The sequence below is a fragment of the Microtus pennsylvanicus genome, chromosome 10, assembly GCF_037038515.1.
Source record: "Microtus pennsylvanicus isolate mMicPen1 chromosome 10, mMicPen1.hap1, whole genome shotgun sequence".
Classification (NCBI taxonomy): Eukaryota; Metazoa; Chordata; class Mammalia; order Rodentia; family Cricetidae; genus Microtus; species Microtus pennsylvanicus.
Genome location: NC_134588.1, coordinates 55,914,502 through 56,058,680, shown reverse-complemented (window position 1 = coordinate 56,058,680; position 144,179 = coordinate 55,914,502). Strand labels below are relative to the sequence as shown.

The window sequence follows — 144,179 nt, the reverse complement described above, 5'->3', positions numbered from 1 at the left end:
AACAAAAAACCCAGGATAGCCAAAACAATCTTATACAATAAAGGATTGTCTGGAGGCATTACCATCCCTGACTTCAAACTCTATTATAGAGCTACAGTATTGAAAACAGCCTGGTATTGGCATAAAAACAGAGAAGTCGACCAATGGAATCGAATAGAAGACCCTGACTTTAACCCACAAACCTATGAGCACCTGATTTTCGATAAAGGAGCTAAAAGTATACAATGGAAAAAAGACAGCATTTTCAACAAATTGTGCTGGCAAAACTGGATGTCAATTTGTAAAAGAATGAAAATAGATCCATATCTATCACCATGCACAAAAATCAAGTCCAAATGGATTAAAGACCTCAATATCAGTCCGAACACACTGAACCTGATAGAAGAGGAAGTGGGAAGTACTCTACAGCACATGGGCACAGGAGACCACTTCCTACGTATAACCCCAGCAGCACAGACACTAAGGGCATCATTGAATAAATGGGAGCTCCTGAGGCTGAGAAGCTTCTGTAAAGCAAAGGACACTGTCACTAAGACAAAAAGGCAACCCACTTACTGGGAGAAGATTTTCACCAACCCCGCAACTGACAAAGGTCTGATCTCCAAAATATATAAAGAAATCAAGAAACTAGACCGTAAAAGGCTAATCAATCCAATTATAAAATGGGGCACTGAGTTGAACAGAGAATTCTCAACAGAAGAACTTCAAATGGCCAAAAGACACTTAAGGTCATGCTCAACTTCCTTAGCAATCAGGGAAATGCAAATCAAGACAACTTTAAGATACCATCTTACACCTGTCAGAATGGCTAAAATAAAAAACACCAATGATAGCCTTTGCTGGAGAGGTTGTGGAGAAAGGGGTACACTCATCCATTGCTGGTGGGAATGCAAACTTGTGCAACCACTGTGGAAGTCAGTGTTTCGGTATCTCAGGAAATTCGGAAGCAACCTACCTCTGGATCCAGCAATACCACTCTTGGGAATATACCCAAGAGAGGCCCTATCATACAACAAAAGTATATGCTCAACTATGTTCATGGGAGCATTGTTTGTAATAGCCAGAACGTGGAAACAACCTAGATGCCCTTCAACGGAAGAATGGATGAAGAAAGTATGGAATATATACATATTAGAGTATTACTCAGCAGTAAAAAACAAGGACTTCTTGAATTTTGCATACAAATGGATGGAAATAGAAAACACTATCCTGAGGGAGGTAAGCCAGACCCAAAAAGAGGAACATGGGATGTACTCACTCATATTTGGTTTCTAGCCATAAATAAAGGACATTGAGCTTATAATGCATGTTCCTAGAGAAGCTAAATAAGAAGGTGAACCCAAAGACAAACACATACACATCCTCATGAATATTAACCTTCATCAGGCGATGAAAGGAGACAGAGACAGAGGAGCACGGGACAGAAATCTCAAGGTCCAAATCAGGAGCAGAAGGAGACGGAGCACGAGCAAGGAACTCAGGACCGCGAGGGGTGCACCCACACACTGAGACAATGGGGATGTTCTATGGGGAACTCACCAAGGCCAGGTGGCCTGGGTCTGAAAAAGCATGGGATAAATCCAGACTAGCTGAACATAGAGGACAATGAGGAATACTGAGAACTCAAGAACAATCGCAGTGGGTTTTTGATCCTACTGCATGTACTGGCTTTGGGGGAGCCTAGGCAGTTTGGATGCTCAACTTACTAGACCTGGATGGAGGTGGGCGGTCCTTGGGCTTCCCACAGGTCAAGGAACCCTGATTGCTCTTCGAACAGATGAGGGAGGGTGACTTGATTGGGGGAGGGGGAGGGAAATGGGAGGCGGTTGCGGGGAGGAGGCAGAAATCCTTAATAAATAAATAAATTAAAAAAAAAAGAAAACAGCAAGTCCAACAAACTCTCATCACAAAACATTCAGGAAATATGGGACACAATAAAAAGACCAAACCTAAGAATAATTGGAGTAGAAGAAGGAGAAGAAGTGCAGTCCAGAAAATATACTTAATAAAATTATAGAAGAAAACTTTCCCAACCTGAAGAAGGATGTACCTATGAAGGTTCAAGAAGCATACAGAACACCAAATAGGCTGGATCAAAAAAAAATCCCCTCGCCATATAATAATCAAAACACAAAATACACAGAATAAAGAAAGAATATTAAGAGCCGCAAAGGAAAAAGGCCAACTTACTTATAAAGGTAAACCTATCAGACTTACACCTGACTTCTCTATGGAAAGCATGAAATCCAGAAGGTCCTGGATAGATGTACTGCAAAAACTAAGAGACCATGGATGCAAGCCCAGACTACTATACCCAGCCAAGCTTTCGTTCACTATAAATGGAGAAAACAAAAATTTCCAGGATAAAAACAAATTTAAGCAATACGTAGCCACAAATCCAGCCTTACAGAAAATAATAGAAGGAAAATCACTAACCAAGGAGTCCAACAATGACCACAATAACTCAGACATCTAGAGACCCTTCACCAGCGCAACTCAAAGAAGGGAAACACACAAACCCTACTACTAAAAAAGTGACCGGAGTTAACAACCACTGGTCATTAATATCACTTAATGTCAATGGGCTCAACTCACCTATAAAAAGGCACAGGCTAAGAGATTGGATACGAAAACAGGATCCAACATTCTGCTGTCTACAAGAAACACACCTCAATCACAAAGACAGGCACCTACTCAGAGTAAAGGGCTGGGAAAAGGCTTATCAAGCAAATGGACCTAAGAAACAAGCAGGTGTGGCCATACTAATTTCTAACAAAGTTGACTTCAAACTTAAATCAATCAGAAGAGATGGAGAGGGACATTTTATACTCATAACGGGAACAATTCATCAGGAAGAAGTCTCAATCCTGAATATCTATGCTCCTACTATAAAAGCACCCACGTACGTAAAGAAACATTGCTAAAATTCAAGGCAGCCATCAAACCGCACACACTAATATTAGGAGACCTCAACACTCCTCTCTCACCAAAGGACAGGTCAATCAGACAGAAACCTAACAGAGAAATTAGAGAATTAATGGAGGTAATGAAGCAAATGGACTTAACAGACATCTATAGATTATTCCACCCAAAGAGGAAAGAATATACCTTCTTCTCTGCAGCTCATGGAACCTTCTCGAAAATTGATCACATACTCGGTAACAAAGCTAACTTACACAGCTACAAAAAAATATTACTAACCACCTGTGTCTTATCAGACCACCATGGATTAAAGTTAGAATTCAACAACAATGCTACCCCCAGAAAGCCTACAAACTCATGGAAACTGAACAGTCAACTACTGAACCATACCTGGATTAAGGAAGAAATAAAGAAAGAAATTAAAGTCTTCCTTGAATTCAATGAAAATAAAGAAACAACATACTCGAACTTATGGGACACTATGAAAGCAGTCCTAAGAGGGAAGTTCATAGCACTAAGTGCCCACTTAAAGAAAACAGAGAAAGCACATATTGGAGACTTAACAGCCCACCTGAAAGCTCTAGAAAAAAAAGAAGCAGACTCACCTAGGAGGAGTAGAAGACTGGAAATAATCAAACTGAGGGCTGAAATCAACAAAATAGAAACACAGAAAACAATCCAAAGAATCAATGAATCAAAAAGCTGGTTCCTGGAGAAAATCAACAAGATTGACAAACCCCTATCCAAACTAGTCAAACGGCAGAGAGAAAATTTGCAAATTAATAAGATCAGAAATGAAAAGGGGGACATAACCACAAACACAGAGGAAATTCAGAGAGTCATTAGATCTTACTACAAAAGCCTGTGTGCCACTAAACTGGAAAATGTAAAAGAAATGGACACTTTTTTAGATAAATACCATTTACCAAAATTAAACCAGGATGAGGTGAACAATCTAAACAGACCTGTCAGTCGCGAAGAATTAGAAGCTGTTATCAAAAACCTCCCTACCAAAAAAAGCCCAGGGCCAGATGGTTTCAATGCGGAATTCTACCAGAACTTCCAAGAAGACCTAATACCTATACTCCTCAATGTATTCCACAATATAGAAACAGAAGGGTCATTACCAAATTCCTTTTATGAAGCTACAGTTACTCTGATACCAAAACCACACAAAGACTCAACCAGGAAAGAGAATTACAGGCCGATCTCACTCATGAATATCGACGCAAAAATCCTCAACAAAATGCTGGCAAACCGAATCCAAGAACACATCCGAAAAATTATCCATTATGATCAAGTAGGCTTCATTCCTGAGATGCAGGGCTGGTTCAACATACGAAAATCTATCAATGTAATCCATCATATAAATAAACTGAAAGAAAAAAACCATATGATCATTTCATTAGATGCTGAAAAAGCATTTGACAAAATTCAACATCCATTTATGTTAAAAGTCTTGGAGAGATTAGGGATACAAGGGTCATACCCAAATATAATAAAAGCTAAATACAGCAAGCCGACAGCTAACATCAAATTAAACGGAGAGAAACTCAAAGCCATCCCGCTTAACTCAGGAACACGACAAGGCTGTCCACTCTCTCCATACCTCTTCAATATAGTGCTTGAAGTTCTAGCAATAGCAATAAGACAACATAATGGGATCAAGGGGATTCAAATTGGAAAGGAAGAAGTGAAACTTTCGTTATTTGCAGATGATATGATAGTGTACATAAGCGACCCCCAAAACTCCACCAAAGAACTTTTACAGCTGATAAACAGCTTTAGTAATGTGGCAGGATACAAGATCAACTCCAAAAAATCAGTCGCCCTCTTATACACAAAGGATATGGAAGCAGAGAGGGAAATCAGAGAAGCTTCTCCACGATAGCCACAAACAGCATAAAATATCTTGGGGTAAATCTAACCAAGGAAGTGAAAGATCTATTTGACAAGAACTTTAAGGCATTGAAGAAAGAAATTGAAGAGGATACCAAAAAAATGGATGGACATCCCTTGCTCTTGGATTGGGAGGATTAACATAGTAAAAATGGCAATTCTACCAAAGGCAATTTATAGATTCAATGCAATCCCCATCAAGATCCCATCAAAATTCTTCACAGATCTGGAGAGGACAATAATCAACTTTATATGGAAAAACAAAAAACCCGGGATAGCCAAAACAATCCTATACAATAAAGGATCTTCTGGAGGTATTACCATCCCTGACTTCAAACTCTATTACAGAGCTACAGTAATGAAAACAGTGTGGTACTGGCATAAAAGCAGAGAAATCGACCAATGGAATCATATAGAAGACCCGGATTTTATCCCACAAACCTATGAACACCTCATTTTTGATAAAGGAGCTAAAAGTATACAATGGAAGAAAGAAAGCATCTTCAACAAATGGTGCTGGCACAACTGGATGTCAACCTGTAGAAGAATGAAAATAGACCCCTATCTATCACCGTGCACAAAACCCAAGTCCAAATGGATTAAAGACCTCAATATCAGCCCGAAAACACTGAACCTGATAGAAGAGAAAGTGGGAAATACCCTACAACAGATGGGTACAGGTGATCGCTTCTTAGGTATAACCCCAGAAGCACAGACATTAAGGGCAACATTGAATAAATGGGACCTACTAAAACTGAGAAGCTTCTGTAAAGCAAAGGACACTGTCACTAAGACACAAAGGCAATCTACTGACTGGGAGAAGATCTTCACCAACCCTGCAACAGACAAAGGTCTGATCTCCAAAATATATAGAGAACTCAAGAAACTAGACTTTAAAATGCTAATTAACCCAATTAAAAAATGGGGCACTGAACTGAACAGAGAATTCTCACAGAAGAAGTTCAAATGGCCAAAAGACACTTAAGGTCGTGCTCAATTTCCTTAGCAATCAGGGAAATGCAAATCAAGACAACTTTGAGATATCATCTTACACTTGTCAGAATGGCTAAAGTCAAAAACACCAAGGATAGCCTTTGCTGGAGAGGCTGTGGAGGAAGGGGTACACTCATCCATTGCTGGTGGGAATGCAATCTTGTGCAACCACTGTGGAAGTCAGTGTTTCGGTTTCTCAGGAAATTCGGGATCAACCTACCCCTGGACCCAGCAATACCACTCTTGGGAATTTACCCAAGAGATGCTCTATCACATGACAAAAGCATTTGTTCAACTATGTTCATAGCAGTATTATTTGTAATAGCCAGAACCTGGAAACAACCTAGATGCCCTTCAACGGAAGAATGGATGAAGAAAGTATGGAATATATACATACTAGAATACTACGCTGCGGTAAAAATCAATGACTTCTCGAATTTTGCATGCAAATGGATGGAAATAGAAAACACTATCCTGAGTGAGGTATCCCAGACCCAAAAAGATGAACATGGGATGTACTCACTCATAATTGGTTTCTAGCCATAAATAGGGCTCACGGAGTCTACAATAGGTGAACCTAAAGAAGCTAAGTAAGAAGGTGAACCCAAGGAAAAACATATAGTTATCCTCTTGGATAAGGGAAGTAGACAAAATTGCCGGGGAGAAAATTGGGATCTTGGGGGTGGGGTGGGATGGGGGTAAGGGGAGATGGGGAGAGAAAAGGTAGAAGGGAAGGAGGGGGGACTTGGGGAAACAGGAGGATCGGGATAAAGGAAGGTTGGATAGGGGAGCACGGAACCACAATTCTTAATTAGTTAAGGGACCCACTTTAGGGTGGGCAGGAGACTTGACCCTAGAGGGGCTCCCAGGTGCCCAAGCTGAGGTCCCCAGTTAGTTCCTTGGGCAGCTGAGGATAGGGAACCTGAAATGACCCTATCCTAGAGCAATACTGACGAATATCTTGCATATCATCCTAGAACCTTCATCTGGTGATGGATGGAGATAGAGACAGAGACCCACACTGGAGCACTGGACTGAGCTCCCAAGGTTCCAATGAGGAGCAGAAGGAGGGAGAACATGAGCAAAGAAGTCGGGACCACGAGGGGTGCACCCACCCACTGAGACAGTGGAGCTGATCTACTGGGAGCTCACCAAGGCCAGCTGGACTGTTACCAAAAAAGCATGGGATAAAACTGGACTCTCTGAACATGGCGAACAATGAGGGCTGATGAGACGCCAAGGACAATGGCACGCAGTTTTGATCCTATGCAATGTGCTCGCTTGGTGGGAGCCTAGCCAGTTTGGATGTTCACCTTCCTAGATATGGACGGAGTGGGGAGGACCTATGACTTACCACAGGGCAGGGAACCCTGACTGCTCTTTGGACTGGAGAGGGAGGGGGAGAGGAGTGGGGGGAAGGGGAGAGGGGTGGGAGGAGGGGGAGAAGAGTGGGAGGAGGGGGAGAAGAGTGGGAGGAGGGGGAGGGAAATGGGAGGCTGGGAGGAGGTGGAAATTTTTTTATTCTCCTTTTATCAATAAAACAAAAACAAAAACACAGATGAGTATGGAATAAAATATAAAGGTGGTAGTGCCTTCTCTACCAGAGCGAATGAGTTTGCATCTGTCTCTAGATCTTTTTCCTATGTATTTACACATATGCATAAGTAGCTTTCTAGAAATAGCATATGGAAAACCTCATAAGTTAGTGAAAAAAGAAAAGAAAAAATACACACCATGAGCCAGTGATGCTCATGTCAATGTGATCAGAGGAGCAATGTGAGAAAGTATGATATGAAAGCAGTGTGCGAAATATTAGGTACAGAATGGTTTAAATCAGGATGGGTACTGAGAACAGAGGAAAAGTTTAAGTCATGGGGATGGTCAACCAAAATGAAAGATGTATAGAAGAATCACATCAAAACCTAGAACTATATAAACTAATCAACCTACACAATTTCTTAGGGTTTTTTTTTTGTAGAGGTACCATGCATGGCTTGATGGCTCTACTCCCAGAAGTCAACAATTTTAACAGAAAATTCCAATGCCAAGAGTAGGGTGGCTCTCTGAATTGTTGACCAGAGAGTTCCTCAGAGGCTCTCAAAATAATACAAGGTTTTGTTATTGCCTTTGATTGCCTCCAGAACTGTATGGGAAGGCCTCGTTGTGGGACATACCATACACTTTGGATACAAGGCACAGAGATTCAAGTGGGAACTAAATTGGAAGCATCCTTCTTGCTGGCAAGCTCTTATAGTACCAGAAGGTACTAGCAAACCACTGTGACAAAAGTCATCAGTGGTCTTTCTCAACCATTGATCCTGTGTGCTACAGTTCTGACCTTCTGGGAGAGATCTGCCCACTGGCGCTGTAGTGGCAAGACTGTTTCAGTACAACCAATTGCTTTTTGACTGGATTTGAGGCCCACTCCACTGAGAGAGAATATATACCTTTTACTGAGTATATTGCTAGAGAGATCACAAACCCTAGAGGGGGATGCACTATTAATATTTTGCTAACTGGATATGAAGTTTAAATACCTTTTAAATATTTACATGTTTTATGAAAATAAGTTTTTCATAGAATATGACTATGGATTCCTCTCCCACCTCCCCTCCCATCCAGACCCACACCCTTTCTCTTTTTTATTAGGAAACAAACAAGCATAAAGAATCAGAATCAAATAGAATAAGATAAAGTAAAAGCAAACGCATCAGAATAGGAATATACCCATGGGAGAGTGGGGCTGTCAGCCTGGCTCTGGAAGGATTCTTGTAGCAGAGGACAAAGTTAGTACAGAGACTCACAAATGGCCAAAGTGGTAAAAAGAAGTGAGTCGAGTGCTCAGCCTGTGTCTCCCCTTTCAAGGTCAAGGAAATATCCAAGAGAGGAAGTCAGGAAGGTTAAGAGCCAGAGGATGGAAAGAAGCACCAAGAAACAACCTTTTGGCTCTGGCATAGACAGTTCAAAAACCAAAACACAGCATTTATGCTCATCCTCAAATAAAAAAAAAAGACAAGATGTGGAAGTTGGAAGGGGGATTGGTTGAGAAGAAGGAAGTGAATATCAGAGAGAAAAGGGTAATTGGGCATGGATATGATCACAGTATACTCTGTATAGGTGTTGTGCACTAACATTTTGGACTCTGTGAAGATGTGTCTTTGCCAAGGTGTCTTCTGGCTGGTTTAATAAAATGTTAATCGGCCATTAGCTAGGCAGTAGGTATAGGTGGTACAGCCAGACAAAGAGACCACTGGGAAGAAGAAAGGCAGAGTTACAAGGAGACAAAGAAAGAGTAAGGCATGCTGGAGGACAGGTAAAGCCATGAGTCAAGTGGCATTAAGTAGATTAACGGAAATTGGTTATTTTAAGCTGTAAGAGATAGTTAGTAACAATCCTAAGGTATGGCTAAGCTTTTATAAGTAATATTAAGTCTTTGTGTGGTTATTTGGGAGTTATTGATAGGACAGAAACTTCTGCCTACATATGGTGTTCCAGCATGCGACTGGAATTTTCACATAAATTCTAACAAAGCTTAAATTTTCAGCTTGGCACAGGGAGTGGAGGTGGGGAGGGCCTTGGTCCTGCTTCAACGAGAGGTGATGGGATAGACTTAGTTGACTTCTCAGGGGAGACGTTAACTTCTCTGAGAAGCAGATGAAGAATAGGGTTGGAGAAAGGGGAGGAGTGGGAGGAGAGGAGGAACTGGGATTGGCATGTAAAAAAGAAAAAAAAGGAAGGAAGGAAGAGAAAAGAAATAATAAAAATATAGAACAAATACAGTATAAATAAATCATATACATTTAAGATATAAAAAAGATTCTGAGCTCACAAAAATGGAGCTAAATGTGGCTTCCTGATAACCACCTTTTCTTGGATAGGCCCAATATTAGAAACAGAGGTGCAGCTCCTTTAAGAGGTGGCTTCCTTGGCTCAATGCTAGCAGCAAACACAGGATTAGTTCTTTTAAGAGGCCCTGCTATGGAACAACTTAAATATTTCTTTGCTTTGTTTTGGTTTTGGTTTTTCAAGACAGGGTTTCTCTGTAGCCTTGGAGCCTGTTGAATGGGGTTTATAATCAGCAGGTGGCACACTTTTCCATACTCAGTGACAGTGTGGACCCAACAACTTCCCAGGGCCAGGGCTGTAAACATGGCCCCACTGGTACCTTCACCATCAGGCTAAGCTCTCAGGAAACCAAGGGGGGAGGATCCAGTCACCAGCTGCTACCATGGTACACTAAACTGAACAGCACCGACAGCTGACACAGCAGTTTGAGATTCCTCTGTAACAGTCAGAGAACAGTAAAGATGGTCAGTAAAGACAGATACAAACAGAAAAACCCTCTAATCAGTTACAGTGTGTCTAAAAATATACATAGACTCGGGAGAAAGAAGATAAGGATATATATTTTTTAGTATGTATATATATATATACTAAAAAATAATTTAACAATAATAAAAAAGAAATAAAGTAATAAAAATATAATAAGCCACATAAAAGAATACACAGAGAGCCTGGATTCTGCTCATTATTTTGTTATCTTTGAAATTTTTGATTGTTGATGAACAAGTGGCAGCAGCTATGAGGCATTCGATTATGAAAGCTGCTGGATTAAACCAACATATATATATATATATATATATATATATATATATATATATATATATATATATATATATATATATAATCTTTGTTTTGGGGGAGAGGTTGTGCATTTATTTCCACTGGAAATGTGAGGCCATAAGTTCATTCCAGGTTGATATGGATCTGGTTTGATCAAGGAAGATCCCCTGAAAAAGAAGATCCTGGCTACAAACGTAATTAAATAAATCTAGAAAACTACAAAACATGTAATGTATATTTTACCTGTTCAAACCTAAAACAAAAAAAATCATTTTTGGCTAACTTCTGTACAACACACAGTCTATATTTATATTAACACAGACATGTATGTTACCTTTAAAAGTTTTTGTATTTTCAGAACAAGGGAACAGACACCAATGAAAACATACAGCCCAGGTGATCCGGTGATGTGAGAGTCCCTTCTGTGTGTTGTGATTACAATTAATGAATAAAGAAACTGTTTTGGACCTATAGCAAGGCAGAACTTAGGAAAGCAGGGAAAGCTAGGCCGAATGCTGGGAGGAAGAAGGGTGGAGTCAGAGAGAAGTGATGGAGCCCCCACTGGGGACAGACACTGGAAACTTTACCTGGTAAGCCACAGCCATGTGGCAGTACACAGATTAATAGAAATGGGTTAAATTAATATGTAAGAGTTAGCCAATAAGAAATTAGAGCTAATGGGCCAAGCAGTGATTTAATTAATACAGTTTCTGTGTGATTATTTCAGGTCTAAGCTAGAAGGAGGCCGGGAACCAACAAGTGGCACCTCCTCTAACAATCTAGCCTCTCAAAATACTTCTGTTACTGTCCCTCAAAATTCTACATCCAAAACAGCCTCAAGGTTTCTGGCTGAGATGATCCATCCTCACAAACTACTCCAGCCAAGACTTGACAATTGACAATTGAAAGACTGACTTTCTCAAGGTTTCCCCAAAGATCCCAGCACTCCCAGACAACAGAAAGCAATCTAAAAAAAAAGTGCCTACTTTCCCAAAAGATGAGTTATGGATGTTTGTTATCTTTTCAGATGGGTTGGATACAAGTTGCTTTTGGTTATAGTAAAAAGGAAAACTGAAATAAAAGAGTTAAATTCACAGATCTCTTTCTGAAGGAAAAAAAGAGAGAATATAGGAATGATTGGGTTAAAATGGGTAGATTATTGACCATTTTATACAAAAAGATTTAATCCAAAAACAACTACTAATCTCAAAATATTTTACATTTGTATGTATTTTTGCTTAATGATACAAATTTAAGGTTATTTTTGTTATACTGCATGTATTTTTCTACTATTGTTTGGAGTTTGTGCTTATGCAGCTCATTTAAAAATATAATACATAATTAAGAAATACATATTAATAGTCATCTATAATAATCACATTTATATTGTCATATTAGATATGTTTTCAAGGTTAAACAGATATATTTAGATAGATAGATAGATAGATAGATAGATAGATAGATAGATAGATAGATAGATACATAGATACATAGATACATAGATACATAGATAGATACATAGATAGATACATAGATAGATACATAGATAGATACATAGATACATAGATAGTCTTCACATACTTCAAAGACCTACAGAATATGGTATTTAAATGTTTTAATAATGTAAGGCTTTTCATGACAGTGAGATACATCTGCTCCTGGAAACACCTATTTACTTCAGAGAAGATGATGGGCATCGAAGAACTCCATATGGAGTTTACTTTCTTTATGGCGACAGCTAGTCACTGGGAAAAGAAACTGCCCTTGACTCAATTAATGACAGTATACTGTCAAAATTGGACCAGCAGGACACAAAAGAAAGTAACTGACAAGCTCTGCCAAGACAAGATAGGACAGTTCTTCAAAATTTCCTGCTCCTCAGAAATGTCTGTCAGATGTACAAGGCCTATAGGCCAATGATGGAAGCTCAATGTTGTAGATAAAACTTGGGAGACTGTCTCAGCAGCCAGTTGTTTCTATCATTTTTTATTGTTTTAGAAGTTGTTTGTAATGCATTTTCTGTTTACTAATGTATTATATCCTTACATTATATCATTTTGGGGTCTTTTATGGAATTGAAGATGAGATAGTCCTAGTTATAATTTTCCTTCCTTAGTTATGATAGAAGGTAAATTAGACACAGAACTTTGGACGTGCCAAGATAAGACAAATAATGGAGTATTTTCTCCAAAATTGCAAAATACATGTGGACTGAACATTGTAAATATAATCTTACCTGACGTTTGTTATTATTATATATAGTTTTACCATGTTTTAGTTAAATCCTTTCCCTTTTATTTAGACAAAAGGGGGAAATGTTGTAGAATAATCTTTTTGTACTCAGAAGATGAGTCTTTGGCAAGGTGCCTTCTGATTTGTTTAATTAAAAGCTAATTATCCAATAGTTAGGTAGTAAGTATAGGCAAAAGCCAGGCAGAGAGAACACTGTGAAGAAGAAAGGCAGAGTCGCCAGGAGATGAAGAAGGAGCAAGACATGCTGGAGGACAGGTAAAGTCACAAGCCACATAGCATTATGTAGATTAATGGGAATGGGCTAATTTAAGCTGTAAAAGCTACTTAGTAACAAACCTAAGGTATGGCCAAGTTTATATAATTGATATTAAGTCTTTGTATGGTTATTTAGGTGTGGCTCATGGGACAGAAACTTCCCCCTACATATAGATAGATATACAGCTATCAAAAATAAAATAAGTCTAATATATAACACAGGAATAAATATGAATGGCCACTGAAAGAGAAGTGTGAGACTTTTATACCTAAGAATATGATGTTAAAACATGACTCTAAAAGTCAGCACTGAAGTCACATAGAATAACCAGGAGGTCACAGACTCAAGAAAGTCAGTTCTAATAGAATGAATAGAGCACTAATGCCAGAAACAGAATGAACTGAACAAGCTACCACATGTTAGGAGCAAGAGAGGAAAAAGGAACTTCATGTAGCCCATTCTCTATTTTCTCATTGTTCTCCACAGCTTTGAATATTGCTTTGCACTGTCTCTCGGTGTGTACACTTATGCATATGTGCTCAACAAATATATAACCAAACTCTAAACTTTAATGTAGGCAGGAATCTTATTTCTAAATACGCATTACCTCTTAGCCAGAAGGCCTGCCCAGTGCTCAACACTAGGTAAGCATTGAGCATCCCCTATATCAACTTCTGCTTTTACTTATTTGATCACTTGATCGCTCAAGCTGGCAAGAAGTTTCCCCGCTTCCCTTTTACAACATTGGCTCATGAAACTTCTTTATGTTTCTTGCTGTCTCGGCATCTAACCCATAAGCCGACAGAGAATGCCAAGTACACGTCAGATCACAATCAGCAAGGACTAGTCATCATGACTGGCAAGAGGAATGGAATATTCTTTCTTTCTAGAGCTTACGCCTCTGCAAAGAAGGTCCAAATTCTCATGAACCAAACAAGGACCGTCTTGTTCCCCAGCATGTCTTGACTTCTATGGGAGACATCTGGGTCACATCACAAAGTATACACTGGAATCAGCATTAGTAAACTCAGAAAATCTTTGAATTCCAGGAGAAGGTAGAATCTTAACTAGACCTTATTCCAGTGTGCAATTTTTAAAAGTTATGTAATGAACACTGCTAGCCAATTCCTTTTTTTTTTGATTTAATAAAGTTTTATTTTTTCCAAATGTACAGCTGATTGAACCTGTTCATGCATCTTCACCAGCAGCTGGAGCATCTCCACCCTTTGTGTTTCTGGTGTAAATTATTTGGGCTCTGTGCTTTGAGAGCAGCGTGATAAGCCCTTTACTAAGGAGCTCCTGAAGAGCTGCCCTGGCCAAGGAACTGCGAATCTTCAGTTTCTCAGAGACCATGGCTGGAGTAATAAGTTTATAGTTGGACACTTCCTTACAGAGTTTGCCGTGTGTAGCCTTGTCAAACAGGACTAGATTGTTGAGCTTGTCCCAAACTTTGCCTTTGGACCATTTCTTCTTTTTGGCCTTGCCACCGGACTTATTTACTGGGTCTTTGTCTTTTTTGGCTGACTTTCCGGCATCTTTCTTCTTCTTGTCATCCTTGGGCAGCATGATGAAGCTTGGAGAGTGGCGACGACCACTGCAACCTCCCTAAGATGTTGGGGGAGGGGGGAAGCCCAGCTCGCCAACAGTCCCAGAAACCTAGCCAATTTCACAATACATTTGCATTCATTTACACAGTTTCTTTACCTCGTGTATTAAGATTTGAAATCTTCCCTCTTGAAGCCCATCCTTTGGTTTGCTCACTAAACATTTTGAAAATTGAGCTCTAAGCTTATGACAGTGTCAGGTTCTTGGAGGAAAGACAAATGAATAAAAAGATCTGATTTCAAAAGCTTTATAAGTTGATGGTAAAATGGTCACATAGATAGTATAATTCACGTAATTTATGTGAAATGATGTGTATCTGTGTATGATAGCAGGATAGAAATTCACCTAACACAATCCAAGCTGATAGAATGAGGGAGAGGAAGACTCCTAGAGTATGTGATATATACATTTCTCTAATCTGTTAATCCTTAAACTACTAACTGATCCAACTAAAGTGTACACTAACAATATCCACATAGCTAGAGACATGTCCCTTGTCCGACCATGCTTTCTCCATACTACTCTCCCACCCCTATGTAGAAACAAGAAAATGTGAGGAATTGGTCTCCGAGTTCAGACATAATACCTATCCCTTTCCAGGACTCCTGGCCATGCCCTATCCATGCAAAGCATTTCACTGACAACAAAGACTGGGTAAGGAATGGGCACATTATGTTGGCAAAAATATGTTCAACATTTGGAATGGCATATTCTCTCACTTAGAATGACAGGTTCTCTTAACACATTGTCTTTCTAGGTAGGCGTGAAAAGAATAAAGTCCACTTTTCACCAGAGCTATTGACATGCAAGATGAAGCAGACACTATTGTCAGGTCAGAAAAAAACAGAAGAACCTGGATTCTCGGTCATGTTACTAAACTGCTGGATAAATTGTTCCTGACATATGCTTCAAAACATGTGGGCCCAAAAGCCAACCTACTCATGGAGCCAGTTTAATTGGATTTGGGCTCTCCTTAATTTGCCTCAAACCCAACCCACATTGTTCAATTTGCCTGAACAGCCTTATTAAAATGAAGGACTACTTTATCTATGCCTTTGGTTCTTTTTTATTATTTTTGACAGTTGCTCAAATAATATTTAGTAAGGGAGTTGTTTTGGTATACCTTATTTTTGTAAATTAATTATAGTTCCTTATACCTAAAGTTACATTTTCCTGGAGAAATGGTCTTCATTCTCTCAGCTTACGAATAACAGTTGGAAGCAATTCAGTGCCACAAGTATGGATTTGCACAGTTCCACTTTGACCTGCCGCACACTAGGTACCAAGTTATATGCAAAGTAGTTCTCAATAAGATATGGGTCCTTTCTTCAAGGAGATTAAAATCCTTTTTGAAATGTGATATCAAGAGTTTGAGCTCTGGCTTGATACACCCGGTTTCAAAAATCTGCCTTGCCTGTTCTGCATTGAGCCCGAGACAAAGGCTGTCTCGACTAATCTTCACATCGACGATACAGGTGATTATTTATGAATGAGGAAATTAAGTTCAAAGACATAACTAACTTTCACAATGTGACTTGTCAGACTAAATAGAGCTGGGAAATGAGCGGATGTCTGAGTTCCAAACCAAAAGTATGTCCAATGTTTAAGTGTCATCAGAATATGTCATTAGCAGCTACGTGCCCATGACAGCCAATTTATGTCTATTGTGGCTTTTGTGTCTTGAAGATATGCTCTGAAGTCAAAGGTGGTACTCAGTTGGTCCTTTAGAGGAAAAAAAATCTTAAATCAAACAAAAGCTCATATGATGGCAATTAGAGCCAAAGTCAAGAACATTAAACAAGACTTTTTAGCTATTCATCTATTGAATAAAGATTTATTATACCTAATATAGGACATGCATTGTGCTAAACACAATGACGATGACAAAGATTCATGAGGTTCATTTCTACTCTAAAGGAGCTTTGACCTTTTAAGTAACAATAGCTGCCGTGTATTAGATGACTACAAACCACTAAGCATTCCTTGTAAGTCATCTGTTGTCCAAAAAGGCATCACAGGATGATGCTTTCATTCCCATTCTGTGGATAGAGATCTGAGACTGGAAAGGGTATCATCAAGTCACACAATCAAAGCCAAGATTTGAGCACATGGGGGGGGAGTCACTCAGTCAGAGTTCTATCTCAAGGGGTTGTGACATGGCTCAGTCACGCCTTAGAACCTGTTTTCAATCCTTGAAAGTCATATAATAGGAAGAAAAAGTTGACTCCCACAAGCTCTCTTGGACTTCTACCCCCATGCCCTGACAAAAATGTTCTCTTACACACCACACACACACACATGCACACACACACACACACACACACACATATACACACACAAGAAAAGTAATGAAAATCATAGCATAATCTAGGGATGTTACACAGAGAAACCCTGTGGAGGTCAGGCCATATCAAGCTCCTACAACTAGGAAAGAAGATGACCAGTGATCTAAATGATCCTGATGGAGACTCTTCCAAGCTCTCACAAATGGAACCATCAGTGACTAATAGCCCAAATCATCTCTACACTATCTGTTTGACCAAGTCCAGGCCAGACCCTTAAGGCCTTTATACTAGTACCGGTAGTCTGTCTCTAAGACCTATCTTCTTGGAAGAACTTATTTCTACTCTGACTTAAGTAACAATGCAAACTACGCTTCCTGGAGAAATAGGGTTTGTGTTACACCAAGACAATTTTTTTTTTCAAATTGTACTGGGCTTAAATAAACTGCTTGTTTTTTGACTCTCCGATGTCTGCTCCAGGTGGATGAAGTCAATACGTACATGGTTTCATTCTTATCTCTTGGCAGGGGTTCACTTCCCTATATGACACTTTCAAGGACCCACACACTTAATGGTATTTTTGTGCACCTTTTATAACAGCTTATTTTGTTTTGGTATATTTTATCTTATTGTACTTATACTTATTTGTTTTTATTTTCATTTTTATGTTTTTTTATTTTTTGTCTTTCTTTATTTTGTTGTTTTTTTTCTTTATTCCTCTCTCTTCTTTAAAGATAAGGAAATAGAGAGAAAATGTAAAAATGTTGGATAAGGTGATGAAGAGGATCTTGGAAAAGTCACTGTATTGGAAATAACAGTCAAATTATATTGTATAAAATTAATAAAACAAAATAAAATTTTAAAGTCTTGAAATATAAAAAAGAAAGAAAATAATAGCATAAAACATTTTAAATTTACCTGAAAATTATACCTGTAGTCTGAACTTGACTGAGATAAAAAGGTAATTCCCCAAGTGTCTTCCTCCTTCTTAATCTTTTGAGAGACAGACAGACAGACACACACACACACATACAGAGAGAGAGAGAGAGAGAGAGAGAGAGAGAGAGAGAGAGAGAGAGAGAGAGAGAAGAATAGAGAGGGGAATGAGGAGGAATGTTTGCACATGTGTGTGCACACGTAAAGGCCAGGTGGTGCCAGTGTCTCTCACTCTCCACCTTACTTCATTAGACAGAGTCTCTCACAGAACCCTGAGTTCATCAATTCAACAAGACCAGCTGGCCAGGCTAGCCCCTGGATCCCCCTGTCTTCATCTCCCCAGTGCTGGGGTTACATGCACACACCACTACACCTAGCTATTTATGTGGGTGCTAGAACCCAAATTCACGCTAATATTCTAGCATTTTGTCCACTGAGCCACCTCCTCTGCTCAAGGCTCCCTTATTACTCACTTCCACTATGGAGGTGCAGGCCCCCTCAGCACCCCACACATGCCAAAATGCTGTGCTCTTTGCAGGCACTCCATGAAGTCACACTATCATTTTTAGCTCTGTGACAGACACTATCATTTATCTCTTCCTGGTGCTCATCAAGTGACTGAAACCTGTGGTATGAACATTATATTTCAAGCTCTATTGGCCATAATGGATTTCTTGCCTCTGTCATACATGTTATGCATTTCTCTAGCTGATGCATGACTTCCATTTTGCAAATAATGAGTCAGATGTAGGAAATGGTCCAAGGTTATTCACATCACAAGTGAAGGGCCAAGACTCAAACTCCAGTCATCTCTACTCTTACAAAGCTTTGAGTAATATGTCCAAATTTTCAATATAGTTTCAAGGATAGCCAAGATGAGTGCATTTTCTGCTAAGCCAGATGTGAATGTATTCTATGGCTTTTTATGGTGAGAACTACTTTTCTTCAAAGCATTTGTTCTTTGTTCCTCTCATTCCATTCCCATTATTGCTTTCAGAATATTTCACATGTATGCAACCTCTGCTCCCCCACCACACACACTGGTGTCTCATAATTGCTGGTCCTGCCTCCACATTCCCTCTCATAACTGTTCCCAGAGGCCATCCATCACCAGGCTATAGCCCATCTCTCAGTGAAGTTTTCATGAGAATGTCTCTTTTGTGGCATTTACCAAGGGGGAAATGTCCCCCAAATGCCTTTAAATAAACTGGAGCAATGCCTTTTTCATAGTCATTTTTTAAAAGACAAAAACCAAACTAAAGCAACAACAAAATACCCAAACTTGTGACTCATCGCGGCCGTAGGATTCGGGCGGAGATTTGACAAAGGAAAACTGTTGGGGCTGACTCCCTTCAGACCCTTGACCTGACCAAGACAGTGATTTATAGCTCTCAGTCTCAGGTAGTCTCTGAGGAATGCGTTCTTATTTTCAGAAAGAAGAAATCATTGAAATTAAATACATGAGATTTATTTGTTAAATCAGAATTTCTGATAAAATCCTAGAGCACGGGACACTTTTTTGGGTGAGGTCACGCTAGCTTTTGTGCCTCCTCCTGAGTGTCTTTCCCTCTATTTCTTACAAAAACTCAAACTGGGTGAAGGTTTCAAGCAGTGACCCTTGAAAGAAACCACAAGGGGGAGGGTAAGTGAGAAAAGAGGGGTCTGCTTTCATGACGATTAAGCCATTTGAAGCATTTTTGGGAGTTCCATCAAAAGAAACTTGGAGTTAAGGAAGATTACAACTACTCTCTAACTGTATATTTTTTTTCTCTTAGTCGCAAGAACATAGAAAGGATATTTCTTGTCTTGTCTTTGAGAGTGTATCCAAAATCACACTTTCAACTAACACCTCCTAGCAAAGTAACAGAATGCAAAGGCCAAGGGGTGGTGTTCTCACATCCAGATCCCACTCGATGACTTTTAGCTGAGCTGATGTAGTGTCTCTAGATGAGTGAGAGGTAGCACCCCAGAGGACGGCGGTGAGGCTGACGTGAAATGACATGAATGAAGAGGCAGCTCGTGCTCAGACCGCTGGTGCTGGGACAACGTTCTAGCTGTTGTTTTCGGTAGTTTCCGAGTGTAACTCTTCAGTGCAGTCTCAGTCATGTGACAGGGCATTGCCACTCGGCTGTCTAGCAAGCGCCCTGAATTTGTAACCGTTTAGCAAAATGTATTCTTCTGAGAATCCAGGTCAGAGGGACAGATCTGGGAAACAAGTAAATGGCTTACTCTCCATCAATCCCTTATCCAATATGCTCATTTGTTGGCACAATTTACCTTCATATCCCCTAAGTGGCTAGATCCTCCAAGGCATTGATGCGAAGGGAGATACATCATTCAAAGTCTTAGCACTAATAATCTCACCAAATAGCTGCAGAAGTTGTGTGATCTAAATCCAGTATTTGGGGAAGAGATCTTGGCAAGCAAGAATTGGAAGGCTTTTAGGCAATGTGAGGGAATTTGAGGAAAGAACCACAAAAGTGTCAATCACTTCATTTTTCAGATTGCTAAAATCCCTTTATTAGAATTTCCTAGGCAAAAAGGACAACCAAAGCAATTACATGTTTTCTAGACCATGTTTGGCAAATTTGAAAATCAGACTTAGATATCTACAGTATTTATGACTCAACAACAGCGATTCTGCCACCTCCAAATGTGTGTGCTGGTTCTAAACTTTGAAAACAGTCACTCAAACAAGCAGTAATTAAATTTCTCTGCCAGGAGAGGTACTCCACCATTGGCTATCCAGCCATTGACCCCAATAGCTGCCTCTGTTTAGAGATTGTAGAAAACAACCAGAAAGAGGCCCAACTCTAACCCAATGCTCTTCTTACCTCTGTCCATCAGCATTTCTTCCCCCAAATAATTATTAATTAACTTTCACTACAGTATGTCTGAATGAAAAAAAATCACCATACCTCAGTGACTTAGAGGAACAATCTTGCCTTTTCACAGGTGTGTTGGATGGCAGGGCTGGACTGATATGGTGAATATGTTCTGAACTCCAAGAAGGCAATGTTTCACGTTGAGGGTTGGTGAGCCAGCTGGGGTCACTTAGTTCCACATCTCTCATTGTCCCAGAACTCCAGAGCTCACCTAATCACACCTGCCTTATGGAAGGAAAGAGGGCACTATAAACTACACCTGTAAATGGACAGTAAGTTTATCTGCATGGCCAAAGCAAGTTACATTACCTAATGTAAAGTCTGTGAAAGAAATTAGGAAGAATTGAAGCTACACATTCATCACCCCAAACTAATGTCTAGGCTAAGCTAAAAACACCCCCTAAAGAATTTTTAATTTTTTTTGAAGATTTTCCTTCTGTCACTTTTCACCGTGATGTAGCATTCTAAACTCCTTTTCCTCTTAGCCAGTCTAGAATTCCCTCTTTCTGTTTCTGCCTTTCAGTGCAAACTTTCCCACTCATTATTTATCCAACATAATTTGTGTTCTATTTTTTTTTCGATTCTTTGGGAACAATTCCATAAGACTCTCTTCGAATGATGGCTTAACTTTTGTAGCCTTGTCCCAGTTATGGTCATAAATAATAAAGATATAAGGTTTTTTAAATAATTTATTTGCATTTTATGTACATTGATGTTTTGCCTGCGTATGTGTCTGGGGGAGGGTGTCACATCCCCTGGAACAGAAGTTACAGACAAATTTGAGCTGCCATGTGGGTGCTGGGAATTGAACCCTGATCCTCTGGAAAAGAAGCGAGTTCTCTTACCCACTGAACTATCTTCCCAGCCCCCAAGATATAAGGTTTATGCATAATCCTAATTATAGACTGGAATAGATTGGTAAGGTGAAGAGAAGCTAACTATTGAACAGAAGTAATCTGCACATCATCATGGAGTGTTGGAACATCTGCTATAAACTTAAAGAAAGAACTCTGCTGTTCCTTGTGAAAAAGAACCCAGATAAAATTCTAGCTGCATTGCACTACTCGGTGGTTGCGTGGTGAGGAACAGAGGTATGAACTGGCTAGGGCTTCAATCCTTTGATTACTATTACCCACCAGCACTCCACTTTTCGTCCTCTAAGTATACAAACTGTTAGTGAGAGGCAGGACTGACTGCAAGATCACATCTAACCTACACCACTGTGACTGAAGCAGAAAATCTCTTCCAACTTTGATTTCTGGTTCAGAAGTTGTATGGCTGATGTGTTCTCTTGGTTTCTGTTGTTCTGCCTCTGTGTGTATGTGTATATGTAGGAGAACATACAGTCAAAAGTAAATTTATTCTGTTTTGAAAAACTAATTCATGCTCATAAGTAATCAGTAAGTTAGACTACATCACATACTGGATGTTGGACTACATCAATGTACTGAAAGTCATTGGTCCATTAGGAAGTATATATGCTTTACTTACTATCTTAGGGTTTCTATTGCTGTGAAGAGACACCATGACTATGACAACTCCTATAAGAAAAACATTTAATTGAGGTGGCTTGCTTACATTTTTCAGAGGTTCAGTTCATTATCACCAAGATGGGGAAGATGACCTAATAGTGTCATTTTCTTTCAAACCACTTCATTTCGCTCCCTAGCCCCAAAGGCTTGAAGTCATATCATAAAGCAAAACTACTTTCACTCCAACTTCAAAAATCCCTATAGTCTACCACAGTTTCAACAATGTTTAAAAATTCAAAGTTCAAAGTCTCTTTTGAGATTCATACATCCTCTTATTTGTAATCCCCAAAAAATCAAAATAGAAAAAAAGGTCACATACTTTCAACATATAATGGCACAATGACTGTCATTCCAAAATGTAGGTTAGGAGGCATAGTGAGGAAATACTGGACCAAAGCAAGACCAAAATCCAGCTGGGCAAACTCCAAACTCTGCATCTACATGCCTGATGGAGATGCTGTTTGGATCACCAACTCCCTCAACATTTCTTTCTCTTGGACTGCTTCCACTCCCTGCTAGCAGCTTTCTTCGGTAGGTATTCCATGGCTCTATCATCTCTAACATCTTGGGTTCTCCAGGGAAATCCAGGCTTCAACTTCATAACTTCGCACAATGGCCTCTCTAGACCAACACATGCCTGGCCTCAGCAGCTTTCCTTAGACATAGGGATAAAATTCATAATTTGTTTCTTCTATTCAGAATCACATGGCCAAAGTTTCAAAGTTGTACTGTTTACTGGGGCTAGAACATGCCCCCTTTAGTCAATTAAATCTTCACCAGTTTTCTGTCCTTCACTACCAAAGCTTAGCTGTCCTGAAACTAGATCTCTAGACCGGGCTGGCCTCAAACTCAGAGATCCACCACTCTCTGCCTTCCAAGTGCTGGGATCAAAGACATACACCACCATTCCCAGCTCTAAGCTTTTCTTTGGTTTCTTTACACAAGTTGGAAACTTAGCTTGGTGGGACCATGCCCTTAGGTCACCACTCCCTGTATTCCATTCCTTAATATGTTTATCTCCTTGAACACAGGGATTTAGTTCTATAGCTCTATTCCACTTCCTGGTGCCCTTTTTCTCAATCTATAAATTTTACATTTTTATTTGCTCAGCTTACCCCTTAGAGTTACTTCATTAGAATTACCACTAATAACCACATGACAGAGTCCATACTAAACCATTCTAAAATTTCTTCTATTAATGGAATTAATCTAAAACTTTTCACTTTAGCCTTGGTCAACTTCTTGGAAAAGGGCAAAAAGCAGCCACTTTCTTTTCCATAATATCACAAGAATGATCTCCAGGCAACATACTAAAATTCTTCTCCTCTGAAATCTCTTGGAGTAGCCCCACTTAGTTTATTAAATCACACTCAACACCACTGTCCTCCATGCTCCCACTAGTATGGCCTATTAAGCAGTGCTGAAAGCATTGCCTTTTGGAAAGCATTGTTTTCCAAACCCAATTCCAAAGTACCAAAGTCCAAATTCCTCAAAAAAAAAAAAAAAAAGATTAGGCCTATCACAGCATTACCCAATTTCTGTCTTAGTTGTGATTGCTATTGCTATGAAGAGACACCATGACCATTGAAATTTTTACAAGAAAAACATTTAATTGAGGTAGCTTACAGTTTCAGTCCATTATTATCATGGCAGGCAGACATGGCGATCAGAAGGCAACATCTTGGGCAGAAGGCAACAGGATGTGAACTGAGTGTCACACTGAGTGAAGCTTGAGCAAAAGAGACCTCAGAGCTCACCCCCACAGTGACACACTTCCTCCAATAAGGCCACATCTACTTCCACAAAGCCACACCTCCTAATAGTGTCACTTCCTTTGGGGGACATTTTCTTTCAAACCATCACATTTACTAAGGCAATGTACAATTGTGATGCTTTGCTCTCTAGTTTCTAAAACTAAATCACTGGGGAAAGTCTATTCCTTGAGCCTGGTACCCCTGCTTAGTGCTTCTATGCCCCTTGATTACTTTCTCCCATCATACTTGGTATCCTCTATTGTAACCTGTCTATTCACTTGTCTCTATCCATCACTCAGGCATAGACTCTGAGAAGTAAGTGAATGTGCTTCTTTCCCAATGTTTTATCCTTTGAAACAGCACCTGTCATGAGTCAGATGTTCACTAGCATTAATAGAGGGAAGTGATACCATTCTAAATATTACATAGCACAATAAAGTTGAACCATTTTGCAAACTGTGAATGTGATATAGATATCACTATCACAATCTTTATCAATCATATCTAATGAGAAAATTTTAATAAACAAACCAGAGATTTAAAAAAATAAAACATCCATCAGCTCAGGCAATCTGTCAGCTTTACACACTGCCTAGTTTGGGGTTTTACATGGTCAGCTGCTTGCTTGGAGTAGTCTTAACAACATGGGCTATAGGATATAGTAACATACTCAATGGTGGGGCATAGGTTTGTATGAACCAGCTACACACAAATTCTCACATTAGTACAGACAGAAAACCTTGGACTTCATGAGGGAAGTTCTTCAAGGTTGTGAAATACAACCAAAATTCAAGTGCAGATTAAAATATGAGTCTCACCCGAAGAAAAATGCACTTTTTTCTCTGCATTAAAAAAAAAAATCCTTCCCCTGAACGATATGACCATAATGATTCAATTTCTCCCTCACCAATCAGCATCAGCCCATGAGATTCAGACCTGGCACATGGAAATTTCAGCCTTAAGTCAAATATTATTTCAAAGTTAATGACAAAATCTATTTTTGCAGTGGTCTTGTTTAAAATATTTCCCCTTAATACTCTTGAAATGCTGTAATTGAAAGCAGTCATACGAGATGCCAGGGCATGCTTCTTTAATTATGTCCCATGCCATCTGTTTCCAATGGAAGGGGAGTATCTGTTTGCAGTTACCGACCTTATGAAAAACAGGCTTGTCCCAAAATAGATTGGAACTAAAACCAGAAAGCATTTCTTTCAGAGGCATCCTTTCAAGCCAATTAACTTTAATCATTATAGAAATGTTTATTTCCCATCTTAGTCTCTCTTCACATGTAAATTCCTTCAGGGGAAAAGATCTCTTTTTGTGACTGTTTGAATAGTTCCAATTTGGATTAATCAGAACCTGCTGGCCTGTTTATGTCCCAATTGTGAATGCTGGCAACTTTCTTGATGAGGGAGGCACACATTTCCTGCAGAGACAGACCCGAGGTGCGGTAGATATGCACCTACTAGTCAAAGCGAGTTGGCAATCCTCGTGCCCCCCGTATGTGTTCCAGTATTGCCCTCCAGGGTGAGGACCCATGAAACCATTTGTTGGATGGGACATCAGCAATCCCAAGCTTCGTCACTAAAAGCCCAGTTCTCCAAAGAACTCCAGAATATCTTCTCAGACCGTCACACATTTACACACCACTCTCAGGAAAGCTGCAAGAAGCCTTGGTGGCCTTGTAAGACGCAGTGTCTGAGGAGGTGGGTGGAGGTAACATCAGCCTACCTAAGAGGCTATTGTTTCTGAATTGCCTCTATTATTCAAGGGAAATTTCTACCTATGGGTAAAACGTTGTTTTGTAACAATTTTTGGATGAATGTAGATTAACTTCACTCATCCATCCATTCATCTGCTCACACAGACTGTAAGTTCCTAAGTATTTTCCTTTTTACTGTTTTAGGCATTCATATGTCTCAAATTACAAGGACAATGTCTTAGACATTGTCTCAACCAATATTTGCTGAACTGTGCACTTCTCTAGACCCTGGAGACACATTAATATAAGATACGTAAAATTTCTGTTTAGGAACTTTTATTTAATATGGTCAGTCTCTAAATGGCTAAAAAAGAAAATATACTGTCTTAAATGGTACAAAGAATCATACTACTGTCTTTTAAAAATACTATAATACACATAATTCTGTGTGTAAATATACACAGTTTTAATGAACTGTTTTCATTTATGTTAATGGTTCTTCTTCCAACAGCGGAAACCTACCCAATGAAGACCTCCAATACCATACATGAGAAGTTCTCTTTTGAATTGTTTGTCACGGTTGTCCTAGAGACGCCAGAATCATATAGCCTATTGCTGTTGTCCTTGGTTACCCCCAAAGGTGGAAGGTAAGTCCCTATTGCTGAAAACACCATGCACTTCAGACACAGGGTCCAGAGGCCCCTGAGCTGAACCGACCTCAATGCCTCCTCCCTGAGAACTAACTTTCATGGTACAAGAAGGCACCATGCAAGCTTCTGAGTGAAGGAAGCAACCAACAGTCCTACCTAGCCATGATCCCATTTGTGCAACATCAATGACCAGAATGGCACCATAATCCCGAGGGTGCAGTAGTGGCTCACATGCCACTGCAATAACCAACAGCTCTCTAATTGGATGTAAGGCTGCCTCAACAAGAGGGAAACTGCCTGGTACTGGAAATCTAGTCAACTACTCAGTAAGGTTGTGGTTACTGGAGGAGAATACAACCACTGATTTCCTAAACCAACATCATCCCTAACAACAACCCTACTACATTTGTCTGTATTCCCACAGGTAAGTGTAGTCTCCACCCCTTACCAAGGAAAATTCTCTGCAATGGACAAAGAACGCTACAGAAACCCACAACCAATCAAAGTACAAAGTTGTAGTGCCCAGTTCTATTAGATTCATCTACAAAACAACCCCTGAACCTAAGACTCAAGGAACATTGTGGAAGAGGGGCCAGAAAGATGGTAAGGGCCAGAGATTCAAAAATTGATTGTGAGATTGTGACCCCTAGTAGTGTCAGAAGCTATATCCATAAAAATTTCAGCAACATGACTGGCCAAATATGAGCTGAAAAGAATGATACCAATAGATGTGCCCAATTGGACGAGGAAAGCCCATGAAGCCTCAACCCTACACAAAGAGCTACAGGAAACCGAGGAAAGTTGGGAGGGGAAGAGGTGGTCTCCCCCATTGAAGAGCACACATCAATTGTTGTCCAGTGCCAAATGATCAATCCACAAACCATACATGCAAGTAACATTATTCAGACTGAGTAGGATATATTTAGAAATATATATATATGCATATATTAGTATATATGCATACAATAAATAATTAGTGAAAAAGGAGGTCTCGAATTTGAAGAAGACAGGACAGGGGTGTATGGGAGGGTTACGAGGGAGGAAAGATAAGAAAGAAATATAATTATACTCTAATCTAAAAATTATCTTTTTAAAGTTAGGGATCCACGTAAGCACAAAAAAAGATCTCTAAGCCTTACGGTAAATAGAGTCAGATTCCCAATGGCTAATAATAAAAATAAAGAAACGGCACGCTGACCGTAAACAACTGGAAGGTAGAGCCAGTGCTTAGACAGTGCCATTTTCATCTCTGTGCCTAGATGCAAAATATCTGGTGCAGACTTGGTGTTTAATAAATACTTGATTAATTTAACCCAGCAAGCATGTTGACCACCATCTAAAAAGCCTGCCATCTACTGGGCTTCTAATACATTCCACTTGCTGTGATGAATACTTTCCACACATGAGTTCCCCTAATCCTCAAAACAAACAAGTAAACAAACCCCAGGGAAGCCAATATTTAATGTCTCTATGTTCGGAGGAGGGGCTGGAACTTATGGATGGGAAAATCACTTGCTGGGACTCATCAGTTAGTAAATTCCCGGATGTGATTAAGAACTCAGGTCTGTGTTAAAGTCAGTTTCCACATCTGCTTCCTGTTATCTTCCATGACTGCTCCAAGTGTCATTTAGAAAAGGCTTGCCGCTAACTCACCAAACTCACGGCTACGTATTTGAAAACCTGAAACCACCTCATCATGTGGGAAATGACAGCTCTCATCTCCATCTCCCCCTTGAAGTTCCTGAAGTTTTATATTGACTGGGCCCTTAATAGCAACTATAACTTTTAAGCTGAGTTTCCTGAAGCTTGCATATCTGTGGTTTTCAGATCTCATGGGCTCCATCCAAGAAGAATATATTCTAATCATTTCCCAGGAATCATGAGAGTCAGTAATGCATTTTTTCCCCTTTGGAGTTGAAAGTTATCCTATCAGGTTGGATGGATTTGGCAGTAAAGAAAACCACCCATCTATCCCAGGCTTTCTTCATCTGATGATTCAAATAGAAGTGTAACAAAATCCCCTCAAGCTTTCCTAATTTAGTCCCATTTCAAACTTTCCAGAAATCAGTCAGAAATTCCTGTGGGAACATCATCTAAGGGTGACGCAACAAAGGCAAGGGCAGAGGGAGATAATAAAAAGTTAGGAAGGAGTGCCAAGACATGCTCATTGCCCAGCGACCAGCGACTGAGCATCTAAACACACCAGCGCCGAGTCCCTCCTGAAAGAATGTGCTCCAAACTGGAGCTGGGTGCTGTGTCCTAGAGGCTGGGATCAGTGGCTGGGACACAGCAGGGCCTCAGCAGGCTAATAGCCATGAACAAACTACAAATATTAACTCTGCCTTAAAATAGCTCCGACTTGTCGGCTTCTCATTTACTGCTTGATAATATCAATCCTTATTTCTCAGTCAATACGCACAGTATATCATCATTAGAAACTGCATGTATCCCTACCCAGAAAATACACATTTAAATTTAGTGCACACATAAGAGACAGACAGATAGACAGAAACAGGGAGGGAAGGAAGAAGAGGGGAATGCGCATGCATGGAACAAGTGTTCTTGCAAAGCAAATAAATACAGGGAAGGTAGGGAGAAATAAATGCAAATGCATCCAGTTGAAAATACTAACAATAACAGCAACGAAAGGATTAGTTCCCTGTGGTTGATGTCTACCATAGTCCAAAAAGTGGGCTAAAGAGCTTTATGCTGACCTTATTAAGACCCAGGGAGACAAATGTTTTCATCCTTACTTTACAGATGAAGAAAGGGAGGCCAAGAGAAGTAATGTTCTTAGACTACAGAGCTAATAAATGATAGAAGCAAAATCAGAGCTCAGTTCCTTCTACCTCCAAAATTTCTGCTCTCTGTCTTTACACAGTTTAAGTAACACTAGAGAATCCAGATCAAAAAATTACTTTTTGTTTCTTTCTTTGTCTTTTCGAGACAGGATTTTTCTGTGTAACAGCCCTGGTTGTCCTGGAACTCACTTTGTAGCTTAGGTTGGCCTTGAACTCACAGAGATCCACCCAAGCGCTGGAGTTAAAGGCGTGCGCCACCACACAGGGCTGAAAATTACATTCTCAAGGTAAACATACAAGAAGCTGAAAACCTAATACGGGATAGGACATATACCTGAACTAGTAATGTTAACTACGTTCCATTTCCTGCCACATCACTAAATAAGTTTATAACTGGATGTCATGTAATCTGGCCTCAAAAGACCTTGGTTGCATCATCTCTGGTACCTTAAATCGATGGATTTAAGAATTTCAGGAGGTTTGTGTGTCTAAATCTTCCCTTACCCCCATCTCAGGAATCTCTAAGAAAGGCAATAACTGAAAAGCCTAAATAAAGAAGAAGGAACAGCACACTAGTGCCTCAGTTGTCCTTGTCTACGTCATATGCGTACATACCCTGAGCATCACTGCTGCTTTGGGAAGTCATTTTCATGCACTATCTTATTAGCATATTCCAAATTAACTTAAATACACAGGTCTATGGAGAACAGTCAACCTATTCGGCCAGCCAGGGACAAGAGACTACAGAGTCTACCATGTGGGCTACATTTCTTTTTGATGGACCAACACAAAAGCAGGGGGTGGAAAAGAGACAGGAGAGGGCAGTAACAAATATCCCCCCCAAAGTGACAATTAAAGACTGGTATGAAGAGTCTATAAAACCATGAGCCTGGCTGCCCACAAACAACAGGAACCAGTGTATGATGGAAAAGCACAATGAGTCTACAGCCATAGCACACTGAACACGCCTGATCTTGTCTGAAAAGCACATTGAGCGGACACTGAGAAACCAATTATGCACACAAAAATAACAGTAAGATTAAAGGCGCCTTTTAGGCAAGAACAACAGCTATCGAAGAAGGCAAAGGAATAGGATACTGAAAGTGTTGAAAACGCTTGTGGAACCAAGCTATTTTTGTTCTTGTTCTATTTAAGAAGAAAGAGAAAAACGCTTACCATGCAGAATTTCTCACTGAATTCATTAGAAAATTAGACTTGATAACTTCATTGTTTTTCAGTCAGGCAGCTCCCTGACTGCCATGGTTTCCAGTTTTCTTCTCTCCTCTGCCTGTATTTCTTGGATGCCTCTACCTTCAAGGTAGAGTTTTGTACTCACTTAGAGTCTGTGTTCTCTTGGCTCTACAAAATATCTATATCCCAGAACTTTATGTCTAATACACCCTGAGCATACTTAGATTCTGCATGGCTCTCCTCCCGTGTTTGTTATCCCATGAGTGCCACCAATGCTACAGGGTTAAGCGGTGGCTCTATGCAGTCACTGAAGCAAGAGACTGGATTTCTGAGCACTCAGAACCACAGAGGAGTATGTGAGACCCTTTACTGAGTAAGATACAGAGAGAGAACAGAGCATAGAGTATTCCAAGAAGCCTAAATCTGATCACAGCATTCCAGGTTTGGGGGAAGGTATATTTGTCATAGAGAGGGTAGACTATAAATTGTTCACAGCTTCTGGTCTATCTGTACAACTATTAGATATTTGATACATGGTATATGGGCCTCCAATTATATTTAACTGAAAGAACCTTCAGAATAGTCAAACAATCCTGAAAGAAGAGGGAAAGAAGGAAGTGTGGAGGGCCAGAAGCCACAGTAGGCATGGAAATGAACAAATCATGTAATAAATCATTACTATAAAAATGAATGGCTAGGTGATGGGCTGATCAGGGCAAAGAGATCCACACGCAGGCCCGGGGTGGTCTGCCCTGGGTTCCGAAGAGAAAACACGGGCCACGTGGCGCCTTGAGACACCAGGCAGATGGACACTATAATGCTGAGCAAATGTATGGTGTGGTACGGCGGGGGGTGGGGGGAATGGTTCATTTCTTGTGAACAGAGGCTTATCTTCAGGGGTCAAAGTGCTGAGGGTGAGCAGAGGTGGGTGGCTCCTGGGCTGCTGCTGCGGCCCACGTCTGGGTTCGAGGCCCTGATACAGCCATTGTCTGTGTTGATGTCCATGGCTCCTGCAACCACCAAAGGTCAAGTGGATAAGGCTGTGCAGAGTTGACCCCGCCTCTCACTAGCTGCAGTACTAGGGAGAGCTAACTGCTCCTGCCCCTCACTGGCTGAAGCACTTAGGAGGAGGGTACGCCTCACCTGGGTAGCACAGTAGACATGACCCTGTTTTCAGGAGCATGGGCGAGCTGACACTGAGGGCATGAGAATGGGTGTTGTAAGAGGGCCGCTTGTTTTGTTTCCGGCTTCTCAGCCCCCAAATAATCACACAGAAACTATATTATTTAAATCACTGCTTGACCCATTAGCTCCAGCTTCTCCTACTGGCTAACACTTACATCTTAATTTAACCCATTTCTATAAATCTGTGTATTGCCACGAGGCTGTGGCTTACTAGAAGAAGTTCCGGGGTCTATCTCCGGCTACACAGTTTCTCTCGGACCCTGCCCTTCTTTCTCCCAACATTCGGTTTCGCTCCCCCCACCCCTGCCTACCTAAGTTCTGCCCTATCACCAGGCCAAGGCAGTTTCTTTATTAACCATTGCTATTCACAGCATACAGAGGGGAATCCCACGTCAAATGGGAGAGCAGATTGCGCCCCTATTGTCTGCCATGTGGTGGCAAGAATGGGGGAAGGATGCCCTCTTCTTTTGCCCATCAACACTTGCAGCAGGCTGGGGACCTGACCCAAGCCCCCAGCAGCTGCAGTACTCGGGAAAGAAGTGCTGCTCTCCTCAGCTGGGCAGCACAGTAGAGCTGACCCTGTTGGCAATGGGTCAGGTGGTCCTGAGAATGTGAGAATGAAATAGCTGGCCACACCTCCCTCAGCTGTCATGTGATGGGTGAGAGCAAGGGAAAGATGCCTCCCCCACCCCTTGCCCGTCCCTGCCCCCTGTGGTGCAGAAGGGAGCTGACCCTCCTCTTTATCAGCTGGAGTACCCAAGAAAGTCTATCCCTGCACCTTGCCTGGGCAGCATAGCAGAGCTGACCCTATTAACACGGAGTGCTGGTGAACTAGCCCCTAGAACGCGAGCATGGGAAAATTGGCCCTGCCATTCATCTTCCATATGATGGTGTGGCAGGTGCGAGAACCGGCCCTGAGATCCTAAGATCAGGAGAGCTGCCCCCGCCCCTCACCAGCTGCATCGCTCAGGAGAGGGGCCCCTGCCCCTGCATCACTCAGGAGAGGGGCCCCTGCCCCTGCATCGCTCGGGAGAGGGGCCCCTGTACCTCACCTGGGCAACACAGTAGAGCTCTCAGGTCTGATCCTGAACCTGAAAGAGGAGAAAGTAGGAAATATGTTTGAACGCAGTGACCCAAGAAAGGACTTTCTGTCTAGGACCCCGAGAGAACTGGCTTAAGATGAGGAATTAGTAAATGGAACTTCATGAAACTTAACAGTCTAAAGTAATTTTCATTATTTTTAAAGATTTATTTATTTATCATGTATACAGTGTTCTGCCTGTTGGTCTACCTACAGGCCAGAAGAGGTCACCAGATCTCATTGCAGATGGTCATAAGCCACCATATAGTTGCTGAGAATTGAACTCAGTACCTCTGAAAGAGTGATGTGGGATGATGTCCTTCTGTACACTGTGAATATGTGTTGCTTTTATTAGTTGGTGAATAAGTTGCTTTGGCCTATGGCAGGGCAGAATACAGCCAGGTGGGAAATCCAAGCAAAGATAAAGGGAAAAAGAGGTGACATCTGGGAGAAGCCAGTAGCCACCAGGGAAGCAAGATTTGAGGTAACAAACCACGAGCCTGATAGTAAAATATAGAATAATAGAAATGGGTTAATTTAGGTTACAAGAACTAGTTAGTAATAAGCATAAGCTAATAGGCCAATCAGTATGTAATTAATATTAAGCCTCTGAATCACTATTTTAAAAGCGGCTGCGGAACCAGGTGGGATGAAAATCCTCTAGTTACAGAAGAGTAGCCAATGCTCTTACTACTGGACCCCTTCAGCAGCCAAGTTTTCACTACTTCCTAGTATGCAGAATTCCCCCTCGAGCTGTCAATTTGATCTGTTCTTCTTTTCTGAAAACAGTCCTTTGCTGCAGTCCCTCTTTGCAGTATGGCAGACTGTGACTTCAGGGATCCCAGCTGCCTTCCAGGAAGGTGGTCACCTCTCCGTGTCTTCGAGAGTTGTTTAGCTTGCAATTTTTAATTGTTGTCAAACCCCAATAATTTGATGTTTCCAAAATGGGTCAAATCTTGACTTGGGTGTTTGTGGCTTATGATTAAACCCCATTTGTACAAGTATAAATTTCTGGAGCACACCATAGAAAAGATTTACTTCGTCCCATCTATTCAACACGGTGCTGGCAATCTGAGCCAGCTGAAGACGAAGAAAAGACAAATACAGTAAGAAGGAGGAACTACACCTGGGTATCATGATCTTGACAGTGTAAAACCCCAGGAAACTTGAGAATGCTCTGCTAAAGCTAATATGTGCATTTACCAAGGTCTCAGGGTGCAAGGAGGATGTGCTGGGTTGCTGTATCTGCTCTTAAAAAAGACATTTAGAAAATAAGATTTTGAAAACACATTTGCAGTAGTTTTCTAACTCTCAGTTTATAGCCAGTTGCAGTGATATATGCACATAAAGCATGAACACTATTAATAGCTGTTGAAAACATAAATAAGTGGAGAGGTATTAATTATGATTTCAAAGCTATATCAATGAAGTCTTAATGGTTTTCTTTCAATTGAGCTGGCTATTAGCTTTAAAAATCTATAGGAGAATGCAAAGCACTATGAGAAGTCCTAGTAATTTCACCATTAACTCATTAAAGGATATTCATTTAACTGATATTGATTATATTACTGTTTATTACATAAAACTATTGAGTTAGTATTGTGGTAGAGATCTACAGAGTTAATGTAATTTCCATCAAAACTCCATTGACATTCTTCACAGCGATAAAGAAACCTAAAAAAACATGTGGAAGCACAGAAGATTCTACGTAGCCAAGGCCACCCCAAGCCAAAAGGATAATGCTGGAAGGATTACAGTATCTGATTCCAAATTGTAGCAGGAAAACCATCAGACTACTGGCGCAAAAAGAGACACATAGTTCAGCAAACTGTATGAGAGGGCCCAGAAATAAGCTCCTGCAGTCACAGGCGTCTGACTCTAAGCAAAGAGCTGCGAACTCTGCTGGAAGAAAGACAACTTCTTTAATAAATGATGCTGAGAAAACCTGACATCCACATGCAAAAGAATGAAATTACATCAAAGTCCCTTACTTTGCACAAAAATACATCAAGGTTTTGAACCCAAGAGCTGAAACCAGGGAAAGGAAGCCCTATACACTGCCGGTGGGAAGGTAGTGTATCCACCGTGGAAACCATCATAGAGGTTCCTCAAAACATTTTTTAAAAGCAATCAAATGATCAAGATATATCATTCCGGGACATAGTCCAAGGAGGCAAAAACATTCATAGACGTTCACACCCATGCTTATTGAAGCACTGCTCACAATGACCAAGTTATGAAAGTAGCTAGAGGCCAAACATCGGGTGAATGGACAAAAAACAAAAACAAAAAAACAAAAAAAAACATGTTCCATACATGCCCACACATACACACCATGGAGCATTATTCATCCTTAAAGAAATTAAATTATCATTTGTAGGAAAGAGATGGAATTCAAGCCAGAAATGAATGGTATCATTTAGGTAAATTAGAGCAAACTCAGAAAACAGATATTGCATGTTTCATCCAAGATATGAAATAAAGACTTTCTAAAAGAGAAAAGCAGAAGTCAGACTGGAAAAGGAAGTGAGGCTATCTTAAGGGAAAGGCCTGGACAAGAGTAGTAAGGGGGTGGCCAAACACACTGTATACTCACATGAAAAGATACAATGTTTTCTTCATATACACACACACACACACAAACACACACACCAATACATGTTGGATATCTCTTCTCTAAAATTCTTTTCAGATTTTAGACCATTTTGGAGGTGTTGAAATATTTACATGCACGCATCTTAGAGATGGGATCCAAGCTAAGCACAACATTCATTTGTCTTTCATATTTGCTTTATACACATCACCTGCTGGTCATTTCACTTGCTTAGTGTGCCTGCATTTTCACTACAGCCCAGTATAGAGAGTTGGACATGCAATTTTTTCACTTCTGCTTTCTTGACATTAAAACAGTTTCAGATTTTTGATATTTCAGATTTGAGATTTTTAGAATAAGGATGCTTAATTTGCACATGGCTAAGTATTTAAGAAGAATCATGTTAATTTTAACACAGGTAAATAAGTTATATTGAGTTCACAGGTAAACCCATACTTTACAAAGGTCACTTCTCCTCCCCCCTCTTCCTTCTCCTCCCCTCCTTTTCTGTCTCCTTTTCCCTTCCATCCTTCTTTTCTTGATTTTCTTGTCTATAAATACAAAACAAATGAATGGGGAGAAAGGATATCTCTCTAGCAAATAGTACTGATCCAACAGGACACCCAATGCAAAAGTGAAACTCAACTTAAACCTCATATCATACAAACAATTATTTTGGGATATATTTATATCTCTAAACTTACAATCCACAGCAACATGGTTCCTAAAAGAAAGCAAAGCAAAAAAGAAAATTGCTTTTAGGATATAGGGAATAATTTCCTAGACAGGATACAATGAGCATAACCATAAAAGATGAGTCACAGAAATTTCATCAAATTAAAAACCTTAAGAGATTTTTTTAAAGAAAAAACAATGAGAGACTGGGAGAAAATAACATATATTCACATACATTATATAAATGCATATGTATCATAGGCATACTATATGTGTTTTGTGTATTCATAACATTTTACACAATATAATATATGTTTCATATTAACAAATACACAAACAAGTTGGAAAGCATTTTATAAGAAAGAGACGCTAATGACCACTTTGCATATGAAAAAGTATGTTAATCATTAGTTGCTAAATAAGAGCATATTCAAAGTACCATGATATACAAATCCATACACAATAGAATCATTGAAATTTAGAAACTGACAATATCAATCATTCATGAGAATACACAGCAATGAGATTTCTCATAAATTTTTGGCAGGCATATTGTATGATGGACCACTTTGGAAACTATCAGTCTTTTCCAAAGTCAAATATTTGGCAGCTTTGCTGGTAACAGTTACAAACCTAAATATTAACCACAAATGCCTATCAACAGAGGAGTGAACACATTGTGAAACAGCTAGGCAATGGAAGACCGCAGGCAGCTGCCTCTAGAGCATCGGAAAAGTTAAAGAAGCTCAATACAGAAGAGTTCATACTATGTAATTTGTTTCCATTGCATTTGATTTTCATCAGAGTACTATAATAGTTAAAACCAATCTATGTTCAAAGCAATGGGAACAATGTTTCCCCAGGTGCACCAATGTATAACCAATAGAGACTGGCCGAGAAGATGGTGAGACATCCATGGGAGGACAAGCATAGTCTAGACTTTGTAAAGCACACGAATTTCATGGGCATATAATGGATAATTGAATGAAAAATTAAACATCATTTACTTAAATTTTTGTGGCTATCTTTACTTAATTATAAATACACATTCAGTACCAGTGCCGGCCATTGTTTTAGGCCCTGGAAATGCAACAATAAGTTTCCCCTGAAGGACAGTCTTGAATCATCTTAAAATAAGAGAATCTGAGAAGGGCTAAACACAGAGGGAGAGGGGAGAGAGACATCTGGCCATCCGGAGGAAAGATAGGCTACATTAAGGATTCTGTTGGAGGTAAAGATTGGACTTGCCCTGATTATGTGGAATTAGATAAAATTAATGACTGAGATTAGTTTAATGACTAAAAATTATATCGAGGCATGATCAGCAAAGCAACTAAGACCTGCTATATATGTCATCCAAGAGGTAGAGAGGAGCGAGCACTAGAAAAAGAGCCTGTTTGATGGTGTGTATGAATGATATAGTCTGCAGCTGATGTTGGAGTTGATGGTGGTTGGAAGCCAAGTTACTTACTTGATTTTCCACAACTACTTATCAGTATCCACTCATTTGCTCATTCCTGAGAGTCGCACCGTTCGTAAAACTTCATGTGATGAAATTTTTGGTGTGTATGTACATGTTGGTGTATGCAAGCATGTATAAATGTGTGAGGGTGCACATACTCATGCATGCATATGCAGAGAGGCCAAAGGTCAGCATTACATGCTATTCTCTACTGCTTTCCTAACTTACTCACTGGCTAGACTGGTTGGCAAGTTAGCGTTGGGTCTGACTTTCTTCACCTGCTTCTGCCAGCAAAGGTGAATGCTGCCACACCCAGTTCTTTATACACGTGCTGGGAGTGGGGTGGGGTCTGACCTCAGGTCTTCATGATTGTACAGTGAGCAGTTTACCCACAGATACTTGAATTCTGTAACTGTTGCCCAACATGGAGCCCCATGGAATGCTTCTTCATGTGTTTGTCTCCTAAGCTGAAACAATAGCTCACAATCAGGATTATCAGGATTAACAGAATCATTTATTAACTCTGATAGTTCTAGAGATCCATATTTAAGCTCGATTCAGGAACACCAAGATTTTTCATGGATGAATTCCAATGTGCCCGGCTGTCATGGCAACTAGTTCCTCTCACTTGCAGTAAGGAAGGTAAGACAATCCCAGTGTTGAAGATGGAGGAAAATGGTTTCCTAATACAGTCTTTTACAAAGCAGCTGCTTGTGGAGATTGTACTTAGGTTTTTCGTGCATATGTTTTTTGTTTTCCTCTATTTTCTGTCCTCAGCTTTAAAATTTCAATTCTTTCTCCAATGAGAGAAGGAAACTCTTAAATGCAAGGGTGAAAACTAGGGATCTCTGTGTTTGAACCATCTTAGATTGTGCCACTTTGAACTTATTTTCAAAATCCTTATGTGTTTTCCTCAGTAATACAATATAAAACCAATAGGTTCTATCTGTTTAGATACTGGATATGTTGTTGAACTATATTAGCTCAGCAAAGTCAAGGGTAAATAGATAAGAAAGTTTTAGCATAGTTCTTCATTTCTATATCTTCCATTGTCAAGTTTTCCTTCCCACTTTCAGGTACAGAATGCTAGGAAGATAACAAGTCAGTCACTGAGATTTTTGGCACATGAACTTTCCACTGTTTCCTTAAGTATTTCAATAACAACCCAGTGCCATTTTGCTAACCATAACCTGCTCTGATGGTATATACAGATCATTAAAACAATAGCATTCTCTAGCAAGTTCCAACAAAATTGCTGAAGTTTTGATAACTTCTCATTCTTCGTGTTTCATGAGCAAATAAAGTGTTAGTGCTGGCTGGTTGAGGATTTCAACATAGATTTTTCTGAAGAAACAAAAATCCATGACAAACCTCTCTGAAATTTCTGTTATGGGCTTTCTTGGACACCATGATGCATGAATGACGTATGAATTAAATAAATATGACTAACAATACACAGATGATAATGTGTAACAGATCCACAGCACTTGTGTAACTGTTTTATTTTCCCCCACCCCCCACACACACTGGAAGCCCAGGAATGGCAGACTGTTCATTTTGTTTAGGATCTGCATAGCTGCTGATCGCAAAGCACCTTGCACACAGTGAGGTCTCAGCACACATGCTTGAATATATGAATAAAAAATTTCATCCAAGTCAAAGCAGATGCTTAAGTGCTTAATCTGGAAACTGAGCTAACCACATTTCATGTGTCAGAGTAGCTAATGAGTTGTTGAAAGAATGACATGTAAATTCCTGTGTTTCAGCATGTTCTCCACACTCCTGTCTCTCCCCAAATTGAATACATGCATCTACTGCCGCTATTTTAGATTCTGCATTTTACTTCAGAAACCAAAGGTAAGACACATTTGTCAGTCTCAAAGTCAACACAGGCAGAAAGATGTGTCAGCTCTACCTTGAACTAAATGGTTTCGAAAGGACAATTATTGAATCAGAATTCCAACTAGTGGGTGGAAAGGCAAAAATAGAGGTAGAAATCACAATTTTACAAACTCTAATAAAACAATAAAGGTAATCAATGGTCATCAACATGCATTCAACCATTGGATGCAAAACTGATGGAGAACTTTGTAGTAGATGGCTCAGGCAATACTTAAATTAAGCTCAAGTTTTATCATACAGTGAAATGCCTAGACATTCCTAGTGACTGCAATCTAATCATGATCTAACCTATAAGTAAGTATCTTAAAGCCAAAAATACAAAACCACACAGAAGATGCAAAGTAATCTTGTAGGTAGTCACTCATAATGTCACAGGAAAGGGTGGATCTCGCCATATATGACCTCACTCCATACAATAGTCACAAGTTCTGTGGTTTACAGGACGCTGTCACTTCTGATCAACTGGCTATGAATTAGAGGCTTCAGCAGACTCGTTCAGGCTCACAATTCACTAGCATGATCCTCCAAACGAAGAGAATTGCTGCATGTATAGTTCAAGTTTTATGAAGAATACACTCAGAATATGCGAAAGAGAGTCAGCCGGAGGGGGAGGCCTGCTGGGGTCCCAAATGTGAAACTTCTTTGTCCTCATAATTTGTCAACCTCTTGGTCCATCAATGTGCATCACTAACAACGAAGCTCACACTACTGTCACTGTTCAGAAATTTCATTCCATAGGCTTGATGGAGTCACTTCGCATGTGGTCAGACTCGGTCTCTAACCTACTTTCCCTGCTCAGAAAGCTAGCTGACACCAGCTGGCTCAGTCTCCATCTCTGATCACATGGTTGGTCTTTCTGGGATGGCCAGCTCTCATCTTAAAACTGAAACTAGGAATCTATCACAAGGTGCCTCCCTTTGATTTCAGTTGCCCACCATGAAGAAGAGCAAATACATTTTATAAGTTGGGAACTTCCAAGAGTTTTTAGAAGTTCCTTTTTAGAAAACAAGGCAAAAGTCCAGTGACTTAAATAATGATTTGTATATAATATTAAACTGATATAGCTGCAGTCAAGCTGAAATTCTGTTGGTGTGTAATGAGTTACAAAACAGAACCAGGCTTAGAGAAGCAGTAACTGGATGACCATGTTTGCAGTGGTACCAGTCACAATAGCCAAGCTGTGAAATCAGATGCAGTCAACAGAAGCAAGCATAAAGGAAATGTGGACTATATACAAAGTGTGGAGTACTATACAGCCATAAAGAAGAATGGAATTATGTTTTTTGAATGTTATAGATGGGACTGGAGATCATGTTAGGTGAAACAAGTCAGATTATAAAAGGTATCTCAATTTTTCCTCTTTTCCTCATATATTGAGTTTAGAACAAAAATAAAGGCAAGATAGTAGAGACAAAGTATTAGAAAAAGGAGGCCATCAGCCATAAGAGTAAGGAAGGGCAGCTTAGAGAAAGATGCTCTCTAAGTATGTGTGTATATGAAAATATCAGTGAAAACCAATATTCTTTATAATTTGCCTTCACTAAGCAAACATTCTCCATAAATGTTAAATGTGTTAATGCCCAAAATATGCTCTCCATTTGATCTGCCCACTTATTAATAAAGATTAACAGATTTCACTCACAAGTTCATTGTCTGCTACATTACTTTGGGAGTAATTTTTTCTATGTCACTGAGATTGGTAAAGCAGATTTCTACCTGTCTTTGAAATAAAGAATAAAGTAGGTAATTATCCTTTATACTTATAATAACTTGAAATATTTTTCTAAATTTATTCAGTGAAGTGTTAAATTAAGAATTTTTTCATTGTGATGGGAAGGATTTATATTTTACTCGTAAAATCCTTTTATAATCTTTACCTTATTAGTATGTATTAGACTTTCATTTATTCCATTTCTTATTTTATCACTGAAATATATACTGGTTAGGTTTAACTGTCAATTTGTCACAACCTAGATAAAACTGGGAAGAAAATCTTCATAATGAATTGAGTAGATCAGGTTGATTTGTGGGCATATATATGGAGTAGTATCTTGATTGTCAATTCATGTAAGAAGATCCAACCAACTCTGGGCAGTATCAACCCTAGGCAGGGGGTTCTGCACAGTTTAGGAGATGAGAAAGCTAGCTGCAAGTAAGTAAGCATAGATGTATTTATTCTCTCTGACTGTGGCTATGACGTGACTTGCTGCTTAAGTTTCCGCTTTGACTTCCCTTCAATGATAGACTATAATGTGGAATTTTAAGACAAGTAAATCCTTGCCTCTGCTATATTGAAACTAGAAGAAAAACCTGGAATTATAGCACACCCCTAAAAGCATTCAAATACCTTCTCACTAAAAGTTGCTTTTGACATAACTCAAGTAGATGAAGAGTCTCTTCTTTTTGAACCTAAGCTAAGAATTTTCTTCTTGGCTCTGCTGTATTCTTTGTTATTGTGTGCTTACTTGAAACCATACATAGGCAGATGTTAATATAGACACATTTTTATTCTATAGGGAAGAGTTTTCAAAGTGTTCTCAGTAGAGACCCAGGGAACCCCAAGACCTGTCTAGAGGTCCATGAAATCAAAATCATTTTCATAATAAGCATTTGTGGGTAAAACCAGAGCAGCCATATCAGACTACACTAGTTACAGTCTTCATTCCCACACATGAAAAACCAACAAAAGACAAACATGAACAACTTCAAGTCAATATTGTCCTTAAGTGGGAAATCAATGTGACGCATGCCTGCTGCACGCGGAAACATGATAGCATCGCATTTTCAAGGGAAAATACTGATGAGCTTATTTGAGTTGTGAGCTGAGCTCTCTGCTCTAGCCATGAAACATCTTCTATTACTTGGAAAGAGTGACAGACCGTGGTTATCCAAACCCGGCTATTTGGCAGATATTTTCTCAAAAGTGAATGGATTCTGTCACTTCAGGGAAAACAATTACCTGCTGCCAATGATAAAATTAAAGGCTTGGAGAGAAGAGTGGGATCTTGGAAATGTTTGTCCACCACCATAAACTTGAAAATTTTCCAATACTTAAAGACTTTCTGATGGTACTGGGGTTTATATTAATAAGAGTGATTATGTGTCAGTGTCTGAAAGATCCATGTAACTTGGTAAGCTAATATGTTCCAAATCACTAGTATGTAATAAGATCAGGCAAGTTAGAAAACTGAATTTTAATGTAACAAGGCATGAAAGATTTATTGGAATAGCTTAAGGTTGCACATAGCCACCAACCATTAATGAATTATAACATGGTATTTTAGTGTACTAGCGAACAGTGGCCACAAATATCTGAAAGGGTATAGGGAAAGATGTGACATCAAGGGGACAATGGATGGTTCAATAGTTACTTCTACGATGGAAACATTCTTGTTTTCATCTGCGATAAGTGCTTAGTTTATAAAACATGTTTTTAGAGAGATAATTACTTCTCAACTTTCTTCTTTACTATCAAATTTCCAGGGAGAGGAGATGAAAGGGTGTTCACAAACTTGTAAAGGCCCATTTGACCAACAAGATCCACCTTTACAAGTTTGAATAATAGCTTCAACTTTTAATTATCTGATGAACAAGTGTATAGTTTAGCTTCCGAGATTTTCCAAGGAACACAGGCCAACTGAAACCTGAGTTTGAATGTGACCTTGAAATGCCCTCTGCTTCCCCAGTGCCTCCCGGATGAAAACTGGTTCCCAGCAGCACAAGAACTGGACAGTCATTGAAGACAGGTTCCCAGAAAGAAAGTGCCGATATTGGATGCTCCTCTGAATTGTTAGGGCACTGAAGTAACACAAATAATTGCTCAGTTTTAAGGAGAATTAATGGCATTTTCAGATCCCCAAATAGATCTCAAAAAGTAATCCATGCTACTGCTATTCATTTTGGACTCATTAGAGTGACCATTCATAGGGATCTCAGTAGCCATGAGAGTTCACATAAAAAGGAAACTTAGAAGACTGGATGGATGGTTCTAGGCATCATTAATGAAAGGCTGGCCCACAAAGTACTCTGAAAAAACTGATTTTGATGAAGAGTCTTCTTTTGAAGAGCAATGGGAAATGACTCCATTACCACTAGCCCAGGAGTCAAGTCCAGCTTGCTCCAACCATCCTCTGTTCATTGTACTGATATCTTTCTGTTTTCAATTTTTAAAATCTCAAAAGGAGATACTTAATATTTGTAATAACAATTGCTTTCATGGGTGAACAGAATCTTTCAGGCTGGCATCTCGGGATGGTTGAACTGCCATTTGCATAATTACTTTAGCAAATTACTTGACCTTGATTTTTCTCCTTAGTAAATGAAAGGGAGGAAGATGGATAGATGAATGTAGTCATACACTTCCATAATTTTGTGTATACTGCTGAGGGATTGTTTTAGAGGTTCTATAGAAGCTATTGGTGGATATCTCCACACGCTCAAGGTCCTAGTCCTTGCAAGCCTATAAGCAAGCTGCATTTTGCTTGTGCATGCATGTAATTCCAGTTGTCTTCAAGAATATTTCATAGGTAGTGCTATGAATATTCAGCAACATATTTTTTCCCATTGAGAAATAATCTAAACGCTTAGATTTCATCTAGGCAACCTTGCACATTTGTATACACTAAGGATTGCTGATGACTTTGTGCTATACAGGCTCTGGGTAATCAAGGACTGGGTTGGCATGGCCTGTCTTATTCACAGTCTCATAGCATGTCATAATGGGAAAAAAACAGCTATCTAGCAAGTGAGAGATTTCTTCTATGCCAGGGAAGGCACACTCTACTGTCTTCCGGGTTTCACAATCTAAACCAGCTATAACAGAGGAGATCTGTACAATATAGAGGACAAATTCCTCCGGACACACCTGGTTCAGATTTTTATGTGCCCTGGAAGGGATTTTTCCAGAGTGGTTCTCAGTGGCTAAGAAATGGCTTGGAGTTCTTTCGGAGCTAATTTGTGGTCTTTGCTAGGAACTGTCTGATAGGATTCAGTAAATCAAGAACCCTCCTCACTTGAGGGTTGGGTGAGTGAACATGAGCATGGCTGCCTGAGCTACTGCAGCCATCTTGAGGATCTACTTTCCAATGCCTCTCTCTTTTGTGATAGGTCCCATGCCCTATCATGAGGGTCCCTGCAGGTACCCTTACCCAGTGCCTGATCATAGCCAATTGCATTAGAAAAGTTACTTTCCATACTCTCTTCTTTTATGATGATAATTCCTAATGTGCTCAGATATAGTATCCTCTGCTGGTACAGCACACATATTTCTTAGGTTTCCTTGAGTGGCTGCTCTTGTTGGCTTCAAAAGGCTCGTCCTATAGACTGCCGCTTAAACATCACATTTCCCTAGGTTTCCCCCTATATGCGAGAGTCATTTACACATCTACACAAGAATAAGAAGTTCTTTTAGCCTCTGAATTCCTAGAGAGCTTGTGTGTGTGTGGTGTTATCATCTGACCAAAGTGATACCGTTATATCGAAACATTTATATAAAAATACATGCTGGGTCTAGAAGCAATGCTTTCTCCTCACTTTACAAAGGTGTTACAAAAAACTCAGAGAGCTTTTGTCAGAGCAGTGAGAGGTGTTTGGACACCGTTTTATTTAACCCTTTCCCAAAATAACTTTTATGTATCCGTAGTCTTTGAAGTAGAGTGGGCATGTAAAGTATTTCTTGTACTGGATGGTTTTATAGATAAAGTGAGTTCTCTTAAGAATTATGCTGTCAGAGATTTCAGCTGGAATTGGCTGGTCTGTGGACTGGGACATGGCAATCCTCATCTTTACAGAAACTTAACCTTTTTCTGAAATATTTTTTATTGAAAATAAAAATTTCAGACGCTATCTTATGATCATAGTCTCAAACACACAAGAATAAAATAAGCTGAGCAACCAAAGAGTATGAGAAATGCACACACAGGTACACATACACACAGATACATAAACACACACAGATACACACATACACACAGATACACACATATACACAGTTACATAAACATACACAGATACACACATACACACAGATACATAAACACACACAGATACATAAACACACACAGATACACACATACACAGATACATAAACACACACAAATACACACATACACACAGATACACACATGCACACAGATACATAAACACACAGAGATACACACATACACACACATGTACCATAGAAACACAAAATCAAAAACCTTAATATAAAGAGCAAACAACCAATAGGCTTTTTTTAAGCCCCAAAATACCATTGAGTTCATTTTGGTTGGCCTTGTACTGCTGGGCTAGGGGCCTGCCCATACATGTGGTTCTTATTCCCAGCGAGACTCCCTTAGAGAAATCAATTTTTCCTTTACAAGCAGTTGCCAACTGGAGATAGTTTCTTGGTTATGGATAAGAGCTTGTGTCTACTCTCCTTCTCAGCTGGGTTGGAAGCCTGTATGGTTTGGATTTTGTTGTATGACAAGTTTTCCTAGAAAGACACACACACCCAATCTATTCATCCCAAATAGGGATCCCACAAAAGACCAAAGTACAGATTCTACTAGAGTTCAACTCGATGAACCACTGAGATTTCTTGAGGTTACTTAGAGGATTATAGGTGAGAAGTTACTTATAGAAGCAGAAATAACTCAGAGACAGCTTCAACACCAAAGCCAACCCAAGCAAGGGTGACATCTCACAAAAGCTGGGAATCGAGCGTACTGCACAGCCTGTAAGCAACTCAACGGGTTGAAGAGAATTCTTTCCAGGTGCCTCAGTAGGTCTGAACATCTTCCAAACAGCTTTACTGATATCAGAGTCTTCTTGGTGCCTTGACTTGTCTGAGAGAGACTATCAGCTTTTATCACTTACTCTGGGCAGGGAGGGGCCTTGTGAATCTGGCCAGTTTCAGGGACCTCCTGAAGCTATTTTGAATTATTTACTTCTCTCATTAAAGAGCTTCCGTGCAGAATGGAATGTTTGCACAGCAGACCTGTGCAGGCCCTGTGCATGTTTCCACAGTCTCTGTGAGTTCATACATGAGTCCTGTTGTATCGGTAAGACACAATGTCTTTGTTGTCATCCATTCCCAGTGGTTCTTGCAGTTTTTCTGCCTCCTCTTCCGTATAGTTCCCTCGATCCTGAGGGAATGGTTTTACGAAGATACCCATTTAGGACTGAGTGTTCCAAGGTCTCTCACTCTCTGCACATTGTCTAGTTGTGAGTCACTGTGTATTGTTTCCATCTACTGCAGGGCAAAGTTTCTCTGATAATGGATGAGCAAGACGCTGATATAGCAGACTGTCATTAGGAATCATTTTATTGCTGTGCTCCTTCAGCAGAACCATCATATTTTATTTTCCCATAGCTCCATAACCTATCTAGTCTCAGTCTCTTGGCAGCCAGAGCAGTGGCAGGCATGGGTTCGATCCCATAGAGTGGGTCTTAAATCTAATCAATGAGTGGTTGGCTACTCCCACAACATTTGTGCCATTATTGTACCAGCACATCTTGCAGACAGGTCACCATTGCAGATCAAAGGGTTTGCAGCTGAGTTTATGGTTACCTTTCACCTCTGTTTGCATGCAGAGTATCTCCCAGTACAATGAAGACTCATCAGTAGGGGTGAAGGCTCTAGTGAGGCACCAGTCCAACTTCTCTGTGGAAATTTTACTTTAGAACCACAAGCATCCCACTGTCCGATACTCATAAATTCTTCTCTAGCATCTTTACTTGAAACCTTTCTTATTTCCATATCAAGTAAGTTGCATCCTTTCTATATCTTCAAACTCAAAGACAGTGATTCTGGAAATCTGTTCTAGTTAAGAGATATTTTCTATATGTTTACACTATATGTGTGAGTCTTTGCATCTATATGCTTTATTTCCTTCTTCTTGTTTTTTTGTTCTGTGTGTTTTATCCTATTCTGATGTGTTTGGTTTTAATCTTACTTTATTTTATTATGTGTTAGGTGCATGTTTGTCTTCTAGTGAGAGAGAGAAAGACTTGTGTGGGTGAGGAGGTAGGGAGGAGTTGGGCAAGGGGAACTCATATCAGAATATATTGTATGAAAAAAATCTATTTTCAATAGAAAAAGACAAAAGATAACAACAGAAACCACAACAACAAAGAAATAGTTATTTTACCTAAAAGTCCCTGCTCCAGTGGGGAGGCTGAATAGACAGGTAGTAGTGGTGGGTGCCCCAACCTCTCAGACTCTGGGGAGGAGAATCTGTGCTTCATATACTAACATATACTAAGCATTGCTTTATGCTAATAATATTTAAATGCCACAGATGAATTGAATCAGATAATCCTTACAATAACACTGAAAGGCGGGAATTACACAAACTGAAACCTCACAAACGTCAAAGTGCAAAAATAAGTGACTATGGCGTGCTCGAATTTAAATGAGACATCTGTATCATACTCTTATCTGTACCGAGGTTCAGGGAGCATCCAAAATAGGGAACTGAAACATTGTAAGAATGAGACATCAGGGAAGGGGAAGACTGCAGCAAAATAATGTCTTCTGGACGTGATAGGGCTGTTGTACACATGGAGTCACGGCATCCGTGGTTATGAACACAATACCTGCCTAATATCAAATTAGTCAACACTCCAGAATATCTAAGGAAGGAGAACAAGAGGCTATTAGCAATTTATCAGCACTGGGGAGGGAAAGTCAGTTTTCCTCAGTAGTGTGGCCCATAGTAAGTTGACCATGTTCTAGTGCATGATGCCCTGTATCAGTGAGCATACAGACATACAGGCAGCAATAATTGGATTAGTGGGTTATGAAGCAGCAGCTGCAGTAGTAGTAGTAAGAGGAGGAGGAGAAAAGAAGAGAGGAGGAGGAGAAGGAGGAAAAGGAAGAAGAGCAAGAGGAGGAGGAGGAGGCGGCAGGTGAAGGTGGTGATATGATCTTAACACACTAAATTCATGCATGATATGGTCATGGAATAAACAAAAATTTAAAAATCCACGTGAGAGATAGAGATGTTCAATACTTCACCCTAAATCCACAACTAGCAAATGTCACAACTGGATTTGAACCAAGGCTTTCTGGTAGAGGATCCAGACACATCAACATTTTGCCAATATAATGGCAGTCTCTCTCCTCCTTGCTAGAATGAAGGGGGAAAAGAAGAGTAGATACTGGTGTTCTGGTGTGAAGTGATGGGGACCCACTGTCCTGTGATAACCTCTCACTTAGAGGACATTGCACAAAGATAGGTGACCAAGAAAAGTGAATGTTTAAGAGCTAGTAACGTGATAAAGAATAATCAAAGGGGACAGAAAAATGAGAATGGTGTCCCAGGAAGCTGCTTAATGAACTTCATAAGGAAGATGCTTTCTTGGAACCTAGAGCAATAGAGATACCCAGGTTGATGTGCAGTGTAACATGCTCTGCCTCTTCGGGACATGCAGATTATGGAGATCCATATGTCTTGGCAAGAAAAGTTTTAAATTGCTAGGAAGTATGAAATGCAGCAATTGATTAGCAAAGCCGTGCTGGGAAGGCTTTATTTACTATTTCCTAGAATCTCATTTGAAGGAGTGGAGATACAATGGCAGAGAAACAGAATGTCAGAGATGGGGCTTTGCACGGAAGCTTCCAGGTTGATCAGAAAGCAATAGCAGAGAATGGGTACAAAAGAGGGAGAGAATTTAATCAGTTAATCAAAGTTAATTAGCCTTTCTTAAGAGGACACTGGGACAATGCAGGGGCAGGTGGATAGATTTGTTCAGAAAAAGAGTTAGAATCCATCTCAGAGATCACTGAGTACTTTCCTCTACACACATTAATTAGATTGAGTCTATCCACAGTAATTAAGGAAGGTACTGAATCCCACCCATAAGGCCATGCTTCAGTTTTTAGCTGCAGGATTTGTTCCACACGAGTAATGATAGTGGCTCCTGGCAGCCCACTTGCTAAGGTAAGGTGATGTATGTATCCTCCTAGACCCGGACTCTGTCTTCATTTCCAGGATGCTCTTGTCAATCCATGCTGCTTAGAGCCAGCAGAATATCCACCTCAGATCTAAAAAATCATCCTTCCCTATTTATTCCAAACCCTGTATATTAAATATCCATTCTTTTGGGATTTGGGAAACTATTTTTGTCATTTTCCTTATGAAATTATATCCAGTTTATGTAGTTTTAAAATCTAACTTCATTTAGTTAAAACTATATCATGAGGGTCTTCTCATCTTTGAAAATTATCATAGTCATGGTTTTAGTGGCTGCATCCCATCTTTCACCTTAGGTATCCTTCAATCAAGTAACCACCTCTTGTTTACGGTATCCTCATTCCTGCCGCTTGATGTAGGATCTTCTGGTGAGAGTCTTTGTGAACCAAATTCTGAATGGGCTTCTCTCTTAGATTCCCCAAAGTGTAATGATGTGTCAACAGGATGTGAGCTCCTACAAGACTCTTGATGTGTATTTTCAGATAATAAAATAGTAAGGACATGGCTGATGCTGCCATCAGCATAGACTGGAGCAGGTCAGCCCACAGAGTACAGTCCTCTGCAGCCCACACACAGCGGCAAGGCATAAAGGGGTGGGAGTGCTAAGCCTTTATAACCATCAGTTAGCATCCAAATATTTAAAATATCACCTACCTTTATGAACAAAAGCCCATAGATTTTTTTATCTTAGTGACCTTTGCTGAATTTTGTTGGCTATAATCTTTGCAATTCTGATTTCTTGACCTCTTATTGAAGACCTATGCCAGCTTGTCCGCCATACCTATGGCATAAGGCATTCTAATTGGTTTTCACAGTTTATGTTTTCTTTGTTTTGAGATAAGGTCACACCGTGCAGCTCTGGGTGACCTGGAACACACTGAGCTCTTCCCACCTCTGTCTCCCAAGTAGTAGGATTACAAGCTTGTACCCCAGCCCCCTGATATGTTTTGGTTGATATTTTAAATTGAATGTGCACAAACCTGATGATACTCGCAGTTCTTAGAATTTTTCCTGTCACATTCATACTCAGAAGGGATGTTTTCTAGGAACACTTCAGAAATCCCTTTATTTTTCTGCATATAATACATAAAGATGTTAGATGCTTATCTCTTCTTTTCGAAAAAATTACCTCTTAAATCAAACTTGAACCTCTTTGCTGCTCCATGCGGCGATGCTGGTGCTGAACTTATTTTCCCCACAAGCCACTGGTTTTCCCTGCACTGTTTATAGATCAGTCTTTACATTTTTCCAGAGTCCTCTGAGATATCTGACATGATAAAGGATTTCATACACCCAATTATCTACACAAAACTTTGCCAAGATGTCTGCGTATTCATCTACTCTCCCGACAATCCTTGCTGCCACGCACCCACAGGACAGAAGAGCTTCACTGCCTCCTGCCGGTAGCTGGTCTCACCCATCTCCAGAGCGTGTCCATGCACTAACACAGAAGCGCTGCATTCACAGTTGCTAAAACCTGATGAGTATCCCTGCTCTCTCTGCTTCCTTTCTGGTTTGTCACTGTCACCTCCACCCTGATGTCTTACAATCGCCTTGTAACTTATCCATTAGACCAACTACAGATTATTCTTCAAACAGCAGTATAATTGTTGGGAGCTGTGAACCCCCCAGATCCTGAATTTCTAGTAAACAACTTGTAATGCTTGCAGCTGCTCTGAGCACGAAACACTCAGAAGTTCGTGATGGCAGGAGAATGGTTTCCGGTGGGTTTGGCTGGGGCGTGGCTATCAGTTAAGGATCTCTATATAAGTGGCTCTGGTACACAGTAAGGGGGATATTCTTGGGGCATTATTTCAAGAATGACCCGTGTCTCTGTCTTTCTATCTTTGTGTGTTTCAATCTCCAGCTCCTTGCCTGGTTCACGGACTGTATGATAGAGCGCAGACAGCTCTGGTGCGCTACATATAATGACAGCTTAGATAATGTTGTTCCTCTGCCCAGTCTTCAGCGACTGCAGCTCTCATTTGTACCAGCAGTGAGATGTCCTGTCTCATTCCCTCTCCTAATGCTCCATGCTTGCTTCTTTCGCTGATGACCTGATGTGGTCTCAACAGCCTATAAGAAGCACCACATTCTCTTTACACCTGGTCATCCCTCTACGATGCTCTCCCACTGATAATGAACTCGGCTCATACTGGCCCTTCCTGAAGGCTTTGCCCAAGTGCCACTTCTTCACTGAAGCAACTACTTGTTCAGCACATGATTTAAAATCGCAGACTCCACCTACCCTTCCATTCTGCCCAAATTTCTCCCACCAACTCCAGATTTTGTTTTGCTTTTTAGCACACAAAGTTCCCACATAACCTCTATTTTCTGTGTCAGTCTGTATTTCATGTCCAAGCTCTGTGCAGGCAGAAATGGTGTGCCTTCTTCTCACTTCTCTTCTGTTTTCCAGCGTTCAGACGTATCAATTGCCCCAAAGCATCCCTGATGCCTCCATTGCTTTCAGTGCCATAAAAACACAAGTGTAAGCATTGCCTCGGCTATATATCCTAGCACTAGAGCCGATGGGAAGTTTGAAGGGTTGTTTTTGTTACTCACTTTTATTGAGTGGGATTTTGGTCTACTTTTGAAATTTGATAATGGGAAGGTTCAGAATAAATTATTTTATGTTGTCCTTCTGTCCTGTGTATCACACGAGTCTTTAAAAAGTAACTTGATGATGGAGTCCTGGGCCCATTAGAGATGTTTCCTATTTGAAGACTGCCAGGAAAGAATCTTGAATTTCTTTACAGAACTTCTCAAATTTTACCATAAAATATAGTGCAACAGAGTATATAGCCCTTTTTATTTCTATTTTCCATTACAATATTTTTATTTTAAATTCAGTAAGTTATCCTAAGACTCCTCATGTCTAAAAACAAATGCAATATTTTTAGTCTCTTCTCTGTCAAAGTTCCACACTTTTACAAGTAAAACTTAAGTATTTTAATGCTTGCTATTGGCTATAATTTTTTTAAATGTTAAATTTTTTAATTTTAATATATATTTTATCATATATGTAACCACACAAACATACACATATTTAAGTACATATATAAATATAGATATATATTCTAATATAATAGGATTGTACTGTAACAGCCATGCTAAGAAGGGACCCGGTATCCTGCTTTCCCCAAGTTTTTGCATCAGATCTGTCTTTCCATTAGGAATTGGTTCAACATATATTTACATTTTTTTTATTTATTTATTGTGTATACAATATTCTGTCTGTGTGTATGCCTGCAGGCCAGAAGAGGGCACCAGACCTCATTACAGATGGTTGTGAGCCATCATGTGGTTGCTGGAAATTGAACTCAGTACCTTTGGAAGAGCAGGCAAAGCTCTTAACCTCTGAGCCATCTCTCCAGCCCCAGAAATTGGTTCAACATATATTTACATTTTAATACATTTAAAACACATATTTACATTTTAATATATTTACATTTAATGAAGAGAGAAAAAAGAAAGGGCCATAGTTAGGTAGTTTGGTAGAAAAGAAGCTGCCTAGCATGCACATGGTCCTAGGTTCTATTTCTAGCAACAACAACAACAAAGAGAAAGAAAAGGAAAGAAAGGAAGAGAGAGAGGGAGAGAGAGGGGAAAACGCTTCTTGACTAAGTCATGAACACATAATTGTAGGGAAAAAGGAAACATAAGAAAATGAAACAATAAGGCTTCTTTGGAACAGTTCGTAAACACAGGAAACACAAACAGGTCAATCCTTTTTCCCCTGATTAATACAGTGCTACATACTAAGTTATAAAGAAATGAGGTTTATTTTCGCCTATAGTTCTGGACCAAGATTATAAGGTCATATATACTTATGGCCTTTCTTCTCACTGGCAAAATCTGAAGACTGTATGGCATGTTACATGGAAAGACATGGAATGATAGGTTATGTATGTGTGTATGTGTGTGTGTGTGAGAGAGAGAGAAGAGAGAGAGAGAGAGAGAGAGAGAGAGAGAGAGAGAGAGAGAGAGAGAGAGTTGTTCTTGCTTCATCCTTCTTTAATAACACTATTCAATAACGAGGCATTAATATTGGTTCATTCCTGGTCTGTATCTAATCCTGATCATTGCCAAAGACCCTACCTCTACAAAGACCCACACCATAGTCAGATAAACATCCCATTGTCTCAGTCCTTCATGATGGGGACTAAATCCCTACATGAGTTTTGGTAGGGACAAGTCTCATTAAAGCCCAGCAGTGGACATATTGAAACTTTTGAGGACAAAAAAGCAAAACTTTGCATCTGTCTCCTTTTCCTCCCTCTCTCAGAACTGCCCAAGCCTCCCTCTTCCTCATGCCTGTCATTCATTCCAGGGAGCGTATTCTTTATGTATTCAGGCCTTTTTGAGATTCACCAAGAAGAATCAAAACATATGTTAACAACAGGTCCAAGAACAATTTTCTAACTATGTGATACCATATATATAAATACAAAAGCAGAGCCAAAGAAATTCTTATTTTGGAAAAAATAAGCCATAAAAGTATGTGTGATTTTCTGTTTTCAATTTTCTTTCCAGTAATAATGCTTACTATTGCTTACTTATTTTGTCAAGCAGACAATCATTGGCATGATATATACGAGCAAAGAGTGATCAGTTTTAAAGTTAGGAAATTCCATTCGTGTAACTTGTCTCTGCAAGCTAGGAAAAGATCACCATTACTCAATGACACCAAGGTTCAGTTCAGAGATCCTGGCCACAGGAAGTTGGGGGGACTCCTGCTATCCAGGATACACAGGTTGCTCTGCCAGAACCAATATGTGGACAGAGTCACTCCATAATCAAATGGGATTAGGAAATGTTAGGCTAAATGATCAAATCTTATATTAAGCAATATGTTGGGCATCTCTTTTCCTTCAGAGTAGCTAGCCACTTTAGAATAGTGACATGCAATATAAATTTGTAAAAGAAAGCAGTGGCAATGTAACCCTTTGCTCCCGAACACACTGCTAAACTGCAGGGTAAGCATTCTCTAGTCACCTGAGAACAATACTTTAGCAGGAAAAGAAGACCCCATTACACTTTTTTTTCATAATTCAGTGTATGCAAATAAATTCATCCTCATGATATAGGACTTTTGGATGTTAAGCATAAGGTTTGTTTACTAATTTTCATTTATGCAGATCCTCCCTTGAATTTCAATAAGGAAATAACCATGTTTGTCAGCTCAGGGGCCTGAAGAGCGGCGGAAGTTCACAGAGGAAACCGTATGACCATAGACTGCACCTCCAGTTTACAGGTAGCATGTGCTATGTGAAAAGTCGAGTGATTGTTGACATGTGTGAAGAGTAATGCATGGTATAAGAGCATAAATGTAAATTATTGATCCATGCAAGACAAAAAGGAGCTGGTTCACTTCTCCATACAGAATTGGGCAAGTGTAAAGCACTGGTAAAAATCTGTTCAAATCAAATGCCCTGTTCCTCTGACTTTTACACTCTCTCTTCCCAAATGATCCCTGAGCCCTAGGAGCAGAAACTGTGCTGTAGAGATAGAACTGGGTTCTACAACTCTTCGTTTTGATTGGCTGTGGTTTTCTGTAATGGTCTCTTCTGCAAGAAGTTTTCTTGATGGGAAATGAAGACTGCCCTTACCTGTGGCTATAAAAACAAATACTTAGAGCACAGAAATTATGATGGCTTGGGAAATAATGGGATGGTGGTTGTGTCTCTTGGGAATGTCAGAAGTTATACCCACATTCTCACCAACATGACTATCTAAACACAAGCTGAAACAGCGATGACCCCAATAGACAGGCTAATGTGGACAAGGGTTGGGGAGTAGGGGGAAGAAAGCTCAGAGGCCTCAACCCTATACAATGATCTACAAATAAGTAAGGAAAGCTGAAAGTGAGAGACATAGTCTTCCCAGGGAGGAGAACGCCAACTGGTTATTCATTACCAAACGGTCAGCCCTGAAAACACATATACAAAATAATATTAAAGAGACATAGCAAGTTGCATTTATATACTTAGAAATAAATACACACACATGACAACAGCATCATCAACAACAATTAATAAAAAAGACTATGAATTTGAAAAAAATCAAAGAGAGGAATATGGGAAGTTTTGGAAGGAGGAAATGGGGGGAAATAGTGTGATTATATTATAATCTGAAAAAATAATTTTAAAATCACAATGCTAATGATAAGTTATTTAAGTTCTTATTTTAAGCACTTCTGGGGCTAATTTCTCTGGAAAAAACCAAAGACATAGGGGATGTAGAAATCTAACACAGTGAAGTTGGTTAAAAACACAAACTCCGTTTCTTATGTGAGTTCTTCAAGCACTCTGTTCATTTAACGACCCCTCTGGGAGACCTTCATATTCTGCCTCCCTGGAAGATACAATGCTACGTGCAAGAAAAGTCTTTTTTCTAGTATTTTTTTCTAGCTTGTGTTTAGTGCTGTGGACTGAGCTGGCGCCATGAAGAACAGAGAGAGCAGGGACAGCCTAGCTGTGACAAGGATGAAGACAGTGGGCAGCAAGACAGTTACACAGTACAGGCAGGCTTTGGGGGCTGCTGGAGAGCTGAGGAAGAAGCCACTGACCAGTGAGCATATCCAGGGCAGGGAGAAAAAAGAGCTGTGATGGAGAGACGGTGGGGGGGGGGTAACGGCTGCTAAGAGCCAGGGAAGAGAAACCAGTCTCTGCTCTCCAGCATCCCGGGAACTGACAGATGTTTAAGGCCAAGGGTTTGAACACAGAGGTCAAGAGCCCCAACACTGGTGGCTGCCAAGGTCTAAGGAATCTCACTCACCTGGAAGCTGCAACCCAGGCTCAGTCTCAGCTCAGAATTTGTGTTTCCTAGATCCACAAAGGACGTAAAAGGCCTGGAGGTGGAGGAGGATGGCTGCTGTACTGTTGCCCCACCTTCTTGCTGCCACCACTGGCTGCTGTCAAATGCCAAGAGATAAGACAGCTACTAAAAAGACCCTTTGAAAAGGCCTACTCCTCCCCCAACCCATATTTGGAGCCAAAAGAGAAAGGACTCCAGCCAGTTGATTGGTAACCTGCATACATGTGTACAAGTATGTGGTATAAACTGAAGGAAATAAATGATAAGTGTATGTGTGTTTACAAGTGCGTAAATATAGAATGTATGGACATCTGTTAGATACTAGCAAGTTATTGAAAATGTTCAAACTGCATTTGGAGACATACAGCCAATCCTTTCTAGAATGACTTTCAGCGGGAAAGACTTCCCTTATTTCCATTTTTGTGCCTTTCTCCTCCCCTTCCAGAACTGTACCGAATGTTATTGGCACTAATAAGGCAGGCAGAACTCAAGATGCAGATGCCTGTAGGGATAAGTCCCGCCCCTTAGGGGGCGTGTTCGCCTCGGGCTAATGTTTGCCTATAAATTTGGCAAGCATGCTCCCAGCAGTCCCTTTTCTGCTTTCCTGGTCTCCGTGGGAACGCTGGTTCTGTAAGTCTATTTCGCCATTAAAGCTATATATATTTTTACAATCTGTCTGCATTCGTTTACGCTGTTACAGATGCCGGAATAAAGCATATTGCTCTAATCTTGCTTGACCTTATTACAGCGGGTACTTTTTTATCATTAAGTCTAACCTACCATATTCCTCTGTCAATTAAGAATACATCTTCCTGCAAGTGATAAAGTCTAGAGCAGCCCGGGAGAAGCTTCCCTCTCAGGTGAGCGAAATCCACAGTCTGCTGCACCAGACCACAAAGCAATTCCACGATTAAGGTTAGCACAGCGCTGCCACCCAATGGCACAGTGCAGGGACCATGCCCTTGCCCCCCTCCATGACCCAACTCTACCCCACCCCTGCCACAAGGAGGCTAGGAACACAAAGTTCAAGAGCAGCACCGGTTCTCTACCTGTGGTCACGTCCCCCACAGGGGTCACATATCAGTTCTCCCGCATATCAGACATGTACACTATGTTTCATAAACAGTAGCAAAATTACAGTTATGAAGTAGCAATGGAAAAACTTTATGGTTGGGGGTCAGAACAGCATGAGGAGCTGTATTAAAGGGTCACAGCATTAGGAAGGTTGAGAACCACTGCTCAAAGGCTTTTAAGAATTTGTTCATGGACCACATATCAGGGTAGAGAAGCTAAGAGATGCAATCTTTATCCCAAGCAGCCGTCTACTGAGAAAGAGGGTGTGTTAAGAATATTTTCTAACAGAACCTCTACGCCAGGGCAAAGAATTCCAGTCAGACCAGATTAAGCCAAATTAAATGCCCGAGTTTAATAGATGGCAGACCCGGGAGGCCAGGAGCATGGCAGGGGAAAGACACAGGGAGCACACAAACAAACCCCAAACCACGTGTTCCTTGTTCAGGTGTGACCCTAAATACCCTGTGGGAGGGGTCAGTGCTTAGCAGGTTGGGAGTTGGAGTTCAAGCATTTGGTAGGCTGGGAGCTGGAGTCCAGACCAACATTCCAGACTCTTTGGATATAGGGGTATGACAAGGAGCTGAGGTGATATTTATCACCAGCATTTTAGGCTCTCTTTGGATAAATGGGCATTGGCTCAAGTCTGGCTACTTCCTGTGGGCATGGGGTGACATGGGAGAGGGGAGAGCTGGGAGTTGGCGTGCTCACGCTCAGCGAGAGGAGTGGCTGGGGTGGCATCCAGTTTGTAGTCATCCTGGAGTCCTCAGGCAGCTGCTATTTGAGGAAGAAGAAAATATTGTTATTACTGGTCCTATGCTCTAACTGCCAGAAAGAATGGAACAGGAAAGTGTCCTGGTTGGACACATTAGGCTTGGGTGTATCAGATACAACCAGATTTTAGTAGGTAGGTGTCCTTCATCTACGAGAGTTGGTACCAATGGTAAAGTCCCAGGAGCTGGTGCAGATGCTTGACATAATCTGGAGAGCACTTTGTGAGTTGGTCTTGGCCCAGGCAGCAGGAGTGACCTGTAAAATATGTTTGAAACTGGCTGAGGTTAGCAAAAGGCCCTGGAGACTTAGGGTTTTTTTGTTGTTGTTGTTTGTTTGGGGTTTGTTGTTGTTGTTGTTGTTTTTAACCAGACCTGAATTTGATACAGCAGTAGAACTTTTCCAAGAACCTATAAGAAAACTGGAAGCAATTTACATCATAGCAAAAGGCTATTGCTTTAGGTTAAAAGGTATAAACATTTTAGAATACAATTAAAGTAAATTAGGAACTCTGAATCTCTGAAGATACACCTGAAACCTGTTAATCCTGGACTATGAAACCTGTTAAAGAACAGTACCTTAAGTTGTCAAATGCCCTTAGACAGATCTGGGAGGGATAAAAGAGCAAAAATGAGACAGCTTTTTAGCTTAAGTGGGCAATCCCAAATCCTCTCCTATGTCGTTAGAGAACACCAGTCTTAGAAGCACTGCTTGCCGTTGGCTGTTGAGTACCAGAGACCCAAACATTTTTCCTATGTGGAGAAGATTTAGTCTATCTGGCTTGGCAGGATGAGCAGATCGATTCCTGGAAACAACCAGAAAGCTGGAGAGGTAAAAGGCTGCCTTCTGTGTGGGTTATGCCAAACCCAAAGGCTAGGCATGGAGGCAGAAGGTCTTCTGTCTTTGTGGAGGAGCTAAAGGATGCTGTGGAAGCTGCATCAGATCTGTAAAGGCACTTGAGAACCAGTTATAATGGATTATTAAAAATGCTGCAGGATCATGCCGGGTGGTGGTGGCACACGCCTTTAATCCCAGCACTTGGGAGGTAGAGGCAGGCAGATCTCTGTGAGTTTGAGGCCAGCCTGGTCTACAAGAGCTAGTTCTAGGACAGGTACCAAAGCTACAGAGAAACCCTGCCTCGAAAAAAACGAAAACAAACGAAAAAAAAATGCTGCAGGAACCCGGGCAGCAGCAGGCAGCAGAAACGCTGCAGATCCCCAGGTGGTTGGTGTAGGCCTTGTGGCAGCAGGAATCAGGCCCTGAGAGCAGCCAGTCCCAGGTATGGACAGCTGCAGGTCTTCAAGCAGTGGTTGGTCCAGGGCAGGGAGAGACAGAGACATGGATAGGCATGCCATGCAGAGTGAGGTTGGATATTTATTTAGTGGTTATAGAAGAGAAGGGAGAAAGGGAGAAGAGGAGAGAGAGAGAGAGAGAGAGAGAGAGAGAGAGAGAGAGAGGAGAGGAGAGAAGAAAGAGGAGAGAGAGAGAGAGAGAGAGGAGAGAAGGAACAGACAGAAGCTACCTCTCTGAGAGGGAGATGAAAAAGAGAGATGCAGAAAGATCTACCTGCCTCAGTGGATGGGGGAGGGAGTGGGTGTGGCTTGTCTCTTAAAGAGACAGGACAGACAATTTCACCATGTACCATGTTATTTTAAACTAGGCATATAAGCTAAATTTAGATGTGTATTTTATCCAATTAGTTACAGTTTATTAACGCCAGTAGAATACTAGCACATGTGGTTTCCCTTACCAAAGATGTCAGTGAGGTTAAAATGGTGGCTAGCACATGTGGTTGCCCTTACCAAAGATGGTGGTGAGGTTAAAATGGTAGCTACCCACATTTTGTATTTTCCCAGAGCTGTTGTAATCTGGAGATATAAGTTTTACTGATCTTAACATAAACACACATATATATACAGAAACTTAAAGTAAGCACATCACGAAAACACACTTACATATTTACACAAACATACTGTGGCCACATCATTCTAACAGACAGACACATAAAGCACTTTTGGAAACCTATGTCAGCTGACCAACTTATAGTTAGGCCTGCCGGGGAAGCCCAAGAGACCGCTAGAGGGGGTGGGGCAGAGAGAAACCTGTGTAAAAGTCCTGGTGCAGTTAGACCTCCACTGTCCTCGGCCAATGGAAAGGGAGTTGTGTTTAGATCCCTGAATCCAAACCGGATGAAAGCCGGCCTTGCCTCTGGGCAGTGTCAGAGCCCTGCTGGCTATGGAGGGGACAGGACAAACCACGTGGTACGAATCAGCAAAGAAGAGGCAGAAGGAGGGACAAGAGTAGGCATCTAGAAACCACAGGGTTTGGGAGCATTGTTAATTTAAGTTAGATAGCCCCAGTTTAAAAGAATTTTTTGTAGAAGGCCACTTAGGGCGTTTGATTAATTGACTTGGAATTGTAAGGACCCACTGGAAGCTCATGTCTGTGTGACTGAAGCCTGTTGCGATGCGTCCCCAGAACAGAACCCTTGAGTCACAAACAAGGGTGCATGAGAAGTGGGTGAGGGACGTCTCCCAACATGCAAGTCCCATCTCAGTGAAAGGCTTGGCTTTCTCCATGTGGATCAGGCTCTCGGCACAGCCAAGACTTCAACGACTTCAACTAAGGCCCAAAAAGCGAATGGGTCACCCCAGGGGACCATACCGGCATAGAGCAAAAGAAGGGAAATTCACGGAGTCCAAAGCTGATCTAGTCTGGCAGAGGACGTGCATGGGAAGGGCGTTTTCCAGCACAGCCCTGGGCCCTGAGCCCGCAGGAAAAATGGACCCTTTCTGTGGGAAACCTCCAACTCTTAAGAATATTTTCTAACAGAGCCTCTCCGCTGGCACAAGGAATTCAATCAGACCAGACTAAGCCAAATTAAATGTCCGAGTTTAATAGACAGCGGATCCCGGTGGCCGGGAGCATGACAGAAAAAGCGCACATGCACACCCAAAACCAAGGGTTCCTTGTTCAGATGCGACCCTAAATACCCTATGGGAGGGGTCAGCGCTTGGCAGGCTGGGTGTTGGAGTCCAAGTGCTTGGCAGATTGAGAGTTGGAGTCTGGACCAACAGGGTGATTTTATTATTTAATAAATTGCCTCAATTAGAGAAAATAAAGTCTATAAAACGTCCATGCGTGCACTGTCAGCCTGGAGGAAATGCTTAGATTACATAGAAGGAATTGTAGGTCTGTGGTTCTCCTTAAGACTGAGAACAGCTTGCAAGTGCCACTCAAAGGGAAGGAGCTCCTTTCACATCTTCCGTTTCCTGCCCAACTCCCCTTAGAAGGCAGAGGGGTGAGCTCACCTCTCCGCGCTGCCTCTGTCGCCCCAGTGTGAGGAAGGAGAACTGTATTTTGAGTAAAGAAAGCTGGGTCACTATAAAGAAACCAGGGAGTTTAAATTGCTAACTGTAGTTCTGTTACTCAATGTGACTTCACTTGAGTCCATTAAAGTAGCATATCCCAGCAATGTCACCGTCATCCCTGGGAGGAGGTTTTTCACTTGAAGTCGAAAAAGACAGTGAGAAACAAAAGTCAAGGCTGCTGGTGATCAGATTCTGAAACATTGCCAATCGTCAAAATGAAGACGTGGTTTATGGTGAAATTATGTTAAAAATAAATGATAATTGAAACAATGCAACAGAAAGCACAAAGAGTCTAAATCAGTGTTAATTCTCTCCCTTAGCTCACCCTACTCATATTACAAATAACACACTGAATGAGTGAATGAATCAATGAGTGAATGAATGAATGCCAGTTACAGTTTTCAGACAAGCAGTGTAAGGATGTGCTAAAAACATCACATCTCAATCCTCCCTGTCTACAGAGTTGCCAAGTTATTTGACTCATTACCACCTGGGGCAACTGTTGAAACTCCAGACGACATTTGTGGGAGAAATTCCTGCAGACTCGATGCTTGGAATTGTCACCCCTTGTCCTGACAGAGTCGTGACTATGGCGTATTTCTTGACTTTTATGAGCTTATTTCATTACTTTTATGTTACAGTCTGGTTCCAACCACGACACAGACGTGGCACAGAGAGTGTGAAGCCGTCTCCTCTGGGCTTTGGCCTGGAAGGAGGCCACTTTTCAGTGTGTCATTAGTTTCATCATTAACATGATTTCCTTTTCTGTGCCCCCCCACACACACACACACCAACTAATAGGCTGCCCCAAGTTTTATCTTGAGCGACACCTAGTGGTTCGATGTTACATGAGAAATCTCTGGAAGATCATTTCTGAATTCTTCCAGTCTTTGCAATTAGAATGCAGCTAGTTCCCTGCTCCTCTCAAAAACTACAAAGGAGTTACCAGGCAACCTTGGGAGTGAAGGGGGGAGTGGAAAAGCTGTGGGCAGTTCCCCTCAGCAGGCCAGAGCAGAAAAACACACACTATAAAGGTTTAAGAGGCAGATGCCAGCAAAAAATACACATTTTTCTCTTCTATTCTAATTTATGGTTATTTTTTATATATAAAAAAGCAGAATAAAACCCAGAATCTGACATTCCACATTGCACAACCATTTCAAAACCATCACCCAGCAGACCCAACTGAGGCTCCGCACTCATGTGTGTCATTCCTGTCTCTTGTTTTCTTTCCACTCATAGATCATAAAAATCTGGACGAAGTCAAAGGAATTTCCAGAGAACAGAGGGCTCCAGTCCAATATAACTTTCTTCTTAAATTTTATATAGCGAAAATAATACAGCAAACATTCATGTGTCAAGATTTTCTATACTAAAAGAGTGAAAATATTATGGGCAAAAATTGATTCCCTTCCCCATTCTGGCCCCATTTAGCATCCGCGACGTTGATTCTGTGTTTATTTCCAAGTTTGTTTTTCACAAAATAATTTATTCCATATTAAAAGTATTATCTTACATTCCATATTATGTTTTTTAAATATGTTATGTATTATTATTCACCCAAATTCATTTTTCTTTTGGGTTAATAGCTACTTATACCTAGCTGTATGATACTAGTACATTATTTTGCCTGCTGAGTTCCACTGCAGAAAGAGATCAGTTTATCTCCCTTAGAACATTTTTCCAGCAATGTTTTCTAATCAAAAACAATGTTATACCCACCTTCCAGTGGCTGGTTATTCTAGTACTGTCCTTGTTTGGAATTATTGCTCCCTGATTTATACATCCTCACTACCATGGTTACAAGGATGCTCTGCACTTGCCCTGAGAGGTTACCCGATCCCTCCACACTCAGATTCCCAGGTTTACAGAGTAAATATTTGCAGGATGCATACTGCTGTCCTCTGTTACTCTCTTTCTTTCCTTCTTTTTCATTTTTGATAGTGGTAGAGTTATTGAGCAAAAATCTCCAAGGTGAGTGTCCAAACCCCATGTTGATAAATAACAAGGAAGCTAGAGCCTTTGAAGGAGGGGTCTTGGAAGTCAAAGAGGATTGAGCAAGCTGGAGGTCGTGGGGGTCCATGGTATGCACTCTCCCCATGTGGGCTGGATGGGTAGATCTGAATCATTTTAATAATGGAACAAACCTGCAACATTTTCAGTCTTTCATAATGGAAACTTATTGTTTCCATTATAAATTGTAAACATCCCATAAAGGAAGAAATAAAAAGCAAGTACAAAGAAACACCTTAGAAGCCCCAGAAATGCAAGAAAAAAACAAATTTATAATGTTATGGAAAGGGTAGAATTTTGAAGAGACTCTAGAAAATCCTGTTCCTTTATAAATAACAATGAGATCAAAAACAAATTATTAAAATCAAATTTTTCAGAATTCGTGTAGTCAACAAGGGCTGAAATAATTTTTTTCTTCAGTTTAAAAACTCAAGAAAAACAACTGAAATTCAGTGAAAATATTGGTTCAGTGGTGACTTAGTTAGCCTGTTGCGATCTTGCTATTTCTAGTCCTCAAAAGACTTGACAGCCTCACAACCAAAGTAACTGTGAAAATAGCACCCTAGGCAGCCTAGTGGGAGGTGAAAAGGTTGGTATCGTCCCACCAGGTCTCCAGGAAGCCATCTGACTTTCTACCTCCTCCCTGAAGAAACAGCCATTTGTCTGTATCTGCTCTGACTCAAGGCTCCTTTCCTGCAACAGCGTTGTTCCCACACCACTTGATAAAACAGGCCAGGAGAACTGAGTGGCTTGTCAGCTGCCTTCAGTGACAAGGCCAAGTGCATCCAGTGAGCAACCGACCAAACACAAAAGTCACAGGATGAACTGTCCACAGGGAACTGTGAAACTGGCATACACCTGGGCATCCCCAGGTTATGTACACATGCAGGGCTCAACACATGCCAGAGACATACCTGAGAAAGCCTAGGCTCTCACTGTGTTCTGAACTTGAGACTCTGTACTCACTAAGTAGAAGTCAAGGCAGAGGTATGAACTGCTGGAAATCTTAAAGACATTTGAACATCACACACACACACACACACACACACACACACACACACACACATTGTCTTGATGAAGGCTGGAAGGCTAATTATTTCAAAGCCTTTTATTAAGTCTGTATAATATCAATAGAGGACTAAGTGAGCAAAGAAGTCAGTAGGCACATATGACAAACACGACAGACTCAACAGTATAATACAGTGAGAAAATCTGCTACATTCATAAAGTAAAAAAAGGTCCCATCTACAATAACAGCAAGAATAACAACAGATACTGCCTTATAGTCTTTAAAACATCCAGACACAGGAAAAAGTCATTTATACACAGAGAAGAATAGACTTGAACTATTTAAGCAAGTATGTGGATTGTATGCATGTGTACATGTGTATGTGTGAAAGCCAACATCTTCTTGTGTTGCTCTATACTTGAGTTTTCAACTCAAGTCACTCATTAAATCCGGAGCTCACTGACTGACAAGACTGGCTGCCAGCAGGCTCCAAGGGTCTTCCCATCTTTGCCTTTCCAGCTCTAACAGAACAGGCATGTGTCATGGTGCCCAGCTTTTTATGTGGGTGCTGGAGATTCAAACTCAGGTCCCTATTCTTACATGCCCTTAGCCCAAGACTTTTAATAAATCATTATAAATATAGCCAAAGAACTAATATATATATATATATATATATATATATATATATATATATATATCGGAAAGTACAAGAACAATGACCAACAAAAAGTATAAAATAATCAAATGCTACTTGAGGTCCTGTCTATGGTAAATGAAATAGAAACCACAAAAGAGAAAAGTCAGACAATGTAAATTAAAAGTTCACTGAGGACCTCAATAGCATATTTGAGTAAGAGAAGAAAAAAGTCAGTAAACTTGATGATATGTCTATTGCTATCCAACCGAAAGAACAGAAATAGAGAAAAATGAAGTATGCTAATTTATGCATAATACAAGACTCAGAGGGAGAAGAAAATGAAGGGTAGAAAAAAAATCTGTTAAGATAGTGGCCCGATACTCCCCAAATCTAATGAAAACCATCAATTCTAAGAAACTCAGCAAACTTCAAAGAGAATCTCTGATGAGTTCTAAAGGATCTCTGGAAGAAACAAGTAAAAGGCACTGTATTAGAACAGGACCTCATCAATCAAGGTAACATGACCCGTGATCAGAAACCACGGGGACCAAAGGCAATGGGAGGCCATTTTCAAAGCACCAGAAAAAAGCATTAACCAGTGTTTCTAAAAGTAGCAAAACTGCTCCCTGAAACTGAAGGACTGAAGACATTTGGACAAATGTTCTGTTTGCTTGTTTTGGTAGTAGAACTTCCTAAAATAAATAAATAAATAGATAGATAGATGATAGATAGATAGATAGATAGATAGATAGATAGATAGATAGATAGATATTTTAATAGGTAAAAATGAAGGATACTATTCAATAACTCAGTAACACAACAAGCATTATAGACTGCAGAGCCAACATTTGCGACAGTAAAGGCAGTTATCAGGAAAGAAGATAACGGCTGTTGGTGCAATCCCGCAATCCCAGATACTCAGGATCTTAACTAGGTCCCACTAGCCATGAGGTAAACATACAGGCCAACTTAGCATCAGCCTTGCTAACCAGAGAATCTTGAAATAAACACTGGCTCCCATAGTTCATTGTATATAAATTTTGTAAATCCTTCTGTAGTCAATGGACCTACAATTGGGAATTCTAGATTGTAGGCTTCAATTTTGCCATAAACTGCTCTAGACTTATTTATATCCATTAGTTCTTCCAGCAATTAAGCAAGAAAATACAGTTTTCTAAAAAAAAAAAATCCTTGCCAATATTTAAAATGATTGTTACTTTTTTATTTCATTTTTACTTATTAACTGCAAAATAATAATTAATTGGTTTGTATTTTCACAAAATCAAATATGAGTAATGCTCCACTCACTAATTAGCCACTAGGTCATCTTTGTGAACCTTCTACCCAATCGGCCCAACATCTATTGAATCATATAAAGAATTTCTCTTTAGAAATCAGGAAGTACCCCTGAGTAGTGACCAAGAGAATCAGGAACCCTGTGGTTATGTCAGCACATTCTGGCCAAGTGCCAGAACCATTCTAGAATGGAATCTTTGAAACATTCGGTTGCCATGACAGGTGTCAACATTTCCAAGAAATCTTGCTGATAACTATTCAAAGTACTTGACCTTCGTGTAACAGGATTTCTCTTCACTGCTTTGTGTCATCAGAAATTACAGAGAAATTGTAGACAAGTAAGTGGTAGTTTCATTATGTCTGTATGCAGTCAAAGGCCGGCTTTTCCTGTTTCTCCTTCTCCTGGTTTGTACTTGTTGTTATTGTTGTTTTATTAAAAAAAAAAACTACAGATAAGTTAGGAAATTACTTCGCCAGAGACTCATGGCAGAAAAGTCTCACAGTCTGCAGTGTGGAAGCTGGAAACCCAGGAACTCAATGGCACAGAGTGGTGTTTGAGATCCTGAGAGCCGGAGAACTGAGAACATTGCAGTCAGTTCTAAAGGTGCGAGACCAAGAGCGTTAGGGGTAGGAGAAAATGAGTGTCCTGGCTAAACCGCCAGACAGAAAACAAACTGAGCACTTGGTGGTTGCTGTACTCTCTGCAGTCCTCAACAGGCTGGGTGATGCCCGTCCACACTAGCAACAGCTGCCTGCTTGCTACAGTTCACCAACTGAAATGGCAGTCTCTGGCTTCCAGAGACACTCTCACCGGCATGCCTAGCTGAGACTCCAATAACTAGGGGAAGTTGGCACACAAAATCCACCATTAAGAAATCTACTTCTCTTCTGTCTTAGATCATTTATCTTCTACTTTGCATACATTGGGGGCCCTTGGGTTGACTTGTAACCTCACCAGCTATCATCAGGTGCCCCCCAGAAAAAAATGTCCTCCCTAAACAGTTACATTCTAAAATTTTATTTCTCTTTAGAAAACATTTTTCCCTCACTAATGCTAGATTTCAGTAAATTCATCAGGTAGCAGCAAACTCAAGAGACTAGATAGGGTAGTACATCAGGAATGGCGGTACACCACTAGGCATGGCGGTACACTAGGCATGGCGGTACACTAGGCATGGCGATACATGCCTGCACTTGGGAAGCTGAGACAAAAGGGTTACAAGTTCGGTACCAGTGTAAGCTGACAGAGAGACCCACTTTCAAAAACATGAAGGAAAATATAGGTCATCATTTATTAAAATAAACCACACATAAATACAGGATAGTAAAACTTATATCATGGAGTAAATTCTAGAACTTTCCTAGAACTTCATGTGGGAATTTTGAGGAAGAAAATTCCACTAAAGCAAAGCCTTGACCTATCACTAATTTCCTTTCGTGAAACATGGAATATTTAGAAAGAAAAATATGCATGTTTTCCTGTTATGTGAAGTAGCTGTGGATTTGAGAGTGAAAGGACATGCCAGAAATGAGACTTTATCCACACCGAGGTCCATGGCTACTGCATGCAAATGATGCCTTTGTCTCAAGTGATGGGAACAGTGAGGAAAAGATGTCAACCTTAGAGAATGGAATGAAATGTACTCATGGTTCGATGACAGACTAACGGGAAGCTAGTGAGACTGAGCTAAACAGAAAACCACGGACAAGTTACTGAGACAGAGAATGGGCAATGGAAGGTCAATTCTACAGTCATTCTAGGGCTGTCAGCAAACTAGCAGGCAGAGAGGAAAGCTCAAGGTTCTGGAATAAGTCTAGCCACCCATCAGTGGATGGACAGCATTGTTCAGTCATAAAGAATTATGTCATTCACAGAACAGTCTGTAGGACTAGCAAGCATCATGTGAAGCAAAGCAGGGCAGATTCAGAAGACAAATATCCCACATGCTCTCTCGGGAGCAGAATCTGGACTTTAAGACATAAAAGAGAGGGGACGATTGCAAAGAGAAAGATCAGCTTCAGGAGAGGCAGAAGAGAGTGGGCAGCATGCGGTGAAGATAATGAAAACATGTTGTACATATGCATAGACCACCGTAATGAAACCCCTTATTCGGTACAATTGAGATATGCTAATCCAAAGTAAGCTATCAAATGCACATATTTACTTCTGGTCTGAGGTGATCTTCCATGAGGCAAAGCATTTGATGCATGAGTGCCCCACCTTCACTGCAAATGTGAAATGCAGGATAGAAACAGAGACTCCACTAAAAAAGGAGAAGTAACAAATGCCAAATAAATAACTGGGAACATATTGTTAAAGAGTAAGTATGCAAGATCTTTACATTTAATGAATGGATTTTATCCGTGTAAAGTGAGCTTCAAAGTAGGGACTGAAGAATTTAGAGAACAAATATTGCAGCTTGGAGAAGTAGAGGAAAAACCAGAATAAGGACCATGTTAGAAACAGAACTAAGGAAACTGCCAGAAAGATACTAAACATGCAGGAAAGGCCAGGAAGAGCTAAAAGGACCTGAAGAATTGGACACACACACACACACACACACACACACACACACACTAATCAGCAATACACAAGTCAAGATACTTAACTAAAATCTGCCTTGAATGATCGATCACAAATTTCACTGTCCCTCTAGAGACCTTAAAACCATCAGTGGTGACCTATATCCTCTTAAAGTTGCATTCTAAAAGATAAATAATTCTTTGAAATCCAGGGAAAAGTTCTACACAGAAGGAGGGAAGGAAAAAGTGAGTCAACCTTTACATCTTCCCCAGCAGAACTAGGTGACAATGGAGCAACATCTAAGAAAACCTCATGGAAAACACAGTAGCCCAAGAGTGTCATCAACAGCCAATGCCTTATTCAGTAAAGTGTAGCAAACAGTTGTAAACATGAGAAGAATGCAAGGGATGTAATTATCAGGAGCTCTTCAATAAATGAGTAGAAAATGAATTTTGACCCAGCAAAAAACGACCAGAGAAAGCCTAGTTCTGTACTAGGGTTTACTCAAATACAGAGCTAAAGCCCAGAAAAAGACAATAGTACCATCAGCAAAATGTGTGTAAATGTTACATAGTGATTGCTTCATGCTAGCACTTAGAGATGATTATTAATCAAGTAATACAATACAAACACAAAGGCATAGCGATTTTATTGAGAAAGGGGAGAAAATAGAAGTGGGAAAATTTTATATTCCTCCTACTCGGGAAGTAACAAGTTCCATCTAAAGTTTAAAAGAATAAAAAGTAACTCAATTAATCATTATTTCAAAAATATAGAGCCTTCATATTAAAAAAGTACATGAACACTGTGAGTTGGCCTCTGTCCCTTCTCTGCCTGTCTGCCTATCTGTCTCAGTGTCTCTCTGTCTCAATGTCTGTCTGCCTGCCTGTCTCTTTCTCTCTCTCTGTCTCTCTGTCTCTCTCTTGCTCACACACACACACACACACACACACACACAATGTGAAAATGTAATAAAAGATTTGAAAACAACAACAAAACCTAACTTAAACTGTGGCGACATTCCCCTGCGTTGATAAATGGCTATGGATTGGTGTAGTAATAGGAGCGGTGGGGCTACGTCCCCAGCACCCCGGCCGCCTGCTAGCTTATGCCCCAAAATAATTACATGGACACTGTATTCTTTTAAACACTGCTTGGCCCATTAGCTCTAACCCTTACTGGCTAATTCTGATATCCCGATCAACCCATCTCTAATAAACTGTGTAGCACCGGTCTTACCGGGAAAGATTCAGCATGTCTGACCTGGCGCCTTGCTTCATCACATGTGTCTGCCCGGGAGAGGGGAGCATGGTGTCTCTGAGCTCACTTCCTCTTCCTCCCAGCATTCTATTCTGTTTACTCCACCCACCTATGTTCTAACCAATAAAATGGGCCAAGGCAGTTTGTTTATTACCAATGACCTTCCTCCATCAGATTGGATAGCATTAAGAGACATAAATCTGTTTAAATTATAACTAAATCTCAGCAATACAGTTTATAAGTGGTAGCAGCTACAAATGGAATCTTTCCGAAGGTTAAAAAGAAAAACAGGGGAAATTCCTGTAAGAAAACAGTAAGAAGAAGCCCAGTGGACTTCGAGGTGGTGGATATGGATCAATTGCTGCTGCTGTTATTGTTTTACAAAGAATCACAAACTGAGAAAGTACAATTTGTAATGAATACAATGAAAAGCCTAACTGTAAAAAAAATTTAAAGACAAACCTCAATGTTGCTGGTCCCGGTAGTCCTGCCTCATAAAATTAAAGATTAGAACTAAGTCTCTGAATGTACTAGCTTTTCTTTTCATTACTCATTAAGACGAAGGGGTTTCACAGCTATAATGAAGGGCAATGGGAAATCGTCTTTGAATTAATCTAAAGAGAGAGTATCCAAGTGGGCCCAAGTTAACCTCACAAGCCCTGTAATTCTTGCTCTAGTCTGTTGGAAACGAGACAGTGTTGGAGGCCCATGGCATGGCATGGTCTTTATGATGGGGAACGGGAGCCACAGCCACCAGAGAACAAGGCGCAGGCTTGAGGGGCCCGAGAAGTGAGTTATACCAATAACCTACGTGAGCTTGGAAGAGGATGTCCACCCAGCTTGATGAGACAGCGGTCCTGGCTCCCACGGTTGTCTGGGAAAGAGGAACCCTGAGCAGAGGGCATGAAAAGCCCATGCTTAGTTTTGGACCCAGAGAAACTGAAGTGACTAAGGGTTGGTGTTCGTTAGGAAACTGAGTGTGCGGTTCTTGCAGACCTAAGCTGGAAATTAACGTATGCGTCACGTCTTATAACAATGTAGTGTCAAATGGACAGAGTAATACCCAACGAGCAGAAAGGCCCAGCTTATGTACTAATGCCCTGCACTCTCTTGCAGCATCATTGGAAGACTCTAACTCATCTGGCAGCATGGTACAAGAAATTTCAAGTACAAGTAAGGCTTTGGGGCTTGAACTACTGGGATAAAGGAACTATTAGGATGGAGGGTCTGAACTATTGGGATACTGGTGTGTGTCTGTCTGTGTGTGTGTGGTGGTAATGTGTATGTGTCTGTGTACGTGTGTGGTGTGAACGTGTGTGTGGCTATATGTGTGTGGGGGGGTGGTATGTGTCTGTATATGTGTGTGTGTTTTCTATGTCTGTGTGTGTGTGTGTGTGTGGCTATATGTGTGTGTGGTATGTGTCTGTATATGTGTGTGTGTTTTCTATGTATGTCTGTGTGTGTGTGTGGCTATATGTGTGTGTGGTATGTGTCTGTATATGTGTGTGTGTGTTCTATGTATGTCTGTGTGTGTGGCTATATGTGTGTGCGGTATGTGTCTGTATATGTGTGTGTGTTTTCTATGTATGTCTCTGTGTTTGTGTGGTGTGTATGCATCTATCTCTGTGGTGTGTGTCTCTCTGTATGTGGATGTACAGTGTATTTTATACGTATTTGTGTGTGGTGTGTGTGTGTGTGTGTGTGTGTGTGTGTGTGTGTGTGTGTGTAAGATACAGACAGGGAGATTCAGATATTGAACCCCATGAACACAGGCAATCTGCTCTTATTGCCCAATAAGATATTCATAGCACTTGCAGTTCACTATATGATAGTATAAATTCCTTAAGAAGAGAAGTAATACAAGTTTCCCCTGATCATATGCAAAAACTAGAAGTGGACAACAATTATATATATATATATATATATATATATATATATATATATATATATACATACATACATATATATATATAATGTGTTTGATATATTGAGTGATATCTACACAAAAGACTATTTTCTGTTCACAATTTTAAGAAATCAATGACATATCTGTTGCATTCATAATAGTCAACAAGAGTAGATTGAAGCATTATCAGGAAATGTTGCCACAATGAAAATGATCATGGATGTTTTCTTTTTATAAAAATTAATGCTGAGATTAGAATCATAGTTTGGATCATAGGCTTCTGCACACCCTCTGTCTGGAATAAATGCCACTTAGTTCTGACACATTGCTTTTCCATGTGACAATCTAGCATTTACTAATTTCTGTTAAGTGTTGCTCTGGAATACACATAATGGATTTATCTGTGGGGTGTGTGTATGTGTGTGTCTGTGTGTGCATCTGTATGTGTGTGGTCTTACCATCTAAGTGGGTACAACTTCAGTTTTAGAGATAAGATCTATGATGACAAGAGAATCAGGCCAATCCTTACACACCCTCTCCTCTGTCTGCCTAGTGACTCCTCTCCAGACCCTGCAGTCCATTATGAAGTGGCGCCAAGTGGTATGTGATATTCTAGGACATCCCTTAATGCATCAGAAGTCTCCTCCTCGGAGAAAACTCACACTCACTGTCTCTATTACAAATATGTTGAAATTAATACTTCATTTGCATAGGTAGATGAAGACAGCTTGGTGGGGAACTAGCGTTTACATTATCCTCCACTATAGCATTATGTTCTCCATCACTCTCCTGCACATCTGCAAATGACCTTCAGCACCAATCCTAAAGAGTCTAACCCAAGCCTACTGATTCTCCACCCACCACCACAGCCTGATGGCTCTCCAAGTCTCTGCACTCCGGATACCGTTACTGTGGAAATCACCAAACCGCAGTCCTTCCCTCCCAGCTTCAGTTCACATGACATCATCTCTCTGTTCAGGTGTCATCCTGCTTTGCATCTCTCTTTCTATTTATCTTCTGTGATTTTAGTCCTAGGCCTTTGGACACTTTTCTTGTCCTTCACCACTAGAGGTCAGAGAATTAATTGTATATTCTTTGCTCTTTAAGTGTGTAAAATACCCGCTGTATTAATGAGCATTCATCCATCAGCTTTAAAAAAAAACATGGATTGAACTATTGAACCTTTAACAAACTCTATCACCATTTTAGTCCCGATATTTAAGTCAAAATTAGTACAAGGAACACCACCACAATGAAATGGGCCAGTATAGTTATTAAAACTTTTATGCATAGTTTCATTATGACCCTAGGTATAAAAATATCACTGATAATTAAAGTTAAAGGACTGGTGACAGCTGATGGATGAGTTTAATGTCGCTATGACATGAAATCATTTGCCAACATTCCCAACTCAAAGGGTGAAAAAAGGAAATTATTGGTATTTTATTCATCCACTCATCCATTCATTTATTCAAAAGCAGCTTTAAAGTACCTGGGACATGTCCAATATGATGCTGCAGCCTTGAGATGTAGCACAAAATGAAATTCAGAGACTAGTTTTAAATTGCTCAGAGTCCAACAGAGAAGTGATTTAAGTTACTGCTAAGAAATGTCAGTAGCTTATAAAGAAGGTACAGCAGGTTCAATGAGATGCTTGGGGGGCCCTTCCAATTTACCTGTGTTTAGAGAAGACTTAAATGGATGTTGCAGGATGGCAAATATTCCAGTTGAAATCAAAGTGCATCCCAGGAAGAAGATGGAGCACAGATATACAAGAAAGCAAAGAACAGAACATGCATGACAATGCCCAAAGGGAATGACTTTCTCATGGACAGAGATTTACCTGCTACTGCTCCTTACACCACTTACTGGAGCAGAAGTGAGGACCAACGGAAGGGAGATAAGATATTTTGTCATGAATGAAAAAAGAAAGACGAAAGAAAGAAGCAGGCAAGGAAAGAATAGCGGGTAGGGGGAAGGAAGGAAAAATGCCCTCAGTTTTAGAGGTACAGCCTCAGATTAGGAAGAAAGGGAATGAGAAAGAGAAAGACAGAGAGATTAAGACAGAGGGAGTCACAGAGAGACAGAGCAACCTTCCCCATTCAAGCAACAACTTCAGCTAATACACAGGATACACTCAAGGCATGCTAGTTAGCATCTCTGAATGCTTAAGATGAGCAAACATTCACGCCTCATAACAGCCCTGTAGGGGAAGTGCTAAATTATTCCCACTTTGAAAAGAAGCAAAAATTGGCAGAAGGTGACTTTCCTGTGGTGACATAATTCTTAAGTGATAGGGCCATAAGAAAACTCTAAGTCTGGTGGTAAAGACAGTAGCCTAGTACCAAGGCTGTTGGCACTAAAAACAAAACATTCTGAAATCTCAGTTTCACTGCATTGATCTTTTGGGGGGAGGATGGTGTTTTCAGATCTTCTCCCTCATCACTTTGCAATGTGTTGATATTTGACTGAACTTCAGTTACCTAGCTAACATTTCCATAGGTTAACCCTATACCGAATAGATTGCACTCAGCTTTTCAGTGGTATATAGACACACACCTGGTAAAGAGCATCCCATACAAAGATAGTCTGAAATGTTATAAAAGCAGAATGGCTGGCTGTAAAAAGCTGCCAACACTGTGGCTGACTCACAGAACTTCTAGTTTTAATCCTATAAACTCTTACCATCTGATCTGCTTCCTTCATTCTCTGTAAAAGGGAGACCTGACCATGGTGTTGGGAATATCACTGTTCTGTAATTCTTGATTCATCGGCTTTTGTTTTTTTCTGTGGTCCTTAGGAGTTTGAAGCTGAAATGCTACTGGATGCATACTCAGGCCTGCTAAGTGGTCAATCCATTATCTTGTCCATGAACTCTAGGTATGTAAGCTATAATGATCCCTGATTTCACTAACTAAATATCTTGCAAGTGTTACAGATTTAAAACATAATAAACCCTTAAACATTCTCCATTCACCAGTTCCAGCAAGCACTGTTTATTTTTTAGGGTCTCTCTCAGAGTTTCTGGATTTTATTGAAAATCAGATATTGTTTGGTTGATGGTGAACAGGTTTCTTTTGCAAGCAACTTGAAGATGCACACAATATAAGAAACAATGACGTGTGTAAAACATAGTATCACTGGCTAGGAAAATGTGGTAATAATACTGCCCAATTATCTGAAGCACACTGTGGGATTTATGGATTTGGCTGGGCATGTAATCAGTCTATAACTTTATTTCTATGTAAATAGATTCTGATTTCTAAATAACTGTATATCATATTTTCAAAGAGCATCATTTTATATATTTAATGCACTATTGTTAAGAGAATATCAAAACCTACATGTCACATAAAGCCCAAAACTGTACATTTTATGCTAAGAAAACTCCAACCGAGTTAGGTCACATTTGAAACCTCACTGACTCCATTATATTCCTTTTCCTTGTCAGTTTCGTTGATCCACTGCTGCAGTTTGAGTTACAGTTGGGGATATTAGAGTTATCTTTCAGAAGTGTATTTTCCTTGCCAGATCTTAGCACAGTGCAAGCAATGGGGAGGAACTCCGAGAACGCCAAGGACCTGGAGGTAGGCTCTTCCTTCCTTGTCTAATGATAAGGCCTTGGCACACACCACAGCAAGCTCCACGGCTCACACCTGTGGTTAGAATCTCCTGCTTGCGTTGTTGTTTGTCTTACTAACCCATATCCCTGACATCCTCACGACAATAAGGATTTAACAGATTGTGCAAGGTTTATAGGAACAGATGAGTGAAGATAGTTTGACTTAATTGGTTTAGCAAGGCAAAGGAGCTTGTAGGAGAGTTCTGAAAGGCAGGATGGGGGCAGACACAGAAAAATGTAGATACAAAGAAGCCTAAGATGAAGATCAGCAACATTTGTGGTTTCTATCTTGTCCACCTTGCTACATGGTGCATGTGAGCCATAAGCTGAAGCTGCAACTGATAGAAGTTGCTAATGAGCCATAGAAGATGCTCATGAGGGATTGAAGATGCTAGTGAGTCAGGTCTTAGCAGCAGAGCTGCCCCCTCCCCCTCTCCTCTCTCATCTTATGTTTACAGAGGAAACTAGGGTGCTTCAATTGCAAAGCTATACACATTTGGTAAAATATTTTTCAAGGTTGGCTGGCTAATTGCACATTTCTGTTCTGTTTTTCAGAATTTATATGAAAATATTTTCAACATGTATGAAGATACTCTTATTATTTTAGTGTCTAAAGATTTCTACAAGATACAGATCTTAAAGGTAAAAGCAAAGCAAATGGTTTTGTTACAATATAAATAGTCCAGCACGTTCTGTTTATTTCTAATTGGTCATATTCGTCTCTCCATCTAGTACTGGGAGGCTGGAATTTTTCTCTAGACTTTTGATGGTGTGAAATAACTCACAGAGTTACCCTGTAGTGAAGAGGCGAGCAGGCCTGCTTTTCGTCCCACCCGGCTCCCGCATGACTAGCTTAGCCCTGGAAAAATAACAATACACAAACTGTATTCATTTACACTGCTTGGCCCATTAGCTCTAGCCTTTTACTGGCTAACTCTCACATCTTGACAAACCCATTTATATTAATATGTGTAGCACCACGAGGTGGTAGCTTACCGGGAAGAATCAGCATGTCTGACCTGGCAGCTGGCTCCATGGCTTCTGCCTCACTTCCCTTCTTCCCAGCATTCTGTTCTGTCTACTCCACCTACCTATGTTCTGACCTATCAGGCCAAGCAGTTTCTTTCTTAATTAACCAATGAAAGCAACAGATAGACAGATGACCCTCCTCCATCATTACCCATTTCCTTTATTTGAGTTATTAAAAGATTAAATTTTAGGAAATGGTGTTAATGGCTACTGAGAAGTTGTGTCTTCTGTAGAAGTATGTGGAAGTTGGGGGGTGGAAAGGAACAGTGTTGGTATAAGCTTGAGTCTAAATGACAATGGCGACTCTGTGGGGAGACCTGTTTGCCTCCTGCCCCACCACTGCTGGATTTAAGGACTGTGTCATAGTTTGATTTCTGTAGCTGTGATTAAACACCTTAGCAAATACAGCTTAAGAGAGAAAGGGGTTTACTTGACTTACAATTGAAAACTATAATCCACAATTGCAGAGAAGTCACCATGGCAGAAATTCAGACAGCAAAGAAGAATGATACCCCTGTGGTGCCTGCTTGCTAGGTTGTTTATGCTCAGCTAGCTTTCTCAATTTAAATAGACTAGGACCGCCCATCCAGGAAATAGTGCCAACACAGTGGGTTGGATCTTCCACTCTCCTGGCTGTGACCCAAGCAGGTCAAGGTGTGGTTCCATCCACATCTCTAGGAGGTATGAACCATAAATCTTAGCAGTGTCCTCATGGTGGTAGTTTTGCAGGCACGCAGAACCCAAGATGCTGTCTCCAGAATATATAAATCAAGAGATGGAATAGTTCTCAAGTAAGTTGACATTTCTAGATCAGATGCAATTTCAGTACTCTCTTAAAGGTGAAATACAAATACTATACTTTTAAAGGGAAAATATGAACTTAAACAAAGAGGTAGCATAACACCATAGTCTTATACAAGACATTTAATGACACCTGAAAGTTTGGATTATAGTGAATATTAGTAACTGTTGAATAAAATTAATAAAACACAAATGTGTCGATATAATAGTGAAAGTCATACAATAGTTGAAGGGTTGGGATCTTGGTGTAGATTTAGATAAAATGAGATCAAATATGGACTAATAAATAGATGCTGCTGCCTGCCTTGGTAAAGTTGGAAACTACAAAGATGAACCTTTCAAAAATGAAAATATTGTGGTTCTAAAATGGCCGTCATGTTTCCAACAGGAAATGACCATGTGGATAAATCAGAATAAACAGTACCTGCAAGTACGAGCCATGACGATCATCACCAGAGTGCTGATCTTTGCAGCCAAGAGAGTCAGGAAATATGTAAGTCACTGACTTCAGGAATGCTGTCAATTTGAGACTGAGTTTCTAGAGGGCTGTGTTGTAAGAGGCAGCTTGTTCATTTCCTGGCCACCCAGACTCCCCAAATAATCAGACAGAAACTATATTATTTAAATCACTGTTTGGCCAATCACTTAAGTGTAATGATAGCTAGCTCTTACATCTAGTATTAAGCCATTTCCAGTATTTTATATTTTAGCATGAGGGTTGCGGCATACCAGCAAGGTTCCAGCATGTCTGCCTCTGGTGGAAGCTCCATGGCTTCTTCTTTTACTCTGCCTCCTTTCTCCCAGCATTCAGTTTAGTTTTCTCCGCTTAGCTCTATTCTACCCTATCATGGACTCAAATTTTATTAACCAATAATATTCACAACATACAGAGGGGAATTCCCACATCAGGGCTGTTTTACAGGCCTTTGGGCTTGAGATCACTGATCCTGGCTTAGTACCAATGGGATGGTAGACAGGGCTATCTAGAAAGTGGCAACGCCCTACATAACTGTGACTCAGCTAAAGAAGTGTTTTTTTCAGTGATTGAGTAAACAGCATTTTACTTTATACACATACTATGAGCATGTTAAAATCCTAGATTTTTGCTTTCTAGACTCTTGACCCAGCGTTATAGGTAATGTCACATACTTCTTCCTGTTTTCTAAAGTATTTTTAGACTTTTATTTTTAATGTATACAACTAATTGTGGAGCTGGGGAGTGGAGGGGATCTTGGCAAATGACATGGCTTGTAGAGTAACAATCCACATAAGGCAAGAAGGAAATCTGGTTCAACACTAGTTAGTTAGTTAGTTAGTTAGTTAGTTAGTTAGTTAGTTAGTTGATGTTGGTTCAAACTTCTACAGTCTGACCCCAAGCAGTTACTACAAACATATTTATGTATAGTATGGTTTTGGGGGAAAAGTTTCCCTGTGTAATACAATCCCCTGTGCACAAGGCAACACAATTCTATCAAAACTCAAAGTGCATGTCCTTTCTTCCAAGAAGATGGGTTCTAGAGCTAGGCTACCTGTGTTATCTTAAGGATCTGGTGTGGTCTTGATCACCAGATAGTGTAGAGGTCATTTAAGCTATTGGCCACATCCAGTACTGGTTGTGGGAATTAGGGTATACCCCGAGCCATACAGATAATGCAAAGATCACCCAGACTATTAGCCACCTCCCATCCTGCACATGGGAGCTTGTCCAGATAGTGTAGATTATTAGGCTACTAACCATCTTCATTTCTGATATTCTGGATAGAAAAATAGGTTATGCATATTTTTCTTGAAAACATAAAACACCATGGGTGTTATTTTTTAAATTTTATTTATTATTTTTTTTTGAATTTTTGAGATTGGGTTTCTCCATAGCTTTTTGGTTCCTGTCCTGGAACTAGCTCTTGTAGACCAGGCTGGCCTCAAACTCACAGAGATCCGCCTGCCTCTGCCTCCAGAGTGCTGGGATTAAAGGCGTGGGCCACCACCGCCCGGCTATTTATTATTTTTTAATATATGGGTGTTTTACCTGCCTGTATGCCTACAGGCCAGAAGAGGGCATCAAATTCCATTATAAATGGTCATGAGCCACCATGTGGTTGTTGGGAATTGAACTCAGGACCTCTAGAAGAGTAGTCAGGGCTCTTCACCACTTAGCCACCTCTCCAGCCCCAGCCCCATGTGTTTAATATTCCAGGGTTTTGTAGTGCTGCTATCTGTGAGCGCAAGGACCTTTGTGCTCCCAACAACTAATCCTTGAGTTGTCTACTGTTAACCACACTAAAGTCTACACCTTCCCTTACTGCACTCTGTCCCTGTCAGTGTGATGTGCCCTGTCGAGCCACGTGTCGACTGCCTCATTTTGCTTTACCACAGTTGCCCTGTGTTTACTTACGGTTCTTCATCGGGCTTGTAAACACTGTGTCCCATTGATGTTTCAATACATGTAGTTTTATTTCACATTTCTGAATGCGACATGTGTCTAAAGGTTTCAGTTTGTTATGACTGATGTATCTTACTTTCTGGTTGATAATTATCAAGATGCATTTTGATTTTTCTACCTTAAATAAAGCATTCTGTGTAGGTCTGGATGTGTATCTGGACATGCTTAGTGGAGCAATTAATAGGAGAAAGATGCAAGTAGCTAAGGTTCATTAAAACATGATTTGTATTCTTAGAGTGTCCTTTTCCCTCACAGCTTCACAAACACTGGGCTATTAGCAGGCTTGGTTGTTGAGTTTCACATGGAAATTGAAGAGATGTCCCAATTGTCAAGCTTCCTGCTTTGACTACCTCATTGTCCTCTTTCTCAGAAACCTCACACTGTGGACATGTCCCTCTTGTGGATGCTTATCTCAGTGTCTCCTTTTCTAATTTACCTTCTAAGTCATTTCCAAACGGTCAACGGTCTGGGTACGATAACTAGATGTCTCTGGCTGGTGAACCTCTCGCAGGGTCTCAGTGCAGTTCTCACTGAGGCTGGTTGAGGTTAAAGAGATCTAATGTCAATCTCGCTGCATCCGTCCTTCGTTTGTCTTTGCATGTAAAACTTTTATAAATGCTCTACTAATTGTTCGTTTAATTATTTGAATGAGGCTTAGGATTAAGAAAAGCTCGTTTCGCATTTATTTTCTGTGCTCCTAACACATGTTATCCACCCAGCAATGATTTGATGTCAGCTGTTTTAATCTGCAGTCTAATCACACGCTTCTCTCTGAATATATTGATAGATTCCATTAAGCCACACCCAGAGAGTAGGTCAGACATTTGGGAGTGGTCTCTTCTGCTACCACTCCCTTTTCTCTCTCCGTTACTGCGGCATAGGACATGCTCCTTTGCTCACGGGACACTTCAGGTATGAAAAGATGTAACCACACACATTCGGGTGTGAACGCGAAACCACACATTCATTGTTCCTTACAACAGATTGGGCAAATCCAAATGGGGATAACCTAATAGTGAAATGGTCTGCAGTGGTCACAAAAGGCCACCAGGTGGCAGCACATCAGCATTTTTCAGAGCGTTGCTAGAGATCCAGCTGCTTACTTAAGGACCTGAGGACATAAACCTCATTAAGCTAGCTTTTTTTTTTATTATTGATAAAAGGAGAATAAAAAAAAATTTCCACCTCCTCCGAGCCTCCCATCTCCCTCCCCCTCCTCCCACTCCTCTCCCCCTCCTCCCACCCTTCTCCCCCTCCCTCTCCAGTCCAAAGAGCAGTCAGGGTTCCCTGCCCAGTGGTAAGTCCTAGGTCCTCCCCCCTCCGTCCATATCTAGGAAGGTGAACATCCAAACTGGCTAGGCTCCCACCAAGCCAGCACATTAAGTAGGATCAAAACCCCTTGCCATTGTCCTTGGCGTCTCATCAGCCCTCATTGTTCGCCATGTTCAGAGAGTCCAGTTTTATCCCATGCTATTTCGGTAACAGTCCAGCTGGCCTTGGTGAGCTCCCAATAGATCAGCTCCACTGTCTCAGTGGGTGGGTGCCCCCCTCGTGGTCCTGACTTCTTTGCTCATGTTCTCCCTCCTTCTGCTCCTCATTGGGACCTTGGGATCTCAGTCCATTGCTCCAGTGTGGGTCTCTGTCTCTATCTCCATCCATCAAGAGATGAAGGTTCTAGGATGATATGCAAGATATTCGTCAGTATTGCTCTAGGATAGGGTCATTTCAGGTTCCCTATCCTCAGCTGGGGACCTCAGCTTGGACACCTGGGAGCCCCTCTAGGGTCAAGTCTCTTGCCCACCCTAAAGTGGCTCCCTTAACTAAGAATTGTGGTTCCGAGCTCCCCTATCCATAGAGGATTCCTTTATCCCAATCCTCCTGTTTCCCCAAGTCCCCCCTCCTTCCCTTCTACCTTTTCTCTCCCCATCTCCCCTTATCCCCATCCCACCCCACCCCCAAAATCCCAATTTTCTCCCCGGCAATTTTGTCTACTTCCCTTAGCCAAGAGGATAACTATATGTTTTTCCTTGGGTACACCTTCTTACTTAGCTTCTTTAGGTTCACCTATTGTAGACTCCGTGACCCCTATTTATGGCTAGAAACCAATTATGAGTGAGTACATCCCATGTTCATCTTTTTGGGTCTGGGATACCTCACTCAGGATAGTGTTTTCTATTTCCATCCATTTGCATGCAAAATTCGAGAAGTCATTGTTTTTTACCGCAGCGTAGTACTCTAGTGTGTATATATTCCATACTTTCTTCATCCATTCTTCTATTGAAGGGCATCTAGGTTGTTTCCAGGTTCTGGCTATTACAAATAATACTGCTATGAACATAGTTGAACAAATGCTTTTGTCATATGATAGAGCATCTCTTGGGTATATTCCCAAGAGTGGTATTGCTGGGTCCAGGGGTAGGTTGATCCCGAATTTCCTGAGAAACCGAAACACTGACTTCCAAAAAAAAAAAAAGAATCTTAGAAAAACCATTAAATCAATAAAATTTTTATAAAAACATATATAGAGCTATATTTATATTGTATATTTATGTATAAAACTATTATATATTTATAATAGTTACATTCATTTAACAACATAATCCAAACTACTGTTAATAAATTAAAACCTAGGCTTCTGACAGGTCTAACGTGTCTCTCTGAGTATCTGGAACAAGAGTATTTGTCTTTTTTCTAATTATGTGTGACTATATACTCTGTGCTACGGTATTGTCCAGGTACTAGAGTCAGTTAGAGCATTTTCCCTGGGCAAAGTGGAACTTTACAATAGTCTTCAAAACTTCAGAACTGAGCAGAACACCAACAGGAGATGCCTACAGGTCTCTGCCCATCCCTGTCTCCCTCCTCCAGCGAACCATTTGCTACCAACTGATTGCTACCTGGATTAGGAACTATAAACTGATGTTGAATTACAATTATCTCAAGCAGCTCTCTAGGAACCCCCAACTCTCTCTCTCTCTCTCTCTCTCTCTCTCTCTCTCTCTCTCTCTCTCTCTCACACACACACACACACACACACACACACACACACACACACACACACTGCCACTGTCCCTACAGCACCTGTTACAAACACAGTGCTTGCTTTCATTTCACAGTGAAGGAAACTGAGTGTTGTAAGGAGGACTGCTTATTCATTTTCCGGCTGCCTGGCAGCTCAGACCCAAAGTAATCACACAGAAACTGTATTAATTAAACCACTGCTTGGCCTATTGGCTCTAACTTCTTATCAGTTCGCTCTTACATTTTAATTTAACCCATTTCTAGTAATCTGTGTATCACCATGTGGCTGTGGCTCACTGGGTAAAGTTCTAGTGTCTGTCTCCAGTGGGGCTACATTGCTTCTGTCTGCCTCTGCCTTCTCTCTCCCAGCATTCAGTTTAGTTTTCCCCGCCTAGTTTTGTTCTACCCTATCAGACCAAGCCAGTTTCTTTATTGACCAATGGTATTCACAGCATACATAGGGGAATCCCACATCAACTGAGCCTCAACAGCAGAGCCCAGGGACCTGTGTACAGGGTTTTAAGACTCTAGGGCAGCAGTTACCTACCTAATGCTGTGGCCCTTTTATACAGCTCCTTATGTGGTGGTGACCCCCAACTATAAAATTGTTTTCATTGCTACTTCATAACTGTAATTTTGCTGTTATGAATTTTAATGTAAATATCTGTGTTTTTCAATGGTCTTAGACAACTCCTGTGAAAGAGTTATTCATCCCCGAAGGGGTCAGGACCCATAGCTTCAAAACTGCTGCTAACTGATACCCTCCTACTTAAGAGGATCTATGTAGTAAGGAAACTGCTTGTTTGTCCCGGCTACTCAGAACCAAAATAAACACACAGAAACTATATTATTTAAATCACTGCTTGGCCCATTAGTTCTAGCTTCTTATTGTTAACTCTTACATGTCAATTTAACCCATTTCTATTAATCATGTGGCCGTGGCTTACCAGGTAAATTTTCCAATGGCTTCTCTCTGACTCTGCCCCCTTTCTCCGAGTATTCTGTTTAGTTTTCTCATCTAGCTCTGTTCCTCTATAGCTCTGCTATAGGCCCAAAGCAGTTCCTTTATTAACCAATGATATTCACAACATACACAGGGGAATCCTGCACCAGATTCATTATAAACTTTTAATGTTGACAATGCAAATCTAATGAACTTTCTCCTTTGCTATCCAATTAGCCAAGCATCGATGCCCCATGTTTAGGTCTCCTGGTAGCAGAGCTCTCACTCCTGTGTTCCCACAAAAACCCCTCAGTCGTACAGCTAGCAACCACAGGGATGAATTACCTCCTCTACATTGGAATATGTCAGAACTGTAAGTATGCCTTGCAATCTCCTTCTGTTACTAAAAACCTCCTCTAATTATTTGACTTTTTGAAGAAGCACCTATGCCTATGATTTATGTGTAAATCTGTGCTCAAGATCTGTGACCTTACTGTTTAAATTATGGCTTTAAACATTACTTAAATCTTGTGGAGGAAATTTTGTAATTAAATAGCTGGTATTTCAAGATCTTTGCAGCTTCAAGATCTATCTATACTTCTTGAGCTGGTATTGACCATTGATGGTGAGGGCAAGGACAACAGGTCAGGAAGAGAGAGGAAGAAGTTTTACAAATAAAGCATTTAGAAAAGGCATGTTTTCTAGCTAATGGCTATAACAGAGAAAGATTCAAGGAGGAGGCAAAGGCTGTATTGAGTGCCAAACATGTATAAACCAGAATTTAAAAATCACATAATTCACAAGTCATGTGGAAGGGTTTTGTCGTATTAGGAAGAAAATCTATGCTTAGATTATACTATTTGTCATTTAAGATTTTAAAACACAAGTTAATAGGGGGGAGCTAGTTCCAGACACATAGGCTGCTCACCAGAACAAACCTGAAGCCTACTTCTAAGAATAAAAACATTCCAGTAATTAACAAGTTAAATTTAAGAATCTCTGGCACCCAAAGCTGCAATGCAGCCGAGTGCAGCAGTGTTCATTTGTCATCTCTGCCCTCAGGAAGTTTATGGAAGAGGACTTGACTTCAAAACCAGACTGGGTTATACAGTCAGATCTTGTCTCAAAGGAGAAACAAATAAGAAAAAAAAATCAGTCATGAAAAGAAAGTAGAAGAAAGTAAAGCAACCCACTTCGAGGATAAAAACCAGTCAAAACTTATCAAAAAGCGTGATGGATAATGGAAGAGTAGAGGGGACATCATTACAACTATATTTTACTTACTTAAAAATTTAAAGGAAAATGTCAACATGGTAAGCAGAGACACAGAAAATTTTGAAAAGACCCATAATGCTTCACTACTCAGGAGGCTGAGGCAGGAGGATCATGAATTTGATGTCATACTCGGTTGCATAAACAAAGGGGGAAGAGAAAAAAGAGAGAAGGGGTAGAGAGTGTGAGAACAAAAAAGAAAGGAAGAGAGGAGAGAGAAATCCACGAACTCATACTGAATTTATAAAGGACAACAGACTATCTGAAATGAAAAACACTTGGGAGAAATCAGCAGCAATTAGACACTGAAGAAAAAAATGGTTCATGAGACTATGGCAATAGCAATTATCAATGGTTAAATAGAGAAATAAGAAAGACTGAACAATGACCAAATGTTATAAAGTTTATAGAATTTACCATTTATAGACCTAAAAAGTTGAATAAAGTACAAAAATAAAAAGGAAGCATAATAAAGACACATTTTAATTAAATTATTTAGCACCAGAGATAAAGAGAAAATGCTAAATTAGAAACAAGAGGAAAGAAATATTTATTTATGTATATTAGATTGCTCATCAGAAACAAGGGAAGTCTAAGGCAATTAAACACCAAAAGAAAAATTATCATCTTATTGTTCTCTTACCACCAAAAATACCTTCCAAAAGCAAATTCAGTAAAGATATTTTTCAGATATGTAAGCATTCTTTACCAGCAGGCCTGAATTTCAGGAAATACTGTAGGAACTTCATCAAGAAAACACAGCCATAATATGAAAACTTAGATTTTCACTAAAGGAATAAACTACTAGAAATTGAAACTATGTAAGTAAATATTTAACATAACACAAAATTATATGTTTTCTCTTATTTACATCACTTTAAATGATAATCAATTATTTAAGACAAGAGTGGAAATAATATAAAAGCAAAGTGAATATGAATAAATGAATTAAAGTTGGAAGGGGAGAAACATATGAATACTTTTTAAAGATTTTTCTACTATGCACAAAATCATGAAAAATCCTGTGAAAGTAAACTATGTTGTGTTAAAATGTATCTTATAAAACTTAACACAGCAATTAAGATAATGTAGAATTATATATAACTAACTAGAGTGGAAATAGTCAATTCACAAAATATGTTTCATCCAAACAAAGTCCGTAAGATGTAGTATAAAAAAAAACAAGGCGAGAAAGACAGAAAACTGCAATATAATAAATAAAAATGTTCAAAATACCCAAAATAAAAGGTAGAGATTGTTGGATTAGACAAAAGCGAGATCCAACTCTATACTGCCTGCAAGAAACCTGTTAAACTAGGAAGACACAAACATTAATTAGAACAGAACAAAAAATACTAATAGTAATCAAAAGAATATATGGACTATAGTAATATAAAAAGATAAGTTTCAGAGCAGAAAATGCTTCTGGGGAAAGAGCTGTTTTATAATGATGCAATAATAGAACAACTAGCATAAATAATAATTCTGAATGCCCAGATTGCCTAAAAGCAATAAAATGTATTATCATAAAAATAGAAATAAATTTACCAAAAATAGAAGTGTGAGAACAAAGAGAAAGATCTACAGTTACAGTCAGAGAATTCAACAGCCTTCTCTCAGCAATGAGTAATGAAAATCATTTACAGAATTTTGCACCAGCAACAGAAAAATAAGCCTTGAGATAGATATTTTAGGCTACAATAATTAAATTATTTTCGACAAAATGGTCTTAAATGGGAAATCAAAATAATAAATATCTGGAAGCCCCAAAGCACTTGTAAGCAAAATGCCATGCTCCTAAATAACCTGCAATTCAAATACAGAAGTTACAGGAAATAAATTCTGAACTGAGTGAAAGTGAAAAATCTAATGTATCCAAACGTGCAGCACGCAGATAAAGGAGCACTGGGAGGGTAATTCACAGGCTGATAGGCCTGTCTTAGAATAAAGACAAGGTCTCAGAAAACCAGAGAAAAAAGAGCATAGAAAACTGGAGCAAGCAGGAAAGAGGAACAACAAACAGGAAAAAAATAAAATAAAATAAAAAAACAGAAAAAAGGGCTGGAGAGATGGCTTAAAAGTTAAGAGCACTGGCTGCTCTTCCAAAGGTCCTGAGTTCAATTCCACATGATGGCTCACAACCATCTATAATGAGATCTGGTGCCCTCTTATGACATGAAAGCAGAACACTGTATACATAATAAATAAATCTTTTTTAAAAACAGAAAAAAACAAGGAAGAAGGAATAACAGATTCTTTGGGATGATATGGAGACAAAATATAGAAAACTCAAATTACAAGTGTTAAAAACAGCCTCATTTAAGGACTTTATAAATTCTGGATCCATGCCACCTTAAGCTTTTATGAGAATAGGCCCGAGCAGAGTGTTAAGTAACCAGCATTTTTCAGGCATCCAGAATTGGGTAGAAAACTGGAAATAACTACATCTTAGGTTTAAACAGTAGTTGGATGAAAACCTTATATTCTTTTCCTTAACACAGCTAACATTGAAAACCACAGGCCAAGTGTTGGAGAAACCCATAACCTCAAGATGATAGCTTCTGAATTTGAATTACTACCCAAGGACATACAAGGAGACAGAAACAAAATTGCCAAGGTATGTTCTATGTAGTTCGTTTTAAATGTGTTATTGCCCTTACTTGTAGTTTATTTCCTTCAAGTTAATGTTTTTAATAACTTCAGTGTCCTTTTCTTTATTCAGAAATACAAATGACTGAAGCACAGAGCATGTGGCTCCCTATATTTCTTGTCACTTAAGAACTATGTCTACTATCTTCAAACACAGCAATTTAAAATATACTACTTGTTATATAGATGTTTCTTAATGAGACTTCTATATGTAGATTAGTTCCAATTTTTTTGACAAAATTAATGAAGTCAATAATTCTTTTCTAACATGTAATAATTTCCCCCACAAATATCAGAATGACATTTTAACTTCGATTTTATTTTTTAAAAATTTATAAAGTTTTACAAAAACGGGCTGGGCATAATAATATATACTTATAATCCTAGCACTCGGGAAGCTGAAACATCAGTATGGCAAGTTCAAGGCCAGCCTGACTTGCATAAACATATCACCTTAAGGGGAAAAGGCTATTTACACAGTGTGCTGATAAGTCTCAGTATTAAGCAAATAATTTTTACCCTATGCTAATCCTAGAGAAACCATTAAGATCTGTAACTCTATATTACTCTTTCAGTTTTCACAGTTCAAACTTCTTACCTTCTAAGGCTCCCCAGTACTAGGTCCCGGTTGGGCTGTCAACTTTCAGACAGACATACTGAGCCAACAGTAAAACATAAGTTCTGGGAAGGACCCTCAGGTTAGCCTATATTCTAGGATCAGAAGACTTAGGGTGTTCTTCCTTCCAAACTCCAGATATAGTGCAGTGATTCTCTTCCCATGGTTGACATGGTTAGAATTGTGGAAGGCTAAGAACATGCCAAAGCAATGTATCTAAATGATATACATGGTCAAAAGATACCATACAGGTGTTTGCAGTGTGTGTGTGTGTGTGTGTGTGTGTGTGTGTGTGTGTGTGTGCATGCGTGTGTGTGTGTGTGTGTTTATGTACATACCTGATGATGCCTCTTTACAAAGACAAGAGGTTTTCTTACATACATAACCTCAAAACTTGCAAGACTGGTTAAGTATGAAAATGTCCATTTCCATAAGGAAACTGGGAAGCTATGTAAGCTTGCGAACAAACCCTTCTTTATCCATACACTCTCCCTTCCAGTGCAATGTCAGGGGATAGATCTCTGAGCACCATGATTGAGCTATTAAATCTGGGAGTCTTTCCCCAGTGGCTTCAGACTTACTAGCAACATGTCTGGGTTTGAATTCTCTCTCATCTGAGTTCAGTGTTTATCAGGTTTAGAAGTTCTTCTGCTGGAGTGCCTTAGACCCATGTGTTTAGGATTTGTTGTTCAGTTTCTTATTGTTAAACAACATAAAGTTCGGGGGTATCAAGGCATGGAAGAGCAATGACTAGACAACACAGATATAGACCTCAAGAGTAGATAAAACAGGGCTGAGAGAATTCAAGGTTCTAACAAGAATACCCACATGTGGGTGGGAGGAATCCAAATCTGTACCAAGGAACTCAAGAGACCATGGTCAAGTTCAGAAGATGCAAGCAGAGATACAGTAAGGTTGTCACTAAGTAAGAGAGCTGGGTATAAAACATCACTAATGTGTGAAGACTGTATTGAACATGAAGACGCTTTGTAAGTCAAGTCGCTTCTGTTTTCTATAGGAACTGTTGGTGAAGCCAAGACTTCATCAATAATTCTCAGAGGATCATGAACATATCATTCACCAAAACAAGTTCATACAATACAAACTAGTAATCTCACTCACAGAAATTTATAGAAAGAAACTCAGAGTAATTCATCTGTTTGTGAAATGCTGTTCTTTACGACATTTTTTAAAATATTTTTATTTCTTGAAAATTCTGTACAACATATTTTGATGACATGCATTCCCCTCTCCCTATTCTTCTGAGATCCACCATTACCTCCTTGCCCACCCAATCTTGGGTCCTGTTTGTTTTTTACTCAAATGAAAGTAAATTAAAAGACATCAAGTACAATTCGTTCTGTGCAAATTACTCTTGAGTGTTGGGCCTGCCCTAAAATGTGATTGATCTACCAGAGGCCATAGTCTTAAAACTGGCCCTTCTCCTCCTCAAATGACAACAGCTCCTCAGCTAGGGATGGGGCTTCCTGCTGGCCACACCCACTCCCCCACCCTGCTGCATGGTGAGATTAGCAGAGATTTTGCTTTTGTTTTTTAACTAGTATGTATAACACGTGAATACATAGCATTTTATATACATGCTATAAAATATCAATTTATAGTATATTTTCCAGTCACTAATTCAAGTGGCATCAGGAATGCATAGCACTGCAATGTAACAGTAATAAATGGATGAGGTGATCTCTAGATTCTAGATGCCCACGGGCATGTTTGTGTGTGAGTGTGCATGTATATGTGCATGTGTGAGGAGAGGAGCATCCACCCTTGTATGATCACGTGGAGTCCAAAAGTTGACATCAGGAATCTGCCTTGATTCTCTATTTTGTTAGGACATGGTCTCTTCACTGAGCCTGAAATTGATTGATTCAGCTAAATCTGCTGGTCAGTGCCTCCGAGGATCTAGCTGTCTGTTTCATCCTCAAGCATGGAGCTCACAGATATACATCACCAGTCCCCAGATTTCACACGACTGCTGGTCTTCCAAGCTCAGACAGACCCTAATGCTTGCACACGAGCCATCTTCCCAGTCCCCACAAACTCTAATTTTTCACGCAAACTAGTGTCATATCCACAGCTTTATAAGACAAAATCTTCTAATACCAGCTCTAGATTTCATTGGGAACTGTTTTTTTCCCTGTAATTTTAGGTAGAAATTAGAGAAACCATTGTTGAGTAAACAAATATTTCAGTAAAGAAAGTATCACTTCCAGTAATATTCCAAAAATTTAACTTTTACAATTTACTCTGACTTTCTTCAAATAGGACAGTCTGTGGCAATTCACTTACCTCCCCCAGCCACAGTAGACTTGGGGTTTCCTCCACAGCTTTCCAAGGTTATGATCCCTCACTGGTTTGTCGAGCTTCTGTAGGCTAGCTGTAGAGGGCTGGGTGCAATATGCTGTCTTGGACCTCAGACCTGCCTTATTGAGCAAAAGGAACAGTAATTCATCTCTCTGTTTTTGTCTGTCTGACTCTATGTGCATCCTATGGCTGTCTGGTACCTACGGAGGTCAGAAAGGGGCATCCTATCCCCCGGAACTGGAGTTAGGGTAGTGGTGAGCCACTGTGTGGGGGTGGGGAGAGAGCTCAGGTCGTTTGCAAGAGCAGCAAGTGCTCATAGCTCCTGAGAAGTCCAGCTTCAGGACTCCACCCCTTTAAAGGCAGCAGGTATCATCTTTTATTGGTGAGATTAGAGGTATTTGCCAATTGCATGAATGATTTGTTTTTCACACAAAGGCATAAAAAGAAAAAAAGAAAAATACAAATTGTGACACCTTTGTCCTTTCTACTCCTGTGATCATTTATAGTTGTGGGTAGTCCTCAAGCTTCAAAAGGAGTCGTTTCCATAGCAATCGTTAGACCTCAGTCATGAGCATATGGAACTTCTATGTTGGGTCATGTTCATTCATCCTTTCTCCCCATCTCTGTCTCTCTCTCTGTCTCACTGAAAAGAAAAATGTACACTTTCACATCACCTTGACTCTCTCAGCCAATCTCTCCAGGATCTTCTGTGAACCACATTTGTTTCTCACAAGTTGAAGGCATCTTGGTAATATTTGGCACTGAAATGATTTTAAAAACAAAAGTAAGTTTTGTATAATACCTGGGTTTTGTATAATACCTAGATTTTGATTGTCATTACACGAACACTACCACAAACACACTTTCCATCATTTTTTAATTTAAAAAAAAAAGCAGGTTCCATAGTTCATGAATGTCTTATACTTCTGCCTGGTCTAGAACTCTGCCTTACCCCCAAATATCTAAGCTTCGGTGTCTTGTTTACCCTGGTGGTCACAAATGTCCTTTTGGTTTCAGAGTGTGGGACAAATACTACTACCCACCTTTCTGACTGACTTTGTGTGGACCCTCCTGAAGAAACTTTCCTCTCCTGATAATGAGACAGCCTCGGAGGCCGCGTCCTTACTGACGCTGACTTTGGAATATCATGCTCAGAAGATCACCATGGTAATGTAGTTGGCAACGAGCTAAGGAGAACAGAGAGTGCTCTCAAAAGTCCACTTTTCAGCTTTGTTATTTATTTTTTTTACATCCCAATTTCTTGCTATTGTTCACTGAGTCACTTTAATCAGATGAGGCTTTTGTGAAATGTTTCAAACAGGGAAAATTGTCGGCACTGTTATAATGAATATTCTTTTACCAATCATGAAAAATTAGAACATCTTGCCATGTTTACTTTGCTGGATTTTAATAGAGAATTGTATTAATAACAAATACTTTTGTAATTGAAGTCTCCCATGTAGCATTTAAGAAACATTTTCAAGGACTCTCATATTGGAGTAACACTGAGTAAGGAATTTGTACAGCCCAGTACAATATGAAATATAGAACTATGTCTCATTTGAAGTTAAAAAGATGGAAGTTTTGGGTTATTCCCTTTACTTTATGACCTCTTTCTCTCAATTCATTATGACATTTTTATTTGCTATTAGATGTCTAAGTGAAAAGAAAACTTACTTTTTCATTATTAGCATCTTTTGTCCATATGTACTTGTATAGTGACAATTAGATTTATGAATATAAGAATAATTAATTTAAATGCAGAATCAACCAAATAATGAGGTTTGTATTGTGTAGTTCATACATGAATAAGCATGTCAGTTTTACCAGGAGTTGCACAAAATTAACTCAACTTTTTATTTCACTTATTGTCATTCACATATCTTATTAGAATTTTCTGCCTTCAATGTCCTGACAAATAAGGAAAGATTGAAAATTGCTGTTGTATTACAAAAGCGAAATACATTTAGAATGGACAGTTTATAGTGAATAGAAGTTCGTTTCTTACAGTGTTTGATTCTGGGAAACCCATAGCTCTTACCTTGCAAAGACCTCCTTGCTGTGTCATCTCCTGGGAGAAGTAGGAAAGGCAAGAGAACATTGCAAGACAAAGAAGAAAGGGCCAAACTCATTCTCTAATCATACACCTACCCCAAGAGCAAGGAACCCACTCCTAGGGATAACCATAGTAACCTCATAAGCACTGATGCCCAAGACGTAGTCATCTCTTAAAGGCCTCACATCTCAGACTGATGAAATGACTGTGAGTAAAATGCTTGCTGGCCAATGATGCAGACCTGATTTTGATACCTAGATAAATGCCAAGTACAGTGAAATATGCCTTTAACTCTAGTCCTGAGTTATAGATATTCACCTGAGACAGGTGGATCCCTGGGGCTCCTTTGTTTAGCCAAAATAGCAGCCTTTAGGCTCAAATACACCTTATCAAAAAAACACACCTCTTCCTTTCTATGCCATCATTTTCCAGCTAAGTGGTTGCAGTTAAATGCCTCTGGTATCCAGTTTGTTTTCCCACTGGACTTCCACAAATTATGGCAATCCTATGCACATGAAGAAGCACAATGACCATTACATGTAACTGGGGCTGCAGGAACTTGTAACATGAGGGCTTGCTGGTTGGGGTTTTTGTCCTGCCTAGTTCCCATAGTCGTTAGGTCCCAAAGAAAATCACACAGAGGTCTACATAAGTTATAAACTGATTGGCCCATTAGCTCAGGCTTCATATTAGCTCTTATAACTTGTATTAACCCATTATTCTTGTCTATGTTAGCCACATGGCTTCGTACCTCTTTCGCTGGGGCAGGTCACATCCTGCTTCTTCGGTGTCTGGACTGCGGAAAGAGCTTCCTTCTTTCCAGAATACTCCTGTTCTCATTATCCCACCTCTACTTCCTGTCTGGTTTTCCCACCTATACTTCCTGCCTGACTATCGGCCAATCAGCGTTTATTTAAAATATAATTGACAGGATATAGAATTGTCCAGCACCAGGAACCATGCAAATCTCACAATATTACAAGGATACCCTGTAATTGTCCCATTGGGATTGAATTATAAAGCCCAATCTCAAAAAACTGCAAAACTTTAAAATGAAAAAAAAATCTAAGTTTTAGACGAGACTGAGAGGATCTAAACATGGATCCTCATATAGACCCTTAGGTCACAGACCCATGAAGACAGTCCTGACAATGATGGACACATGGGACTCACAGTTTCCTCTCCTGATATAATCATGGACTGGGAAAGAAGGTAGACAAGGAGAGTCATTCAAATTCAGAGAGCAGGCCAGATAAAGGACTGCATCATAGAGAGTTCTCAGAGCTACTGTGGGCAAGACATTCCATAGAGCAAACACAACCTGAGGGAAATGGGAGGTCTGTGGTCATCTCCTTAACCAGACGGAGTTCTCCAACAGGAGAGAGTACTCAGAGAGCCTAGAAAAAGCCATAGCATATTGCTGGAGGCAGGAAGGAAAGTAAAAAAGAAAACCAGGGGTGTAAAACTAGCTTCTACTACAGCAAATCACTAGCCAAAGAGAAATGGAATAGAAGTACGGTTTGGCAATTTATCGCCTCAACCCAGCTATGTTTTTAAAGCAATTTCCCCCGATATCCACAACTACATGACTTTATAGTTCCTGACCTTAAATATTTTGCATTGTAATAATATAAATATACTTTCAGCTATTGCTTATTTGTATGCTAATTGCTACATTGGTCCTTCCAACAAAGGTTGAGTTCACAAAACCAAGACATGGCTAGGCTTAAAGGTAAACAAAGAAGGTGACACTTTTGCTGACCTACAAAGATTCTTCTTCCAGGTGTCTAAAATTGTGGATGACATTTATGAGCAGCTCACTTGGAATTCTTCCCACACAATGAAGAATGTCTTGCTGCGGGTCATCAGCCTGCTGATAAGAGCATCCCCTAAGAAGGTGATCTTTCAACTCATGGAGTTCCCAGTCCCTGCAGACGAGTAAGGCATCCCACATCTTGCCCCTCTGTATACACTTACCCGAAAATTCCATGGTCATATGGCCAAGCTAAAATCTTTCTTTATTGTAGTTAGGCATAATCTCTTTTTCTGAAAAAAAAAATCCTTTTTTTTTTGCACCATCTATGCTGGCTATAAGTTTTAAGTATGTTCATATGTTATGCATAACTTTGGATAATGGTTAGCACACAGTAGGACCCCAAGATTTTATCAGTGTCACTGTGGGAGGGTGTTAAATTATATGCTGTTACAAATCTTACCAAAGGAAACTTGCTTCAAAAAGATAATGAGTTTCTCTTGCCTGTGTTAATTTAATCATTTTTTTCCTTGAAAAAAATCTCCCAGACGTAGAGATTTTCTTATTTATAAAGGTTTGACTTACGCCATTTAGACCCACCAATAGAATAAAAAAAAAAGTTAATTACCAAAATAAGGCCCAAAGAAATGGCTTTGTGGTTAAGAGCTGCCATTACAGAGTCCTAGAGTTTAATTCTGAGATCTCACACTGGGTGACTTACAACCACCTGTAACTCTGGCTCCAGGGGATCCAATGCCCTCTTCTGTCATCCACAGGAACCCACATGCATGTGTGTGCACACACACAGACATCCACATGCATATATGCAGGTAAAAACATAAAATAAATTTATTTTATTGTTACTAAGACTGAGAATCTTCGGCCCATTAACTGTTCATCTGAAACTCATGACCTAGGACCACAAGAAATCTTAAAGAACTGAACCCATTACTTTGAGCTTATGGGCCAGTACAGCTCTAACAAGTGCATTAAAAGAGCTTAGAAAAATCACAGGGCTTCACTTCTACAGTTCATATGCTGTGGGGGAGGGAGTGTCACTTCCCTTCTACAGGCTGCACAGAACTTAAAACAGCGACTAGCAAGCATGGGTCTCACCACCTTGTGTTTGCAGGGCTCTGCTTCTGATGTGGCAAGCAGCGAGCACCGAGTCAAGTGTCGCGCCCCAAGTGCTGAAGACGATCTTGTCGATACTGAAAGGAAAGCCTGGGGAGTTGGAGGAAACCCTGGTAGAAAGAAGGCGCTTCTCCCTGGATGCCACCAACTTGATGCCTGTGGCGGTAAATGCTTCCATGAGTGTTTCTGCTCCGTGTTGTCCTCCTGATGGTGAATCCCCTATCCTCACTGATTAGGCCACCCCTCCTCGGCACAGTCTCCTTCATGCATGCATCCACCTAAAACACATTTATTGTGTGATACAACTTGATGATAGCGCGTGTAATCTGCCAAAGATAAGGAATGAATATTTATATTCAGTATATAAATATATGGTAGTGTATGTGAGGGAGACAGGGTGACAGGGATGGTTTAAGGTAAGTAGGACATGGCACACCTCCATATGGAAATGGCTTAAAATCAGAATCCTGGGATGGTTCAAGATAGTACTTATATGCATCTTGGAAAGACAGAAAGCAGAACACAAATCCTGTTGTCTTACTTAGGGTTTCTATTGCTGTGAAAAGATACCATGACCACGGCAACTCTTATAAAAAAAAATATTTAATTCAAGTGGCGGCTTACGGTTCAGAGGTTCTCACCATGGTCAGGAGCCTGGCAATATGCAGGCAGACATGGTCCTGGCTACACATTGATCATAAGGCAACAGGAAGCAGACTGTGACACTGGGAGTAGCCCACCCTTACTGTAACACACTTCTTCCAACAAGGCCACACCTACTCCAACAAGGTCACACCTCCTAATCTGCTCCTATTAGTTTATGGGGACCAATTACATTCAAAATTATCAGGATGCAACTGACATGGCAAGAAAACCAAAGAATCTGAGGGAACTGCCCAAGGACAGACCTGTACTTGACTTTAGAGAGATAGCCACCAGCTATAAGTCATAGAAACTTCAGTGGTCGTGTCGGTACTGATATCATTTCTGTCTACCAGTTTCCTCTCAAGTGTGGTGATGTTTGGGCCATGAGAAAAATGTAATGAACAGGGGTGCCATTGTTTATTGATATGAGGTGTTGGGATGTGCGTATGGATGGTAGTGGGTATTGTCAGGTCACTATGCATGGTTCAAGCTATTCAAGGATGACTTGATGTACCTTCTGCTGACTGCATCACTTCCCTGGGGTTTTAAGAAACCTAACGAAGACTTTGCTTACTAGTCAGACTATTCCTTATGGCTACACAGGAAGGAGACCTTAGGATATAAGCCCTCCGTGAGGATCAGCTTTCTTTCCACAAATTTGGAGGCTGGGAGGGAACCAGGAACAGTGCCTTGGAATTTCCTTACCAAGAATGCCTGGGCCAGGTTCTGCTAACCAATACGCATGCATGTTGAAGAAGTCTGGGAAGGCGTGCAGTCTTTCTTGCCCTCTGTATGATGTTTGGAGGGAGACCATTGCCTTTTTTAACTCCGTTTTCCTTCCCCAATAGGCATCCCAGGCCCTGTGCACATTTCTACCTGTGAATTCCTATAGGAAAGTGGTGACCAAGCTTTTCCCCGAGTTCCTGATGGCCCTCATGCTTCAACTCTTCTACTGCAACCAGCTTCTAAAAAACACGGCCAAGAACAGACCTCTGTAAGAGAGTGCTATTTGGGGTCGTGGAGAGAGAAGGGTCCAGCATCTCCCGTGGGCTAGTGTGGGACTTGTTGTAAGACCGTGGGAGGTTCTGCTCACATTTATTCTACTCTAAGGGTAGCATTTCTTCAGAAGAGCAATCATGTTGAGGACACGATCATTCACTAGGACCTCTCCTCTCTATATGCACCACACAAAAGAGTCACGAGCTCAGAACACAGTTTGTTCCCATGGCTCCTGCTGTCAGGTCAATGAGAAGAGGAAGAAGCAGAAAGGGCCATTCGATCCAAAGCGAGACACATTCAAACTCTGCCATTCCATATGCTCCGATAGCAACCTCTCAGAGTTGCTGCACACACAAAACAGAAGAGTGAGTGCAAATATTCGTTGTAAACTGGAAGGCTATCATAGTTTGATGTGGATATGATGTGGGTGAGAGCAGTGTGACAACCGCCCTCTGTTTCAGGACAAAGGTCACCATTTCCTTTTGGACAAGAAAGCTAGTTTCCCTGCCCTGAAAGGAAAGTCAAAGTACAACTGTCAATTATTTGCTGTGTCTGGTATGACCATCTAAGCCAAACAGAGCACAGCTGATCTCGTTAAGATACTTAATTCATTCATTGTCCTCTAAAAAAGATACACACCAACCCATCCCTAAGAAGACAGAAACCTATCTTGCTTATTTAGAACATTCCCCCACCACCACCACCAACCAAAGAAAAATGATAGTTCTACCAAGTCATTACATTTCTGGGCAAGATTGTAAGCTTGTTAATGTGATTCAACCTAAATTTTATGTGCTACCATTTTATATTTTAACTTTTGCAATCCATGCACTGTTGATGTAGGTGGGTCTTCTATCTAGCTGTTGTTTCATTTGTTAATTAATAAAGAAACTGCTTGGCCTGATAGGACAGAAAATTAGGCAGGCAGAGTAAACAGAACAGAATTCTAAGAGGAAGAGGGAAGTGAGACACACGCCATAGCTCTCCTCTCCAAGATGGACACAGGTTAAGATCCTTCCCAATAAGCCACCACCTCGTGGTGCTACACAGATTACTAAATATGGGTTAAAGCAAGATGTGAGAATTAGCCAATAAGAGGCTACAGATAACAGGCCAGGCAGTGTTTAAAAGAATACAATTTGTGTGTTGTTATTTTGGGTGTAAAGCTAGCTATGCAGGCGGCCGGGTGCCGGGAACGCAACCCGCCGCTCCTTCTACACACTGTTCATCAGGATGATGAAAAGCATTTAACAATTACCATCCTCTGAAGCATCCTTCTCTCTAAAACTGTATCCTTGCCGAGATAGATGGAAAGTCAAGTTGCATGTACTCAGTTATGTGTGGGTCACTGTCTTAGACTGTCTCTTCTTCTCTGGGCCTCAGCTACGTACGAGACGGCCTAAAGGTTCTGCTGAATTGCTCTGGACTAGAAGAAGTGCACGATGCTCTAGAGAAAAAGAATTTCTGGGACCAGTTTTCTCAAGTCATGGATCACCAATACGGGATCCAGGTCATTGCCAAGTAAGAACAGGGGACTCAGGGTAGGACTCTAGCTCCCCATCTTCTCCTCTGCATCTACCATCAGACTCTCATGTGGGAACACATTCCCAAAAGCTTCCCTAACAGCCTACATTGAAACTTGATTTTTGATCTTTTGGTGATTTAAAAGATTTATTCTGAGATAATTTCTTTTTTTTTCTTTTTTTCCTCTTTTCTTCTTCATCCACCCATAAAATAGCCTCTCTTACATACAAAGAGCTTAAAATAAATGTGATGCTTTCCTCTCTGATTTTAGCTGATCTCTGCTCTGTGGACACTCAAAAGTGCCAAATGCCTTCTAGTTTTAGAGAAATCTACCCAAGGTCCATACCCAGTTAGCCAAGCACATTCTGGAAAATACAATGGATCATACTTTAAAAAAAAAATTTCCTGCAGTAGAAATATTTTTGAAGAGTTGTTCAGTTTGTTTTTATTTAACCCTTTTGATGATAGGGATCTGATTTTCTGACAATCATAAAAAAAACTTAAGAATTCAGAGAATACAGGGTCTTGGTGCCATGAAAGAGTCTTTGTAGTTGTGACTGACTCAGAGAATACTTTTTCTGTGGCCCATGGGCTTTAGATGTTTCTAAAACTGTAACTGTGTGGGCATATGTACTTTGGGGATATATGCTTTTAAATGAAAACTATATTTATGTAGATTTTTTTTAATTGGCAAAACCCAACAGATAAAAGAAGTCACATCATATGACTTAGATCATTTCCAAATACATAGCATTTATTAATGAATGTAGCTAGTAAGTTTTATCATTTTGATTTACTTTTCATGAACTTTGACTATATAGACATTTGGAGAAAGATGGAGCTCTAAGAAAAATCCCACAACTCCATGAGCTCTTACAACAGGACTGCGTAGGGAAATCGATTACTATCCTTATAGCCTTTGACAAACTAGACCTTTTGCAACTTTAAAAACAGGTGTTTTCAAAGGTAGGAATGCAAGGAAAATATAGACAGTTCATTAAAATATGATCCCATACAGGCGAAGATAATTTTCAGACTTTCAAAGTTCGCTATAAGACTATGAAATAAGGCCCATTGCCTTGCTGGCAGTCTAGCCTGCAGCCACTGATGCCTATATAAGCAAAATGTGCTCCACAGGTAGCAACATCACTTGGGGAGTAAAGCTATATTTGTGAGTTCTATCTGTTCAGAATGCACATTTACAGGTTTAGCCAAAGGACATGAGGTTTGAAAGGAAAAGCTGTAATATGACTCTTGAATATCCTACCTCTACCAATTGGATTCAGGATGGTTTATGAAGAAAACTCTAAGTGTTCTTGGAAAATGATTTAATGACTCTAAACTTACTGTCCCTTCTCTGAAGTACCTCAAAGTTGTCACCAAAGGAAGAGCATCATCCAAAGCCAAAAGGCTGACCTTCAGCATGTGTGGTTACCTTGGATTGCCATTTAAATATATATATATATATTTTCTCTCTCTTTGGTCAAGGACTGTTGGATGCTTATGTAAAAATAAGACTTCTCAATGTGGAAAAAATAAGAGATAAAAGAAAAGGGATGACGATAAGGAAAGACTTATTTCTCTCTAGCTCTGTAGTGATGCTGAAGCTTACCTTAGATTAGGGTATTTTTTGGAAAGACTTTCTTTCTAACCTGGATAGTCAACAGTAAGGATTGATAGTTTGTCCTTGTCCTTGTTAATGCAGGATATTTCTCTTCTCTGCTAATTTGGTGTCTCGTGTTCTTTTATAGAACTCTCAGTGAATGTAACTTCCCACAGTTCCCAGAGACCCTACATTATGTCTACAAGATTGCAGTAGAAGGTCCTAGAAGATCAGAAGACAGTATCGTCACAATAATATTCTTTGCTGAAGTAAGTTTTAATAGCACAATGTGACCAACTGTGTTCTTTCATTCCCAGTCCCTGAATAAAACCAAAACTCCAGCATCTCATCTCCCTAAGTACTTTTCTCATGAAAATTTAATACAGTAAAAGATATATAAAGTCGAAGCCCCGGGGCTGCTCTCCCCACTGCTGTGAGGCCCACCAGTGGGGAGAGGCCGAGGTCCAGGTGCCATGCAACCCTAGCGCAGGGGGCAGGGGATGCAGGGATGAGGGCTCTGGGGTGTTCCAGACTGCTGTGCCCACGGAAGTTTGTGACTTCCCTGAAGTTTCAGCTTAACCACAAAGGCGCACCTACTACGTGAATTGATCAAGGGGTCCAATCCAATCTTCAGGGCCAACAATCCAGGATTATATGAATCGACCAAGGCCTACCTGGGAGGAAGTAAAGGAACAACTAGAAAACAAAAATAAGGGTTCCAAAGCTTTGGCTGAATTTGAAGAAAATAATGAATGAGAATTGGAAAAAAAAGAACTAGAAAAACACAGAGAAAAAATATTAAGTGGAAATGAGAGCTCATCCAAAAAAAAAAAAAAAGACAGAGAAAGAAAAAAGAAAAGAAATCTGATAGGTATTCATCTTCTTCTTCAAGAGCTCTGATTCTTCCAGCACTTCTTCGGATTCTGAAGTTGAGGATAAGAAACAAACAAAGAAGAAGAAGAAAAAGAAGAGTTGTTGCCATAAAAGTCTCCTGAGAGCTCAGTGTGGGACTCCGGCTCGGACAGCAAGAACGGTTCAGAAACGAGAAAGAAGTCAAAGGAGGTGACTGAGAAAGAAAAGGACACTAACGGACTCAGCGAATAAAGAAAGCTGTATGAAGAAAAGGACACTAACGGACTCAGCGAATAAAGAAAGCTGTATGAAGACAGAGCTGACTTCTGAGTCCTTGTCAGAGTCGTAGTGTGAAGAGGTGCAGGCGAAAAGGAAGAAAAGCAGGGAAGCGCTCGAGAGAACAGATAAAGATAAAGCCAAAAGGAGAAGGAAGCATAAGAAACACAGCAAGAAAAAGAAAAAGAGGCTGCCAGCTTCAGTTCAGACTCGTCACAGCGTCAGGAAGACCAGGGTCCCTTTCAGGGTGCAACATTAAAGGAGCTCTTAACTGTGAGGATTGCGGCATACGTAGTAACGCGCATGAATTCCCTTGTGTTTAGACTTGTCCTGCACTAGTCAGTAGCCACTCGAATGCTGCTGTATGAAAAGGCCATGATTGTTGCCTGCTGCCTAAACACCTTTTCCTCTCTCCCAGTGCTCGATGACTCTGGGAAACCATACTTTGCAGTCATACCTGTGGTTCAGATATTTGAAATAAAGCTAATATTTTTTTACTAGATGTACTTAAGGATACGTCAACAGAAACAGTTTGAATCCATCTCCAAGATGTGACCAGAAATAATGAGGTGACTCTAGGGAAATTTTCAAAGTAGGGGTTACAGTAATATTTCAAAATTCTTATGCTGTGGATAAGTATATTTTAATTTCTCCCCATGTATATTTTGATTCACTTGGGGAAGGAGCTTTTAAAGGGGGTGGTTTGTTATCTCTTTAGCTACCAGAACAGCGTGCCTTTGATCTCACACTACTTTTGTGGACACAGTCGCCATGCTCCCTGGGAGGTCAGAGCTGGACGCCCTCAGTCCTGCCCTTGACTGAGGTTACTGAGATCCATTGTACTCTGCTTTGAATGACCCAGAGATACTCGGTCCTTTGCAGCATTGGAAAGGCCCCACAGCTCTGGTATTTACCTCCACTTCAGTAATACCAGCCTGAATGTTTTTTAGGGTTAGATTGTGTTATGTCATTTGATTTGATCCTGCCTACACTTTGACTTTGGAGAGGAAGTGTTTAGTAGACACTGGTACCTTCTGAATTGATAGCTAACAATTCTAAAGTGGATGTTTTATGCAGGTTTTAACCAGTCAGAAGGGGTTAAGTAGCCAGTGAGAGCTACTTTATGTTTTGTATAGTTTTTGTTTAGGCTGCAGTGTTTTAACTTTTAACCCTGTACTCTTGCTATCGTAAGTTCATTACTATGTTTAGTGACACACAAGATATTCAGCACATAAAAAGCAGGACTTTGGTTTTTGTTTTTAACAGCTTCATATTGAAGCTAAGAATTTTTTCCATAAACAAGTTGAGTAACAGGCCTCATACGCTATATCTTGTTACATAAAACTGTTGCCAGAATCTTAGTAAATTTTTTTAAAAAAAAAATATATAAAGTCAAAGGGGGAGGTGGGAAGGAGTCCTGACTACTCATTAATGTATTAACTGCATTTTTTTTTATTAAAGTTACTGAACAACTTCTTCAAGGAATCATTACCCGAGGAATTTTTGGTTCTCTTCAGAAACTGGATTAATGATTCCAATCCTTCAGTTAGCAAAATGAGCCTTCAGAAAATCGCAAGCATGGCACCCGTTTTCAGCAAAGTATGTGAGTGGAGTGTGATGTGTGTCACGACTGGATGTCTTGTAATGAAACGTTGATTTTTTTTTTTTTTAGTTTCTATACAGCTAAAACCATCAAAGTCTGAAACTCAATGGAATAGAGAGAATATAAATCACCTTAGTGGGTTCTGTCCACCTTATTTATATTTTTTTCCATAAAGCCATGTCTTGTGCTCAGAATTTATTTAGTATCATTGCTCAGAGTAAGTAGCCCTCTTACAGGTCAAATCATAGACACCTGTCCATTCCCTCTCTGTATTTGTGTTCTCATTGACTTCCTTCTTGGGGTACCCACCAGACCTCTTCCATCCACTTATGACATTCTCCCTTCACCTATACGTGATTGCATTCTTTGCCCTTTGGGACGATCACCTCAAGTCAGACTTCACTAAATATTCTGACCTCTAGCAGGCTCCTCACTCTGAAGCCCAACCCATCTAGGAGCATTTCTTCTCTAATGGTGATGCTCAAAGTATGGTCCTTGAACCACCTGAATCAGACTCACCTTTAAACTTGTTACAGATGCAAATTGCTGTGCCCTCCTCAAGCCTGAGAACCAGAAACTCTGGGTTGTGGTTCACAGGTCTGTCTGCTCAGGTCCCTAGGTGATAGTGAGAGACATTTCTCACAAGCTCTTGTGAGTAGCTTTCCAGTTCTAAGAAATTTAATCAGGACCCATGTCTTGTAATTCCAAATTTCAAAGTCTCTTGCACAATCCTAAATCTGTAGATACCCACAAATCATTGCTGATTCAATAGTGGACCTAAAAATAAATCTTTATCTATTTGATCATAGCCTTCAAGCCTGTTTGTGAATAACTATTTTTGCATTTTTAATTTCGTGAGCTGTGGTCCATATGCTTAAAAAAAACCATACAAGTCAATAAGAGGGTTTATTTTTGCTCCTTTATTAAACAGAACGTTATTTGCTGCTTTCTCCAAAATTCTTCTTCATGGTGTTCATAACAGGGAGATTTTATGTCAAGGTAAGAAGAACAGTAATGGAGAAATACAGATCTAAACTTCTTTGAAAGACAAAGGTACCTTTAGGCATGGATTCAGTCCCTAACTCTTGACTCTTGACTGTATATATACTGTGAAGAGCTAATCTCTTGCTTCTTTGGTATCTCCCACTTCTCTTTTCCTTTCCCTTCTGTTCTCTTTGGCTCTGATTTGCCTCTGGGGCTCTTCAGTTCCTCTCTTTAAACATTTTACTCTCATGTTTAGAGACCACAGTACCAGATATGTTGGTTAAATATTTAGTACCAACTCTCTGAAAAACCAGATAAAAAAAATTTCTAATATGAATATTCTTACCATGGCTCATTTCAAATGCATGTTATAAAACATGGAATTGTGCAGGAATCCATAATATGGCTTTATTTATTCTTCCAACCATCCACATACAGTTCATAAATAGCCTTAAGTATGTAGAAAATATTAAAATACATACTAGCAAAAGATGTTAGAATTGATCACGTTTAATACTACTTTTGATTATACTTAATTATAAATTTATGTGATTCCTTTTTAACAATGACTTTTTACAGCATTTAGTTTACAAAAACCTCATAGAGGACAATGAGGAATACTGAGAACTCAAGAACAATCGCAGTGGGTTTTTGATCCTACTGCACGTACTGGCTTTGGGGGAGCCTAGGCAGTTTGGATGCTCACCTTAGGAGACCTGGATAGAGGTGGGCGGTCCTTGGGCTTCCCACAGGTCAGGGAACCCTTATTGCTCTTAGAGCAGATGAGGGAGGGTGACTTGATTGGGGAAGGGGGAGGGAAATGGGAGGCGGTTGCGGGGAGGAGGCAGAAATCCTTAATAAATAAATAAATTAATTAATTAATTAAAAAAAAAGGAATGCACTTCCTTAAGATCAGGATATAGGCAGGTCTGTAGGGCATTTTCTTAATTAGTGATTGATGGGGGAAGGCCCAGCCCATTGCAGGTGGTGCCATCCCTTGACTGGATGGTCCTGGGTTCTGTAAGAAAGCAGTCTGAACAAGCCATAATGAGCAAGTCAGGAAACAGCACTCCTCCATGGCCTCTGTATCAGCTTCTACCTCAGGTTCCTGCCCTGTTTGACTTCCTGTCCTGACTTCCTTCAGTGATGAACTGTGATATGGAAGTGTAAGCCAAATAAACCCTTTCCTCCCCCCCCCCAAAAAAAAAAAAAAACCTTTAACGGTTTTAAAGAGGACTAGTGAGTTGACACGCTAAACTCAGGAGCATACATACCAATTATCCACTCTTAGTCCCAAAGTTTTACCATTCTCTTCTTTTCTTGCATAGATAGAAAGTGTCTGCAACCTGTTACTCCCAATCTTGGATGCTTTTCTCTCCAAAGAGCACACTGTTATCATCCGGGCAATGCTCACTCTCCGAAACATTTTGAGCAAACTGGACAAGGCCATGTACTCCACAGTGTGTGTCAGGATCGCTTCCAGCTACTGCCCTCTTATGGATCATGTGAGTGACATCATGTGATTAGCTGTGTAAGACCATTAGCTTTTGCGCCCCAGATGGCAGGATGATCTTATATCCTAGAATAAGCCTGCATAAGACAGCTATCTGTCCCTGGATACATTTCAGCTTAGTGGATACACTGATTAACACTGAAAGCTGGGCAGTGGTGGTGCATGCCTTTAATTCCAGCACTCAGGAGGTAGAGGTAAGAGGAACTCTGTGAGTTCAAGACCAGCCTGGTCTACAAAGTGAGTTCCAGGACAGGCTCCAAAGCTACAGAGAAACCATGTCTCAAAAACAAAAACACCAACACTGGACCTGGGCTGGGTGGGTGTTAATCCCTCTTCTACCTTTGATATCATGGTGATAACAGATATTTCTTCAGAGTCTTTGTGCATCAGTTTCTCAACCTGTAAAACAGTCACAGAAGTAGGTTTATTATAAAGTTAAGAGTTTATTTGTTCACCCCTCCAAAGCTTAGAGAACATCCCATAGGAGGGGCTAGAAAGAACACAAGGGCCAGAGACTGGAGCAGAGTGTTGCAAAAATGATATCATCTGGCCATGATATGGCCACTGTGCCAATGAACTTACTGAAGTTGTGGATAGGCACACAAGACCTGCACAAGATTTAAGCTCGTCAATGTGTCATCGAGGAAGGAGGAAGGGATCATAAGGGCCACCCTCCCCTGAGGGACTAAGCCAGTTAGTGGTATCTAGAGAAAAGGATTTAGCTTTCTTCAGGGGTATAACCACTGATAAATTACCCATGCTCCAATAAGGAACTTCCTGCCCACACTCATGCAGGCAGCCTTTCTTAAATTCAGGGGTCACTACACAAATGAGATGTGAAAGTAGAAGAATTGCAGAGGAACACAAGGTCTTCATCAAAAAGAGGAGAGAGAAGAAAATGACAGGAGATAAAAATGACTGAAATTCATCATACACATATGAAACTGTCAAAGAATAAAAACAAATAAAAAAATCCTTCAGTTGGAAACTGATTTGTCAAACAGTAGGGACTTAAAATTCTCTTTCACTCAAATTTTGCTTTGAAGTTATTTTCCTGTTCTGTATTATGGCACTCCATTAAAATGCACTGTTTTTGCTACAAGATTACAAAGTTGTACAGAGTACCTCAAGTAAATGTTTGTTATTAATATATAAGACTTTGTTTTGTTTCAATTTTTCTTTAGCTTTGAGAATTTCCTTCATGGATACCAGTGTTTCTTAACCATCCTAATGTTGCGACCCTTTAATACAGTTCCTTATGTTGTCGTGGTGAACCCCCCAAGCATACAATTATTGTGTTGCCACTTCATAGCTGTAAGTTTTGCTACTGTTATGAACCTTGATGTAAATATCCGATATGCTGAATAATCTGAAAAAAACCAAGCATTTTTGTCTTTTTTATTGAGCTATATATTTTTCTCTGCTCTCCCCCCTTCTTCTCCCATCACCTTCTACCCTCTCCCATGGTCCCCATGCTCCCAATTTACATAGGAGATCCTGTCTTTTTCTACGTTCCATGTAGATTACATCCATGTATGTCCCTCTTAGGGTTCTCTTTGTTGTCTAGTTTCTCTGGGGTTGTGGCCCGTGAGTTGGTTTTTCTTTGCTTTATGTCTAAAAGCCACTTAGTGAGTACATATGATATTTGTCTTTCTGAGTCTGGCTTACTGATGGAGGAGGGTCATCTGTCTATATTTTACTTTCATTGGTTAATAAAGAAACTGCCTGCAGCACGGAGGCCTGATCTCTCGGCCCCAGGAGAACCAGCGTTGGGGTGAGTTTCTGGCCCGCGGCGCCAGCCAGGGACGGGGATCTCGGGGGTCCCTTGGCCTCCTGTCTTTCTTGGGCTCTCTGCAGGACCTCTATTCCCTGGTTACTGCCTCTTTCTTCCTGGCCCACCCAGCTTCCGTCCAGAGCCCTCCCCACTTGGCCCCCCCCCCCTGACCTCTTTTGGCGCGTGGCATTGGGAGCTGGGTCCCAGTCCTCGGGGCGCCCGGGCGGGCTGCACTTCCTTTGTTTCTGTGGCCTGCCTGCACCAAGGAGGGTAGGCGCTTTGTTTGCGAGCTGCCCAACCAGCACGGAGGCCTGATCTCTCGGCCCCAGGAGAACCAGCGTTGGGGTGAGTTTCTGGCCCGCGGCGCCAGCCAGGGACAGGGATCTCGGGGGTCCCTTGGCCTCCTGTCTTTCTTGGGCTCTCTGCAGGACCTCTATTCCCTGGGTACTGCCTCTTTCTTCCTGGCACACCCAGCTTCCATCCAGAGCCCCCCCCACTTCGCCCCGCCCCCCCACCCCACCCCGCCCTCTTTTGCGTCCAGGCGGGCTGCACTTCCTTTGTTTCTGTGGCCTGCCTGCACCCAGCAGGGTAGGCGCTTTGTTTGCGAGCTGCCCAACCAGCACGGAGGCCTGATCTCTCGGCCCCAGGAGAACCAGCATTGGGGAGAATCAGCGTTGGGACGAGCCAGGGTTGGGCACGGAGACCTGATCCCTTGGTGCCAGGAGAGCCAACATTGGGGAGGCCGCATTGGGTAGGCAAGGAGACCTGATCTGGTAAAAGAAGATCCATAAGGGAGTATTTGGAAGAAGAGATGGGCAGACGCCAAGGCAAGAATTCGCCCAACAAACTGAAAAGCAACATGAAGCCACCAGAAACCAGCGACCTCACAACGGAAGGACATGAACACCTTAATCAAGAAGGAGAAAAGATTGACTTCATGAAAGTGATTGACGCCCTTAAACAGCATGTAAAAAACGCCCTTATAGAAATGGATGAGAAATATAACAGAAAGTTTGAAGAATTGAATAAATCAGTGAATGATACCCTAGAAAACCAAGGAAAAACAATCAAACAGATAATGGAAACAGTTCAAGACTTGAAAACTGAAATAGAGGCAAAGAAGAAAACACAAACAGAGGGCCGGCTGGACATGGAAAATCTAGGTAAACGAATAGAGACTACAGAAACAAGCATAACCAGCAGAATACAAGAGATAGAAGAAAGACTCTCAGATTCTGAAGATACCATAGAGAAAATAAACACTATGATCAAAGAAAACAGCAAGTCCAACAAACTCTCATCACAAAACATTCAGGAAATATGGGACACAATAAAAAGACCAAACCTAAGAATAATAGGAGTAGAAGAAGGAGAAGAAGTGCAGCTCAATGGTCCAGAAAATATATTTAATAAAATTATAGAAGAAAACTTTCCCAACCTAAAGAAAGATATACCTATGAAGGTGCAAGAAGCATACAGATCACCAAATAGGCTGGATCAAAAAAAAAAATCCCCTCGCCATATAATTATCAAAACACAAAGCATTCAGAATAAGGAAAAAATATTAAGAGCGGCAAAGGAAAAAGGCCAAATTACTTACAAAGGTAAACCTATCAGACTTACACCTGACTTTTCCATGGAAACCATGAAAGCCAGAAGGTCCTGGATAGATGTACTGCAGAAACTGAGAGACCATGGATGCAAGCCCAGATTACTATACCCAGCCAAGCTTTCGTTCACTATAAATGGAGAAAATAAAATTTTCCAGGATAAAAACAAATTCAAACAATATGCAGCCACAAATCCAGCCTTACAGAAAGTAATAGAAGGAAAATCACTAACCAAGGAGTCCAATAATGACCACAATAACTCAGGCATCTAGAGACCCTTCATCAACACAAACCAAAGAAGGGATACACACAAACTCTACGACTAAAAAAAAATGACCGGAGTTAACAAACACTGGTCATTAATATCACTTAATGTCAATGGTCTCAACTCACCTATAAAAAGGCACAGGCTAAGAGATTGGATAAGAAAACAGGATCCAACATTCTGCTGTTTACAAGAAACACACCTCTACCACAAAGACAGGCACCTACTCAGAGTAAAGGGTTGGGAAAAGGCCTATCAAGCAAATGGACCTAAGAAACAAGCAGGTGTGGCCATACTAATCTCTAACAAAGTTGACTTCAAACTTAAATCAATCAGAAGAGATGGAGAGGGGCATTTTATATTCATAACAGGAACAGTTCATCAGGATGAAGTCTCAATCCTGAACATCTATGCCCCTAATATAAAAGCACCCACATACATAAAAGAAACATTGCTAAAATTCAAGGCAGCCATCAAACCGCACACACTAATAGTAGGAGACTTCAACACTCCTCTCTCACCAATGGACAGGTCAATCAGACAGAAACCTAGCAGAGAAATAAGACAATTAATGGAGGTAATGAAACAAATGGACTTAACAGACATCTATAGAACATTCCACCCAAATAGGAAAGAATACACCTTCTTCTCTGCAGCTCATGGAACCTTCTCGAAAATCGACTACATAGTCGGTAACAAAGCAAACATCCACAGTTACAAAAAAGTATTACTAACCACCTGTGTCTTATCAGATCACCATGGATTAAAGTTAGAATTCAACAACAAGGCCACAAAGTCATGGAAACTGAACAGCCAACTACTGAACCATACCTGGATTAAGGAAAAAATAAAGAAAGAAATTAAAGTCTTCCTGGAATTCAATGAAAATAAAGAAACAACATACTCAAATTTATGGGACACTATGAAAGCAGTCCTAAGAGGAAAGTTCATAGCACTAAGTGCCCACTTAAAGAAAACAGAGAAAGCTCACATTGGAGACTTAACAGCCCACCTGAAAGCTCTAGAAAAAAAAAAGAAGCAGACTCACCTAGGAGGAGTAGGAGACTGGAAATAATCAAACTGAGGGCTGAAATCAATAAAATAGAAACACAGAGAACAATCCAAAGAATCAATGAAACAAAAAGCTGGTTCCTGGAGAAAATCAATAAGATTGACAAACCCCTATCCAAACTAATCAAACGGCAGAGAGAGAATTTGCAAATTAATAAGATCAGAAATGAAAAGGGGGACATAACCACAGGCACAGAGGAAATTCAGAGAATCATTAGATCTTACTACAAAAGCCTATATGCCACAAAACTGGAAAATGTAAAGGAAATGGATACTTTCTTAGATAAATATCATTTACCAAAGTTAAATCAGGACCAGGTGAACAATCTAAATAGACCTGTTAGTCGCGAAGAATTAGAAGAGGTTATCAAAAACCTCCCTACCAAAAAAAGCCCAGGACCAGATGGTTTCAACGCGGAATTCTACCAGAACTTCCAAGAAGACCTAATACCTATACTCCTTAATGTATTTCACAATATAGAAACAGAAGGGTCATTACCAAATTCCTTTTATGAAGCTACAGTTACTCTGATACCAAAACCACACAAAGACTCAACCAGGAAAGAAAATTACAGGCTGATCTCACTCATGAATATCGATGCAAAAATCCTCAACAAAATACTGGCAAACCGAATCCAAGAACACATCCGAAAAATTATCCACTATGATCAAGTAGGCTCCATTCCTGAGATGCAGGGCTGGTTCAACATACGAAAATCTATCAATGTAATCCAGCATATAAATAAACTGAAAGAAAAAAACCATATGATCATTTCATTAGATGCTGAAAAAGCATTCGACAAAATTCAACATCCATTTATGTTAAAAGTCTTGGAGCGATTAGGGATACAAGGGTCATACCTAAATATAATAAAAGCTATATACAGCAAGCCGACAGCTAACATCAAATTAAACGGAGAGAAACTCAAAGCCATCCCGCTTAACTCAGGAACACGACAAGGCTGTCCACTTTCGCCATACCTCTTCAATATAGTGCTGGAAGTTCTAGCAATAGCAATAAGACAACATAATGGGATCAAGGGGATTCGAATTGGAAAGGAAGAAGTTAAACTTTCGTTATTCGTAGATGATATGATAGTGTACATAAGCGACCCCCAAAACTCCACCAAAGAACTTTTACAGCTGATAAACAGCTTTAGTAATGTGGCAGGATACAAGATCAACTCCAAAAAATCAGTCGCCCTCTTATACACAAAGGATATGGAAGCAGAGAGGGAAATCAGAGAAGCTTCTCCATTCACGATAGCCACAAACAGCATAAAATATCTTGGGGTAAACCTAACCAAGGAAGTGAAAGATCTATTTGACAAGAACTTTAAGGCATTGAAGAAAGAAATTGATGAGGATACCAAAAAATGGATGGACATCCCTTGCTCTTGGATTGGGAGGATCAACATAGTAAAAATGGCAATTCTACCAAAGGCAATTTATAGATTCAATGCAATCCCCATCAAGATCCCATCAAAATTCTTTACAGATCTGGAGAGGACAATAATCAACTTTATATGGAAAAACAAAAAACCCAGGATAGCCAAAACAATCCTATACAATAAAGGATCTTCTGGAGGCATTACCATCCCTGACTTCAAACTCTATTACAGAGCTACAGTAATAAAAACAGGGTGGTACTGGCATAAAAACAGAGAAGTCGACCAATGGAATCATATAGAAGACCCGGATTTTACCCCACAAACCTATGAACACCTCATTTTCGATAAAGGAGCTAAAAGTATACAATGGAGGAAGAAAGAAAGCATCTTCAACAAATGGTGCTGGCACAACTGGATGTCAACCTGTAGAAGAATGAAAATAGACCCATATCTATCACCGTGCACAAAACTCAAGTCCAAATGGATTAAAGACCTCATTATCAGCCCGAAAACACTGAACCTGATAGAAGAGAAAGTGGGAAATACCCTACAACAGATAGGCACAGGTGATCGCTTCTTAGGTATAACCCCAGAAACACAGGCATTAAGGGCAACATTGAATAAATGGGACCTACTAAAACTGAGAAGCTTCTGTAAAGCAAAGGACACTGTCACTAAGACACAAAGGGAACCTACTGACTGGGAGAAGATCTTCACCAACCCCGCAACAGACAAAGGTCTGATCTCCAAAATATATAGAGAACTCAAGAAAATAGACTTTAAAATGCTAATTAACCCAATTAAAAAATGGGGCACTGAACTGAACAGAGAATTCTCAACAGAAGACCTTCAAATGGCCAAAAGATACTTAAGGTCGTGCTCAATTTCCTTAGCAATCAGGGAAATGCAAATCAAAACAACTTTGAGATACCATCTTACACCTGTCAGAATGGCTAAAGTCAAAAACAACAAGGATAGCCTTTGCTGGAGAGGCTGTGGAGGAAGGGGTACCCTCATCCATTGCTGGTGGGAATGCAATCTTGTGCAACCACTGTGGAAGTCAGTGTTTCGGTTTCTCAGGAAATTCGGGATCAACCTACCCCTGGACCCAGCAATACCACTCTTGGGAATTTACCCAAGAGATGCTTTATCACATGTCAAAAGCATTTGTTCAACTATGTTCATAGCAGTATTATTTGTAATAGCCAGAACCTGGAAACAACCTAGATGCCCTTCAATGGAAGAATGGATGAAGAAAGTATGGAATATATACACACTAGAGTACTACGCTGCGGTAAAAAACAATGACTTCTCGAATTTTGCATGCAAATGGATGGAAATAGAAAACACTATCCTGAGTGAGGTATCCCAGACCCAAAAAGAAGAACATGGGATGTACTCACTCATAATTGGTTTCTAGCCATAAATAGGGGTCACAGAATCTACAATTGGCGAACCTAAAGAAGCTAAGTAAGAAGGTGAACACAAGGAAAAACATATCGTTATCCTCTTGGATAAGGGAAGTAGTCAAAATTGCCGGGGAGAAAAGTGGGATCTTGGGGGTGGGGTGGGAAGGGGGTAAGGGGAGATGGGGAGAGAAAAGGTAGAAGGGAAGGAGGGGGGACTTGGGGAAATAGGAGGATCGGGATAAAGGAAGGTTGGATAGGGGAGCACGGAACCACAATCCTTAGTTAAGGGACCCACTTTAGGGTGGGCAGGAGAATTGACCCTAGAGGGGCTCCCAGGTGCCCAAGCTGAGGTCCCCAGTTAGTTCCTTGGGCAGCTGAGGATAGGGAACCTGAAATGACCCCATCCTAGCGCAATACTGACGAATATCTTGCATATCATCTTAGAACTTTCATCTGGCGAGGGATGGAGATAGAGACAGAGACCCACACTGGAGCACTGGACTGAGCTCCCAAGGTCCCAATGAGGAGCAGAAGGAGGGAGAACATGAGCAAAGAAGTCGGGACCACGAGGGGTGCACCCACTGAGACAGTGGAGCTGATCTATTGGGAGCTCACCAAGGCCAGCTGGACTATTACCAAAAAAAGCATGGGATAAAACTGAACTCTCTGATCATGACGAAAAATGAGGGCTGATGAGACGCCAAGGACAATGGCACGCAGTTTTGATCCTACGCAATCTGCTGGCTTGGTGGGAGCCTAGCCAGTTTGGATGTTCACCTTCCTAGATATGGACGGAGGGGGGAGGACCTAGGACTTACCACAGGGCAGGGAACCCTGACTGCTCTTTGGACTGGAGAGAGAGGGGGAGAGGAGTGGGGGGAAGGGGAGAGGGGTGGGAGGAGGGGGAGAAGAGTGGGAGGAGAGGGAGAAGAGTGGGAGGAGGGGGAGGGAAAGGGGAGGCTGGGAGGAGGTGGAAATTTGTTTTTTTTTTTCTTTATTCTTCTTTTATCAATAAAAAAAATGTTAAAAAAAATAAAGAAACTGCCTTGGCCTTTTGATAGGACAGAAAATTAGGTAGGCGGAGTAAACAGAACAGAATGCTGGGAGGAAGAAGGCAGTGAGGCAGATGCCATAGTTCTACTCTCCGAGATGGACGCAGGTTAGAATCTTCCCGGTAAGCCACCACCTTGTGGTGCTACACACATTAATAGAAATGGGTTAATCAAGATGTGAGTTTTAGTCAATAAGAGGCTAGAACTAACAAGCCAGACAGTGTTTAAATGAATATAGTTTCCATGTTATTATTTCTGGGGCTAAGATAGCCATGCAGGAGCCGGGCGGGACGAAAAGTAGGCTTGCTCGCCTCATCACTACAGCTTACCTCACTCAATATTATGTTTTTAAAATCCATCCATTTGCCTGCAAATTTCAAAATGTCATTATTTTTTTCTGCTGTGTAGTACTCCATTGTGTAAATGTCCCACATTTTTCTTATCCATTATTTGGTCGAGAAGCATTTAAGTTGTTTCCAGGTTCTTGCTATGACAAACAATGCTGCTATGTTGAGCTCATGTCCTTCTGGTACGATTGAGCATCCTTTGGTATTACTGGGTCTTGAGGTAGGTTGTTTCCTAATTTTCAGAGAAATCGCTATACTGGTATTCAAAGGGCCTGTACCAGTTGCACCTTTACCCCACATCCTCTCCAGCATAAGCTGTCATTAGTGTTTTTGTTCTTGGCCATTATTCCAGGTGTAAGATTAAAGAGTTGTTTTGATTTGCATTTCTCTGATGGCTAAGGATGTTGAGCATTTCCTTAAGTGTCTTTCAGCCATTTTAGATTTCTCTGTTGAGAGATCTCTGTTTAGGTCTGTACCCCATTTTTTTATTGGATTATTTGTTCTTTTGATGACAAATTTCTAGAGTTCTTTGTATATTTTGGAGATCAGTCCTCTGTCCATTGTGGGGTTGGTGAAGATCTTTTTCCATTCTGTAGGCTGCCATTTTGTCTTGTTGACCATGTTCTTTGCTTTATAGAAGCTTCTCAGTTTCAGGAGGTCCCATTTATTAATTGTTGCTCTCAGTGTCAGTGCCACTGGGGTTATATTTAGGAAGTGATCTCCTGTGCCAATGTGTTCAAGTGTACTTCCCACTTTCTCTTCTATGAGGTTCAGTGTGGTTGGTTTTATGTTGATGACTTTGATCCATCTGGACTTTAGTTTTGTGCATGGTGATAGATATGGATCTATTTTCATTCTTCTACATGTTGATATCCAGTTATGCCAACACCGTTTGTTGAATATGCTTTTTTTCTTCCATTTTATATTTTTTTGCTTCTTTGACAAAAATCATGTGTTCATAGGTGTGTGATTAATATCTGGGACTTCAATTTGGTTCCAATGGTCCTCCTGTCTGTTTTTTATGCCAAAACCAGGCTATTTTCAGTAATGTAGCTCTGTAGTAGTTTGAAACCAGAAGTTCCTTTATTGTACAGGATTGTTTTCACTATCCTGGGTTTTTTGCTTTTCCATATGAAGTTGAGTATTGTTCTCTCAAGGTCTGTGAAGAATTATGCTGGGATTTTGATGGGCATTACATTGAATCTGTAGATTGTTTTTGGTAAAACTGTTGTTTTTACTTTGTTAATTCTACCTATCTAAGCGCATGGGAAGTCTTTCCATTTTCTGGTGTCTTCTTCTATGTCTTTCTTCAAAGATTTAAACTTCTTGTCATAGGTCTTCCACTTGTTTGGTTAAAGTTCTCCGAGATATTTTATGCTATTTGTAGCTACTGTGAAGGGTGATGTTTCTCTGATTTCTTTCTCAGCCCATCATCTGTCTAGAGGAGGGCTGATTTTTTTTTAATTAAGCTTGTATCCTGCTACATTACTGATGGTCTTTATGAGTTATAGAAGTTCCTTGGTAGAATTTTGGGGATCACTTAGGTAAACTATCATATCATTGGCATATAGTGAGAGTTTGACTTCTTTTCTGATTTGTATACCCTTTATTTTCTTTTTTGTCTTATTGCTCTAGCTAGAACTGCCAGTACTAAATTGAATAAATATGGAGAGAATGGTTAACCTTGTCTTGTTCCTGATTTCAGTGGGATTGCTTTGAGTTTCTCTCCATTTAGTTTGATGTTGGTTGTTGGCTTGATGTGCATTACCTTTATTGTGTTTAGGTATATTCCTTATATTCCTGCTCTCTCCAAGACCTTTTTCATGAAGAGAGTTTGTATTTCATTGAAGGCTTTTACAGCATCTAATGAAATGATCATGTGGGTTTTTTTTTCAATTTGTTCATATGGTAGATTACATTGACAGTTTTTGTATGTTGAACCATCCCAATATCTCTGGGATGAAGCCAGCTTGATCATGGTGGATAATTTTTTTGATGTGTTTTTGGATTGAGTTTGGTAATATTTTATTATTTTCGTATCAATGTTTGTGAGTGATATTGGTCTGCAATTCTCTTTCTTAGTAATGTCATCCTGTGGTTTTGGTATCAGGGTAATTGTAGCCTCATAAAAAGAGTTTGGCAATATTTCTTTTGTTTTTATTGTATGGAACAATTTGAGGAGCATTGGTATAAGTTCTTTGAAAATCTTGTAGAATTCTGTGCTGAAACCATCTGGCCCTGGGTTTATTTTGGTTGGGAGACTTTTGATGACTGTTTCTATTTTATTAGTGGTTATAGGTTGTAGGCCCATATTTCGGTATGGCACAAAAGCCATTAGCCCGGTCTGAGCTGGTCATGTAGCTCTGCAGACAAACTGTCTCTACCTTAACAAAAGCCAGGATGTGCTGCTCCTAGCTTCTTTTGTTAGAATGTAGATGACCTGAGAAGAGATGTTGACTGAAGCTGATGACTTAAGAGTTTAGATGTTTGGTGCTTCCTTCCTTTTGTAATTTGGAGGATGTCTTATAGAGATGCTAATTCATGGCCTACCTGACTGCTAGAGGTGGACTTGACTTGAGCCAAGGCACCTGGTTGCCTAGGAAACAGCCTGTTGTGTCCCCCCCCCCTCAGTTGGTGTGGATATATAAGATGTTTGGAGAATAAAGAGAGATCTGGCCTTTTCTTGATGACTGTGTAAGCTGTGTCAGTTTTATTCCTCGCGACTCCATTCCAGCCTGGCTAGGGAATCTGTGTTGGACCCACACGGGCTCCGACAATAGGTCTGTTTAATTTGCTTATCTGGTCTTGATTTAATTTTGGTAAGTGGTATTTACCCATAAAATTGTCCATTTCCTTTAAGTTTTCCAATTTTGTGGAGTACAAGTTTTTCAAATATGACCTGATGATTCTCTGGATTTGGATTCCTCCATGTCTGTTGTTATGTCCTCTTTTTTATTTCTGATTTAGTTAATTTGGATATTCTCTCTCTACTGTTTGGTTAGTTTGAATAAGGGTTTCTGTTTTGTTGTGAAAGACCCCCAAGGTGGGCTGCATTTCAGTTTGGGGAGACCCTCCCAAGGAACAGCGAGGCCACTTGTGCGGATGCAACAGCAAGAGGTTTATTGAGTAAACACAGGTACCTGCGGGCAACAAGTCTTTCGGAGGACTTGCGCGCCTGCAGGTTGGAGCAGTGGGCTTTTTATAGGGTAGGGAAGCAGAAGCGCGATTACAGAAGCGAGAGGCATAGTTACAGGGTTCTGTTGGGCAATTTGAATAAGGCTCGGGTTCAAACTGAGTACAGTTCTGTGGTTTCCAAGAAATCAGATATGCATGCTGGCTCGGCCCATCTAGGGTACAAACTGTTCTTATGGACCCCAAGTCCCCTGCTGGCAGTCCAGATGGTCGACCATAGATATCTTGTCTGGCTCAACTGCCCTTGCCCCTAAGTTGACCAACGCCCTTATCTCTAAATTGAACTCCCCTGTCCTAGCTTTCAGTTATGTTGCTCAAAATTCAAGCCTTGTAAAATAGCGTTATTACTGCTGCTAACTTAATGCTGCTAGGTGGAGGTCTTTCACTGTTAATTGATGTCCTGTCCTATTCTATAGATATAGATAACCTGCTTTGCAGCCAGGGACCCTGACCTCACTCTGCACTTACATTTGTTCGTCAAAAGCCTTGTGAAATGACGTTACAGCAGCTAAGCTGGGATCTTTCATAGGGGAAATTGTTTCTTCTGTGAATTGCTGATATTCTAAGATGGGCACATGTGCTGACTATAGGCATCCTGTTTCCCTAAGCAAACGGGATGTTGTCATGAGAGCCGGCTAGCTGTAGGTCCTGGTGGGGGGGTGTCCGGAGGGTCTTACAGTTGATTTTCTTGAGAACCAACTCTTTGTCTCATTGATTCTTTCTATTGTTTTCTTTGTTTATATTTTGTTGATTTTAGCTCTCAATTTGATTATTTTCTGCCATCTAGTTCTCTTAGGTGAGTTTGCTTCTTTTTGTTCTAGAGTTTTCAAATGTTTTGCTAATTCACTAGTGTGGGAATTTTCCAGCTTCCTTATGTAGGCATTCAGTGCTATGAACTTTCTTCTTAACACTGCTTTCTTGTGTCCCACAAATTTGGGTTTGTTGTGTGGTCATTTTTATTGAATTTTAGAAAGTTTTTAATTTCTTCCTTTATTTTTTTCTTAACCCATTGATGAATCAGATTAGCATTGTTTAATTTCTGTGTGTTTGAGGGCTTTCTGGAATTAGTGTTGCTGTTGAATTCTAATTTTAAGCCATAGTGATCTGATAAAATACATGGGGTTATTCCATTTTTTGATATCTGTTGAGGTTTGCTTTGTTACCTAGTATGTAGTCAGTTTTTGAGAAGATCCCATGAGATGCTGAGAAAAAGGTATATATTCTTTTATGTTTAGATGAAATGTTGTATAAATGTCTATTAAGTCCATTTGAATCATAACATCTCTTAGTTCCCTTATTTCTTTGTTCATTTTTTTTTCTGACCGACCTGTCCAGTGGGAAGAGTGAGGTGTTGAAGTCTATTTGTGTGTGGAGTTTAATATGTAATTTAAGCTTTAGAAGTGATTCTTTTACATGTGAGGGTATCCTTGTATTTGGAGCATAGATGTTCAGTATTGAGATTTCTTCTTGATAGATTTTTCCTGTAACTAATAAGAAATGTCCTTCTTTTGATTAATTTTAGTTTGGTCTATTTTGTTAGATGTTATGACAGTTTTACCATATTGTTTCTTAGGTCCATTTGATTGGAAAATTTTTTCCAACCCTTTACTCTGAGGTGATGTCTGTCTTTGAGGTTGAGGTGTGTTTCTTGTATGCCTCAGAAGGATGAATTCTGTTTGCATATCAAATCGTTAGCCTGTGTCTTTTTATAGGTGAGTTGATTCCATTTATATTAAGGATTATTAATGGCCAGGGATTGCTAGCTCCTGCTATTTTAGTTTTCCTTATTGGTGATGTTATTGTGTGTGTTTTTCCCTTCTTTGGGATTTACTGCTGTGAGATCATCTATTGTCTGTGTTTTTGTGTACTTAGCTAACTCTCTTGGGTTGGAGTTTTCCTTTGAGTACTTTGTGTAGGGCTGGGCTTGTGGCTAAGTATTAGTTGATCTAGTTCTGTCATGGAATATTTTGTTTTGTCTGCCTATGGTGATTGAAAGGTTTTCTGGGTATAGTAGTTTGGGCTGGCATTGATTGTCTCTTAATGTCTTCATAACACTTGACTAGGACCTTGTAGCTTTCATTATTTACATTGAAAAGTCAGGTGTAATTTTGGTAGGTCTTCCTTTATATGTTACTTGACCATTTTTTCTTTGCAGCTGTTAATATTCTTTCTTTATTCTATATGTTTAGAGTTTTGGTTATTATGTGGCAAGGGGACTTTCTTTTATTATTCATTCTATTTGGTGTTCTGTAAGCTTCTTGTATCTTCATATGCATAACTTTCTTTAGGTTGGGAAGGTTTTCTTCTATGATTTTGTTGAATTTATTTTTTGTACTTTTGAGTTGGACATCATTTTCTATCCCTATTATTCTTAGGTTTGCTCTGTCCATGGTGTCCCATATTTCCTAGATATCTTGTGGTTAGCTTTTGTTAAATTTAAAGTTGTTTTTGACCTATGAGTCTATTTCCTCTATGGTATCTTTGACACTTGAGATTCTCTCTTCCATCTCTTGTATTCTGCTGTTTATGCTTGCATTTATGGTTCCTGATTGTTTTCTCATAATTTCTGTTTCTATAATTCCCTTGGCTTGTGTCTTTATTGTCTCTATTTCGGTTTTCAAGCCTTGAGTAGTTTTTTTTTCATATTTTTGATTGCTTTTTCTTGGTTTTCTTTAAGGAATTTGTTGATTTCTTCCTATTCTTTTTTTTTTTTTTTTTGCCTTTTCCTCCATTTCTTTGATGAAATTTTTCATTTCCTCTTTAAGGGCCTCAAACATTCTCCTAACGTTATTTTTAGGTCATTTCCTTCTGCTTCATCTGTATTTGGTTATTCAGGTCTTGGTGTAGCTTGGGCTGTGTCTCTGGTCATCAATTTTCCAGGTGACAGTAGATCCAAGGCTCAGATGGTTGCTCCTCATGGTGCAGTCAGGGCCATGGTTCCAGTCACCCCAGAGGTCACTTGGTGTTCCCAGAGGTCATTCAGCACTCCCTGGAGTTGCTCTGCAATCCCAAGGGTTGTTCAGTCCTACTTTCACAGTGATTGCTTCCTTAGAGCTGCTCCTGTTTAGGTGGCTGCCTTGGGTCTGCTCCAGCAGGGGTTGCTGGCTCAGGCCTTCTCTAGCAAAGGTCATTGGTTCTGGCCTGCTCCCTCAGAGGTTGCTGATTGGCACCCAGTCCCACAGAGGTCTATGCTCCCTCATTGGTGACTCCCTCATACATACTCCTATGAGTTGCCTTGGGCCTGCTCCTGCAGGGCTCACTAGCTCAAACCTGCTCCTATGGAGGTCATTGCCTCAAGCCTGCTCTGACTGAGGTCAATGGCTCAGGCCTACTCCAGTGGAGGTCATTGGTTCAGGCCTGTTGCCACAGATATCCCTGGTTTGGGCCAGGACCCACAAAGGTCTCTGGCTTGGCCTGCTCCCTCAGCAGTTGTTCCCTTATATCTGCTCTTATAGAGGTCACTGCCTTGGGCCTCATAATTTGTTTTTCTTAATAGATCAATGATATTCAGTTGTGTAAATATACTATATTTCCATTTTCCATTCACAAACAAATCAGAATTGTCAAATTTGTCCTGAACCACTTAAAAAAATATTGATTTATTTCAGGTTACACTACACAGTTAAAATAACATGGCCGTGGCATTAAAAAAAAAAAGAGCTGATTCTTCCTCTCATGGTCACAGCAGCCTGGACTGATCTACTTAACTACCTTCCAGGCCCATATCCAAGGATTTGAGTTGGCCCATCCCAGCATCTAGCACATCTATGACCTGCTGGAACATGCAAGGTATGAGTTCTGCAGAACCATAGCCATAGGATCTGCATGACTCAAGGCAACAACAGGATGTCTGAAGGGAGTTTTGGAGAAGGTTTAGTATTGATGGTATACTAGAGGCCAAAGTCCTTGAACATGTCCAATGTTACAATCAGCATTTACAAATAAAGCTGTTTGAACAAAAGGGTTTACTGCATTGCACAACACAGCTCCCAATGCCACTAAGGTAAATGAAGAGATAATGAAGAGGCAGGAAAGGCAGAGAAGCAATGTGGCTTTTGTTTGTTTGTTTGTTTTTGTTGTTTTATTTTGTTTTAATTAATTTTTAAAATCTTCTTTGAGGGGAGATGCTACAAGAGTAAAGGAAAGATGTGGGAAATGAATGGGATTGGGGTGCTTGATGTTTTATTGAGTCCTAGAGAATCAATAAAATTATGTTTAAAAAAAGACATATTGACCAATGAAATAGATTTAATGAACCAAAACATAAGCTCACACTCCTATAAATACCTATTTTTGAGAAAGAGGCCAATAATATACATTGAAGAAAAGATAGCATCTTCAACAAATAGAGCTGTTCAAACTGGATAGATAGGTGTAGAAAACTGAAACTTGATTCTCATCTCTCACACTGCACAAAATTCAACTCCAAATGGATCAAGAGCCTCAACATAAAATCTGATATCCTGAACCTGATAGAGGAGAGAGTAGGTAATATGCTTGAACTCATTGGCACAGGAAATGACATTCTGAATAAAACCCAGACAGTGTAGAAATTAAAACCAACAATTTGCAATAGGACCTCATTAAAATAAAAGACTTTGTACAGCAAAGGATGTCATCATTCTAGTGAAAAGGCAGCCTACATAATGGAAAATCTTTAGGACCTATATATTTGACAAAGGGTTAGTATCTAGTATATACAAAAAAACTAAAAAACTATTCATAAGAAAGTAACAATTTTAAAAATTGAGGTATGAGACTATGCAGAGTTTTAAAAAATTAAATATAAATAGCCAAGAAATATGCTTAAAATATTCAACATCTTTAGCCACTCAGTAAATGTAAATGAAAACAGATAAAATTTTAATTAAACAGAATTTCACCACAGTGTTGTGCATTTTGAGTGTTCTTATTTTATCCATTTTCCATGTAGGAAACTGAGGCAAACAAGTTCATTATTCACAGAAGGTCATATAGCTGATAAAATAGTTGGTATATTTTAAAAATATGTCCAAGGTTAAATCATAAATACTTCCTTAACATATGTTGATGTAATTGTTTAAATTAGTTTCATTCTCCAACTTGCAATAGTACAGCTTCCTTATCTTTCCCTACTTGGAACAACTATTCCTTGGAAACTAAATTGTGTGCCAATGTGCAAACTTCTAATTAGTTTGCAGGACTCTAGCACTGAACACAGCATGCCTAACACAACTCTGAGTGCTTTTATACAATGACTCCCCGAACTTACACAGATTATACTAGTTTATATTTTTTAAATGTCCTTACCTCCTATCTTCCTGTATTTAAGAAACTCACTTGTTACACAATCTGAATTGTCTTTTTATATAATTTTTTTTCACACAATACACTTTGATGATATTTTCCCCTCTCCCAACCCCTCCCCGACTCTCCCCACTTTCCTACCTGCACAGTTCATTTCATATTCCGAATTTGGTAACAAGGAAACCTGTAACTGTAACTGTCTCATCTCCAAATGTGGGGCCCCTCCTTTCTTCATGGTCTGTTTGCCACCAATCCATGAGAACAAAGGGGAAGAAGTAGCAACGGAGAGCTTTGTGTGGCCTGTGAGAATGACAGAAATAGCCTTCAGTGAGACAGCTCTGTTTTATTCTAGTGTACAGAGGATATATAGGATTGGGGACTGTATCTGGGCAGTCACCTAATTTTCATTAAGTGGCATGCTTCTATCATATAGACACTCATCTATAGTAGCAGCATGGCCCTATTAAAATAGCAAGAGCATGTCACCTGATTACCATATGGGCAACAAAGAAAAAACATTTGCAGGGAATTGTGTCAAGGGTCATCATTGAGATAAGTCAGGTATCCAGGCCTTAGAGACATTCTCCAAATGCTCATTCAGACCCATTCCAGCTGGATTTGTGAGCTCCCATTAGAACAGGCACACTGCCTTAGTTCGTGGACCAACCCCTCACGGTCCTGACTTCTTTGCTCATCTTCTCCCTCCTTCTGCCTTTCAACTGGACCTTGGGAGCTCAGTCCATTCCTCTGATGAGGGTCTCTATCTCTATCTCCATTCATCGCCAGACGAAGATTCTATGGTGATATTCGAGATAATCATCAGTGTGATAGTGGGGCAAGGCACCCTCTCCTCTGCTGTCCAAGGACTTATCTGGGGACATCCCATGGAGACCTGGGATCCCCTCTAGAGCCAAGTCTCTTGCCAACCTTAAAATAGATCCCTTAATGCAGGTATCTTCTTCTCTGTTCCTATATCCGCCCTTCATCCATCTCCACCCTCCCTCTCGCCCAAGCTGTTGCCAGTCCTTCCCTTCTCCCTTCCCTCTCCCCTTTCCCCCAACCTCACTCCCCACCCATGCCCCCACTCCCATGCTCACAACTTTTGTCCTGCAATCTTGTTTGCTTCCAATTTCCAGGAGGATCTATAAATGTTTTTCTTTGTGTTCACCCTGTTGTTTGGCTTCTCTGGGCTTGTGAACTATAGGCTTAATGACCTTGGTTTATGGCTAGAGTCCACAGATGAGTGAGTATATACCATATTCATCTTTTTGGGTCTGGGTTATCTCACTCAGGATAGTGTTTTCTATTTCCATCCATTTGCATGAAAAATTCAAGATGTCATTGTTTTTGACCGCTGAGTAGTATTCTAATGCGTATATATTCCACACTTTCTTTATCCATTCTTCCATTGAGGGAGTTTTTCACATCCTGTTCATAATGTCTATTTTTTCTACTTCTTCTGGATTAGGGTGTTCAAGTCTTCCTGTTGTATGTTCACTGGGTTCTGGTGTTATCATGTTGTTTTCCAGATTGTTGGAGGAATTCTTGCATTGGCGCCTGCCCATCTCTTCCTTCAAATGCTCTCCGATGGGTCTTTTGGTACAGGATCAGGGCCACTTCCTGGCCAGTGACCTCTCCAATGGATTTTCTGGTACAGGATCAGGGCCACTTGCTGACCAGGGACCTCTCAGAAAAAAGGACTAGCTTACTGTTTGCAGGCTCAGTGAAACAAAGGAACTCCTGCCCAGTTGCACTCACCACCCTGTCCCTAGAGCCTCAGGCCCAAAACAGGCTGAGTTGGGGGATCTTATGACCTCGCAGAAGGGAAGGGGTGCCTGGGAGTAAGCTGGGATGGGATAGGAAGAGAGAGGAAGTAGCCAGGAAGAGAAACCCCTGCAGAATGACCAGAAAGTTTAGTGGGTTGAGGGGTGTCTGTGCTACCTTTCCGAGGCATCTGCTGGCCAGTCAGGAGCACACTCACCTCTCTAATGGATCTTCTGGTACAGGATCAGGACCACTTGCTGGTCAGGGACGAGCCTCTTTCTTCCATTTCTTTAAGGGAATTTCTCATTTCCTCTTTTAGAGTTTCAAACATTCTCTTGAAGTTATTTTTTAGATTATTTTCTTCTGCTTTCCATATTTAGTTGTTCAGGTCTTGCTGTTGTAGGGTCTTTAGGTTTTACTGGTGTTGTGTTGCTCTTTGTGGTGTAAAATGTGATCTTACCTTTTCTACTCATCTTTTCCTCTAGTAGGTGTGGTTGGGGCTGTCTGAGATTCTGTTGAATAATCTTCTAGGTGCCAGTGAATCCAAAGCTCAGATGGTTGGTCCTCGTGGTACAGTCAGTGTCACAGTTGTAATTACCCTGTTGATTACTCTGTGTTCCTAGAGAAAGCTTGGGGCTTCTGTGTTTTGCTCTGCTCCCTTAAAGTTTGCTGTCTCAGGCCTACTTTCGCCTAGGTTGCAGGCTTTGCCCCATTTTTGTAAATCCTGGTATGGAAACCCTCCTGCAGAAGTCCTTGCCTTGGAGTTGGTCCTGCAAAGGTTTCTGGCTCTGGTCTATTTCCCTGTATCTGTACCTGTTCTGGTGGAGGATCTGGTCACTGACTCAATCCTGATCCGCCAGTCTTCTGGGATGGATTGACTTCTGGGGCTGGATTTGCTCCTGACTTCTGCTTCTGGGTGAAACTTGTTTGCTCTCTGTTTTAGGTAGCTGGTTCAGTCCCACTCCCTTGTTCCCCATTCTTAACAAGGGCAACAGCTTTTCTTTTTTTTATTAATTCAATTAATTAATTAAGAATTTTTAAGTGTCACCAGGCAGTGGTGGTGCATATGCATACCTTTGATCCCAGTACTTGGGGAGGCAGAGACAGGTGGGTCTCTGTGAATTCAAGGCCAGCCTGGTCTACAGACTGAGTTCCAGGACAGTCAGGGCTTTTACACAGAGAAATCCATCTGGTCTCGGAAAACAAACAAAAAATTCCCAGGTGTCTCACCAGATGTGCTGACAATAACAATGAAGTGTGAGACTGCCTGTTATTGCACTGCACAGCTGGGTAGAGAATGCAGGCAGTGCACAGCCTGGCCAAGGGCAGCTGCAGCTGCTAGCGTGTACCTGGGGTCTAAGAGTGTGTGGCACTGGCTGCAGCAGTAAAAGCCCGAGTAGAATCAAGGTGGCCCACCTGATGTGGTAATAGCCCAATGAGGGTGTTGAGCGGAAGCCCACAGCCCATGGGGAGGAGCCAGTAGCCTGAAAAGACAACACAGGGGGATGTACAAAAGAATGTGGTGGGAAATGAAGGCATGCAGCCACCAGAATGACAGAATGTCGTGGGTGGCTAACTTCAATGATTTTGGGGATCCAGCATCAGCTGGAGGCTACCATAGAGAAGTTGCAATGGGAAAATCCCAGGTTTCCATGAAGGGCATGAAGGAAGGGTGGGAAAGCTAGCCATAGCAGAGAGTGGCTGCCTTGTGATCTCATGTCCTATGTTGAACACCAGTTTTAACCATTTATCTAATTATTTTTTATCAATAAAAGTTGGAGAGTCAGATATCAGAGTATGCCCTGAATGATCAAAGAAGCAGAGGAGAAGCAACCAGTGGCCTCCTCTCTCTCTATTCCTTGATCCAAAAAGGCCTGAGAATCTTTCCAAACCCCTCCCTACCACTTCCTGTGTCTCTCTATATATGTCCTTCATTCTCTAATACCTCTATGGCTAATTTGATCATCTAAGAACTTGCTCTGCCCTCTGATTTAAAGTAAACTTTATGGACAGTCTTGGGAGTGTCAGAGTTTGATCAAAATATCCCACAATACCTGAGCCTCTGTTGCTGTAAGTTCAAGTTGAAGACAAAGTATGTGAGATCAGGAAGCATTCCTTTTTATGACTAGCTGAGTCCACTTGGTGTAATGTCCTCCTCATTTAACTATACTGTTGCAGTGATGATCTTTATTTTTTATTATGTCTCAGATTATTTGTGTGTTCATTCATCTATTAATGGGCATTTATATCTTGGCTATTGTGATAATGGTTAGTCAGATCTTATCATGAAAAGGAACTCTAACAAGTTCAATCTTTACTAAAAATGACAGGTATGTATGTATGTATGTATGCTGCATACATGTACCACCATTATAGAGAGTAGCACTGACCTGTTGAACTGAAGTCTTGGTCTTTTCTTCTGTGCACGTTTCAGGTTAATGGTGGCATTCAGTGTATGGCCATTCGTCACTTTGGTGAATTACTTGTGGATATGAATCAATACAAATGGATGCTGAACCATATAATCCTAGGAAGCCTTGTGCCCATGATCCTGTTTTTGGAGTCTACAGAAACAAGAATTGCGAATGTAAGAGCTTTTTTCTTTAAATTTTTTTTACATGATCTTATTTCTCCCAATTAAATCCAGCACAGTGTTTTATGTAACAACAAATCAAATCTCACTGATCTTTTCTCTCTTTCAGGCTTGCAGATATACATTAACTATCTGTGTCTCACAACTAAAATGGTCAACATCATATCTGCTCCAAGAGGAAAATTACAATTTTGAGTCCGTGGTTCTCAGCATCTGCAACAACCTTGTAAGCAGACCTCTGCTTTAACTATTGTGAGCACAACTTTAAGGTTACACACACAGTGAGAGGTGCAGAGGTGAACAGGAGGAGCTTGTAGAAAGAATGTGAAGAAAAGGAGATATTTACATTTACAGTATGAACTTTAGATGTATGAAAGAGAATTTTTCACACTTTCAACATTGATTATTCTATCTTCCTCCCATTTTGACCTTTGGGTGGTCATAAACTTGAGTAGAACACTCTACATCACCAAAGAAAAATGGGAATTATTTTGCCATGACTGCATGAGCTGGTCTTTTGAAATCCAGCATGAACAAGAGTAAATAGGTGGGGATGAGAAGATGATAACCCCAGATTAGAAATATCAGGAATGATATGATAAAGAGACTAATCCTTGCCAGTAGCCCCAACAGTAGAATTCATACAGACAAATCTCCAAGTTTTATATTGGTCTTAATTTCATACTAGCAATTAAGTAATTAAGGTCTCTCACTGACTATTTTCTGAAGGAAGCACAAATGTTTTGTCAACAGTTAAGAGAATAATTTTCCTGTTTTATTCCTAGCTTTCCTCTTATGAGAGTTACATTACAGACTTAATATCTGACACCTTAGGGTTCCTGGGGAGCTCTCGATACTTTCTGAAGAGAGGAGCCATTATATTAGTAGGTAAATAAATTTATTTTTTCTTAATTTGTCTTTGAATGTACAAAATAGGGTTTAAGTTGAAGCTATTCATTAAAATATTTACAAATTTTTGTGATTGACAATACCTGTCATGGTGAATAGGTATGAATATGGTAAATATAAAGATAAATATGATGAATGGGGTTAGTATGTGTGATTGCAAATCAAGTTCTATTTTACAGCACAGAGTAGGTATATCTGTCTGGTTGCTTATTACATAAAATGTGTTCAACAAGATGAACAATAAGATTTCAAAATGTGATATCATTCCCTCCACTACCTAATATCACTAAATAGCAAGAGTGATTTAAAACTTCACATAAGCATCATGTTCAGCACAACCTGAATGCCTATAACTATGAACAACAAAATATAAGAAAGAGCTAAAGATCCAGTAAAGTTTATAAATAAAATATGTATGGGAGAAAGCCAGAAAGCCACTCAGAGGGGAAGACAACTGAAGTTTTGATCTTGGACAAATCTGACCAATAGCAGTGATGGTTTTCCTCATGACATTCTCACTGTGAAAGTCTGGAATCCCAAGGCTGGGGATAGGTTTCCCCTTCTCCATATCTAGGACCCTAGGCCATCAAGAACAGAAAGGAATGAGGACATTCATGGTCATATCACCCTGTAGAGAATCAGGACAGTCCAGATACATGACCAACTGAACCGAGATAGGCATTAGGATTCTGATCTGTGATGTTCACAGAGCAGGGTCAGGGGAGGATAAGAAGACAGAGACACAGAGAGTTCTGTAATAACTCTATTTCAAACCAGTACAATCTCCTGGATAACCCGGAGCTTTCTATTTCTGTGTGCAACAACCATGGAATCCCCAATAAATCACGTTTTCATAAAAGGGCAGCATCATTTTCCTGAAGCAGTGCTTGAAGAGAAAAACGCAGAAAAGAAGAGGAAAAAATAGAGAAAATATATTTTTAACCAAACATTTGAGACTCACAATAAATAATTCTATGAACCTAAAACTTTAAAATAAAGATTGAATGTATCTAAAATATACAGGTGTATCTGATTAAACAAGCAAAAAACCATGAAAATAAGATTTTACAGCATAGGGGGAAAGTGTGAGGCAAGATGCATAGCCATCAAAGAAAAGGAAAACAGCTGTGACCCACAAATGAGAAAATCTGCCCTGTTAGTAGAAATAAGCCAATCCCCCACCAGAGTAAAGGTCACATAGGTAAGATTAGGGTTGAAATTCCTGTGATGCTTTAGAATAGATATTGATTATGTATAGTTCCTTGAATATATATTTAATTTAAAATGTAATTTAAATCTCACAGATCTTATAAATCAATGGTGAAAATATACATGAACAAAAGATACTATTCATAATGGGAAAAAAAAGAAATAAGGAAAGAAAATGAGTGTCTTACGATTTTTATTGCTGTGAAGAGACACCATGACTACAGCAACTCTTATAAAGAAAAACATTTAATTTATTGCCAGCTTACAGGTCAGAGAGGTTCAATTCACTATCATCATGGCAGGGAACATGGTGGTGTGCAGGAGGATATGGTACTGGAAACATCTTAATCAGAAGGCAACATCAAGTGGTCTGTCTGTCAGTTCCACATCTACTCCAACAAGGTCATACCTCCTAACAGTGCCACTCCCTATGAGATTATGGGGGCTAATTATATTCAAATTACTAAATGATTAAGGAAGAAATGGGAGGAAAGAAGAGAAGGAAGAAAGGAGGTGGAGTAGGAGGAGAGAGCTGGAAAAGAAGAAGGTTTTTTTTCCCCAGAAGCTGGAAAAGATGAGAGAGGATGAAATGGGGAAGAAGGGAGGATGGATTGAGAGAACAAGGAGGGAAGAAAAATAAACTTTGAGTGTGTGCACTGCGACATGAAGAAAACGTATGAACATTGCTGAAAATGAAATTGGAACAATGAGTAGAGTGTAAATTCTATTTTGAGAAAGAAGGAATAAGGTTTAAAGTTCAATGCTTTTTAAAAACCTATACATATATCAACAGTTTGTTCTCCAAGTTGATACATTGAATATAATACACACACTCAAGATAATATAAAAAGTTATGTGCAAGAACAGTGAAGATTCCAATCTGAAAAAAAATCTGGAGACAAGCTGTGCCAGATGTCAGCTTGGCTACAGTAATTAAATATCACATGCAAGGAACAGACAGGAAAAAAATTGAACAAAATAACATCAAGAAATAACCCCCACATTATATAATATTAAAGGGTGAGCCACAAACTTTAACAGTGATGAAAATATGGAATATTCTTTAAATGTAGTGACATCTGGTAAATCAATATACATAATTTTTTCACTCTTACATTAAACAAACTCCAGATGGTCAAAGAAGAGTCAATGCTATCCTGAAACCATAATTACAAAATAATTTGACAAACTAACATAGAAAAATGTTCTTGATAATCACAGGGTAGAGCTCTCACAGTGAAAGTCACAAAGTAAGCCATAGAAAAGATTCCCAACTCTGTAAACTTAAAATGCTTTCCAATGAGAAAAAAATCACTATAAGTTAAAATCCAAACTAGAAAACAATCTGGTTAAAAAATGCAAAGAACATAAAAAGTTGACATTTAAGCATAAAATTTTTACAACTTCATAAAAAAACAATGCAAGACTATTTTCTTTCCACTGTCTTGGAAGATCCCCTTCTCTTTCGTGTGCTCTTACAAACTACCTAACCTCTGTGGATGCTATGAATGAAGCACTCTTATCTAAAGCATAAGAGCTAACATCTACATATAGAAGTGATGTGGGAGGGTCTTCTGTTTTGAGTTGATTTCATTGGTTAATAAAGAAACTGCCATGGCCCTTTGATAGGACAGAAAATTAGGTAGGCGGAGTAAACAGAACAGAATGCTAGGAGGAAGTGAGGCAATCGCCATGCCTCTCCTCTCTGGTCAGACGCAATGGAGCCAGCCACCAGGTCCGACATACTGAATCCTTCTAGGTAAGCCACCACTTCGTGGTGCTACACAGATTATTAGAAATGGGTTAGTCAAGATGTGAGTGTTAGCCAAGAAGAGGCTAGATATAATGGGCCAGGCAGTGTTCAAAAGAATACAGTTTCCGTGTTGTTATTTTGGGGCATAAGCTAGCCAGGTGGCTGGGAGCCAGGCGGCAGAAATGCAGCCTGTAGCTCCTTCTACATAGGAGAAAACATACAATGTTTGTCTTTCTGGGTATGAGTTCCCTCTCTCAAAATGATTGAGTGCTTCTAGCTCCATCCATTTACCTGAAAATTACACAATTTTATCTTTCTTAGCAACTGAATGATATTCCATTGTATAAATCTACTAAATTTTCATTATCCATTCATCGGTTGATGGGCATCTAAGAATCTGGAGTCCCAGTTGTTTTACTATGATGTGTTATGTTGCTCTGATCCTCTTCGAAGGAAATGGAAATGATTTCTCATCATAGTGATGCTCTGAATTTTTACCTTTCCAAAGAAGAACTTCTTGGTAATGCTCCTGGAAATGCAGAAAGAATTCTTATTGCTGTTGCTGTTACTTGTGGTTATGGGGATTGTGATAGTTATGCACTCGTCCACTGGGCTACATTCCCAACTCTATTTTTTATTTGACAGCTTTCTGCATTCCTCCTTGCTCTCTGTTGCCCCATCTAATCTCTTGACTCCTCACAGAGAGTCTTTTTCCCAATGAGCCCTCCTCCTACTTCTCAATCCTTTTACGTGCGAGGTAGTTTAAATAGGGGTGTCTGCATGAGCATGGGTAGGAAGTTACTTGTAGGAATATGGTGACTTATAAGTGGTTACACCAATGAAGATTGGAGTCCTGTGAGGGGAATTCTGAGTGCTTGGAAGAAAACTCCAAGAAACCAAAACAAGAGTTTTATGACCACAGTTTCTTCAAAAACAGAATTGTTAGTTTTTGCTTTTGTGTCCCTCTAAGGTGTAGTGGATAGGAGTGAGTTTACTACAGATTATTAATTACAATTGGCTAATGCCATTTGTTTATATGCCTCTATGGAAAAACATGTTTTTACCACTTGAGGCTTGCCCACCATGTGCAGCTTGCCTGACACTTGAGGTTTGACCTTGTAATTGTACCCTTTACTCACATGACTCTTCTTAACTTGTCTCCTGTGACTCCTTACTCATGTGCCTCTTTTTAACTTGTCTCATGTGAACACTTTAGTCATGTGACTCTTCTTGTTTGATGCTTTGAACAAAGTGAACTATTCCATGACTCTCTTCTCTGTGGTCCTACCGCCAACTAGAGCAGTAAACAACAGGTGATATGTAAACAGAATGATTCAATAGCCAGGTTGTCTTTCAAGGAATTTTCGCTCTGCATGTAAAAATGGCAATGCATGAGCTTTCTACAGAAAGGAGTGTGGGTGCATCTCACAAAGCTATGTTGAATGAGGATAGCATAGCCCTAAAATCCATTCTGAAATGTGGAAAAGGAAACTGTCAAGGGCTTGTGAAGGTCTTCTGTGAATGTATATGTAGCTAAGGTAAGTTCACTTTGTGGTTGTTTTTCAGACAGGTTTTAATTTTTTATTAAATAATAATTGTTTGAAATCACTAAGAGATATTTTAAGGAGAATCTATTATCTAGCCAGATAACAATGGAAATGTATCCAATAGTTTATTTGGACCTAACTTTGCTTATCCCTTACACATAGGGTACTTGGGAAAAGCCGGAGCACATCTACTCCTCAGGGATGAAGTTGATGTCATGATTGAGGGTAAGACTGAAGTCTTTGTGTATAGATCCAAATAAGTTCACTCTTTTGTTTCTAGTTGAATGAGATTTCTATATAGAGTTTACAGGATGGAAATCAGGTGGTAGTGGGTTTATGAGGGAGAAAATCAGGAAAGGGACTAGGTTAAGGGACATTTGTTTTTGTTTCTCTCCCTATTCTTTCTTCCTGTCCCTGTTTCATTCTCCAGGTTTATCCCATTTATTGTCTAGGATCTAAATCATCATGCCAGAGCCTTAAGAAGCTATTGGAAGTTCAGGAGTCATTCACTCATGTTGTCAGGGTTTCTTTCCTGCCCAGTTCCCACAATCATTAAGTCCCAAAGAAATCACAGAGATGTCTACATTAGTTGTAAACTGGCCCACTAGCTCAGGCTTATTATTAACTCTTATAACTTATATTAGCCCATTATTCTTATCTGTGTTAGCCACATGGCTCAGTACCTTTTTCAGCGAGGCAGTCACATCTTGCTTCTTCTCTGGTCAGGAGAGGACTGCAGAGAAATGGCTTCCTTCTTCCCAGAATTCTCCTGTTCTCATTGACCCACCTCTACTTCCTGTCTGGTTGTCCCGCCTATACTTCCTGCCTGGCTACTGGCCAATCAGCATTTATTTAAAATATAATTGGCAGAATACAGACCATGGTCCCACACCATACTCATATATTCTGCAAATCTTTTTTTCTACCAAGTCCTGTGTGACAGCACCATGTAGTTGTTGGGCTACCCTAGTCAATAAAGCTGGCTCTTTCCTTGTTGATTTTACATTTATGGACTATTAGTATACATTACATTCGGGGGGGGGGGAGTTAAAGAAAGCTACTGTTATTTCTTCCAAGGGGATGGGTGATAGGTATCACTCTGTTTTTGTGTCTCTCTGTTGCCTTATTAGAAAATAGCTTGGAGGCAGGGCTGGAGAGATGGCTCAGCAGTTGGAAGCACTTGTTCTTGCAGAGGGCCAAAGTTCAACTGCCAGTACCTGCATGGTGACCCACAATGATCTACAACACCTTTCCAGGGATCCAACACCCTATTCTAACTTCTGCAGGCACCAAGTACACATGCTGAACATACATATGCTCAGGAAAACAATTCATAGGCATAAAATACAATAAATAAATCTAAAAACAGCTTAAAGAAAATAGCTAGAATATCTGTCTGCTCCTCTTTCCCTCCCTCCCTTCTTCCCTCCCTCCCTTCCTTCCTCCTGCCTTTATAAAGTCTACTATTGTGCAGAGAAATTTCAGGTTCATAACAGCATTGCTGGAGGTTCAAGGATTTCCCACGTGCTTCCACACTGTAGTCATGCAGTATCCTTACACATCATCATCTCCCTCCTGGGTGGGCCAGGTGCTATAAAGAGTTGTGCCCACCTGGTTCATCATTAGCTCTCCTTCATCCAATCAGTCACTTTCATTCATTCAACACTTCTGACGACCTACTAAATGCTAAGCACTATACTTCTTTCTTAACCCCTCTCAAGATTGTTCTCTTTTCTCCTTTCCCTTCTCTTTCTCTCCATTTCTTTTCTAAAATATCCTTCTTCATTCTATTTCTTTTAACAATAATAATAATAATAATAATAATATGGCTCACCCTATAGTCCCAGCATTTGGATGATGGAGGCAGAACTGCCACAAGTACATGCTGTTTGTCATAAGTGCATTTTTATGACAATGAATATACATTGACTCATTATATTAAAACATATGTGCTATTTTATTTTATGATAACCTTAATTTTAATCAGTTTTCTATTAGTAAGCAGTGTGTTGCGCGACTATCACCAACACGAGTCTCTCATTATAATATCAAGCAGAATGCTTAGCACATATGTATGCCATAAATTTGGCAACCATTTATATTTTTCTTTAATAGATCTTATTAGTCAAGTAGAGAGAGGAAGAATTGCACGGGGAAAATATGGGGGAGAGCATCTTAGTAAAAGGTGGTTGCTTAAACTTAATGCTTCTTGGAGTTAGAGACCTTGAACTAAGGACCCCACTGCTGTTACAGTTATTGAACGCGTGGCTCGGGATGAAGATCCTCTGAACAAGAGGTTGGCAGAAATAACCCATAGGCTTTTTAAAGAAATGGCCTATCAAATCGCCTCTTCCACCATCAAACAAACCTTTCGAAGATGGGTTAAGATGTTTCATACCAAAAAATTGAAGCCCATTTATGACTTGGCCAATATTATTAAGGAAATTATGGAAGACTTAGAAGTAAGTGCCGAAGATAGCCCGGTGGATCTTGCTAACGAGCAATCCGGATATACCTTTGAAAATCATCACTTGTCCTTAACCTCAGACCATGTTTAGATCCTTTCCTGAGGAATACTAAAAGTTGTCACCAGCCCTTCTAGTTATTAAAATATATGAATCTGAGAAGTCTGCCACCTGTCTGACAATGAGAAAACCCTTTCTATACAGCACTGGAAATCTAGATGCATTCTTACGCTCTCTTGGCCCAGCTGGGCAGACATTGTTTCCATCCTGTCTTAACATTCTGGTTGAAAATTTCTCCCATTTCCTTTATCAGGTTGAACCAAAATCATTGCCTTCTTTTTTCTCACTGAACAGACTTTTTTTTAAAAGCATGCACCGTAGCTTACACAGTGATGTGTGCTCTAGAACACACAGCACCTGGCATCTGATGGAAAAAAAACCACTCTGTGAACACTTGCCAGATGAGTTCAATGCAGATAGAACATATCACTTTTATGCTTTGTGACATGTGAGTAGTGGTATGCCATCGCCACATACTTGTAAGCGCTATTTAACAGAAATCATGGACGGTTGATTATTTGACTGGGAATGGACAGAAACACTATGTATTAATTGTGTCTGAGTTATTTCCCATGCATCTGGTCATGTATAATGCTCGTGGTTATATTTTAATGCCAGGATTACAAAAGAAGACAATCTCTGTAAGGGTTGGCCAAAGGGCAGAGAGCTTGTACCAAGCAATGTGTACTGACAAACAGTCCTGCTAAACTCCCCAGAGCTCTTTCTCCTCAGACATAGCTGAACAAAAGGTCTGAACTGCAGAAATTATTGCTATATTAGACAACCAGGTCTATGATATCTAAACTCTATCTAGAAGATACTTATATAACATGTTTCTTGAGGTTTTTTTTATTTTTACAAAATTGAATTCAAATGAGTATCAACAAATGAATGACAAACTAAATGTAGAATTATCTAAAGTAGAATATTGTTAGATATTTTTTAAAATGAATAAAATACTAACACATCAGCCTGAAAATATTATATTACTAAGCGAAAAGATCACACATGGCATGGTTCATTGTACGTGAAATATCAGGAATACATAAACCTGTAAGCAACAGACAGTATGCTAGAGGCATCCAGGAATTATAGAAGAAGGAGAATAGGAATAAGAACTTGATAGATCTCCTTTGAGAGTGTTGGAAATATCCTATAACTACACAGAGGTGGTGGTTCTACAACATCCTAAATACACTAAATCCCACTGAATATAGATTGCAAAATAACTGACTTTGTGTTGTATATACCTCGCATTAACTTTTTAAAGAGTGATAGAACACAGGCCCACTCTGCCTGAGCCACAGAAATCCTGACCCTACATGACTTCCTGACTATGCCAGTTACCACCCTGAGCCAGGGTCCTGTCAGGTGAGAGTTGTTTTAGCCTCTTCTGGAATGTGTCCCTCCCTCTCAAGGGTAGTCACGGTCCAGGAGGATTCTCTCTGGAGCTCCTGGTATGTGACCTTAAGTGACCTTCGACAAAAAGGAAAACATTTGCGGGTTGGGTCCTCTCTGTTCAGTGTCCTTACAAGGTCCAAGCAAGACCAGCCTGTGGATATGTTTTTATTTTTAAATGGTGTCAATATGAAAGTCAGGGAGATAGGAGAGCCCAAATCTACAAGCAAAACCCCTTTCCCAAGGCTGTGTTTACACTGTGGGAATAGTTCATCACTTGAGCTCGATTTATCATAACGAGAAGCCCTCTCTATGTATTTTCAAAAGAGGAAGAGAATCTACTTCTCTGTGTGGAGTTCCCTGCTAAACACATGCTTCTGAGGAGATTTCACAGCAAACACTCTGCCATGCAGGCCATGAGTTGCTCACACCCCTCATGCCCCACACCCCTCATGCCCCACACCCCTCATGCCACACACCCCTCATGCCCCACACCCCTCATGCCACACACCCCTCATGCCCCACACCCCTCATGCCCCACACCCCACATGCCCCACACCCCTCATGCCCCACACCCCTCATGCCACACACCCCTCATGCCCCACACCCCTCATGCCCCACACCCCTCATGCCCCACACCCCACATGCCCCACACCCCTCATGCCACACACCCCTCATGCCACACACCCCTCATGCCACACACCCCTCATGCCCCACACCCCTCATGCCCCACACCCCTCATGCCCCACACCCCTCATGCCCCACACCCCTCATGCCCCACACCCCTCATGCCCCACACCCCTCATGCCCCACACCCCTCATGCCCCACACCCCTCATGCCACACACCCCTCATGCCCCACACCCCTCATGCCACACACCCCTCATGCCACACACCCCTCATGCCCCACACCCCTCATGCCCCACACCCCTCATGCCACACACCCCTCATGCCCCACACCCCTCATGCCCCACACCCCTCATGCCCCACACCCCACATGCCCCACACCCCTCATGCCCCACACCCCTCATGCCCCACACCCCTCATGCCACACACCCCTCATGCCCCACACCCCTCATGCCACACATGTCCTCCATGGGACAAGACATGACCAAAGTTTCCGCAGTGGATGCAAAGCAGAAGGGAAGACTCCAGCTTCAGCAGCTCTTGCCTGACAGGAAATCTAGTGCCTCATACAACGTGCCCGATTCCTTCCTGGTGAAGAAACTCAACTTTGCCACTTCAGACCCTTCGTACACAGCAAAGCCTTCCTATCCCACCACCTGCATGGGCACCCGGATGTTTTCTCAGAGCAGGCCCCATCCATCAAGGCCTGGTTCATGAGACAGAATCACGAGGTATGTTTCCATGTGAAGATCTCAGTGCTGCAGATCAGTCTCCCCGTTCTTATCCTGTTTCCCCTTCACAAACATCTGCCGCCTTAAGGCCTGGAAATACACTACCAAAAGCTTGACTGCTGGCTCTGAAACATTTCTATGAAAATGCCAGAAACTTGAGCTCAGGAAGTCTGTGACAGCTAACCTTGGTTGTCAAATTGACTGGATCTATAACCAACGGAACGAAAATCAGTTGGGCGTGTCTGTGAGGGATTGTCTTGATCAATTTAACTGAAATCTAAAGGACCACCCTAAAGGTGGCAGATGAGGAAAGAGGAAGTACAAGAGAGAAAGGCTTTTGCCTGTTGTCTTCATATTGTGCTGGCAAGCTCATCTACTGCGTTGGCATGTGGCTGTTGGCGCTGCTGCTGCTGCTGCTGTTAACACTGCTGCATTTTTTTCACTGATGTTAGAACCCAGTTTCTTTGGCCCTCCTAGATAAACTGAAGACCAGTGGCTCTTCAGGAATGCTGAGGAATCTTGTGTTGGGAAACCCTACAATTAAAGTTGTCATTCCACCATTGTCCCGATGGCTCTGTAAGCTCAGGACAAGATTTCCTCTTCTCTTGTCTAGTACTATTTGGAGAATATCTCTAGGCTCAGATGCTGGACCCTATTTTGGGGATGACCTTGCACAGAGCTCCCAGCAAACACTGTGGGACTCAGCAGGTAAGTCCTGCTCTTTCCTCCTCCCTGTATGATAATTAGGGCTGTGTCGTGACCAATCAGCCCTTCTTGCCCATAAGCCTAAGAACCTGTATGATACCTTACGGCTGGGACAATAAAATGAACTGAAGTTGACTCCCGGAAGTTCTTTCCTTCATGGCTGTCCGAAACCTGGCCACCTCTTCTGTTCCATTTGCCCTCATGGGCCGGTGACCAACTGCTTCCAAGGAAAAGGAGACCTACACTCATGGTCGGAGAGGGTACTGGGCTCATAACTCCTCCAATGTGAATTCACCGGCTGCTGGACTACCTGTAAACCAATCCAAGAAATCTTCTTGTAAGATCTGTTTCTTCAATCAGTCCTTTTCCTCTCAGGGGCCCCTAGTATGGAACCAAGAGGATGAATAACATAGCAGAATTTCCCCCGTATCACCAGAATATTCCCCTGTCATCTTGTTACTGCTTGTAGTTTCAATCCTGGAGCCTTTATATAACACATGCACTCCTTAGTCAAGGGTGGCTACTTGCAACCTAGCCCACAGTTCAACACCATTAACACCACATGTTAGAAGTACATTTCCAAATGCTCGAGTCCTTTTGATTCTATTAGTTTTCATTTTTATTATTTCCAACCTAATGGAATTCCTGATGCTGTCTTTGGTTTTTGTTCTCCTAGTGAAATCCCCCACTATTATGACACTATATTCTTTGGCTCATTATTAAATTCCACCCCATTTTTATGTACTGCAAAGTCAAAGAATCTGCCAACTAAAACTATAAAATGGCATTGTTACAAGACATGTCTGTATTTAAGAGAGGGTTAAAGTGCAATTCGGTTAACTATGCTAAGTAAAAGTTTGATTCATTTATTTTTAAAACAATGTATGCATGTACAATGGTATATACTTAAAATTTTCAGAAATAGACGCCAAAAATCATAATAAGTTTCAATATATAAGGAAAATAAATGAAACTTATAGATACAACCCTTTTTATTTTCACTTTTTACTTTTAAACTTTATTTGTATGTATTACTTTTCTGTGTATTATTCCAACTCAGAATATAAATACTATAGGCATGAACCCTGAATTTCTTGCCCACTGGAACCCCACATCCTGTCATGTAAGGAGCACTCAGATACATGTTGACCAAAAGAATCAGTTTGAAACAAGTCACTGTACTTGAAGAAAAAATGTATATCCATCTGTGGAGGGGCATATGGGAGTGTTTGGGGGGAGGAAAGAAACGGGATTACAAAATTATGTAATATAATCTCAAAGATAAAATTAAGTTTTAAAAAATCTGCTTTTTTGTAGTATTTTGGAAAAAAAATGGCCCCCAAAGGGCTATTAGGAGGTCTGGCCTTGTTGGAGTTGGTGTGACTTTGTTGAGAAAAATGAGTCACTGTGGGGGTGGGCTAGATAGTCTCCTTTGCTCAAGCTACACTCATTGTGGTACACAGTTTACTTCCTGTTGCCTGTGGCTGAAGATGTAGAATCTTCAGCTCCTTCTCCAGCACCATGTCCTCCTGGACACAGTCATATTTCCAGTCATGATGATAATGGACTAAACCTTTGAATTGTAAGTCACCCCAATTAAATGCTTTTCTTGACAAGAGTTGCTACTGTCATGGTGTCTCTCACAGCAATAGAAACCCTAACTAAGATGTTTCCCAACATTCATCTCCAAGCTCTTTGCTGATAAGTGCTCCATCGTATTTGACATCAAGTTCCTGGAACTTTGCAGAGCTGTCAGACTGTAATAGGAGCAAGACAAATGTTTTTGGAAATTCTGAAACCACGGTAATGAAGAGAAATTTAGGTTCTGTAGATTGAGCCTGAAATAGTGAATTTTGAGCAGGGTCGTGAGTGAATTAGACTATGAGGAATAATTGGTTTGTAGGTAATCTGTCGTGGGAAGCAGAAAGGGAAATATAGCCAGAATTACCACCATGGTTTTGGAGAGTGGGTGTTAATTGAGAATTTTTGTCAAGACTGGTGGTAGGAATGGGGGGGGGTGCGGTGGGGAGGGGATAGCACTTCCATACCATAAATATTTCCCCATACAATTTTAGATCCACCAAAAATATCAATATCCTCTTTAGATTCCGGCTCACTAAACATAGAACAAGATCTAAAAAGTGAACCCCTACAAGTTACCACTTTAAAGAGCCTTAGACACCCAGGAACTCACAAAGCTGAAAGAGAATCCAATATTTTGCCCAAATGTCTGTTTTCAGAAAGCTCTGCAGATTCTTCCATGCTCTCTTCCCTCTGTCCTTCCTCCTTTGCCAACTTAACATGAAAAATAAATTAATCCAGTGAATTTTTAATATATATGTTGAAAAATAATGCAAAAAATAATTTTGGAAGTTTTAGTCAAAGAATATGAGAAGTATAAATCTATAATGGAAATGTGTGATTGCAATTAGTTTCTTAGACATATATTTATGAGGCCATAAGATCTCAGCTATTCCACAGTGTCAGCAAACCTCATTCCTAATGTTTTCAGCTCCCTTTTTGCCGTGTGATTTCTCACTCTCTTTTGTTCCTTCTCACATTTGTAAGTATGAAAAATATCTCAGAATAAACCATTCCTTCACATACTATCAGACACAGAGGGGACACTAAAAATCCCTCTTAAGAAGAGGAGGCTGGAGGAAGCCCAGTGTAGTAGATGGGCTGACAGAAGAAGGGAACGTTGCTTCCATTCCATAAACAAGCTAGTTAATTTTACAGAGTGCATCACAAAGACACAGAGGGCATAAACCAAGCTATGTACAATATTACAAAGCATACACACAACATTAATCATTTAAGTAACTAGATAGCATTTTAGAATTCATAAATCTTTAATTCAGTTTCCATTCATAACACATCCATCATTCCACAGATGCGCTGACTGATAAAAATCTGTACACTCATTCTGGCAAAGAAACATTCTCTACTCAGAAAAGTTTAAAATAAATGAAACCACTCAGAGAAACTCACAGGGATTTTGAGCATTGGTTATGCTCTTATCAAATGAAGAAATTATTATTATTATTATTATTATTAGTTTGATTTTTAGACAGGGTTTCTCTGTGTATCCCTGGCTGTGCTGGAACTTGCTCTGTAGACCAGGCTGGCCTCCAACACACAGAGATTTGTCTATCTCTACCTCCTGAGTGCTGGGAATAAAGGTGAGTCCCCCCACCACCAGGCTTAAATCAAGAAATTAGTTTTAAATAGAGATCTCAGATTAATAGCTTGCTGATACATCTAAATCCTTGGAAAAACAAGAACAAACATCTCCCTCAAAAAGGGGAGGGGGAGGATGAGCTAATCAAGATCAGGACTAAAATTAATGAAATAGAAATAAAAATATTGATCAAATGAAGAGTTGGTAACAAGACTGACAAATCTTTAGCCAAATTAACAATAAGAGTATACAAGTTAATAAAATTAGAGTTGTAAAAAAAGATGTTGCAACAGACACCAAGAAAAGTCAGAGACTCATAAAAGATATACTTTAAAAATCTGTATTTTACCAAACTGGAGAATTTAAAAGAAATGGATGTATTTCTAGATATATTTGGCTCACCAAAGCTAAATCAAAATGAAATAAATAATTTAAATAAACTCATAATTATCTGTCAAATCATTGATGTTAACTTCTAACTCGTCACAATTTTTATCTTGTTAAACTATAACAATAAAGCAGTAGGCTAGCCCGCCTGATTCAGCAACTGCCGTCAGTTTCCTATGCACACCCAAGTTTATGTATAGGCTGAACATAGAGCTATCACGTAATCCACATGACAACATCCCGAAGACAAACAGTTTTTAATTCCCCACCCCCATTTTAGATAAAAACACAGAGACTTTCTCAGGACCTTCAACATAGTAGAAAGTTCAAAATTTCTAACCCCCACTTTCTGGCTCTAACCCACCCAGCTCTTCATTGTTTGGTTCTTCAGCATTCTCTCAGGCTCACCATGTGAGATCCTCACACGTCATTACTCTAGCACCTACGTTCACCTGAAGGTCCTCGTCATCAAACCATTAGCATCGGAATACCCTCAACAATAATTGTGTTATAGAAAACATATACCATGACTCTTCTTTGTGTGATTGTGTGTATGTGCACGTGTGGTGCGTGTGCATGCAGTATAGGCACCTATGTGTATACAGTTGTACACATCCATACATGTACTTACATGGGGGCATTATGTGGTTTGCTCTATTATGATTCGTTCTGTTCCCTTGAGACAAACCTTCTCATCCTGTTCTTATCCCCAGCACAGGGGATACAGGCAGGCATAGCCATGCCCAACAGTTAGTTGTCTGTTTGTTTTATGGTGTAGGTGCTGAGGATTCAAACTCAAGTTCCCATGCTTGTACAGCAGGCACCTTACCCACCAAGCTATCTCCTCAGCCTCATATATCCCTCTTTTAAATAAAAAGAAATCTTTGGATTTGTTGACTTCATTTCTCAAGAACTGGTCACAAACTAAGCTACACTTAAGTATATGGGAAAGTACTAGCCCCGGACATCTGAGGACATACGGTTTTATTTTCCATATACCAACCCCTGGGCATCTGAGGACATATGGTTTTATTTTCCATATACCAATCCCTGGTATAATCTATGAAATATTTTTATTTGTCATTGAGTCAATATTTATCAAGCACTTCCTCCTTAGCAATGCCAGGAATACAGTATCAAGCAGAACGGGCACATAAACTTTACATAAACTTTATTACTTGCCATGGATACAATACCAAGCAAATAAACATACAAGTGTAATTATAAGTTATGTATGCAATGAAAGCAAACACAGGGTACTCATATTGCCCTAAAGAAATCTAATATAAAATGGGGATTTGAAAGTCTTCATTGGCAGAAAAGTGAGCATTACAATGAGCTTCATCCCTGGAGAAGTTGAAGAAAATCATTAAGACATGAGAAATATCCTATGTGAGGGAGACTGAGGTGGTAGTTTCCTGGTATGTTCACAACACAAAGACAGCCAGGGTGGATGGGCTTAGCACCTGAGGGGCAGAGATGTAGGATGATACTTGAATTGTTGACGGTGGCATAGGATGTTCTGACTATGCGGGGTTATTCCAAGGTCATTGGAAAGTCACTGAGGAACGCTGGGTGGAAAAATAAGATCCCAATTGAGATTTGAAGAAATATCACTTTGACTTTTCTGAAATGGCCATAGGTGAGAACACTTGTAAATAGGGACAGTAGTCAGGCTGTGTAGGAGACCAAGAAAGAAGAGGTTGTAATAGACTATACTATGGTTTGCAAAACAGACAAGCCACACCAGCCATGATGGACAGCCCACACTAAGCTCAAACTGTCCTAATAATGGATGGTTCATCTGCTCTATAAGACCGAGTTCGAGACCAGCCTGGTCTACAAGAGCTAGTGCCAGGACAGGCTCCAAAGCCACAGAGAAACCCTGTCTCGAAAAACCAAAAAAAAAAAAAAAAAAAAAAAAAAAAAAAAAAAAAAAAAAAAACACCAAAAAACAAAAGAAAAAAGAAAAGAAAGACCATGTA

The 144,179-nt window shown here is 40.3% G+C and overlaps 2 protein-coding genes and 1 pseudogene across 2 annotated transcripts; 2 read left to right on the top strand and 1 right to left on the bottom strand.

Moving 5' to 3' along the window:
- Positions 1–14,132: 14,132 nt before the first annotated feature.
- On the bottom strand, positions 14,133–14,594 carry LOC142858285 (small ribosomal subunit protein eS25-like). Its single transcript, XM_075987465.1, has one exon. The coding sequence runs from the start codon at positions 14,510–14,512 to the stop codon at positions 14,135–14,137; it is 378 nt and encodes a 125-aa protein (XP_075843580.1). The 5' UTR covers positions 14,513–14,594; the 3' UTR covers positions 14,133–14,134.
- Positions 14,595–71,054: 56,460 nt separating this feature from the next.
- Positions 71,055–135,199, top strand: Mroh9 (maestro heat like repeat family member 9). Its single transcript, XM_075987335.1, has 21 exons — positions 71,055–71,079; positions 72,366–72,412; positions 74,613–74,692; positions 75,264–75,399; positions 75,990–76,076; positions 77,653–77,757; positions 83,906–84,041; positions 87,442–87,557; positions 91,545–91,694; positions 94,367–94,521; positions 95,469–95,634; positions 96,964–97,109; positions 98,498–98,635; positions 100,390–100,510; positions 102,831–102,968; positions 105,285–105,461; positions 127,065–127,217; positions 127,333–127,449; positions 128,009–128,111; positions 132,804–132,866; positions 134,895–135,199. The coding sequence occupies exons 1-21, from the start codon at positions 71,055–71,057 to the stop codon at positions 135,197–135,199; spliced, it is 2,664 nt and encodes an 887-aa protein (XP_075843450.1).
- Positions 100,750–101,628, top strand: LOC142859187 (uncharacterized; annotated as a pseudogene).
- Positions 135,200–144,179: the final 8,980 nt, after the last annotated feature.

Bases quoted from the DNA above. Each gene is read 5' to 3' on its own strand.
- LOC142858285 (XM_075987465.1), bottom strand. From the start codon at position 14,512: ATGCTGCCCAAGGATGACAAGAAGAAGAAAGATGCCGGAAAGTCAGCC.
- Mroh9 (XM_075987335.1), top strand. From the start codon at position 71,055: ATGGTACAAGAAATTTCAAGTACAA. The intron at 91,695-94,366 runs GTAATGTAGTTG...TTCTTCTTCCAG, and splicing joins ATGCTCAGAAGATCACCATG to GTGTCTAAAATTGTGGATGA. The intron at 95,635-96,963 runs GTAAATGCTTCC...CTTCCCCAATAG, and splicing joins CCAACTTGATGCCTGTGGCG to GCATCCCAGGCCCTGTGCAC.